The 141,315-nt window shown below is 43.3% G+C and overlaps 1 protein-coding gene across 1 annotated transcript; it reads left to right on the forward strand.

Annotated features, from left to right (window-relative positions):
* Nucleotides 1-14,321: 14,321 nt before the first annotated feature.
* Nucleotides 14,322-107,959, forward strand: maml1 (mastermind-like transcriptional coactivator 1). The gene is made up of 5 exons (XM_068044025.1): nucleotides 14,322-14,911; nucleotides 87,139-88,503; nucleotides 90,844-91,095; nucleotides 92,942-93,059; nucleotides 101,347-107,959. Exons 1-5 carry the CDS (start codon nucleotides 14,546-14,548, stop codon nucleotides 102,324-102,326), a joined length of 3,081 nt encoding a protein of 1,026 aa, XP_067900126.1. The 5' UTR covers nucleotides 14,322-14,545; the 3' UTR covers nucleotides 102,327-107,959.
* The last annotated feature ends 33,356 nt before the right edge of the window (nucleotides 107,960-141,315 follow it).

Genomic DNA, 141,315 nt, shown 5'->3' on the forward strand with positions numbered 1-141,315 from the left:
AAGGCACTTCCTCACCTTCGATGTCTGTTCATGTGTAAATGTTTTTTTCCAGCCACAACTGATCTGTTTAACAAGTTCTTTCTTCACTCCAGTAACAGTTTAAAATCAGTGTTCATGACAAAATTCACGTGCCTTATTCTTGGCAGGTGGACGCCTAGCATAATAGTGGCTTTCTTCAAATACAGGAGGAAAGAGGAGACTGACACACTTGATATGCATAGTTTCTTTCTGAGAGCGAGAAAAAGCTGAGCTGGGGTTTCTTGGCAGGCAAAAATCAACTGTTTTTGCAGCAATTCAAAGTAAAACCAAAAACATTCCAGAAGTCAAGCCTCTTGACCGCTATAGATTTTGACCTGTCACTTCTCTGTAAACATCTTCTCCGAGTCAAACAACAAGCTCCCTGCTGGTATTTTATCTGAAGACAGGTACCTTCCAGTAAGGGTTTGTTCACAAGTCAAGACCAAGAACCTTCTGGTGACTTCTTTTCTAAAAAAAAAACCACAAAGTTCAGCATCTTTTCAAGCTTCCAGATGAATCAATGTCCATAATTCAACTATAAATCCTTAAAAACATATTTTACAAAAAAAAATAGAAGCACTCTCGTAACAATGGTAATAGGTACAGTGAGTGGGGAGGGAACAGAGGAAGCTGCACAGAGCATGTAAATAAATGTACCATAATCTCATTAAAGGCCAACCAAACTAATAGGCTGCATATTCCACATTAATAACCTGGCTCTAGTATCTCATTTTATAATCCCTAGTCCCTTTTAAAATTTCTCCATAGCCTCTCCTCCCACCTCTTATCTTCTATAGTCGTCAGATCTCTGTTGCTCCAAGTCTGGCCTCTTGTGTATCTGATTTTAATTGCTTGACTATTGGTGACTGTGTGCCTTCACCTGTCTAGGCCTTAACCTCTGACAATCCTTAATCAAAATAATTAAGAAAAAATAAAGTTAATTCTGCCAATAAAGATGGCTGGGCAGGTAATATGTTATGGCTGCAGTATGTGGGAGTTCCTGGATGCCACAGCAATCCATGGCAACAACGTCTGCAGTGAGTTTATGTGGCATGAGAAGCTTTGGCTCAGAGTCACTGAGCTGGAGCCCGAGCTGCAGAACAGCGACGTATCAGGGAGGAGATAGAAACATAGTTATACAGCACAGAAACAGATCCTTCGGCCCATCGTGTCTGTGCCGGCCATCAGGCACCTAACTATTCTAGTCCCATTTTCCAGCACATGGCCCGTAGTCTTGTATGCTATGGCGTTTCAAGTGCTCATCTAAATACTTCTTAAATGTTGTGAGGGTTCCTGCCTCTACCACCCCTTCAGGCAGTCCGTTCCAGATTCCAACCACCCTCTGGTGAAAAAATCTTTCCTCAAATCCCTTCTAAGCATCCTGCCCCTTACCTTAAATCTATGCCCCCTGGTTATTGACCCCACCGCTAAGGGAAAAAGTTTCTTCCTATCTAATCTATCAATGCCCCTCATGATTTTGTATACCTTCAGCCTTCTCTGCTCTAAGGAAAACAACCCAAGCCTTTTCAGTCTCTCTTCATAGCTGAAATGCTCCAGCCCAGGCAACATCCTGATGAATCTCCTCTGCACCCTCTCCAGTGCAATCACATCCTTCCTATAGTGTGGTGCCCAGAACTGTACACAGTACTCCAGCTTTGGCCTAACTAGCGTTTTCTACAGCTCCATCATAACCTCCCTGCTCTTATATTCTATGCCTCGGCGAATAAAGGCAAGTATCCCATATGCCATCCTAACCACCTTATCTACCTGTGCTGCTGCCTTCAGTGATCTATGGACAAGTACACCAAGGTCCCTCTGTACTTCCTAGGGTCCTACCATCCATTGTATATTCCCTTGCCTTGTTAGTCCTCCCAAAATGCATCACCTCACCCTTCTCAGGATTAAATTCCATTTGCCACAGCTCCACCCATTTTACCAGCCCATCTATATTCTGTAATCTAAGGCTTTCCTCCTCACTATTTACGACACCACCAATTTTCATGTCATCTGCAAACTTATTGATCATACCTCCTATATTCATGTCTAAATCATTAATGTACATTACAAACAGCAAGGGTCCCAGCACTGATTCCTGTGGTACACCACTGGTCACAGGCTTCCAAATCGCAAAAACAACCCTCGACCATTTCCCTCTACCTCCTGCCACTAAGCCAATTTTGGATCCAATTTGCCAAATTGCCCTGGATCCCATGAGCTCTTCTTAACTAATCTCCCATGTGGGACCTTATCAAAAGCCTTTCGGAAGTCCATGTAGACTACATCAACTGCTTTACCCTCATCTACACATCTCGTCACTGCCTCGAAAAATTCAATTGTTAGTTAGACACGATCTCCCCCTGACAAAGCCATGCTGACTATCCCTGATTAATCCCTGCCTCTCTAAATGGAAATTAATCCTGTTCCTCAGAATTTTTTCCAATAGTTTCCCAACCACTCATGTTAGACTCACCGGCCTGTAATTACCTGGTTTATCCCTGCTACACTTCTTGAATAATGTACCACATTTGCTGCCCTCCAATCCTCTGCCACCTCTCCTTTGGCCAGAGAAGATTTGAAAATTTGTGTCAGAGCCCCTGCTATCTCCTCCCTTGCCTCACATAACAGTCTGGGGTACATCTCATCTGGGCCTGGGGATTTATCCACTTTTAAGCCCGCTAAAAGAGCTAATACTTCCTCCCTTTCAATGCTAATATGTTCAAGTATATCACAATCCCCCTCCCTGATCTCTACACCCACATCATCCTTCTCCATAGTGAACACCGATGAAAAGTAATCACTTAAAACCTCACCTATTTTCTCCAGCTCCACACGTAGATTGCCACTTTGGGCCCTACTCTTTCCCTAGTTATCCTCTTGCCTTTAATATACTTATAAAACGCCTTAGGATTTTCCTTTATCTTGCCCGCCAGTGTTTTTTCATGTCCCCTCTTCACTCTCCTAATTACTTTTTTAAGTACCCCCTACACTTTCTATACTCCTCTAGTGCCTCCACTGTTTTTAACGCTCTGAATCTGCCATAAGCCTCCTTTTTTTTCCTGATCCAATCCTCTATATCCCTTGACATCCAATGTTCCCTGGACTTGTTGGTCCTACCAGGAGGACAGTTACCTGGACACTTTGTTCCAGAAGGCAATCACACCCCTTAGGATAGGGTTGTCTGTTTTGGTCAGTGGTCAGGGACAGGAGGGTGTGTCTGCAAGTCAGGCAAGTAAAGGGATTGTGAAGGTGGGTATGGAGGAACCTCAGCCCTTGCAATAGAGCAACAAGTTCGAGGTTTCTGCACTTTGTATGGATAAGAGTGAGGGCTGTAGTGTGTATGAGTAGACTGACCAAGGTACCATGGTACAGGAAGCTGTTCAAGCGGGGGGAGCAAAAAGGAATGTAGCGGTCGTAGGGAACAGTATAGTGAGGGGGATTGACACTGTTCTCTGCAGCAAATAGCGAGAGTCCAGATGGCTGTGTTGCCAGGGTTTGGGACATCTGCTCAGGGCTAGAGAGGAACTTACTGTGGGAGGGGGAGGATCCAGTCGTCGTGGTCCACATAGGTACCAATGACATAGGCAGGTCAAGAAAAGAGGTTCTGCATAGTGAGAATGAGGAGTTAGGCACCAAATTAAGAAGCAGAACCTCAAAGATAATAATCTCTCAATTATTACCTGAGCCATGTGCAAATTGGAGTAGGGCAAATAAGAGTAGAGAAATGAATGCGTGGCTGAAAGAGTGGTATGGTAGAAGAGGGTTCCGGTTCCTGGGGCACTGGCACCAGTACTAGGGAAAGTCGGGGTTGTACCGTTTTTGTGATGGTCTACACCTGAACCATGCTGGGACCAGTGTTCTAGTGAGCTGCATAACTAGGGAAGTAGTGAGGGTTTTAAAATAGTGGGGGCAAGGGATCAGATTTGGGAAGATGTGGTAATTCAAAGAGTAGAGAACAAGAAAGAAAGGTATTAATATGGGAAAGGTAAACAGACTGTAACAGGAAGGGACAGTGGGTATAAATCTAAGAGTAAATCAGGAGACAAGATGTTACAAAAATAATAAAAGGAAAAAGCTAAAAGGCTCTGTATCTAAATGCCCATAGTATTTGAAACAAAACAAATGAACTGATAATGAAAATAGTAATAAATAAGAACGATCTGATAGCCATTACAGAGACATGGCTGCAGGATGACATAGACTGGGACATGAATATTGAAGGTTACATGACATTTAGGAAGGACAGGAAGCTAGGAAAAGGTGGAAGATGGTTCTGTTAATTAATGATGGTTTTAGCACAATAGAGAGGGATGCCCTAAGTTCAGGAAACCAGATTGTAGAAGCAATTTGGGTCGAGATGAGAAATGATAAAGGCAAGAGGTCACTTGTGGGAGTGGTGTACAGGCCCTCTAAACGTAACCACATGGTATGACGGGGTATAAAGGAAGAAATAAAGGGTGTTTGTCAGAAAGGTACGGCGATAATCATGGGGGATTTTAATCTACATAGAGACCAGAAAAATCAGATGGGCGAAGGTAGCACAGATGTACAGTTTATAGAATATTTTCAGGATACTTTCTTAGAACAGCACATTCTGGAGCCAACCAGAGAGCAGGCTATACTAGACCTGGTATTGCGCAATGAGATGGGAGTAATTAATGACCTCAAAGTGAAGGTGCTCCTAGGCAACAGCGATCACAATATGAATGAATTTTACATTCAGTTTGAGGGAGAGAAGAGTGGGTCTAAGACTAGCATTTTAAACTTAAATAAGGGCAATTATGAGGGCATGAAAGCAGAGCTAGCAAAAGTGAACTGGCAAAGTAGGTTAAGGGTTAGGTCAATAGAGATGCAGTGGCAGACATTTAAGGGGATATTTCAGAATACACAGAATAGATTCAGTCCAACAAGAAAGTAAACTTCTAAGTGGAGGACCCACCCTCCATGGTTAACTTACACAGTTAAAGATTTCTTTCTTTCTTTCTTTGGGCCTCCTTATCTCGAGAGACAATGGATATGCGCCTGGAGGTGGTCAGTGGTTTGTGAAGCAGTGCCTGGAGTGGCTATAAAGGCCAATTCTGGAGTGACAGGCTCTTCCACAGGTGCTGCAGAGAAATTTGTTTGTCGGGGCTGTTGCACAGTTGGCTCTCCCCTTGCGCCTCTGTCTTTTTTCCTGCCACCTACTAAGTGGAGGACCCACCCTCCATGGTTAACTTACACAGTTAAAGATAGTATCAAACTTAAAGAAAAAGCATATAATTGAGCAAATATGGGTGGCAGGTCAGAAGATTGGACAGAATATAAAAAGCAGCAAAGAATGACTAAAAGATTAATAAGGAGGGAAAAATTAGAGTATGAGAGAAAGATTAGATTTTTTAAGATTAAGATTAGAGATACAGCACTGAAACAGGCCCTTCGGCCCACTGAGTCTGTGCCGAACATCAACCACCCATTTATACTAATCCTACACTAATCCCATATTCCTACCAAACATCCCCACCTGTCCCTATATTTCCTTACCACCTACCTATACTAGTGACAATTTATAATGGCCAATTTACCTATCAACCTGCAAGTCTTTTGGCTTGTGGGAGGAAACCGGAGCACCCGGAGAAAACCCACACAGACACAGGGAGAACTTGCAAACTCCACACAGGCAGTACCCGGAATCGAACCCGGGTCCCTGGAGCTGTGAGGCTGCAGTGCTAACCACTGCGCCACTGTGCCGCCCCAAAAAGCTGGCTAGAAATATAAAAACAGATAGTAAAAGTATAGACATTTAAAAAAGAGTTAACAATGTGAGTGTTGGTCCTATAGAAAGTGAGTCTGGGAATTAATAATGGATAATAAGGAGATTGCAGATGAATTGAACAGATATTTTGTATCAGTCTTCACTATAGAGGATACAAGTAACATCCCAGAAATAGTTGTAAATCAGGAAATGGAAGGGATCATAGGGAGGAACTCAAGAAAATTACAATCACCATGGAAGTGGTACTGAGCCAATTGTTAGAGCTATGAGCTGACAAGTCCTTGGGTCCTAATGGACTTCATCCTTGGGTTTTAAAAGAAGTGGCTAGTGAGATAGTTGATGTATTGGTTTCAATTTTCCAAAATTCCCTAGATTCAGAGAAGGTTCCGTTAGATTGGAAAATAGCCAATGTAGCTCCTTTATTCAAAAAGGGAGGGAGACAGAAAGCAAGAAACTACAGGCCAGTTAGCTTAACATCTGTCATGGGGAAAATCTTAGAAACTATAAAGATGTTATATAGCAGGGCATTTAGAAAAATTCAAGGTAATCAGGCAGAGTCAACTTGGTTTTGTGAAAGGGAAATCATGTTTAACCAATTTATTAGAGCTCTTTGAAGAAGTAATATGTGCTTTGGATACAGGGGAACCAGTGATGTCCTGTACTTAGATTTCCAGAAGGCATTTGATAAGGTGCCACAACAAAGGTTATTGTGGAAAATAAAAGCTCATGGTGTAGGGGATAATATTTTGGCATGGGTAGAAGATTGGTTAGCTAACAGGAAACAGAGAGTAGGCATAAATGAGTCATTTTCTGGTTGGCAAGATGTAACGAGTGGTGTGCAACAGGGATCTGGGCTGGGGCCTCAACTTTTTACAATTTATGTAAATGACTTGGATGAAGGGACTGAAGGTATGGTTGTTAAATTTGCTGATGACACAAAGATAGGTAGGAAAGTAAGTTATGAAGAGGACAACAGGAGGCTACAAAGGGATATAGAGAGTTTTAGTTTAGTTTAGAGATACAGCACTGAAACAGGCCCTTCGGCCCACCGATTCTGTGCCGACCATCAACCACCCATTTTATACTAATCCTACACTAATTCCACATTACTACCACATCCCCACCTGTCCCTATATTTCCCTACCACCTACCTATACTAGGGGCAATTTATAAAGGCCAATTAACCTATCAACCAACAAGTCTTTGGCATGTGGGAGGAAACCAGAGCACCCAGAGGAAACCCACGCAGACACAGGGAGAACTTGCAAACTCCACAAAGGCAGTCCCCAGAATTGAACCCGGGTCGCTGGAGCTGTGAGGCTGTGGTGCTAACCACTGTGCCACTGTGCCGCAGTGAGAGGTTAAGTGAGTGGGCAAAGAGCTGGCAAATGAAGTATAATGTGGAAAAGTGTGAAATCGTTCATTTTAGCAGGAAGAATAAAAATGAAGCATATTACCTAAATGGTGAGAGATTGCAGAGCTCTGAGATGAAGAGGGATCTGGGTGTCTTCGTGCATGAATTGCAAAAGGTTAGTATGCAGGTACAGCAAGTAATTAGGAAAACTAATAGAATGCTATTGTTTTTTGCAAGGGGAATTGAATACAAAAGTAGGGAGGTTATGCTTCAGTTATACAGAGCATTGGTGAGACCACATCTGGAGCACTGTGTACATAACGGTCTCCTTAATTAAGGAAGGATGTAAATGCGTTGGAAGCAGTTCAGAGATGATTTACTAGACATATACCCGGAATGAGCGGGTTGTCTTATGAGGAAAGGTTGGACAGGCTAGGCTTGTATCTACTGGGATTTAGAAGAGTAAGAGGTGACTTGATTGAAACATATAAGATTCTGAGGGGTCTTGACAGGGTGGATGTGGAAAGGATGTTTACCCTTGTGGGAGAATCTAGAACTAGGGGTCACTGTTTAAAAATAAGGGGTCGCCCATTTAAATCAGAGATTAGGAGAAATTCTTTCTCTCAGAGGGTTGTGAGTCTTTGGAACTCTTCCTCAAAAGGTGGTGGAAGCAGACTCTTTGAATATTATTAAGACAGAGGTAGATAGATTCTTGATAAGCAAGGGGGTGAAAGGTTATTGGGGGGTAGGCAGGAATGTGGAGTTGAGGTTACAATCAGATCAGCCATGATCTTGTTGAATGGCGCAGCAGGCTCGAGGGGCCTGCACGTATGTTCGTAATCCCTCCATAAACCTCTCTGCCTCTCTCTCCTTTAAGACAGTCCATTAAAACCTAGCTTTTGGTCCTCGTACCTCCTCATGGCTCAGTGTCTAATTTTCTCTGATCATCACTCCTGTGAATACCTTGGGCTGTTTTACTAAGTTAAAGGTGCTATATAAATGCCACTTCAGAAATTATTTGAAGGAGGATAGAGTGGAGATGACACATTAGAAAAGAAAATTGGCTCGGGTTTTGGTAACATGTGCATTCAGCAAACTTATCTGGAAAATGGGTGGTAATAGTTTGCAACTCTCTTCCATAAATGGCAATTGATGTGAGATCAATTGTAAATTTTAGCTCTGAGATTGATAGATTTTTATTAACCATGATATTTCGTGATATGGGGTAAAGGTGGGTATATGGAGTTAGGTTACTCGGCTATGATCTCATTGAATAACAGGACAAGCTTGAGGGCCTAAAAGGCCTACTCCTGTATGAAAATGTGGATGTATAATGTAAGTGTGATTATAAGCCAATGATAGGGATCTGCTGAAAGGTCGCTGTAAATGGACTGGCTCCTGAATATTTACCAGTAGGTTCATGAATGGAGAATTAACAAGTTGGATTGGGTAAAAGAGTGCATTTGGCATCCTATACCAAGTTAGTAAGTGTGGGAGACCAAGGTGGGAAACGTTGTAACTATCGAACTCTGAACTTTTTCTGCAGTTTCATGCAGTTTGTCAGGCAACCAAGATCAAATAGCCTACCGCCAATCACAGGCTGGGCTCAGCTAAATGAGATATAGGAGTGTGCTGGAGTATTGTACGGGAAGTGGAATTATACAACACAGGAGGCCATTCAGCCCATTGTGATCATTGCAGCTCTTTAGTAGAGCTATCCAATTTATCCCACTCCCTTTCTCTTTCCCCAAGGCACTTTTTTTTCTTTTCAAGTATTCAGTTCCTTTTCTGAATGTTTATTGTTGAATCTACTTCCACCACCCTATGAGACAGTGCATTCCTGATAACTCCCTAAGCAAAAAAAAAAGTGTTTCCTCATGTCACACCTAGTTCTTTTTCCAATTGCTTTCAACTGTGTCCTCTCATTATTGACCCTCCTGCCAACTGAAACAGTTTCTCCTTATTTGCTCTATCAAAAGCCTTCACGATTTTGAATACCTCCATTAAATCTCTACATAGAGCAGGGAATGTTACTGTAGAATAATAAATGGTTACAGCACAGAGGGAGGCCATTCAGCATGACATGTTGTGCCAGCTCTACGCAAGAGCAACTCAGCTAGTTCCACTCCCCCACATTTTTCCTCCGTAGCTCTGCAATGTTTTCTATTCAGATAATTATCCAATTCTCTTTTGAAGGCCTTGATTGAATCTGCCTCCACGACACTCTTCGGTACTGCATTCCACATCCTAAGTATTTGCTGCATTAAAGAGTGTTTCCTCAATTTGAATTTGGTTAATTTCAATCACCTTAAATTGGTGTCTTCTGGTTCTTGAACCTTCCACCAATAGAAACAGCTTCTCCCTATCTACTCCATCCAAACATCTTATGATTTTGAACATCTCTATCAAATCTCCTCTCAACCCTCTCCTCTAAGGAGAGCAGCTTCTCCAAGCCATCTGCATAACTGAAGTCCCTCATCCCTGAATCTTTCCTGCACCGTCTCCAACGCCTTCACATTCTTCCTAAAGTGTGCTGCCCAGAATTGGATGCAATATTCCAATTGAGAACAAACCAGTGTTCTATAAAAGTTCACCAATAAAGCCCGGGAATCCGTAAGCCAACTTGTCCTGCCACTTTCAATGATTTATAGGATCATAGGAAATAGAAGTAGGAGTTGGCCATTTGGCCTGTCGAGCCTGCTCTGCCATTTAAACAGATCATGGCTGATCATCTACCTCTATGCCATTTTCCCCCATTATCCCCATATCCTTTGATGTCGTTAGTATCCAGAAATCTATCGATTTCTGTCTTGAACATGCTCAATAATTGAGCTTCCACAGCCCTCTAGGTACAGAATTCCACAGATTCACCACCCTCCGAGTCAAGAAATTCCTCCTCATCTCACTCTTAAATGGCCTGCCCCTTATTCTGAGATTGTGTCCCCTGGTTCTAGACTCACCAGTCAGAGGAAACATCCTATCCACATCTACCCTGTCATGCCCTGTAAGAATTTTGGAAGTTTCAATGAGATCACCTCTCATTCTTCGAAATTCTAGAGAATACAGGCCCAGTTTCCTCAATCGCTCCTCATAAGACAATCCCACCATCCCAGGGATTAGTCTGGTGAACCTCTGTTGCACTCCCTCTATGGTAAATACATTCTTCCTTAGATAAGGAGACCAAAACTGTACACAATACTCCAGGTGTGGTCTCATCAAGGCTCTATACAATTGCAGCCAACATATCATTTGCCTTCTTAATTGCTTGATCCACCTGCATACTAGCTTTTAGTGACTCATGAACAAGGACACCCAGGTCGCTTTGGACATCAACACTTCCCAACCTCTCACCATTTAAGAAATACTCTGCCTTTCTGTTTTTTCTCCCAAAGTGGATCATTTCACATATATTCATAGTATATTCCACCTGCCATGTTCTTGCCCATTCACTTAGCCTGTCCAAATTCCCTTAAAGCCTCCTTGCATCCTCCTCACAACTTATATTCCCACCTAGTTTTATGTCATCAGCAAATCTGGAAATATTACAATTAGTCCCCATATCCAAATCATTTATATAGATTGTGTACAGCTGTGGCCCAAGCACTGATCCTTGCTGTATCCCCACTAGTAACAGCCTGCCATCCTGAGAATGACCCATTTATTCCTACTCTCTGCTTTCTGTCTGTTAACCAATTCTCAATCCATTACAGTATATTACCCCCAATCCCATGTGCTCTAATTTTGTTTACTAACCTCCTGTGTGGGACCTTATCAAAAGCCTTCTGAAAATTCAAATACACCACATCCACTGGTTCTCCTTTATCTATGCTACAAGTAACATCCTCAAATAACTCTAACATGTTTGTCTAACATGATTTCCCTTTCACAAATCCATGTTGACTATGCCCAATCATATAATTATTTTTCAAGTGTCCAGTTATCTCATCCTTTATAATAGATTTCTAACATTTTCCCTACTACTGACATCAAACTAACAGGTCTGTAGTTCTCTGTTTTCTCTCTTGTTCCCTTTTTAAATAGTGGGGTTACATTTGCTACTTTCCAGTCTGCAGGAACCCTTCCAGAATCTATAGAATTTTGAAAGATAACCACCAATGCATCCACTATCTCTATAGCCACCTCCTTCAATACTCTGGGATGTAGCTCATCTGGTCCAGGGAATTTATCAACTAACAATCCAATTAATTTTTCGAGTACTACCTCTTTATTTATACTAATAACTTACAGTTTCTCAATTTTTATATGTCCCTTGGTTCCCTCGTATTTCTGGACATTTTCTGTGTCTTCCTCCATGTAGACAGACACAAAATAATTGTTTAGTCTCTCCAACATTTCCTCATTCTCCACCACAAATTCTCCTGTCTCTGACTGCAATGGACCCACATTCATCCTTGCTAATCATTTCCTTTTCACATACCTAAAGTCTGCCTTTATGTTTCTAGCTAGCTGTCATAATCTCTTTTCCCTTTCTTTCGCAGTTTCTTGGTCCTCCTTTGTTGGACTCTAAGATGCTCCCAATCCTTGAGCTTACCACTTTTTCTGGCGACCTTATAAGCCACTTCCTTTGACCTAATGCAATCTTTAACTTCTTTTGTTAGCCACGGCTGATTCACCTTTCCTGTTGGGTTTTTGTGTCTTAAAATATTGTATATTTGTTGTAAATCGTAATACTTCTTTAAATACTAGCCATTGCCTGTCTACTGTCAAATCGTTTAATGCATTTTCCCAGTCCACCAGAGCCAACTTTCCCCTCATATCTTCTTAGTTTTCTTTGTTCAGATTTAAGACCCTAGTTTTGGAATGAACTATATCTCTTTCAAACTTGCTGTAGAATCCTATCATATTGGATTGTGACCTTTATGGCTCCTTTACAGCAATGTTATTAATTAGCCCTTTCTCATTACATAATACTGAATCTAAAATAGCCTGATCCCCAGTTGGTTCTTCAACATAATGCTCCAGAAAACCATCTTGTGCACACTCCAGGAATTCATCCTCCACAGCATTAGTGCTAATTACCCAATCTATCTGTAAATTGAAGTCACCCATTATTATTGTATTGCCCATGTTGCATGCAGCTCTAATTTCCTGATTTATACCAAATCCAACATTACTACTACAGTTTGGTGCCCTATAAACAACTCCCACCAATGTTTGCTGCCCCTTGCCGTTTCTTAGCTCCACCCAAACTGATTCTACATCTTGCTCCTTCGATCTAAGATCCTCTCTCACTAATGTACTGATCTCATTACTTATTAACAGCGCTACCCCACCTCCTTTTCCCCTCCACCTATCCCTCCAAAATGACGAATATCCCTGAATATTCAGTTCCCAGTCCTGGTCACCCTGCAACCATGTCTGCGTAATGGCAATGAAAGCATACCCATTTACCTCTATTTGTGCTTTCAAATCATCTACCTTGTTGTGAATGATGCATGCATTCAGATAGAGTGCCCTTAACTTTGTCTTAACATTATTCCTCATTCTGATCCTATTTGATGTATGCCTTCGTCTCGTCTGCCTTCCAATTTCACTTACTACTTCTCTATTTCCTGTAACCAGCTTTGCTTCCCTCCAATCTGAGCTCCCTCTTAGGTCCCCAACCCCCTGACAATTTAGTTTAACCCCTCCCCAACAGCACTAGCAAATCTCCCTGCAAGGATGTTAGTCTTGGTCCTGCTAAAGTGCAACTTGTTCATCTTGTACAAGTCCCATCTGCCCCAGAACAGGTCCCAATGCCTCAGAAGTCTGATGTCCTCCATCCTGCACCAATTCTCCAGCACGTGTTAAATCGTTTAATCCTCCTATTCCTATGCTCACTAGCATGTGGCATTGGGAGTAATCCTGAGATTACTGCTGTTGAGGTTCTGCTTTTTAATTTATTTCCTAACTCCTTAAACTCTGCTTTCAGGACCTCATTCCCTCTTCTTACCAATGCCGTTGGTACCAAAGCATATATGCAAGTCCCCCGCATCATTTTCAGAATTGTACCCTTTCTACCAAAATGCATCACTTTACACTTCGCTGCATTAAATTTCATCTGCCACTTGTTTGCCTATTCCACCACCCTGTCCAAGTCTGCTTGAAGGCTATCGCTATCCTCACAATTCACAATACTTCCAAGTTTTCTGTCATCTGCAAATTTAGAAATTGTGCCCTGCATACCCAGGATCTTGTTATTAATAAAGAGAACAATCCCAGCCTCTGCAGTCTCTCCACATAATTGTAATTCCTCACTATTACAACAAACTTTTGGAACAAATGGTCCCCCTGCGTGCAGTTCGGGATTTATAAACTACATTTCCGACCGTGGGACACGGTGCAGCTACCCCAGGGCGTGGGCACATGCCCTGTCAATCAATTACATCATCGGGGCCACCTAATTTATGCGTCGAAAATAATTTCCCCTACATTTGTTTTGGAGGGGGCAGGAATGGGTTCGATGATAAACAATGCTTAAAACTAAAGACTGAGATTGCTTCTGTGATTATAAACACTACTTTAACTCAACTTAACGCACAGTACCCGCCCACTGCAACTGATTGGTCAAACTGAAGGAGGATTCCCAAGCTGATTGGGTGTACGTCGCTGTCTGTCAAACTACGCAGCAACTGTAGTCTACAAAAATGGCTGAATAGTTAAAAACGGAAGGTTTTAAGTCTCCGAATTAACTTTATTGCGGATCCAGATGATTATTAAGTTAAGCAAAGAGGACGAGGGGTAAAAGACAAACTTCATGTAACGCAATCTAAAACTCGCCGTGGAATGACGTACAGAGGAAACGCCTTCCCTATTTGATTGGACACCGAACTATTCGAATTTAGGGAAACTTTCCTTTGGTTGGTCCGATCCTCTGTCAATTAATTCCCGACGCAGCCAAGAATAGGTAATGAAGTAGCTCCCGCCCATTCAACGAAAGCGGATTGGCTTCAATCCGTCCGCTTTCATTTGAGCGGTCAATTGGGCTGTCAATCAACAGGCGTCAAAACAGTAAAGCGGATCCCGCCCTTTCACTATCTCCGATTGGTTGAAAGCTGCTATCTCTTTAACTCGATTGATCAGAAGTCCTGTCCATCATTATCTTTAAGGCCCGCCCCTTCTCCCGGCGATTGGGTAGAGCGGTCGTCAATCAGGGGTGGCACCGCCCAATCCGTTTTGCGATTGGTCGGTTAGGGCTGTCAATTATTGTGACGGTCGGTTGTCCGTCCGTCGATGATGGTCTGAGGTAAAACAAAATAAAAAATGGAGAAAAGTCCGAGGGAAGAGTTTTCCCGCTGACTATTGGCTTGTTTTTGTTAAATTTGACGGCGACCGGTTAATAGTGGGTCAATTCCCCTCCTCCTCCCTCCGGCTGCCTGAGGGGGAGAGAGGGGTAAAGTAATAATAAACCCTTGCCGCCAGCCATGGCCGAGTTCGTGCTGCCGCGGCACAGCGCCGTGGTGGAGCGGCTGCGCAAGCGGATCGAACTGTGCCGCCGGCACCACACGGCCTGCGAGGCGCGCTACCAGCGGGCCTCGACCGAGCGCCTGGAGATGGAACGCCAGCACAGCCTGGTGCTGCATCAGCGCTGCCTGCAGGCCAAGAGTAAGCGGACCGGCAAGCAGCGGCCTCCCCAGCCCCCGCCCCAACCTCCTCCAGCCGCACAGCAGGACTCGCAGGCCGGCTTCAGGAACAACCCCGGGGCCGGAGCCAGCAATGCCGACTCTCCTCACAGGCAGTCTCCAGGAGCTGGGAGCGGGGACCAAAGCAGGACAAGCACGCTGCAGGCGGTAAGGATCCACCCCCAGCACTCTGCTCACTGTCTTTGTGACTTGTTAATCGAACTTAATATCTTTATAACTTGTTCAAACTTAATGTCTTTATAACTGATTATTGAAACCTTAATATCTTTGACTCATTAGTCAATGTCTTTATAACTTATTGAAAGCTTAATGTCTTTGTAATTTGTTAATCAAACTTAATAGACTTTATAGCTTAGTTAAACTTAGTGCCCTTAATTTGTTATAGAAACCTAATGTCTTTATAAGTTGTTCTTCACACTTAATGTCCTTATAACTGGTTGTTCGAGCTTAAAATACTGATTGTTCAAACTTAATCTTTACAACTCTTGTTCAGAGTTTATGTCCTTAACTAAATGTCTTTATAACTTGTTCAAATTTAATAGACTTTATAACTTGCTGTTCAAACTTATAAACTTTATAGCTTCAAACTTAATGGACTTATTCAAACTGTGTAAATCATTGTACCACTTTTCTGAGGGTTGATGTGAATGAAGTCCTGTCAGAATCCTACAGCACCGAAGAGGAGGCCATTCAGCCCATCATGCCAGTGCCGGCTCTTTGTTTAGTCCTGCTTTCCGACCCGTGCTCTTTTCCCAGAGTCCTGCAAGTGTTTCCCTGTAAAGCATTTATCCAATTACCTTTTGAAAGTTATGAACAATTTGCTACCACCACCCTTTCAAGCAGTGCATTCCAGATCACAATAACTTGCTGTGGGAAAAAAAATTCCCTTTCCCTTCTGTGCTTTGATTCTATATCATAATCCTTTGCCAATTATTTTACATTTGTGTCCAACACCAGCAAGGACTACTTTTGTCGAATGGATGTTTTCTGCACTGTAAATACTGTTTGACACCTCTCATTAAACACTTCCTTAACCTTCTGTGCTTTAAGGATAAGTGTAGTGTAGGTATGATGAGATTTTTATGAAATGCAGTATCAGCCGTGGTTGATTTGTGAAAGAAAAAAATTGCATTTTTATAGCACCTTTCACTAGCTCAGGGCATTCCAAATCACCTTACAGCCAGTATAGTGCTAAATTGAACTTTTTGTAATGTTGGAAAAAGCACACAGCAAGGTCCCACAGAAGTAATAAGGTAAAGGCCAGCTAATCTGATAAATACTGGCCAGGCTACTGGGAGAATGCCCCGCTCCTCTTTGAAATAGTACCATGAAATCCACCTGAAAGGGCAGACAGGGCTTCAGTTTGACTTCTCATCTGATAGGCGGTGGCACCCTCACTTCTGTGCTGAAGTGTCAGCCTGCATTATGGGCTCAAGTCTCTGGAATGGGACTTGACCCCCAAAACCTTCTTACTCTGAGGAGGTAGTGCTGCCATCTTTTTTACATTCTTTCATGGGATATGGGTGCCACAGGCAAGGCCAGCATTTGTTGCTCATCCCTAATTGCCCTTGACAATTGAGTGACTTGCTGGGTCATTTCAGAGGGCATTTAAAAGTTAACCACATTGCTGTGGGTCTGGAGTCACATGTAGGTCAGACCAGGTAAAGACAGCAGATTTCCTTCCCTAAAGGACATTAGTGAACCAGATGGGTTTTACGACAATTGATGCTTCATGGCACCACTACTGAAACTAGCTTTCAATTCCATACCATGGCTATACTCACCCCTAAAAGGTTGGTGGACATGGATTCAATAGTAACTTTCAAAAGGGAATTTCGCATATAATTGAAAAGGAAAATTTGCAGTGCTCAGGCACGAGGGGCTGAATGGTGGCCTCCTCTGCTGTAAGGTTCTATGATTTAAGTGCTTTTACCGCTACTGATGTTTGGTGGTATAACTGACTTCACCTTTGGAACTGCAGTGGCAGATAGGAACAGGAGTAGGCCATTCAGCCCCTCGAGCCTGTCCCGCCATTCAATGAGATCATGGCTGATCTGCGGCCTAACTCCATATACCTGCCTTTGACCCATATCCCTTAATATCTTTGCTTAACAAAAATCTATTTATCTCAGATTTAAAATTAACAACTGTTCTAGCTTCAACTGCTGTTTGTGGGAGCGAGTCCCAAACCTTTACCACCCTTTGCGTGAAGAAGTGCTTCCTAACATCTCTCCTGAACGGTCTGGTCCTAATTTTTAGACTGTGCCCCCTTTTTAGAATCTCCAACCAGTGAAAATAGTTTATCTTTATCTCGCCTGTCTTTTCCTGTTAATATCTTGAAGACTTCGATCAGATCACCCCTTAACCTTCTAAATTCTAGCAAAAATGGGCCTAATTTGTGTAATGTCTCCTCGTAACTTAACCCCTGTAGTCCAGGTATCATTCTTGTAAACCTGCGTTGCACTCCCTCCAAGGCCAATATATCCTTCCTAAGGTGTGGTGCCCAGAACTGCTCCTAGTACTCCTAGTGGGGTCTAACCAGGGTTTTGTACAGCTGCAGCACAACCTCTGTGTCTTTATACTCCAATCCTCTAGATATAAAGGCTAGCATTCCATTAGCCTTTTTGATTATTTTCTGCACTTGCTCGTGGCATTCTAAAGATCTATGCACCTGAACCCCCAATTCTCCTTGGACATCCACTGTACTTAACCACTTCTCATTTAGAAAGTACCCTGCTCTATCCTTTTTTGGTCCAAAATGGATAACCTCTCACTTGCCTGCATTGAAATCCATCTGCCACAGTTTTGCCCACTCACCTAGTCAGTCAATATCTCTTTGCAATTTTTTTGGCTATCATCTAGACTGTCTACAATGCCGCCTAACTTTGTATTATCAGCAAATTTGGATATATGACTTACTATGCCATCATTCAAGTCGTTAATGAATAATGTGAATAATTGAGGCCCCAACACAGATCCCTGCGGGACACCACTAGTTACATCCTGCCAATTGGAGTACTTACCCATTATCCCCACTCTCTGTCGCCTACCACTCAACCAACTTTCTAACCATGTCAATAATTTGCCCTCAACTCCATGGGCTTCTACCTTAGTTAACAGTCTCTTATGTGGGACTTTATCAAATGCCTTCTGGAAATCCATATAAATAACATCCATGGACACTCCCCTGTCCAATACCTTAGTCACTTTAAAAAAAAATTCAATGAGAATTGTCAGGCATGACCTTCCCGTCATGTGTCCATGCTGGCTGTCCCTGATTAACTGAAATTTTTCTCGGTGTTCAGTCACCCTATCCTTGATTATAGACTCCAGCAACTTGCCCACCACAGATGTCAGGCTAACTGGTCTGTAATTTCCTTGGTTCCCCCTTTCACCCTTCTTAAAAAGTGGAGTGACGTGCCACTTTCAAATCCAGAGGGACCACTCCTGAATCTAGGGAACTCTGAAAGACTATAGTTAGGGCATCTACAATGTGCTTGCCTACTTTCTTTAACACCCTCGGATGGAAACCGTCAAGTCCTGGGGATTTCTCACTCTTTAGTTCCATTAATTTCCTTGTTACTGATGTTTTACTTACGTTAATTGTATTAAGTCCCTGTCCCCTATCGGCTATTAATTTTTTCGGGACTTCTGCCAAGTTATCCTCCTTTCCAACTGTAAATACTGAGGCAAAGTAATTGTTCAACATGTCTGCTATTTCCCCATTATTATGGCTTCCCAGGTGTTTTGTAGTGATAGTTATTGTTGTAGGATTTTCCTCATTTGCAAGAAATAACTGGTTAAATCATCATAAATTCACTTTTCAAATTTGCATTTGGGACATGGTAGTTTCCCTTGTCCTATTGGCCACCATTGTGCCAGTGGTGCTGCTCAATATTGTGACTGACTGACATTGTACCAGATTTGAGGTGACCTTGAATCAAAGCTGTGAGTGGGCTTTAACTGCATTTACCTAAAAAAAAAAATGCAGATTAGGAAATGTAATCTTGCTGTGATGCTAACTTTTCTTTGTTAGAAATGCAATATGCATTCCTTGCAAGTGACCCTGTTTGATTTTTTTTTCACCTCAGATTTAATGACTCAGTTCAGGGGATTGCAGGAATACACACCTGGGGGTTTACATGCACAAATCTTTGGAGCCAAGTCAAGTTGATAAGGTTATTTATTAAAAAGCAGTGGGATCCATGGCTTTTCCAATAAAGGCAAAAGAGTACAAAAGCAAGGAAGTTATGCTTAACCTTTATAAATCACTGGTTAGGTCCAAGTTGGGGTATTGTCCAATTCTGGTCGCCACTCTTTAGGAAGGAGGTCTAGAACTTGGAGAGGGTGCAAAAGGAATTTACTGGAATGGTACCAGAGATGAAAGATTCAGTTATGAGGGACTTCAGTTATGTGGAGAGACTGGAAAAGCTGGGGTTCTTCCCCTTAGAGAAGAGAAGGTTAAGGGGAGATTTTTAATAGTGTTTGCAATTTTGAGGGTTTTGAGTGAGTAGATAGGGAGAAACTTTTCCGCTGGCAGAAGAGTCGGTAATTAGATGTAAGGTAATTGATAAAAGAACCAGAGGGGAGATGGGAATTTTTTCTTAATATGGCGAGTTATGATCTGCATTGCACTTCCTGAAAGGGTGGTTGGTGAAAGCAGATTCAATAGTGATTTTAAGGGAGTAGGATAAATATTTTAAAAGGAATATTTTGCAAGAGTATGGAGAAAGGGCAGGGGATTGGATAACTCTTTCAAAGAGCCGCCGCAGGTACAGTGGGCCGAATTGCTTCCTTCTGTGCTGTATGTTTCTATGATTCATACAAAAATCTTTGCTTTTCAGAAATTAGTTTTGGAAAAACTAATTGAATATGGTATGTTGTGTGGATTGCTGTAAATATTTTCACAAGACAACATGATCAATTATTTTTTAATTTCATGCCTGGCCACCTGGATCTTCGCTGCTGTGTCACAAAACATTTGCATTGATTTAATTTGTGTGATTAAAGGGCAGGAATGATGCCCTTGTAAATAGGACCCGTGTAGTAGTAATTTCCTGATGACAGTAATTACCATTTGACATTTTACCCCCATACACCAATTTATGAATATTACAAGAGAGCTGTTTGTTAGAAATGTTCTGTTAAACTGGTAGTACAATGTAATTTATGTTAATAAAGATGTTTTGCATGTTAGGACATGCCAGGCTGGATGCTAGTCCTATCATAAAATCATTGGCTCTAATAGATTTATGCCTTCTCTCAATGTATTTAAGTACCAGTCTATTTACCTGTGTATATTCGTGCTGTTCACACATAAGTAGCTAATGATTTGGAGTCATGTGGTAATCCAGGTCATTGGGAATTGACTGCTTTGTGAGTGGGGTAATTACCTGATAAAGTTGAGTTCAAGTCTATTTTATCCTAATAGAACAAACTTGAAGTTCAGTGAAAGGTCAGTGAAAAGGATGTCGCCAATAGAATATTCTGACAAAATAACTTATTACTGGGTATTTTTAGTTTTTGCCTTGGCATGGTTTGCTGGAGTAATTTTATGTGCTATGAATGAATATGGTTGTACCGTGTGAAAGGGGTCATCTGGCAGCAGTTTGTGCTGTGTAGATTCACCATGGAGCTTAAAATGAGAAGTATTATGCAGTCAGCTTATATTGCTAATGTTGAAATGAGCAGGAATGGTTAAAAGGGGGTCATGAAAATGTTTTGGCAAATCCTGTTAATGAATGTACACAATATAAATCATGGTAATGTTTCATCACTTAAAAATGACGATTGTGTTGTCTCTAGGATTTCAGTAAAGTGTGACAATGGTCACCTGGAACCTTTTGTACTGTGGAGACTCCACTTCAGCTGTAAAAAATAAAACACGCAGAAAAAGTAGATTTTGGCCTTCCAAACTTATCTTGTGTCTGTGAAGAGCATTTTGAGCTGTATAGCTGAGTTGAAGTACTTCATACAGCTTGTAGTTCTTTTACTGGGGATAGCAGTTGGGGAAATTTGAGTGGATGAATTGAGTGTTGTCCAAGAAGTTAATTGTGTTTTAGCTTCAGCTGTGAGATTATAGATTTTGTCCTTCTGTCCTTGAGATTGTATGTTGAGAGGATGTTTCTAGTAGTTTAATAGTAGGGTGAAGTACTATTGCTGGCAGTGATGTAATCAAATAGAGGTAAATTAATTAAAGCATCACACAAGAAGTATATTGGCTAAACGTGACTTTTTCTATTATGCTAAGTAAGAAAGATGACTGGTAGCATTGTGTTTGTGACCCCTTTCAGATTATTTTATGATTCTAAAAAAAAAAGTTGCATTTATAGAATTCTTTATCAATGGACTTGACCTGAACCAGCGCTCTTCAAATGTAATGGATAATGTTTGAAGTGTAGTTATTGATGATTAAAGGTATTTACTGAAAGTCTGTCTGATGTCAAAATATATAGATGTTGGTTCACTGAAAGATATGTTTACGAAAAGAATGTGTGGATTTTTCTTTGTTTTATGTCACTGCAGTTCATGGTTATTTGTATAAGAGCAGAAAGCCAAGTGCTGCAAGGCTCTAAATGGTTTAAAGTAAATGGACTGGGTTAGTGAAGAATTGAGTGAACACATTTTTCCACTCTCTAGCTGTGCTTTGTTTTTGGACCAGTTTGTTCATTCAGAAGAGGAGAGGGCAATAATTTCATAGGAGCAAACTCTGTGCATGTTGATTTGTTGCCTTTGAAAATTATAGATCCATTGAAATGGATGTGAATGATTTAATGCCTGTTTGATCCCACCGAATTTAGTGAGCTGATATTCTTTGAACCACTGGAGTGAGCCAATAATTTGAGTAATTCCTAATTTCTAAATTGGAAATTGTGCCAAATAATGGGAAACTTTGTACATCGGAACAAGAGGAGACCATTCAGCAACCCCCTAGTCTGTTCTGTTCTGTTATATGTTGGCTGATCTGTATCTCGACTCCATTTTATCTGCCTTTTGAGCCATATCCCTTGATATCCTTGGCTAATAAATCTATCAGTGTCAGCAGTGGAAATTTCAATTGATCCTTGACTTACACAGCCTTCTGAAAGAAGAGATTTCCACTACCCTTTGCGTGGGGGGGAAAAGTGCTTTCTGATTTCATTCCTAAATGGCCTAAGATTGTGCTCCCTTGTTTAGATATTTTCAGCACTTTCAAGATCTTGGCTTTCAGTGGAAATTTTCATTATTTTGTCATTAAGTGATAATTGTTTTTATGTTAAATTTGTTATACAATTGAATAGCTCAAAAGTTTCCCTTCTAACATGAAACTTGATGGGACATTGCTTATTATATCCACTCATAAGTAGTTGCAGACTTTAGAGTTCTGGACATTCTAAGAAAGCAGCAGTGCATGGGGCTGTTTCGACAGTTGCTTTTTATCAAAGTCCGTTTATTTATAGAAATGCAGAATTCTGGACATGTCAATTAGATCACTGATTAATATGTCCAACAAACAAAAGGAAGCATGGGGAGTTCCAAATTTGGATTTGTTATACATGAGATTTTATTACGAATAAGTTTGTGTTCAACTTGATCATACATGAATACTACTGTGATAATCTACCTGAGAAAGACTAAGGCTTTTTCCCTGAAATACAGAAACATTCTATGAGAAAGCTGTACTGGCAGAAAATGTTTCGATATTTGATTAATTTTTAAGAATGCTTGTGTTCGTTTGTGTATCAGTATCTTGCCATTGATGGTAGTTCACTGTTTCAACTATCTTATATGATCCGCCAGAAATAACAGAAAATACAGTTTTTTTTTCCAGCTGCATTGTTAGGGTTTTACATACAAATTAGGAGCAGAAGTAGGCCCCTCGAGCCTGCTGCACCATTCAAGAAGTTCATGGCTGAACTGATTTCTCCATATTACCACCTACCCCCGAAAACCTTTCACCTGAAATTTTTGAGGGTTATTCTTGGTATCATAAGTTGCGTTTTTTGCTATAACTAATATATTGCCAATGCCACAGCACATTTTCAATTGATTTTTAAATATAAACGGTGGAGAGACTTCAGAAATTTGTTGCAGAGTTTTTTTTATTCATTCATGGAATGTGGGTGTCGCCGGCTAGGCCAGCATTTGTTGCCCATCCCTAATTGCCCTTGAGAAGGTGGTCAGAGCTTGCAGCTACCCTGACATGTTGACATAACAAAATTAAATAGTAAATCATATAATGATTGTGTCCATACGGCTCTCTGCAAGAGCAACTCACTTCGTCCCGTTCCTCTATCTTTTCCCTGTAGTCCTGCAAATTTTGTTCTCTAGGTAGTTATCCAATTCTCTTTTGAAGGCCTTGATTGAATCTGTCTCCACACACTCAGGCAGTGCATTACAGATCCTAACCACTCACTGCATTTAAAAAAAATAATTTCTCTCATGCCCCCATTGCTTTTGCCAGTCACCTTAAATTGGTTCTCAATCCTTTTGCTAACGGGAATAGTTTCTCCCTATCTACTCTGTCCAGATTGCTGATGATTTTGAACATTTCCATCAAATCTCCTCTTAATCTTCTCTAAGTAGAACAGGTTAAGCTTCTCCAATCTATCCACCTAACTTAAGTTCCTCATCCCTTGAACCATTCTCATGAATCTTCTGTACCCTTTCTAATGCCTTCACGTTCTTCCTAAAGTGTGGTGCCCAGAACTGGACACAGTACTCAAGTTGAGGCCGAACCAGTGTTTTATACAGATTTATCATAACTTCCTTGCTTTTGTACTCAATGCCCCTATTTATGAAGCCCAGGATCCCATATGCTTGATGAGTCGTTCTCTCAACCTGCCTTGCACCTTCAATGGTTTGTGCACACATACCCCCAGGTCCCTCTGCTCCTGCACCCCCTTTAGAATTGTATCCTTTATTTCATATTGTGTCTCCTCTTTCTTCCTACCATTCTGCATTAAATTTCATTTGTCACGTGTCCGCCCGTTCCACCAGGCAATGTCCTCCTGAAGCCTATCACTGTCCTCCTTACAGTTCACAATACTTTCAAATTTTGTCATCTGAAAATATTAAAATTGTGCCCTGTACACTCACGTCTAGGCCATTAATATATATCAAGAAAAGCAGGGGTGCTAACACTGACCCCTGGGGGAACCTACTAAATACCTTGCTCCAGTCTGAAAACCCCATCATTTGCTACTACTCTCTGTTTCCTGTCACTCAACCAGTTTTGTATCCATGTTGCTACTGTCTTTTATTCCAATGTTGATGTAACAATTTACAGTGATAAATGTTAACTGAAAATATGGCTAAAAATCTTGTCAACAGGAAGTGAGGTTTGTGAACAGGAAGTCTGCACCCTTCACACATATCCCGAGGCCCCTCTGCACCAAACCTTTAATATGGATTACTTAAGTATTTTGCTGGCTGAGGAGGGGGTGATTCCTGTGGGGCAGTTGCTGAGCAGTGAAGATAGATAAATATTCTGGAGAATTGATTAGCTTTGTGGATCTTGCATTTTCTTTTAACAGCTGCAACTAAATAGCTGCGCATGGCCTATGATAGGGTAAGTGGAGTACAGTTGATGGGATCTGCTTGCACATTTGCTGAAGACACCCTAGCTTTACTTCACTTCCATGAGGCTGTTGCTGACTCTGTTCATCTGAAATATAAGCAGAAAATGTTGGAAATACTCAGCAGGTCTGCCTGTATCTGTGGAGAGTGTGTTAACATTTCAAATCAGTGACCTTTCATGAGAACTGGTGTTCCAGAACTCCAGTTCAGTTTGCACCATGTTCAGCACCATTTGCGACTCCTCAGATACTGTAGCAGTCTGTGTAGAAATGCAGCAAGACCTAGACAATATCCAGGCTTGGGCTGATAAGTGGCAAGTAACATTCGCGCCACACAAGTGCCAGTCAATGACCATCTCCAACAAGAGAGAATCTAGCCATCTCCCCTTGACATTCTTTGGCATTGCCATCGCTGAATCCCCCACTATCAACATCCTAGGGGTTACCATTGACCAGAAACTGAGCTGGAGTAGCCATATAAATATCGTGGCTACAAGAGCAGGTCAGAGGCTAGGAATCCTGCTGCGAGTAACACACCTCCTGACTCCCTCAAAGCCTGTCCACCATCTACAAGGCACAAGTCAGGAGTGTGATGGAATACTCTGCACTTGCCTGGATGGGTGCAGCTCCAACAACACTCAAGAAGCTCGACACCATCCAGGACAAAGTATCCCACTTGATTGGCACCCCATTCGCAAGCATTGACTCCCTCCACTACTGAAGCACAGTGGCAGCAGTATGTACCATCTACAACATGCACTGCAACAACGCACCCAGGCTCCTTAGACAGCACATTCCAAACCCGTGACCTCTACAAACTAGAAGGACAAGGGCAGCAAATGCATGGGAACACCGCCACCTGCAAGTTCCCCTCCAAGTCGTACACCATCCTGACTTGGAACTATGTTGCCGTTCCTTCACTGTCGCTGGGTCAAAATCCTGGAACTCTCTTCCTGACAGCACTGTGGGTGTACCTACCTCGCATGGACTGCTGTGGTTGAAGAAGGCAGCTCATCACCACCTTCTTGTGGGCAATTGGGGATGAGCAATAAATGCTGGCCTGGCAGCGATGCCCACATCCCATGCATGAATAAAAAAAGTCATCCAGCTGAAATTTTAACTCTTTCTCTCACCACAAATGCTGTCTAAATTAGAGTTTTTCCAGCATTTACTGTTGATCCAGACTTGCCTTTGGCTAAATGTTGGAAAGACTCGAGAACACAAGAAGTAGGAGCAGGAGTAGGCCATTCAGCCCCTCGAGCCCGCTCCGCCATTCAATAAGATCTTGGCTGATCTGATCCAGGCCTCAACTCCTCTTTCGGGCCTGCTCCGCATAACCCTCAACTCCCCGAGATTTCAAAAATCTATCTACCTCCTCCTTAAAAACTATTAGTGACCTAGCCTCCACAGCTCTTTGAGGTAGACAATTCCAGAGATTCACCACCCTCTGAGAGAAGAAATTTCTTTGCATCTCAGTGTTAAATGTGTACCACCTTGTTCTGTAACTATGTCCCCTAGTTCGAGATTCCCCCACCAGTGGAAACATATTCTCAGCATCTACCCTGTCAAGCCCCCTTAGAATCTTATATGTTTCAGTAAGATCACCTCTCATTCTTCTAAACTCCAATGAATAAAGGCCTAACCTGTTTAGCAGTTCTTGATAAGACAACTCCATCATCCTAGGAATCAGCCTAGTGAACCTTTTCTGAACTGCCTCCTATGCTAGTATATCCTTCCTTAAATACGGGGATCAAAACTGTACGCAGTACTCTAGGTGTGGCCTCACCAACACCCTGTACAGTGTAAAAAGACTTCCCTATTTTTAAACTCTAACCCCCTAGCAATAAAGGCCAAAATTCCATTTGCCTTCCTAATTAACTGTTGGACCTGCATGTTGACTTTTTGTGTTTCCTGTACAGGAACACCCAGATAGATCCCTCTGTACTGCAGTATTTTGTAGTCTTTCTCCATCTAAATAATCTGCCTTTTTATTCTTCCTACCAATGTCGATTACCTCACACTTTCCCACATTGAACACCATCAACCAAGTTTTTGCCCACTCACTTAACCTAACTATATCCCTTTGGAGATTCTTTGTGTCCTCATCACAATATGCCTTCCCACCTATTTTTGTATCGTCAACAAATTTGGATATTCTACATTCTGTCCCTTCCTCCAAGTCATTAATATGGATAGTAAATAGTTGAGGCCCTAGGACTGATCCTTGTGGCACCCCACTAGTTACGGCTTTCCAACCTGAAAAAGATTAATTGATTCAGACTCTCTGCCTTCTGTGTTAGCCAATCCTCAATCCATGCCAACACATTACCCCCAATACCCGAAGCTCCTAGTTTGTGTAATAACCTTTTATGTGGAACCTTATCGAACACCTTCTGAAAATCCAAATACACTACCAGTTCCCCTTTGTCCACTCTGTTTGTTATATCCTCAAAGAACTCTAACAAATTTGTCAAACATTATTTCCCTTTCATAAAACCATGCTGGCTCTGTTTGATTGCATTATGTTTTTCTAAATGTCCTGCTATTTTTTAATAATGGACTCTAGCATTTTCCCAAAGACTGATGTTAAGCTAACTGGTCTATAGTTTCCTGCTTTCTGTCTCCCTCCTTTCTTGAATAGGGGCCTCTCTCTCGCTCGCGCGCTCTCTCGCTCGTGCGCTCTCTCGCTCGCTTCCCATGAATCGGAACCCATTTCTCCCACACCAATCTTTGAGCCACGCATTTACCCCTCTCATCTTATTTACCCTATGCCAATTTGCACATGGCTCAGGTAGTAATCTGGAGATTATTACCTTTGTGGTTCTTTTTAATTTAGCCCTGAGCTGCAGGTAGTCCCTCAGCAGAACCTCTTTCCTAATCCTACCTATCTCATTGGTACCTACGTGGACCACGACAACTGGATCCTTTCTCTCTCACTCCAAGTTCCTCTCTAGTCCAGAGGAGATTTCCTTAACCTTGGCACCAGGTAGGCAACACAGCCTTTCAGACTCTCTATCTTTGCTGCAGAGAACGATATCTGTTCCCTCAACTATGCTATCCCCTATGACTACAACATTTCTATTTTCTCCCCCCACTTGAATGACGCTGTGAACCATGGTGCAGTGGTCAGTTTGCTCATCCTCCCTGCAGTCTGTGCCCTTGTCCACGTTGGGAGCAAGAGCCTCATACCTATTGGATAAGGGCACTGGATGAGGCTCCTCCAAAGCTAAATTCTGGATCCCCATACCTGCCTCACTCGCAGTCACACCCTCCTGTCCCTGATCACGGTCCAAGTTGGGATGTAATTAATCTAAGGGGTGTGACTGTCTCCTGAAACAGTGTCTCCAGGTAACGCTCCCCTTCCTTGATGCATCGCAGTGTCCGCAGCTCGGACTGCAGCTCATCAACTCTGAGCTGAAGTTCCTTGAGCAGCCAACATTTGCTGCAGATGTGATCACCGTGGATTGCACCAGTGTCCACCTGCTCCCATATTCTAGAGCTGCAACACATTGCCTGCCCAGCCATCTCTATTCTATTTAATTAATTAATTTGGATATCAGTATTAAAAAAAAAAAATTATTTAAGTGTACTCCTAACCTGTAATGACGACTCCTGATTTAAATCACTTGGCCTAAACAAAAACAAAAAAGAGACCTGGAAGAAATACCCACCAATCACTTACCAGCTCTCCTGTGGCATCACATTTCGATTTTTGCTGATCAGGCAGGTCCACAGAATTGAACAGAACTCAGCGCTGTCACCACCGCTTCTGGTCTTGGGCCTTGGCTCTCTGCTCCTTTTATGTCCCGGCTCCTCTCGCTGCCGCTTCTGGTCTCCGGCCTCGGCTGTCTGCTTTTATACTCCGGCTCCTCTCGCTGCCGCTTCTGGAAGCTATCATCCTGGATCCCTGCTGTAAACTCTGCCCTCAGCTCTGATTTCATCCTCACCAGTCACTGTCTTTGACTAATCCAGATTGTTCATAACTTTGACCCAAATGATCCTAAGCGGAACTTCCAAACCTATATACACCCAGCTCTATAATATCTCCTGCCTCCTCCGCCACCTCAGCCCATCATCTGCTGAAACCCTTGTCCGTGCCTTTGTCAGTTCCAGACTTGACCCTTCCAGTACTATCCTGGCTGGCCTCCAGCTCAGCCAAAACTCTGACCCCATCTTGTCCTGCTTACCCCTCACCTCTGTTCGATACAAGGTGCTTTGAAAGGTTTTTGTGAAGTGCAGTAATTGTTGCATAGAGCAGACATGACTAATTTACACGTAGCAAGATTCCACAAACAGCCAAGTAAAGAATCAACAATTAATCTGTTTTTGTTTCTCAATTCAGTTCAGTGTTTTGTGTTTCCTACTTTTCCAGGATTGTTTAGTGATGCTGAAACTTCTTATAAAATAGGCTCGTGGATTGACATTTCATCTGAAGGACCGCATGTTCAACAATGCAGCACTCCCTCTGTACTGCAGCGGAGTGCAGTGTCAGCCTAGGTTATATCAAATTTCAACCCGCAACCCTCTGGCTCAAAAGTGAGAGTGCTACCAACTGATCCAACCTGACAGACAGTCTCATGATAGTTGCCTGAAAGGGAGCTAAATTATTTTGCATCGTATTATGAGCATCAATTTGTTTTGACGTCCTAGTTAGGCCTTTAAGATTTTAAAAGGGCTGGATAGGGAAGATGTAGTGATGATGTTTCCACTTGCAGGTGGGACCATAAATATAAACTAGTCACTAGTAAATTCAATAGGGAATTCAGCAGAAAATTATTTACCCGGAGAGCAGTGAGAATGTGGAACACACTTCCACAAGGATTGGTTGAGGCAAGAGGCATAGGTGCAATTAAGGAAAAGCTAGATAAGCACATAAGGGGGAAAGGAATAGAAGGATATGTAGAAGGGGTTAAATGAAGAGGGGTGGGAAGAGGCTTGTATGGAGCATAAACACTGGCATGGACCAGTTTGGTAAAATGGCCTGTTTTGCTATAAATATTTGGGAATAGATTCCACTTATTGCTTAATGGAAAGTTAAACCTTTTGTGTATAAATTTGTATTCATTATCCGTGATCGACGATTGCCTTTCTTGGAGAATAGTATAGAGCTAAATATCTTTTAAACAATTGAACAAAGAAAAACTGGTGTAAATTTTGCGAAGGAAAGGAAGCTGATGTAGTGTGCAATGTGTCAAGGCTTGACCACTTTTGCAGGTGGTCAGGAAAGCAGAGACCAGCTGCACATTCCTGACTCACTTACCCAGGCAGCACCTGGTACAGTGTCACTCCAACTGACGAGAAGCATCTTTAGAATTCATTCATTATTGTAAAATTTAAATGGATGATTAAGTTTTATTTAAAAAAAAATTTAATCAGAAGCATTTGATAAGTTTATAGTTTGATTCTGGGTTGATTTTTTAATAAAGTGTTCTTTGACTTCGTGATTATGCATGCTTGACTTCTGCATGTTGTAATTTAATGAACGCCTCCCCTTGTAATATGCTGCTAGTGTATAAATAAAAGGTGGTTACAGTGGAGCGGGGAACTGCCTTGGGAAATCCTCCAGAGGCATCAGTACAGTTGATGGTGAAGGTGAATGGTTGCAGGCTTGTCTTAACTGCCGCTGAACTCTCGTCCCTATATCTGGGGACATTCATGGGCAAAAAGAGTGTGTTTCATGCATGACTTCAAAAGTGCAGATAGAAGCAGTTTGGCTCCAATTCCAGCAACTCCTTAATTTTAAAATTCTCATCCTTCTTTTCAAATCTCCTCCATGGATTTGCCCACTCCCCAAAACCAATCTCTAATATCCTCGAGTCCCTCAACCCTCCAAGATATCTGTGCTCCTGCAGTTCTGGCCTTTTGTGTGACCCCAATTTTAATTGCTTCACCGTTGGCTGTGCTTTCAGCTGTTTGGGCTGCAGTCTGTGGCATTCCATCTAAACCGTTCCACCTTTTAAGATGCTCCTAAAAACCTACTTCTTTGACCAAGCTTTTAGTTACTTATCCCAATATCCCATTATGTGACTTGGTGTCAGATTTCGTGTGATCGTCACTCCCGTGAAACGCCTTTCTTGCACTATCCCTGGATTTCCTTCGTTTCCAAAGATCTATCACTCAGTCTTGAATGTACTCATTGAGCATCCACAACCCTCTGGGGTAGAGACTTTCAAAGCTTCACAACTGAGTGAAGAAATTTTTCCTTATCTGGTCCTAAATAAGCAGCCTCATAAGACTGGTCTCTGATCCCAGGAATCAATCTAGTGAACCTTCATTGCATCATCTCTAAGGCAAGTTTATTCCTTCCTTGTGTAAAGTGACCAAAACTACACAATATTCCAGGTATGGTCTCACCAAAGTCTTGTACAATTCTTTACTTTTTGTTTGTTGTTCCTGCATGTTAACCTGTGTTTGCAAGTGCTCTGTTACCACAATCCTAATAGTTTCTAGCCTTTTCCCTACTACAGATGTCAGGCAATCTGGCCTATAGTTCCATTTTCTCTCTCCCTCCTTTCTTGAACAGTGAAGTTATGTTTGTTATCTTCAAATTCATGGCGACCGTTTCAGAATCTAGGAAATTCTGGAAGAACAAAACTAATGCATCTGCAGTCTCCTCTTAAAATCCTAGGATGTAGACCATCAAGTCTGGGGATTTGTCCACTTTTAGTCCCATTAGTTCCTCTAGTACTTTGTCTTTACTAATTAATTACTTTGAAGTTCCTCACTCATCAGATTCTTGGTTCCCCACACTTTCCGATATATGTTCTTTGTATCTTCTACTGTGAAGGCAATATTTGTTTAAAGTCTGTCATTTGCTTATTCCCCATTATAATTTCTTTTGTCTCTGCCTCTCAAGAACCCATATTTACTCTTGCTAATGTCTTCTGTTTTACACACTTGTAATGGCTCTTAAAATCTCTTTTTTTATATTTCTTGCTAGTTTACTCTCTATTTTCTCTCTCCTCAATTCTTGGTCATCCTTTGCTTATTTTTAAGACCTTCCCAATCCTCAGGTTTGCGATTCATTTTGGCAACATTGTAAGCCTCTTCCTTTAATCTCATACTATCCTTAACTTCTAGTCAGCCATGGTTGTATCACTTTTCCAGTAAGGAGATGGACGTAGCAGTTGTGTTGATCTGAGATATGAATTGACTTTGACATCTAATTTTGTTCTCCGATCCCAAGCATGTATCTCTGACAGTGTTAAGAATGTCCTTTCTAAAACTTAGTTTTGTTCTGGGCCTTCTGTGAACCATGTACTGTAAAATGCAATTTACAGCCATCAGGCTTTGACTTCAGCTATAGTCTGGATAGGAACAGGAGTAGGCCTTTTAATCCCTCAAGCTTGTTCCACCATTCACTTGAGATCATGGTTGATGTGTGACTCAACTCCGTATACATGCCTTTGCCTCTATCCCATAATATCTTTGATAGACTTCTATCAACCAATCTCAGATTTATAATTAACAGTTGACCCAGCATCAACGGCCATTTGCAGAAGAGAGTTGCAAGCATCTTACCACCCTTTGTGTGTAGAACTGTTTCCTATCTTCACACCTGTAAGGTCTGGCTCTAATTTTTAGGCTACATCCTTTAGTCCTAGATTTTCCAACCAGCAGAAATAGTTTCTCTATCTACCCCATCAGTTCCCCTTAATATCTTGAAAACTTTGCTACATCACCCCTTAAGCTTCTAAATTCCAGGGAATACAGCCCTAGTTTGTGAAATCTCTCCTTGTAATTTAACCCTTTGAGTCGGAATATCATTCTGGTAAATCTATGCTGTGCTCCCTCCAAGACCAAGATATCCTTTCTAAGGTGTGGTGCCCAGAGCTATAGGACACTGTAAAGTCATGCTTTGGTTGCAAGCCACAGAAATATTAGTTGTATTTGAGAGAATTCAGAAGAATATGAACTGTAAGGAAAGCTTAGAGAAGCTTTACTGTTGCAGTGTAGAAAGGAGGTGGTTAAGGATGGACATCATCAAAGTATATGAACTATAAATAGTGAAGATAGGCCTCCTCCTGATGTCCCCAGCATCACAGATGCCAGTCTTCAGCCAATTAGATTCACTCCACGTGATATCAAGAAATGACTGAAGGCATTGGATACTGCAAAGCCCTGACAATATTCTGGCAATAGTACTGAAGACTTGTGCTCCAGAACTAGCCATACCCCTAGCCAAGCTGTACCAGTATAGGTACAACACTGGCATCTACCTGGCAATGTGGAAAATTGCCCAGGTATATCCTGTACACAAAAAGCAGGACAAATCCAACCTGGCCAATTATTGCCCCCATCAGTCTACTGTCCCTGTACCACTGATGCACAGTGGCAGCAGTGTGTATCATCTACAAGATGCACTGCAGCAATGCACCAAGGCTCCTTAGATAGCACCTTCCAAACCCGCTACCCTTCCCAACTAGAAGGACAAGGGCAGCAGATGCGTGGGAATATTACCATATGCAAGTTCCCGTCCAAGTCACACATCATCCTGACTTGGAACTATATTGCCGTTCCTTCACTGTCGCTTGGTCAAAATCCTGAAACTTCCTTCCTAACAGCACTGTGGGTGTACCTACCTCACATGGACTGCAGCTCACCACCACCTTCTCAAGGGCAATTAGGGATGGGCAATAAATGCTGGCATAGCCAGCTATGCCCACATCCCATGAATGAATAAAAAAAAAATCAGTAAAGTGGTGGAAGGTGTCATCAACAGCGCTATCAAGCGGCACCTGCTTAGCAATAACCTGCTCAGTGATGCTCAGTTTGGGTTCCGCCAGGGCCACTCTGCTCCTGACCTCATTACAGCCTTGGTTCAAAAGAGCTGCATTCAAGAGGTGAAATGAGAAGGACTGCCCTTGACATCAAGGCAGCTTTTGACTGAGTGTGGCATCAAGGAGCCCCGGCAAAACTGGAGCCGATGGGAATCGGGGGGGAAAACCCTCTGCTGGTTGGAGTCATGCCGAGCACAAAGGAAGATGGGTGTGGTTGTTGGAAGTCAATCATCTGAGCTCCAGGACATCACTGCAGGAGTTCCTCAGGGTAGTGTCCTAGGCCCAACCATCTTCAGCTGCTCAATGATCTTCCTTCATAAGGTCAGAAGTGGGGATGTTCGCTGATGATTGCGAATGGTGCTGAACATTGCACAACGCCTCAGATACTGAAGCAGTCCGTGTAGAAATGCAGCAAGACCTGGACAATATCCAGGCTTGGGCTGGTAGTGGCAAGTAACATTCTCGTCGCACAAGTGCCAGGCAATGACCATCTCCAACAAGAGAGAATCGAACCATCTCCCCTTGACATTCAGTGGCATTACGATTGCTAAATCCCCCACTGTCAACATCCTGGGGTTGGCATTGACCAGGAACTGAATTGGAATAGCTATATAATTACCGTGGTTATAAGAGCAGGTCAGAGGCTAGCAATTCTGCGGTGAGTAACTCGCCTCCTGACTCCTCAAAGCCTGTCCACCATCTACAAGGCACAAGACAACAATGTGATGCAACACTCGTCATTTGCCTGGATGGGTGCAGCTCCAAAAACATGCAAGAAGCTCAACACCATCCAGAACAAAGAAGCTTGCTTGATTGGCACCCCATCCACCAGCCTCCACATTCACTCCTTCCACCACTGATGCACAGTGGCAGCAGTGCCTACCATCTACAAGATGCACTGCAGCAATGCACCAAGGCTCCTTGGACAGCACCTTCCAAAGCTGTGACCCGTACCACCCAGAAGGACAGGGGCAACAAATGCATGGGAACACCACCACCTGCAAATTCCCCTTCAAGCCTCACACCATCCTTACTTGGAACTATATCACCATTCCTTCAATGTCGCTGGATCAATATCCTGGATCTCCCTTCCTAGCAGCATTGTGGGTGTACCTACCCCTCATGGACTGCAGCGGTTTAAGAAGGCGGCTCACCACCACCTTCTCGAGGGCAATTAGGGATGGGCAATAATTGCTGAGCTAGCCAGCCATACCCACTTCTCATGAATGCATAAAATAAGGTAAACTCAAAATTATCACTTCAAAGTACACCTGAAAGTAGGATCTGAGGCTATAAATTTAAATTAGTAGAGGCAGATTTAGGACAGAGACTGGGGTGCCTTTGCTCAGTGAAAAACACTTGGATTTGTCTGAGCAATTCTGTCAAAAAATATTGATGGCGATTCAAAATTATTAGATTAGAGGCTTCAAGTACTGCAGGGGTGAGCTTTTGTGTCAGCTCCTGGTTTCTCATTCCTGATTTTATTTAAGAAATTGTAAGTGTATGGAATTTATCCCCTCGGGCTGTGCATGTGGGTTTAATGTAATTGTGTCCTATTTGACAAAAATCTGTTCATATCTAGCTCATTCCATTATATTCAGTCCAGTGTCTTAATGTTGTCATTCTTCTCATTTGACATCTTTTATTTGCAGTGCAGATCTTTCACAACTGTCTCTAAACTTTATAACTCCTTACCCGTGCCCTATTCTCTTCCTATATGTTGGACATCTCTTGTTACTTGTTGCATCAAAAATCTCTCTGCCATCCGTTCCTGAAGTTACGGACCTATGCTGGAACTATGGCCTCAGAGGTGCCAATAGCAGCAGTGGATGCAGAAGGGGGAGGAAATGGCCATAGTTCCTGCTGTGGGTCATTATCCAGTGATTCCTGCTAGAAAGTGCCTCAGTGTGCATGTCAGCTGATGATGGGGCCAGCTTAGATTTGACCCCCACCACGAAATTACCTTCATCTCGCGTGCACACACATTGGGTACTTGAAGATGGTGTAGGGAGATTTACTGGAATGATGTGGATGAGGGACTTCAGTTATGCTGAGAAATGAGAGAGGCTGGGATTATTCTCAGAACAGAGAAGGCTAAGGGGTTATTTTATTAGAGATGTTCACACTAACTCTGAGCGGCAGGAAGGAGTGAGAGCGAAGCCGGGCTTAAAAACAGTGTGGAGAGAGCGAGAGTTCATTCGGAGAGCACAGAGAGCAGAGCTGGGCTTAAAAACAACGGGGAGAGAGCAAGGGTTCATGGAGAGCGGCAGGGAACTGTAAAAGTGGAGCAGGGCTAGCCACCACTGCCAGTCTGTAGGTTCAGAGCTCACATTAGGAAAGAAAAATTGAGGTGTGACATCACGTGGAAGCAGGTTGGTGAGTATTTCCTGTTTATCTTATCTAAACTAGGGAATAAACTGGTGAGTCTTTTTTAAAGTAAGGTGTATTAAATACTAGCAGAATATATCAGTATTAGTAAGGTTTATTAACGGTAGTAGGGTTACTAACCAACAGGAATGGTAGGGCTTCTCCAACCTTTAGAATGCACATCCTGTGCTAATTGGGAACTCCAGGATGATTCCATGTCCTTGATAACCATTTGTGCAGGAAGTGCTGTCAATTGCAGCAGCTTGAGCTCCGGGGTTTGGAACCTGAGCAGCAGCTGGCATCACTGTAGTGCATCCATGAGGTTGAGAGCTTCGTGGATAGCACGTTTTATGGATGTGGTCACCCCACAGCTTGAGAGTATGCAGGGAGAGGGAGTGGATCACCACCAGAAAGTCAAGTAGAAACAGGTAGGTAGTGCAGGAGTCCCCTGAGTGCATCCCACTTTCCAACCAGTATTCAGTTCTGAATACTGATGAGAGTGATGGTTCAACTGGGGAGTGCAGCCATAGCCAAGTCCATGGCATCATGGGTGGATCAGATGTGCAGGGAGGTACAAGGAAGACTGCAAGAGCAATAGTGATAGACGATTCGATTGGGGAATTGACAGCCGTTTCTGCAGCTGTAGACGTGAATCCAGGATGGTCTGTTGCCTCTCTGGTGCCAGGGTCAAGAATGTCACCAAACGGCTGCAGAGCACCTGGAGCTGGGAGGGTGAACACAAAGCAGTCATGGTCCACATTGGTACGAACAACATAGGCAGAAAGAGGGATGTGGCCCTGCAGTCAGAATTTACGTAGCTAGGTAGGAAATTAGCCAGCAGGACCTCAAAAGTAGTCCCAGTATCACATGCAAAGGAATATAAAAATAGGAGGGTAAAGAAGGTGAATGCATAGCTGGAAAGATGGTGCAGAGGGAGGCCTATAGATTCTTGGGACTGGCTCTAGGGGATATGGGACCTGTACAAGCTGGACGGGTTGCACCTGAATAGAGCCGGGACTGAGTTCCTTGTGGGGTGATTTCCTAGTGCTATTGGGGAGGATCTATACTAATTTGGCTGGGGTGTGGGAGCCAGGAGGAAATAACAGGGTGCACAGAATTCTGGGAAAGTTAGATAGCATTAGAGTAGGGAATAGTAAGTTATTAGGTGGGGTCAGAATAAGGGAGGAAGGGATAAAGTCTAAATCAGGTTTAATGTGAATGCATGGAGTGTGATTAATAAGACTGGTGAGTTACAGGTGCAGATTGACCTGTGGAAATAACAGAGACCTTCTCAAAGAAGGGCAAGACTGGGTATTAAATATTCCTGGATACAAGGTGCTCAGGAAAGTTGGGAAAGGAAGAAAAGGGGGAGGAGTGGCAATATTGATTAAGGAAGAGCATTACAGTGCTGGAGAGAGAGGAAATCTCAGAAGGGTCAAGGACAGAATCTATTTGGCTAGAGCTAAGGAACAAAAAAAGTGCAGTTAAATTGCTCAGTGTAGTCTTTAGGCCTCCAACTAGTGGAAAGGATGTAGAGGAATAAATGTGCAAGGAAATTGCACAGAGATGCAAGAACTATAGAGAAGTTATAATGGACTTTAATTATCCAAATATAGACTGGGATAGTAGTAGTGTAAAGGGCAGAGAGGGGGTAAGAGTTCCTAGAGTGTGTTCAGGAAAATTTTCCTGATGTTTCCAGTCCAATAAGAAGGGAGGCACTGCTGGACCTGGTTCTTGGGAATGAGGCGGGCCAAGTGGATCAAATATCAGGAGAACATTTAGGGGACAGTGATCATTGTATCATAAGAAAAAGTGTGCTTATGACAGATGTCAGGTAGATAATACAAAGGAGAACCTGGCTGAATATAGAAGGTTCAGAGGGGAAGTGAAAAAGCAAATAAGAGAAGCAAAGAAGCAGTATGAACAGAGACTGGCAGCTAACATAAAAGGGAATCCCAAAGTTTTCTGTAGGTATGTAAATAGTAAAAAAGGTGGTAAAAGGAGTAGGGCCGATTAGAGACCAAAAAGGGGATTTACATATGGAGGCAGGGGGAATAGCTGAGGTGCTAATGTCCTGATGGACTTCATCCTAGGGTCTTAAAAGAAGTGGCTACTGAGAGAGTTCATGCATTGGTCTTAATTTTCCAAAATTCCCTAGTTTCGGGAAAGGTTCCATTAGATTGGAACATAGCGAATGTAACCCCTTTATTCAAAAAGGGAGGGAGACAGAAAGCAGGAAACTACAGGCCAGTTAGCTTAACATCTGTCATAGGGAAAATGTTAGAAGCTATTATTAAAGATGTTATAGCAGGGCACTTAGAAAAAGTCAAGGTAATCAGGCAGAGACAACATGGTTTTGTGCTAGGGAAACCATGTTTAACCAATTTACTGGAGTTCTTTGAAGGAGTTACATGTGCTGTGGATGAAGGGGAACCAGTGGATGTATTGTACTTAGATTTCCAGCAGGATAAGGTGCCACATCAAAAGTTATTGCAAAAAAATAAAAGCTCATGGTGTAGGGGGTAACATTGGCATGGATAGAAGATTGGCCAGCTAACAGGAAACAGTAGGCATAAATGGGTCATTTTATGGTTGGCAAGATGTAACAAGTGGTGTGCCACAGGGATCTGGGCTGGGGCCTCAACCTTTTACAATTTATATAAATGACTTGGATGAAGGGACTGAAGGTATGGTTGCTAAATTTGCTGATGACCCAGATAGGTAGGAAAGTTGTGAAGAGGACATGAGGCTACAAAGGGGTATAGATTTTGAGTGGGAAAAGATCTGGCAGATGGAGTATAATGTGGAAAAATGTGAAATCGTCCATTTTGTCAGGAAGAATAAAGAAGCATATTATCTAGATGGTGAGAGATTACAGAGCTTGGAGATGCAGAGGGATCTGGGTGTTCTAGTGCATGAGTCGCAAAAGGTTAGTATGTAGGTACAGCACGTAATTAGGAAAGCTCATAGAATGTTATCGTTTATTGTGAGGGGAATTGAATACAAAAGCAGGGAGGTTATGCGTCAGCTTTACAGGTCTTTGAGACCATATCTGGAGTACTGTGTACAGTATTAGTCTCCTTATTTAAGAAAGGATGTAAATGTGTTGGAAGCAGTTCGGAGGTATACTGGACTAATACCTGGAATGGGTGGGCTGTCTTATGAGGAAAGATTGGATAGGCTAAACTTGTATCTGCTGGAATTTAGAAGAATAAGAGGCCACTTGATTGAAACATATAAGATCCTGAGGGGTCTTGACAGGGTAGATGTGGGAGAATCTAGAACTAGGGGTCACTGTTTAAAAATAAGGGATCACCCCATTTAAGACAGATGAGAATTTGTTTTTTCTGAGGGTCTTGAGTCTTTGGAACTCTTCCTCAAAAGGCGATGGAAGCAGAGACTTTGAATATTTTTAAGACCGAGGTAGATAGATTCTTGATAATCAAGGGGGTGAAAGGTTATCGGGGGTAGGTGGTAATGTGGAGTAATCAGTTCAGCCATGAACTTATTGAATGGTGGAGCAGGCTCGAGGGCTACTCCTACTCCTAATTCGTATGTTTGTATATGCTAAATTAATACTTTTTTTCCTTTAGTAAATACAGATGCAGATGCTATCCAGGCCACAGTGAAAGAGGAGGTAATTAGTACACTAGAAGGATTTAAAATTGATGAGTATGTATTAGATAGGCTGTCTGTACTTGTTGATAAAGCACCGGGACTGGATGGGATGCATCCAAGGATACTGAGGGAAGTGAAAGTGGAAATTGTGGAAACACTGGCTATGATTTTCCAGTCTTCCTTAGACTCAGGGGTGATTCCAGAATTGCAAATCTTTACACCCTTGTTCAAAAAAGGTGTAAAGATAAACCCAGCATCTACAGGCATTCAGTTTAACTTCGGTGGCGGGGAAACTTCTAGAAACAATAATTCTGGATAAAATTAATAATCACACGGACAAATGTGGGTTAATTAAGGAAAGCCAGTATGGATTTATCAAGGGGAAATAGTGTTTAACTAATCTGGAGTTTTTTGAGGAGGTAAACAGAGTGGGTTGATGGTGATGCTGTTGATGTGGTGTATATGGACTTCCAGAAGGCATTTGATACAGTGTCGTACAACAGACTTGTGAGCAAAGTTATAGCTCATGGAATAAAAGAGACAGTTGCAACATGGATGCGAAGTTGGCTATGTGACAGGAAACAGAATAGTGATTAATGTATGTTTTTCAGACTGGAGGAAAGTTTGTAGTGGAGTTCACCAGGGGTCAGTGTTGAGACCCTTGCTCTTCCTGATGCATATTAATGACCTAAAGCTTGGTGTACAGGGCACAGTTTCAAAATTTGCACATGATATGAAACTCTGAAACATTGTGAACTGAGGAGGATAGTGTAGAACTTCAAAAGGACATGGGCAAGTTGGTGGAATGGGTGGACAAGTGGCAGATGAAGTTCAATGCAGAGAAATGTGAAGTGATCCATTTTGGTAAGAAGAACATGGAGAGACAATATAAGATAAAGGGTACAACTCTAAACAGGGTGCAGGAGCAGAGGAACCTGGGGGTATTTGTGCATAAGTCATTGAAGGTGGCTGGACAAGTTGAGAGAGTGGTTAATAAAGCACACAGTATCCTGGGCTTTATTAATGGTGGCGTAGAGTATAAGAGCAAGAAAGTTATGTTGAACTTGCATAACGCTCTAGTTCTGCCTCAGCTGGAGTATTGAGTCCAGTTATGGGCACTGCCCTTCAGGAAAGATGTGAAAGCATTGGAGAGAGTGCACAAAGATTCGCAAGAATGGTTCCAGGGATGAGGAACTTCAGTTATAAAGATAGATTGGAGAAATTGGGACTGTTTTCCTTAGAGAAGAGAAATCTGAGAGGTGATTTGATAGAGGTATTCAAAATCATGAGGGGTCTGGACAGAGTAGATAGAGAGAAACTATTCCTACTCGGAAAGGATTGAGAATGAGATGGCACAGATTTAAAGTAATTGGCAAAAGAAGTAAAAGTGACACAAAAAACTTTTCGTGTAGCGAGTGGTTAAGGTCTGGAATGCAATGCCTGAATGTGGTGCAGGCAGATTAAATTGAGGCATTCAAAAGGGAATTAGACTATTATCTAAGAAGAATGTGCGGGTTTACGGGGAGAAGGCAGGGGAATGGCACTGGGTGAATTGCTCATTTGGAGAGCCGGTGCAGACACGATGGGCCGAATGGCTGCCTTCTGTGCTGCAACAATTCTGTGATTCTGTGAAGCTGGGGACACTGATTTAAGATAATTGACAAAGATTAGAGGGGAGATCAGAGTTTTTTTTTTTAAAAAGCAGCGAGTATTGGGGATCTGGAATGCACTGCCTGAAAGGCTGGTAGAAATAGATTCTGTTGTAACTTGAAAAAGCAAATTGGATAAAAATTGAAGGAAAATTTGTATGGTTGTGGGAAAGTGTGGGTAAGTGGGGCGGCGCAGTGGTTAGCGACCCGGGTTTGGTTCTGGGTACTGCCTGTGTGGAGTTTGCAAGTTCTCCCTGTGACCGTGTGGGTTTCCGTCGGGTGCTCTGGCTTCCTCCCACAGCCAAAGACTTGCAGGTTGATAGGTAAATTGGCCATTGTAAATTGCCCCTAGTGTAGGTAGGTGGTAGGAGAATGGTGGGGATGTGGTAGGGAATATGGGAGTAATGTAGGATTAGTATAAATGGGTGGTTGTTGATCGGCACAGACTCGGTGGGCCGAAGGGCCTGTTTCAGTGCTGTATAACTCTATGACTATGATTCTCTCTATGACTCGAAGTAGGACTAATTGGATAGTGCTATCAAAAATGGGCACCATGGGCCGAATGGTCTCATTCTGGGTTGTAATGGTCTGTGACTTGGGTGTGGTACTGGAGAGATGCTGATGTCTTTGAAACATTACCCCAGCATGAGTTGATGCTCTGGAGACGGCAGGTTGGGAGATTGTGCAGTGACCAATTGCTACTGGGAATTTCCCATTCAAGTACTTATAGAAATAAGACCTTCAAGGATGAAACATATGAGTAGTAAATTTTCAGTTAGAGTGCTGTTTGAAATCTTTGGGGTGTATGGTTTGAGAAGGAAGCTAAGTTTGCTGTATGGCATGTCAGTTTTGTGTATCCTTTTCAAGGACTCTTAAGCATGTTATCAATATGTATCAGCAAGTGGCGTGGAAGATGGATTCACCGACAGATCAAGGATAAATGCATCACTTTGTATACTTCTGGTAGAGAGGAAGGTTCCAGATTTAAGATCTCGTCTAATATGCAATTAGCTAATCTCAGCTAGTGTAATAATGGGAGCACTGCAGATGATCTAAGTGTCCCTGAGGTTAAGGGAAAGAAATGCTAGTTAAATGTTCCTGATTCTAATAAGTGACTATTGGCTGCTTTGCCTTCTTTCCCATCCCATCCCATCTCAACAAACAATATCGAGAATCTGTCACCACTTGCTATCTCGGCTCACGTGGCATTGATCAGCTGGGGAAGTTACCCAAAGGATGCTGACTCCCTGAAATTGTTTTGTAACCCGAGTATGGCAGGTGAATGAGAGGAGGAACATGGAAGATGTCACTGTTTTTGTAATGGAGTGCATTTGATTAAACTGAACAAAGATTTTCGAAATGATTAATGGTTGCATGTATTTTTTGAAAGCATTAATAATTGATTATTGGAGGGAAGGTTAAAGTTTTGGTAACTGCAACATTGTGCCTTAGGTTAAAAACTAAAAACTTGCCTGCATGTTTGGGTTTTCGTGCATTCTTATATTATCAGGATCAGTGTGTCCGGTATATTTCAGCATTCATTTTCGCAGTACCCTGGCACTCCAATAATAGAGGATGGTTGCTGAATCCTAATTTCCCTAACTTTGCTCTTGAACTGGGTGCAGAACTGAAGTAACATAGTATGTTCCCTCCTCGTGCTTCTTAACTCTTTACGTTTAGTGTGCCTTTTATTCAGTGCATGACACATGAAAATTCCTTGCAGGTAATTTTGGTCAAATTTTGTATTCAGCAATAGTGACAAATCACAACTGAAGAGTGAGGGAAAATACAAATGAAATTTAAAGAAAGTGAGCAGAGGACTACTCCATTCATACATTCATACTAATGTATGAAAATGAGACTGTCTGGAGCAAATACATCAGATGTCTCTGGCTCAATCTTTGAGCTGGAGTGTGAGTTGGAGACACTCCAACCCAAAGGAGGAAGAGAATTACTTGACGGTTTCTTCCAGATCTCGGTCACACCTCGTAGAGAGGTGTAGGATTAGAACGGGGTTGATGTAACTAATAGGGCTCAAAGTAAGAGGAACCCATGTGAGGCGGAGAGTGAGGATCCGCAGCAACTGATCCTATCCACCAGGTACAATGTACTTTGTGAAGATAAAGACTGTAGAGATGACAGCCAGAATTGTGACCATGCCACCTTGAAGCAGGAGGCCCTCCAAAGCAGGGAGGAGGGGTAGCATTATGTGGTGATTGAATAATTAAGTGGATGGACAGCATCCTTGGGAAGCAGGATTGAGAGTCCCACAGGTTGTGTTGTCTACCTGGTGCCAGGGTGAGGGACATCTTGAACTGGCTTGAAAGGATATCGGAGAGGGAGGATCCAGTCGTTGTGATCCATGTTGGGACCAACAACATAGGCAAGAATAGACAAGAGGTCCTGGCTGGAGAGTGGTAGCAGCTAAATTAAAGAAACTACCTTGAGGATGGGCTCCACTTGAACCGGGCTGGGACCAGTGTTCTTGCGGAAAGGATAAAGAGGGGGTCACAAGGACTTCAAACTAGTAAATGGAGTGAGGGCATAGGTGTAAAAGAGAGTATAAATAATAGTTGGAAAACAAACGAAAGGGAAGAGAGCAGAGTTACAGTCAGAAATTATGCATTGGGCACCAAAGGTAATGTAATTAAACTGGAAGAAAGAAAGAAATGCAAGTAAAACATTAGAGCAGAAGGACAGGTTAGGGTGTGAGGACGCAATAATCTATCTTTATACAAATGCATGGAGTATATGGAACAAATTGAATTGCAAACGCAAATTCAACTTTTTACTCATTCATGGGATGTGGGCGTCACTGGCCTGGCCAGCATTTATTGCCCATCCCTAATTGCCCTTGAGAAGGTGGTGGTGAGCTGCCTTCTTGAAACGCTGCAGTCCATTTGGGGTAGGTATACCCACAGTGCTGTTAGGAAGGGAGTTCCATGATTTTGACCCAGCGACAGTGAAGGAACGGCAATATAGTTCCAAGTCAGGATGGTGTGTGACTTGGAGGGGAACTTGCAGGTGGTGGTGTTCCCATGCATTTCCTGCCCTTGTCCTTCTAGTTGGTAGCGGTCGCGGGTTTGGAAGGTGCTGTCTAAGGAGCCTTGGTGCAGTGCTGCAGTGCATCTTGTAGATGGTACGCACTGCTGCCACTGTGCGTTGGTGGTGGAGGGAGTGAATGTTTGTAGATGGGGTACCAATCAAGCGGGCTGCTTTGTCCTGGATGGTGTCGAGCTTCTTGAGTGTTGTTGGAGCTGCACCCATCCAGACAAGTGGACAATATTCCGTCACACTCCTGACTTGTGCCTTGTAGATGGTGGACAGGCTTTGGGGAGTCAGGAGGTGAGTTACTCGCCTCAGGATTCCTTGCCTCTGACCTGCTCTTTAAGCCACGGTATTTATATGGCTATTCCAGTTCAGTTTCTGGTCAATGGTAACCCCTACGATATTGATAGTGGGGGATTCAGCGGTTGTACAGCCATTGAATGTCAAGGGGAGATGGCTAGATTCTCTCTTGTTAGAGATGCTCACTGCTTGGCACTTGTGTGACACGAATGTTACTTTCCACTTATCAGCCCAAGCCTGGATATTGTCCAAGCTTTGCTGCATTTCTGCACGGACTGCTTCAGTATCTGAGGAGTCACAAATGGTGCTGAAGATTGTGCAATCATCAGCCAACATCCCCACTTCTGACCTTATGATTGAAGGAAGGTCATTGATGAAGCAGCTGAAGATTGGGCCTAGGGCACGACCCTGAGGAACTCCTGCAGTGATGTCCTGGAGCTCAGATGATTGACCTCCAACAACCACAACTATCTACCTTTGCGTTCGGTATGACTCCAGCCAGCGGAGGGTTTTCCCCCCGATTCCCATTGACCTCAGTTTTGCTAGGGCTCCTTGATGCCATACTCTGTCAAATGTCAAGGGCTGTCACTCTCGCCTCACCTCTTGAGTTCAGCTCTTTTGTCCATGTTTGAACCAAGGCTGTAATGAGGTCAGGAGCTGAGTGGCCCTGGTGGAACCCAAACTGAGCGTCACTGAGCAGGTTATTGCTAAGCAAGTGCTGCTTGATGGCGCTGTTGATGACACATTCCATCACTTTACTGATGATTGAGAGTAGGCTGATGGGGCGGTAATTGGCAGGGTTGGTCTTGTCCTGCTTTTTGTGTACAGGACATACCTGGGCAGTTTTCCACATTGCTGGGTAGATGCCAGTGTTGTAGCTGTACTGGAACAGCTTGGCTAGGGGCGCGGCAAGTTCTGGAGCACAGGTCTTCAGTACTATTGCCAGAATATTGTCAGGGCCCATAGCTTTTGCAGTATCCAGTACCTTCAGTCGTTTCTTGATATCGCGGAGTGAATCGAATTGGCTGAAGTCTGGCATCTGTAATGCTGGAAACTTCAGTAGGAGGCTGAGATGGATCATCAACTCGGCACTTCTGGCTGAAGATTGTTGAAAATGCTTCTGCCTTGTCTTTTGCACTAATGTGCTGGGCTCCCCTATCATTGAGGATGGGGATATTTGTGGAGCCACCTCCTCCAGTTAGTTTCATTGTTTACCACCATTCACGACTGGATGTGGCAGGACTGCAGAGCTTGGGTCTGGTTTGTTGGTTATGGGATCGCTTAGCTCTGTCTATCGCATGCTTCTTATGCAGTTTGGCACGCAGATAGTCCTGTGTTGTAGCTTCACCAGGTTGACATCTCATTTTGAGGTATGCCTGGTGCTGCTCCTGGCATGCTCTCCTGCACTCTTCATTGAACCAGGGTTGGTCTCCTGGCGTGATGGTAATGGTAGAGTGGGGGCCATGAGGTTACACATTGTGGTCGAGTACAATTCTGCTGCTGCTGATGGCCCACAGCGCCTCATGAATGCCCAGTTTTGCACTGCTAGATCTGTTTGAAATCTATCCCATTTAATATGGTGGTAGTGCCATGCAACACGGTGGAGGGTATCCTCAATGTGAAGGTTGGACTTTGTCTCCACAAGGCCTTTGCAGTGGTCACTCCTACCAATACTGTCATGGACAGATGCATCTGCGGCAGCCAGATTGGTGAGGACGAGGTCAAGTATGTTTTCCCCTCTTGGTTCCCTCACCACCTGTTGCATACCCAGTCTAGCAGATATGTCCTTTAGGGCTCGGTCAGTAGTGGTGCTACGGAGCCACTCTTAGTGATGGACATAGAAGTCGCCCACCCAGAGTACGTTTTGTGCCCTCGCCACCCTCAGTGCTTCTTCCAAGTGCTGTTCAACATGGAGTACTGATTCAACAGCTGAGGGAGGGCGGTAGATGGTAATCAGCAGGAGGTTTCCTTGTCCATGTTTGATCTGATACCATGAGACTTCATGGGGTCCAGAGTCGATGTTGAGGACTCCCAGGGCAACTCCCTCCCTGCTGTACACCACTGTGTCACCACCTCTGGTGGGTCTGTCCTGTCGGTGGGACAGGACATACCCAGGGATGGTGATGGTAGTGTCTGGGACATTGTCTGTAAGGTATGATTTCGTGAGTATGACTATGTCGGGCTGTGCTTGACTAGTCTGTGGGACAGCTCTCCCAACTTTGGCACAAGCCCCCAGATGTTGGTAAGGAGGAATTTGCAGGGGAGACAGGGCTGGGTTTGCCGTTGTCGTTTCCGGTGCCTCGGTTGATGCCGGGTGGTCCGTCCGGTTTCATTCCTTTTTATTGACTTCGTAGCGGTTAAATACAACTGAGTGGCTTGCTAGGCCATTTCAGAGGGCATGTAAGAGTCAATCACATTGCTGTGGGTCTATAGTCACATGTAGGCCAGACCAGGTAAGGACATTAGTGAATCAGATGGGTTTTTACAACAATCGACACTGGTTTCATGGCCATCATTAGACTAGCTTTTAATTCCAGATTTATTAATTGAATTCAAATTCCACCTTCTGCTGTTGTGGAATTTGAACCCATGTCCCCAGAGCAATACTCTGGGTCTCTGGGTTACTAGTCCAGTGACAATACCACTGCCTCCCCTAACTTGGAGGATATGACATTGTGGCCATTACTGAGACATGGGTGAAAGATGGTCAGGACTGGGAACTAAATATACTAATGATAAGGTTTCCAGGAAAGATGGGGAAAATGGTAAAGGGGGAGGAGTAGCCTGAGTGATTAAGGATAAAATCACTTCAGTGATGAGAGGATATAATGAAAGGTAAGCAGGCAGTGGAGACTTTAAGGGTAGAATTAAGAGATCGGCAAGGATTGAAGGCTGGAGTTGGCGTTGTCTGCAGGCTGCTTTGACGTGGCAGAATGTATAATGCTGAGATTAGAGAAGTATGTAGCAAGAGCTGAGTTGTACTAATGGGGAATTTTAACTTTCATATAGATTGGGAAGAGCAGACTAGCACATGTTAGAAAGGTATTGAATTTCTTGTGTCGATCATAATGTGATCGAGTTCTCTGTACTGTTTGAAAGGGAGGAACGTAAAACAGCTACTAGGATTCTAGATTTACGTAAGACTGCAATGTAATGAAACAGAGCTGTCCACAGTAAACTGGGCAAATCTGTTAATGGGTAAAACAAAGACCAGTGGTAGTTGTTCAAAAGATAATGATACAGAGCCAGTTTATACCCCTCAGGGGCAAGAGCTCTACTTTCCCAAAAAAAGCTATGGGTGACAAAGGGTAAGAGACAACATAAAACTAGAAGGTAAAAACAGAAAAATGCAAACATAGCAGGGATCCTGGTGAATAGGAGAGATACAAAGAACAGTAAAAAGTGACCAAGCAGGTCGTCTTTGGCCTCCTTGTCTCGAGAGACGATGGGTAAGCGCCTAGAGGTGGTCAGTGGTTTGTGAAGCAGCGCCTGGAGTGGCTATAAAGGCCAATTCTAGAGTCACAGACTCTTCCACAGGTGCTGCAGATCAAATTGGTTGTCGGGGCTGTTACACAGTTGGCTCTCCCCTTGCGCTTCTGTCCTTTTTCCTGCCAGCTGCTAAGTCTCTTCGACTCGCCACACTTTAGCCCCGCCTTTATGGCTGCCCACCAGCTCTGGCGATCACTGGCAACTGACTCCCACGACTTGTGATCAATGTCACAGGACTTCATGTCGCGTTTGCAGACGTCTTTAAAGTGGAGCCATGGACTGCCTTTGAGTCTGATACCAGTAAAGAGCTCGCTGTACAATGTGTCCTTGGGGATCCTGCCATCTTCCATGTGGCTCACATGGCCAAGCCATCTCGAGCGCCGCTGGCTCAGTGGGGTGTATATACTGGGGATGTTGGCCGCCTCCAGGGCTTCTGTGTTGGCGATACGGTCCTGCCACCTGATGCCAAGGATTCTCCAGAGGCAGCGAAGATGGAATGAATTGAGACGTTGCTCTTGGCTGACATATGTTGTCCAGGCCTCGCTGCCGTAGAGCAATGTATTGAGGACACAGGCTTGATACACTCGGACTTTTGTGTTCCATGTCAGTGCGCCATTTTCCTACACTCTCTTGGCCAGTCTGGACATAGTAGTGGAAGCCTTTCCCATGCGCTTGTTGATTTCTGCATCGAGAGACAGGTTACTGGTGATAGTTGAGCCTAGGTAGGTGAACTCTTGAACCACTTCCAGAGCATGGTCGCTGATATTGATGGATGGAGCATTTCTGACGTCCTGCCCCATGATGTTTGTTTTCTTGAGGCTGATGGTTAGGCCAAATTCGTTGTAGGCAGCCGCAATCCTGTCCATGAGTCTCTGCAGATACTCTTCAGTGTGAGATGTTAATGCAGCATAGTCAGCAAAGAGGAGTTCCCTGATGAGGACCTTCCGTACTTTGATCTTCGCTCTTAGACGGGCAAGGTTGAACAACCTGCCATCTGATCTTGTGTGGAGAAAAATTCCTTCTTCTGAAGACTTGAACACATGTGAGAGCAGCAGTGAGAAGAAGATCCCAGGTGCGAGAACACAGCCCTGTTTCATGCCACTCAGGATAGGAAAGGGGTCTGATGAGGCGCCGCTATGCTGAATTGTGCCTTTCATATTGTCATGGAATGAGGTGATACTTAGTAGCTTTGGTGGACATCCGATCTTTTCTAGTAGTCTGAAGAGACCACGTCTGCTGACGAGGCCAAAGGCTTTGGTGAGATCAATGAAAGCAACGTAGAGGGGTATCAGTTGTTCTCGGCATTTCTCCTGTAGCTGGCAAAGGGAGAACAGCATGTCAATGGTGGATCTCTCTTCTTGAAAGCCACACTGTGCCTCAGTGTAGATGCGCTCGGCCAGCTTCTGGAGCCTGTTCAGAGCGACTCGAGCGAAGACTTTCCCCACTGTGCTGAGCAGGGAGATTCCACGGTAGTTGTTGCAGTCACCGCGGTCACCTTTGTTTTTATAGAGGGTGATGATATTGGCATCGCGTATCAGAAGGTACAGCCTTAGTTTAACGCCCTGTTTGAAAGCAGCACCTCTGACAGTGCAGCTTTCTCTCAGTACGGGAAGCATCAGCCTGGATTTTATACACCGGTTTCTGTAGTCGAGGTGAGAGTGTTACCCATTGAACCACATACATTTATAAATGGCTTATGACAATATTCAAAGGAGAGCAGAGGAGTTCTCATGATTTTCCTGGCCAATATTTAACCATTCAACCAACGTCAATAAAATAAATTCTGATCATTATAACAGTGCTGTTTCTGGGATCTTGCTGTGCACCAATTGGCTGCCACATCTCCTACAACAGTGACTACACTTCAAAAGTACGACATTGTCTGTAAAGTATCCTGAGGTTGTGAAAGGTGGTATAGAAATGCAAGTTTTTTTTTTAAGTATTACAGTTTTTAAAGAAAGTATATAAAAACCCAATTATTTTTAATGCCCCTATGAGTTTTCTCCTTGGTTTGCTTGCACTTTGTCCTGGAGATTCATCTTTCATTTCCAGAGACTCCAGCACATTCTTGGATCGGCGGTGACCCTAATTAAGGGATGTGCTGTTAACATGAGGTCCCTCTGGGGGCTTAAATGGACATTAAAGCTCCCAGGGCACAATTTGGATGAAAGAACAGACTCTCCCAGTGTCCCGGCCTAATGTGTTTCCGACAAACAACACCACCAAAACACGGATTAACTGCACATTCACCGAGCAGCACACCTCAGATTGATCGATTATGTGTCATGTAAATTGACGAGTTTCTGAAAGTGTAAACAGATTCCGCCAAAGCAGCTAGTCCCTTACCAGTCTGTCATGTTCTATTGAAAGAGACAGAGGTCACAGAGGATAAACTGCTGATCAGTGAGTCTCCAGGCAGCCGCAAACCTGTCGATGAGACTCTGCAGACACTCTTCAGTGTGAGATGTTAATGCAGCATCGTCAGCAAAGAGGAGTTCCCTGATGAGGACTTTCTGTACTTTGGTCTTCGCTCTTAGACAGGCAAGGTTGAACAACCTGCCATCTGATCTTGTGTGGAGGAAAATTCCTTCTTCTGAAGACTTGAACACATGTGAGAGCAGCAGTGAGAAGAAGATCCCAAACAGTGTAGGTGCGAGAACACAGCCCTGTTTCACCCTTCTCAGGATAGGAAAGGGGATCTGATGAGGTGCCGCTATGCTGAATTGTGCCTTTCATATTGTCTTGGAATGAGGCGATGATACTTAGCTTTGGTGGGCATCCGATCTTTGTTAGCAGACGTGGTCTCTTCAGACTACTGACTAGGTCAAAGCAGGTAATAGCTACAAAAAGGAATATGAAAATAAATTTGCAAGGGATATCAAAATCAGTGCAATTTTTGCAATCAAGATTAAGAGGGTGGTCCGGAGCAATGAGGGCCTCTTGAAAGCTGGTAACGGCGATATTGTCAGTGAAAATAATGGATATTTTGAACAATAACTTTGCATCACTATTTACAGTATAGGAAGGGGATAGCATTTTGAACATCCCACAGTAAGAAATTGAAGCAGGGACGGGAACTCACCAAAATTAACGTCAGCAAAATAACAGTAATGAAGAAAATAATGGCATTAAAGAATGACAACTCCCTCGGACCAGTGGTTTCTATCCTAGTGTTTTAGGTGAGAACATTGCAAATGCCCTAACTATAATCTTCCAAAGTTCTCTTGATTTAAAAAAAAAATTGTTTTTCTACATTGGAAATTTGCACAGGTCACGCCACTATTTACAGTTCCCTTGCTTTGTTTTCCCTCCCCAAATGCTTCTCCAAGTTGAGTTCCATTTTCCACTTTTCTGCCCACCTGACCAATCCATTGATAGCTTCCTAGTGTCTGTAGCTTTCTTCCTCACTATCAACCACATAACCAATTTTTGTACCATCTGTAAACTTCATAATCATGACTCTGACATTTCAGTCTAAATCATTGATGTCAACCACGAAGATCAAGGGACCTAGTACTGAACCCTGTGGAACTCCACTGGAAACAACCTTCTAATTACAAAAGCATCTGTCAACCATTGCCCTTTGCTTCCTGCCACTGGGCCAATTTTGTATCTAACTTACCACTTGCCCTGTTTCCCATGGGCTCTTACTTTTCTGACCAGGCTGACATGTGGCACCTTGTCAAAATCCTTGTCAAATGTGCTGTCCTTGTCACGTTCCTGTGTTTTTCTTTCTCCTCTGGAAATATTGCAGTGCGCCTTTAAGGCTGTAAAAGATCAGTACTTCTTTAAGGCAGCAAGCTTTGGAGTCGGTGAGCAAAAGTGCATTCTGGTTGCCAGGCAGAGGGAGAACAGGGCTTCACTGTATCCATTTTGACTTTGAAACTGAAACTGGCTAGCAGAGACACACTGTTGATGGGCTGATCCAGCATGTGAAGGAAATAGCTCTCTAAGTCAATTTAAACCCTGGGTAGTTCCCTCCTCAAACTTCTTTAAAAAAAAACCTTCAAGTGAAATTAATTCCTTAAAGAAATAACAAATTACTGATCATCTGTGTTCATTGCTGGAAAAAAGAGTTTATACTACAACTGCTGAACTGAACTATTGAACCCCTATCTCTGGAAGGACCCTTTTCTCATCGGACCTCGGCAGACTGAAAGTGAACTTGGACTGAATTAGAAGACAGTTCGTCGTAAGCCTAACCTGCAACAACATTTTTAATTTTTTCGGGCAGCTAATTAAAAACCAAACTACTGTTAGTTTGAAAATATGTATGCGAATGCGTGAGTTAAATTTTTAAATAAGTTATAAGGTCTTTAGATATTGGTTTATCTGAGTGTTTAAGATTTTATTTGAATTTTTTTAATAAACAGTTAATGTGTTGATATTTAAAGATACCTGGTTTGGTTCGCCTCATTTGGGGGTCGGGGGGGATGGTGGGGGGTTAGTAGATTGTTTCAATTCAGCTGCTGCTTTCTTCGATTTGGGAAGCTTAAAGAAATATGATGCGACCTGTGGAGCAGTGGGACTGAATTGACAGTGCGTTGCTCCCACCACAATCAGAATCATATATTTTGATTAGGGCTTTGTCCTGAGTGGTCATAACATATATTTTAATTGGGGGCTCGTCCGCTGTCCAATCATACTTTAATTAGGCGGCTCGCGTCTGGGATCAGAATCTGACTAATTTGGGGGGCTTGAGTTTGGGATCATATTAATTGCTCGTCTCTGGGATAACATACAAATTGGGGTCTTGCGTCTGCCATCATATTAATTGTTCTCGCGTTTGGGATCATATCAATTGGAAATTCGATTGTTGGGTTCTAAATCTAACGCCGATTACAAAGAAATAAAAGGAACCAGTTCTCGTATATTAAAGTGCAGTCTATATTATAGTAATGGCATTAGCAGTTGTAGCAGAGTTATTGGGAAAGCAGAGTCTTTCCCTCAGTGGCTTGATAACTTTAACTAAGAACAAATTAAAAGAATCGGTGGCAAAATTGGGGTTCAAATTGAAATTGTATGCCAAAAAAGCAGAGATAATTGACACAATAGCCCAGCATCTGGAATTCGAAGGGGAATATGAGGAACAAGGTCATAAGTCAGAGAGTGATGCAGTGGTATTGGCTAGGATTTAGTTAGGAATGAAAAAACTTGAGGCTGAAAAAGAATTAAGAAAACTTGAACTTCAGAGAGAAAGTGAAGGAAAAGAGAGGGAATTTAGGCTAAAAGAGATGGAACTAAGACAAAGGGGTAGTCTTAAATCCAGGGAAAATTCGGGTCAGGAAGAATCTGACTTTAGCTCAGGACCCAGCAAAAAGCTATTTAAATTTATTCAAGCTCTTCCTAAGTTCGAGGAAAGGGATGTAGAGGCATTTTTCATTAAAAAAAAATAGCTAAACAGGATGAAATAGCCGAAGGACAGCTGGACACTGCTTGTGCAAAGCACGTTGGTAGGCAGAACTCATGAAGTTCATGCCATGCTTCCTGAAGAGGCTTCTGCAGATTGAGATGGCAAAAAAGTCTATTTACGCTGCGTATGAGTTAGTCCCTGAAGCTTACCGTCAGAACTTCCGGAGATTGGCTGGGCAGACAGATGTAGAATTTGAGAGGGTGAAGCAAATTAATTTTGACCATTGGATACGGGCATTAAAGATGGAAACCACATATGAGAACCTTTGAGAATTGATTCTCTTAAGAGTTTAAAAAATCCATTCCTTCAGTAGTGAGAATTCTGGTAGATAACCTGAAAGTTTTGACAGCCAGGCAACTTGCTGATAATTTTGAGCTTGTGAATAAGCCAACCTCTTTTGTCCATCACCCCCATAAACCCGAGAAGGATAGAAACTGGGAGAGTGAAAGGAAGGCAAGTAGCTGGGGACAAGAAGGAACGTTTGGGAATATCCCAGGATCACCTCAGGTCAGAAGGGAAGGTGCTGAGGGTAGAAGTGAGTTTCGCAAGCCGAAGTGTTGTCATTGAATGAAGATGACCCGTTTTGTGGCAAAGTGCTGGAAATTGCGAAGTAAACCCATAGGACTTGGTGGGGTATGCAAAGTTAGTGCAGAGGACAAGACTGACTGAGAATATAGCAGACCAAGCTATAGCTTTAATGACAGCTGTAAGACCAGATACTAAAACTAAAAGGAGTTTAGAGGTCAAGAATAAAATAATAAACAGGGAAGGGGAATAGTAGTAGACTTCAGGAGGATAGAGGCAGTCTGGTGAAATGGTCAGATACATGGCAGGTTAACTTCAATGCTGAGAAATGTGAAATGATGCATTAAAAAAAAAAGGGCGGCGCAGTGGTTAGCACCGCAGCCTCACAGCTCCAGCGACCCGGGTTCAATTCTAGGTACTGCCTGTGTGGAGTTTGCAAGTTCTCCCTGTGTCTGCATGGGTTTCCTCTGGGTGCTCCGGTTTCCTCCCACATGCCAAAAGACTTGCAGGTTGATAGGTAATTTGGCCATTATAAATTGCCCCTAGTATAGGTAGGTGGTAGGGAAATATAGGGACAGGTGGGGATGTGGTAGGAATATGGAATTAGTGTAGGATTAGTATAAATGGGTGGTTGATGGTCGGCACAGACCCGGTGGGCCGAAGGGCCTGTTTCAGTGCTGTATCTCTAACTAACTAACTAACCTGAAAGTTATAATGAATTTTTGTCAAAGGGGAAAGTAACTCCATATCGTGTAAGTGAGGCAGGAAAACCTATCATTATACTCAGGGATTACAGGAGCAACCCAAACACTCTTGCTGGGGAAAGATATAACGTTTCCGCCAGAGAGCACCTTGAACGCTAAAGTTTTAGTTAATGGAATTGGCAGGGAGTATATACTCGTAGCTTTATATAAAGTATGCCTAGAGAGTGACTTAATATCTGGGATAGTAACTGTAGGAGTTGTTTACAGTTTACCAGTAAAGGGAATTGATTGACTCCTAGGAAATGATTTGGTTGGTTCAAAAGTATGTTTCTCCTATAATTACAGAGGAACCAAGTGAAATTAAGGCAACTGAGCAATTACAGGAACAAGTTCCAGGAATATTTCCTGCATGTGTTGTCACCCGAACAATGGCTAAACAGGATCCATTGTTGGAGGTAAAAGGGGCACCACAAACAGATAGCCAAGTAGCTGAAACCTTTATTTGGGGATTTGATAATTAAATGAGATGTTTAATAGATAGTCTATCATTGCAGCACAGCAAGCTGATCCAGAGATATACCAAATGGCACAGACGGCTCTAACAGAAGCTAAGGCGAAAACAGTTCCGGAAGGCTATTATATGGCAAATGGGGTTTTGAGGAGGAAATGGAGACCGCCTCATCGACCTGCAGGTGAAGACTGGACAGTTGTTGAGCAGATAGTGGTACCACCTAAATATTGCAAAGGATTATTAAGGTTAGCACACAACATTCCTTTTGCAGGACATGGAATTCGGAAGACTAAATCGCACATAGCCAACATTATTATTGGCCAGGTCTTACAAAGGATGTGAGAGAATTTTGTACGACATGCCATATATGTCAAATGGTGGGAAAGCCACAACCTACCATAAAACTGGCACCACTAGTTCCCATACCAGTGATTGAGGAACCATTTAGCAGGGTATTATAGACTTTATGCTCCTTGACTTGAGGGGGTTAGGTTTGGGAGGCTCACCCTTTTTCCTTGTGGGAACATATTTGTTGTGAAATCTCTCTAGCTCCCCCTTGAATGCTTCTCACTACTCTGACATTGATTTACTGTCAAGTAGCTCTTTTCCAGTCCACACTTGCTGAATCACATCTCAGCTTAGTAAAATTAGCCTTTCCCCAGTATAAAACTTTTACTTATATCTTTGTCCTTTTACATAATTATGCTAAATCTAACTGAATTATGGTCACTTACTATCAAAATGCTCTCTCTCTGATGTCCTTTCCACCTGCCCAGCTTCTTTCCCTAAAACAAAATCCAGAACTGCACCTTTCTTGAGTTTCCTACATATTGGCTAAAAGAAAAGTTCTCCTGAATGCATTTTAAGAATTGTTTCCTATACCTTTTACACTGATTTTTATCCCAGTTAATAGGGTAGTTGAAATCCCCAACTATTACTGCCCTATTATTTCTGTACTTATCAGCAATTTTCCTATTTGTTTTTTTCATATTTGCTCTTGTATCTCCCTCTGACTGTGCATCAATAGCAGTGTGATTGTCACTTTTTTGTTATTTAGTTTAACAATTTGATGGCCTCATTTGATGATCCTTCTAGCATTTCATCTCCAGCTGTTTTCTTTAAGAAATATTACAACCCCCCCTCTTTTTTTCTCTTTCCCCCCACAATCATGTCTGAAAGCCCTGTAACCAGGAATGTTGAGCTGCCATTCCTGCCCTCCTTCAAGCCATGTTTCAGTAATAAACACTTGGAAGTTATATCAGAGCTATCTGCCCTATTCACTAGACTCCTTGCATTAAAGCTTATACCGTTAAGCATGGCTTCTCTCTAGTTTATTTTCTAGCCTTTATTTCTGCTGCCTTCCACACTCGCTTACTAATTTTCCACCTTTCATTTTCAGCTTTGCTTCTTTCCCTCCAAAATCTGCACTCAGCTTCGCATCCCCCTCCCAAGCTAGTTTAAACCCTCCCCAACAGCATTAGCCAACCTCCCTGCCACAATATTAGTCACAGCCCTGTTGAGGTGTAACCCGTCCAGTTTGTACTTGTTGTACCTCCCCCAGGAATCTAAAGCCCTCCATTCTGCACCATCTCTGCAGCCATGCAGTTATCTGCACTATTCTCCTATTTCTGTACTCACTAATGTGTCGTACCAGCAGTAATCTTGAGATTACTACCTTTTGAGGTCCAGCTTTTTAATTTTTCTAACTGCTTAAAATCTGCCTGCGGGACCTCATCCCTCTTTCTGCCTATGTCATTGGTACTGATATGGATCACGATCTCTGGCTGTTCACCCTCCCCCTCAATATTCTGCAGCCGCCCAGTGACGTCCTTGACCCTGACATCAGGAAGCCAACATACCATACGGGAGTCACATCTGCAGCCACAGCAACACATGTCTGTTCCCCTAACTATTGAATCCGCTATGACTATTGTTTTCCTAGCCTGCCTTCAGTTCCTCCTCTTGCCCCCACCGACCCCAACCGAGCTGAGCCAACCATGATTCTATGACCTTGGCTCTGCTCTGCTGTACTCCACAGAGGAACAATTAGCCTCACCAGTATTGAATACCAGTTAGAGAGCAAAATGCATTCAAGGGACTTCTGCACTACCTGCCTGGTGGCTCCTTGTCTGTCTGGCAGTTAACAATTCCCCCTCTGCCTGCACACTCTTAAGGGTGACTACATCCTGGGATGTAATGTCCTCGTAGTTCGCAGCTTCACAGATGCACTGCAGTGATGCCAGCTGCTGGACAAGCTCCAAATCCCAGGCTTAAGTTCCTCCAGCTGATAGTATTTCCTGCACGTGTAGCTGTCCAGATAAAGAAGCATCCAAAAGTTACCATATGCACAGAATCTGCAGTGGACAGGACTGAGGTGCCCTGCAATGTTTCTATATTGGACCACTTATTTTAACCCACCGCTCTAACTTAGAGAGCGAAAAAAGACCAGCGGAAAAAAAACTCACCAACCAGTCACCTACCTGTTGCGCTATGATGTCACTGCTTGTTATATTTGTTGAACTTGGATTCACACAATATATACTGCCTTCTGTTCTGTTTATGTTTAGAGTATAGTTTCTAGCTTTTAACTAACTACTTGATCTAGTTTAAGTTACAGGTAAATTAAATTAAGTATTTACTTGCAACACAAACCACTACAAGTCTTGGAAGCAAAAAACAGCACCTCCTTCCCCCTCTGCACCGCATTTCCACTTGCATCAAATTCCCAATTGTTACACTCTATTTGTGATGCACTCCAATTGCGACCACTCCGTCATTAGCAGATCCTGTCTACTTTTTTACACCTTTTTGAGTCACACCCCAGTTAAAACTGGTGACTCGGCTTCCTGGTCTCACTAACACCTATCAAGGCAAACACTTACAGCTGATTGACAGTTAACTGCCACTGACTGGCAGTTTCTAAAAACTATTGACTAAATGGCAGTTTCTTATATAGTATTTAAAGTTCTGAGTTAAATTCGAAAGTTAAACTAAAAATTAGATGAAATTTCAGTTAGAGACTACACGCCCACTGCTACTTACCAGAGAGTCCCATTTGTCACAAATTCCAAACTTTTGCACTCCGTAATGCACTCTGTTCTGCTGCCGGATTGTTGTACAAAACCCAACTGTGTCGCTAGTATTCTTCAGGAAAATGATCTTACCACCCTTTGTGGTCTGACACGTGACTCGACTTCCACACGATGCAGTTGATTCATAATGTCCTCAAACTAAAGGATGGCCGATAACAGTCATCCATATCCCCAAGAACACTTTTTTAAAAATATAGGTTTTTTTGCTTTTTGTAATTGAGGTTGTTTACAGCTTGCATGTGACACGTAAACAATGCCAGATTTCAAAGTTAAATCTTTTGATAATTTGTTCTAAATGGTTACAGCAGTTGTGTTTTGCATTTGTTTTTACCAAGAATGTTAAACTTATTCATATAAACAGCAACCTCCAAGAGAACTGTACCATTATTCAAATTTGGAGGAAAAGTTCTGAATAAAATGTGTTTTCGCTAAGTTCTGTTTATACCCATGAACATGGTTTTAGAGATATTTTATCTATAAAACTTTTTTCTTTAACCTCCAATAGAAGAAAAATTGCGCTAAGCAGCTGGAAACAGGTATTCCCTTGTATTACACATAAAGTCTTATTTACGTAACTGATGTTTATCTATCTGCAGCAAAGAGTGCTAAACTGCTTATAGGGAGCTGCCTTACAAATTCCTTTCCAAATTATTTCAGTTGCTTTCACATAACCACTTCATTACACTTTCTCCCTAACCTAAATTTTGTGGCCAGGATTCAGTATGAGCTAATCACAGATCTATCAAGTTTCAAAACTACATTTTTGGGGTATTGTAGTAGAGCAGTGAATTGATGGGCATGTAGGCACAGACCTGTGTATCATTGCATGATACTTTCAAGAACCGTATCACTTTCATTCCCGTGAGAAGACTTGATGGATACGCAGTACTTCAGATAAGTGGTCTAACAGCTGAGGAAACTAAAATAACATGGAGATAGGAATTCATTTCGTTTTTCATATAAGGGCCTGGTAGTTCAGTGCACAATTTCGGCCGACCACGCTGTAACAGTTAAGATTTTGGGCATCCTTATTTAGAAATTATGTAATGGCTGTATGTCAGGGTTCGAATCTGGTATTGCTGAAACAAAACACAAAATTATGCAACTTGTCCTCAATGATAAAACTGTGAATGAAATGCCTTGCTAAAACTAAATTAGTCATTTTATTTTCCTGTCTGAAATTTGGATGGGCCAATTTGACGAACCAAAGATCTGAGTTAATAATTGGCCACGCTTTTGAAACCAGGATCCTTTTTATGTTTGGGTGGCCACTACTTCGGTGATGGTTTACAGAATGTGCAGTCACAAAGAAATTATACATACAGGGTCAGCTAAAAAAAAAAGTTAATTACAGCTCCAACAAATACAGAAAATACTGAAAACACTTGGGTTAGGCAGCAGCTGTGGAGGGAACAGAATAGTTAACATTTCAATCGTAGACGTTTCATCAGAACTGACACCCAGCTCTGGTGAGAGATCCACACCTTAATAAATTAACTTGTCAGTTACTGCCTGAATTGAGCATTTCTAGCATTTTCTTGCTTTGTTTCAGGTTTCCAGCATTTGCAATGTTTTGCATTGTTAACTAAAGCTTTCATTGCTCTCAGCAAGTAATTAGTGACCTCTTCATCCTTTAACATTCAATTTGGCAAAGAAATGTCAGCAATTTGCTCTAATTATTCCCCCCCCCCCCCACACCTGTTGAGTAAGCAGCATCTTTGCGATCTTTCCCAAAGCTACTCATTGAGTGAGAGTTTGATCATCTGACTTGGGATGAAATTAAAGAAAAAACTTGCATTTATATAACACATTTCACAAACTCGGGATGTCCCAAAGTGTTTCATTGCAAATGAAGTATTTTTGAACTGTAGTTACTGTAGTAATTTAGAGAAGCACAGCAGCCAATTTACAAACTTCATCATTTCCAACAGAGAAAACTGACCATCAGATAAGCTATTTAAGGTTTTGGTTGATGGATAAATCTTTACCAGGGCACCATGGAGAGCTTTATTGCTCTTAGAATAATGGTATATTTTATGTTCACCTGTGAGGGCAGCCAAAGCTTCTGTTTAATATCATCCGAAAGACTGCATCTCCGCAGTGCAGCTCTCCGTCCGTCCTGCACTAGGAGTGTCGGTATGGGTTATGTGCTCAGGTCTCTTGTGGCTTGGACGTAGCACTACGCTTCAGTCAGAAAGTTATCACTGAACCCTGACTAATGCTAGTCTGCAGCTGTTGGCTGGGAGAATTCCTTCTGAATCAGAGTTTTCCTACAGAATTTATATCACGCTTTAATTTTTAAAAAATTACGTCAAATCAGTCTCAGTCTGTCCTAATGTCATGAGTATGAATGTGTAGTGTAGTGCTGTCCATTCTCAGTACTATAATACTCCGTAAGTGTTATAGAATGCATTTCTACATGCTTCACTGCTGGCAATACAAGGGTAAAATCATGTATTTCACTTTCTTGCTGTGAAATTATTTGAAATTCAAAATCATTTTTTTTTAAACAACCCACTTTGCGTCATACCACTTTGAACAGTGTGAAATCTGTGATGCATTAACCAGTTACCAAACTATTTGCAATGGAACATTATCCTTAGTCCCATGATTTAAGAAGATTACATCACTGCATGTGATCAATCATGATGTATTCTTAGAATGCTGATACTTTTTAATGGAGTGACTTTCAGCTCTGAAGTGTCTGTCGACCTGTTTTAACAGAGAAATTTATTTAAAAAGTCAGTTCTTTTCCGTCCTTGATCAAATGTTTTCACTAGCTTTGTGACCAACTGTGAAATTATGTAATATCTTTTACAATAACTCCAAATTTTGGAGTTGTGAGAATTTCTTTTTAGTTGGAGATAGGATACTTCGGAGTGAAAGTTGATCCAGCAAGAGGATAATCCGTGGTTAACTGAAATACTAAAAAATATAACCGCTTTTCCCTTGACTGTACTCGTCAAGTATTTCAAGAGCTGAGAGGTTATACCTATCCGAAAAGATTGGACGGGCTGAAATTCTTCCCTGTGGAAAAGAGAGAAGACTGTGGGATGGCCTGATACAGGTCTTTAAGATTATGGAGGGCTTTAATAGGGTGGATGAGATATTTCCACTTGTGGGGCGATCAAAACTAGGGGCCATAAATATTAAGCCATTATTAAATCCAGTAGAGAATTCAGGAGAAACTACTTTACCCAGAGTGTGGTTAGAATGGGAAACTAACTACTGCAAGGAGTGGTTGAGGTGAATAGTATAGGTGCAATTAAGGGGAGGCTAGATAAACAATCAGAGAGGAATAGAAGGGTATGTTTATAGGATTAGATGAAGTAGGCTGGAAGGAGGCGCGTGTGAAATATAAACAAGTTGTATCAAATGATCTGTTTGTGTTGTACATTCAATGTAAAAAGACCTTGTAGTACAGGATCATGGAAAAATAAGAGTGGTACACAATGATTCAGTCAGCACCTTAGCAATTGAAGTCAGGTCACTATGATTTGTATATGTGTCAGATAGTTTAAGATAGCTTTGTGTAACATTTTGGGACAAATTATCCCTATTCTTTACAGCTGCCTGGACTAGTGTCCTTTTGGTAAGGAGAGAAGATGGATTGTTCCAGAATATCCCTTGGCCAATTGCTATGAAGCGTCAAATGGCAAACACACATGGCATCCCAGTTTTCCACACTCTCTCTAACATCTGACAGTACATTATGGTATGGTGCAGTTCAGGCCAGGAATTGAGTGAGGTGTGACTCCAGCTTAGCTGCTTATTTCAGTATTTCTGTATTTATGTGGTTGCATTTTACAGCTAAACCTTTGAGCAGATATGCACTGTATTCAAAAAGGATCTTGGGCTTTCAGCAGGCTAAAGATTAATTGGAAGAAAATGACAGCAGTGTGAAACCAGGGCATATAATGTAGATCATATTCAGATATAGTTTCATGCATTGCAGTAAAGTGCACTGGAGAGCTTATCTACTGTCTAATCTGCAACAAACTAATTGTGGAAGTATCATCTTTTCATTCGTGAGGTTCCAGGGTATTTTGACATCACCCTCGTAACCTGCTGCTTCACATGAGCTTCATTCCCCAGCTATATAGTGGAAGTTTCTATAAGCTATCCCCCTTCAGCTTTGCTGCAGTGTTTGTGTTAGAACAGTGTCTCGACTTAGGGTCTGTAGAGACTTTCCAGGGGTTCTGTGAAATAGTCAAGCAGTAGGCGAATGAGAGGTGGGCTTGGTGCGAGGTGGGAGTGCAAAGTGGGCTGGCTGTCTCGCCTCGTAGGAGAGTGCACTGAGAACAGCAGGAAGATCGCCAGGTAGACCTACAAGTTACCACAGCTGGTCGTGGGTGTCAGGTGAGTTCAGAATTGATCAAGAGGGGAGTTTTTAAGAAATACTTTAGTATACTGCTTAAATTCAAAGAGAAGGTGCCACAGTACAAGTTCATCCAGGTGTTGTATAGTATAATTTAGATGAGTGGGTCCATGATTCCTAATCCATTTGAAAAGGGGGTCAATCAAAAAGATATGAGAGCTACTGCAACAAAGAACGGACTGATATTTAGAAAGCGTCATATCTTGTCTTTCAAGATGTCCCAAAACATTTTGCGCTCCCGTTATTTATTTCTTGAATTGCAGTCACTGTTGCAATAGGGTTATTTATAATTTTTGGAAAGGCAAGTTAATATTCTAATTTCTTACAAAACTGGTTAGTCCAATCAGATTTGTATGGCAAGTAGAGTGTTTTTCAGATTATGTCTTGAAGTGTACAAATTAAAATGCCTTAGATTGTCTAATCTTGTGACCTAGCATATAGTGCCATCTAGTGTTCTTGATTGTAATAAAATCAAAATGTGCTAATATGTTTTCTGACTTTTACAAATTTATGGTCTTCAAAGTAACTTTAATATGTTGAGTTATTATGTGTTTGTGGTTTAAGTCTTTGTTCCACAAGAAAGGGAGGGGGGATCCTTGGAGTCACCTTGCTTGGATCATTCTCTCTTTTGGAAATTCCATTATAATCTAGAAATGATTTTCTTTTTACAAAAAAACTGGTTTGCTTTGCCCTCGAGGCTGCCTTTGGGTACGCTAGTTTAATGCTCTCCTGTACGAGCAGGTTGAACTGTGCAGCTGTTTCTTTGGGTTGCCGTAGTCAAACTGAAGAAATGTTGGACCTTTTTTTTTTTACCAAAAGGATCATCAAGAGAACACTGAAAGGATTTGTTTGACAACAATATTTGCTGCTTGTCATATGACTCAAGTTTAAAAATAGAACAGAAATCCTGGAAGATGTGTGTAGAGAAGTGACAGGTCAGAAGGTGGACTTTCTATTTCAGGCTTCACTTTTGAATTGTTCGGAGTTGGGAATGAACTGTTTAAAAGGGGTTGGAGTTCTAGCAAAAAAACTGAAGGACAGAACCCCAACTCAGCTCAGCTTGTTCAATCTCTTAAAAAAGCAACAAAAGAAAAAGAACTTCCAAGGAGAGGAGAGAATTCCCAAGGAAGAAAAGACTCAGCTCAGCTTTCCAGCACCCCTCTAAAAGACTGAGAATTCCATGTGTCAACTCATGTTGTCTTCTGTCTTTGAAGAAAAGCCTGCTAAATTAATTCTCAACACCACCTAAAAAGAACTGTTCTAAAAGATCCCAGTGATCTGTCTACGTGTACTCAGGCTAGACTGTGTGCCAGTTTTGAAACACAACATATCTCATCTGCTGTTTTTCTTCAAGAATGAGCTCGAAACAAAAATCCCTTTTATTTTTCTGGTTAACTGGTTGGTGTGTGTGCGGGGCTAAAGTAAAAAGGGAACTTTAATATTTCAATCTGTATGTGTTTATGCTTTATTTCATTACTGGTTAAGCCTGGTTTTATAATCTGCTAATTTTGTTCATTAAAGAAATCTGGTTAGTTGTTTTATTCTGGGAAAAATAGAGTATATGATTGACAGTAACATCGTAACTGTGATCGTAACAATACTCATAGTGCATGCACATCTGAGATTTAGAGTTGGAGAGTTTAAAAAGTAGTGGTAAGGTGATTCCGAGCTTGGATTTTAAATGCGTGCAGCATTTGTTAGAGAAATGGAAAACAGCAAGGAAAGAAAGACTTGCATTTCTATGTTGCCTTTCAGGTTGCAGGACGTCCCAAAGCACTTTATAGCTAATTAAGTACTTTTTTGAAGTACTTTCTGTCTATTCCACAAACAGAAAGGTAATAATGGCAAGATAATCCTTTTTTATTCGTTCATGTAATATGCCCATTGCTGGCAAGGCCAACATTCATTTCCCATCCCTAATTGCTTTCGAAGGTGTTGGTGAGACATCTTGGACTGCTGCAGTCCATGTGGTGAAGTTGCACCCACAGTGCTGTTGGGGGTGGGGGAGTGTGGTGATCCCAGGAATTTGACCCAGCGACGAAGAAATGGTGATTGTATTAGGATGGTGAGTGTCTTGGCAAGGCACTTGCAGGTGGTGTTCTCTTGCACCTGCTGCCCTTGTTTTTCTAGGCGATAGAGGTTGCAGGTTTGGAAGGTGCTGTCGAAGAAACCTTTGCTGTAGTGCATTCTGGAGATGGTCTGCATTACTACCAAGTTGTGCTGGTGGTGGATGGAGTGAATGTTAAGTTGATGGATGGTATGCCAATCGAATGGGCTTCTTTGTACTGGATGATGTCAAGCTTCTTGAGAGTTGTTGGAGCTGCACTCATCCAGGCAAGTCAAGAGTATTCCATCACACTCCTGATGTGTGCGTTCTAGGTGGTGGACTTTGTAGATTCAGGAGGCCCGTTACTTGCTGCAAAATACCCAGTCTCCGACTTGCTCTTGTAGCCTCAGTATTTGTGTGACTGGTCCAGTTAAGTTTCTGGTCAATGGTTAAACCCCAGAATGGTGGGGATATTCCGTGGTAATGCTTTTAATTATTAAGGGGAGGTGGTTAGACTTTCTATTTGGAGATGATCATTTTCTAGCACTCGTGTGGCATGAATGTTACTTGCCACTTAGTTTAAGCCTGAATGTTGTCCAAGTTTCACTGCATGTGAGTACGGACTGCTTCAGTGTCTGAGGAGTTGCAAATGGTACTGAATACTCACGAGTCATAGAGTTATACAGCACAGAAACGGGCCCTTTGCGCAGGCCAATCATTAGCAAACATCCCCACTTCTGGCCTTATGATGGAGGGAAGGTCATTGATAAAACAGCCTGAAGATGGTTGGGGCTAGGATGCTGCCAGTGAATCTGTTTCAGTGAAAGTGGTAGAGGGATAAATGTTGGTCAGGATACCAGGGAGAACTTCACTGTTCTTCAAAATAGTGCCATGGGATATTTTACATTCAACTGAGAAGGCAGATGGCTTCGGTTTTCCATCTCATCCAAAAGACCACACATCGACAGTGTGGCATTGCAATAGGGTGTCAGCCTAGATTTTTGTGCTGAAGTCTCTGGACCTGAAACCACAACCATCTGACAATGAGCATGCCAGCCATTGAGCCATTGCTGACCTCTTTTGAGGTAGTTTCATCATTTTGAGGTACTGGAAAAGAATGATGTTTTAGAAGTAGATTAAGTATATTAAGGGCAAGAGGATAACCAGGGAAAGAGTAGGGCCCATTAGGGACCAAAGTGGCAATTTGTGTGTGAAGTTGGAGGACGTAGGCGAGGTTTTAAATGACTGCTTTTCATCTGTGTTCGCTATGGAGAAGGACAGTGTAGTGATCAGGGAGGGCGATAGTGACATATTAACATTGAAAGGGAGGAAGTTTTAGCAGGCTTAAAAGTGGATGAATCCCCAGGCCCAGATGAGATATATCCCAGGTTGTTATGTGAGACAAGGGAGGAGATAGCAGGGACTCTGACACAAATTTTCAAATCCTTTCTGGCCACAGGAGAGGTGCCAGAGGACTGGAGGACAGTGAATGTACCATTATTCAAGAAGGGAAGCAGGGATAAACCAGGTAAATACAAGCCGGTGACACTGATGTAAGTGGTAGGGAAACTATTGAAAAAGATTGAGGGACGGGATTAATCTCCACTTGGAGAGGCAGGGATTAATCAAGGATAGTCAGCATGACTTTGTCAGCGGGAGATCATGTCTAACAAACTTGATTGAATTTTTCGAGGAGGTGACTAGATGTGTAGATGAGGGTAAAGCAGTTGATGCCGTCTCTGTGGACTTCAGTAAGGCTTCTGATAAGGTCCCGCATGGGAGATTAGTTAAGAAGGTAAGAGCCCATGGGATCCAGGGCAATTTGGCAAATCCGATCCAAAATTGGCTTAGAGGCAGAGGGTGATGGTCGAGGGTTGTTTTTGCGATTGGAAGCCTGTGACCAGCGGTGTACCGCAGGGATCGGTGCTGGGGCCCTTGCTGTTTGTAGTGTACATTAACGATTTAGACGTGAATATAGGAGGTATGATCAATAAGTTCGTAGATGACGTGAAAATTGGTGTCATAAATAGTGAGGAGGGAAGCCTTCGATTACAGGACGGTATAGATGGGCTGGTAAGATGGGCAGAGCAGTGGCAAATGGAATTTAATTCTGAGAAATGTGAGGTGATGCATTTTGGGAGGACTAACAAGGCAAGGGAATATAGAATGGATGGTAGGACCCTCGAAAGTACAGAGGGTCAGAGGGACCTTGGTATACTTGTCCATAGATCACTGAAGGCGGCAGCAGCACAGGTTGATAAGGTGTTTAGGAAGGAATATGGGATACTTGCCTTTATTAGCTGAGGCATAGAATTTAAGAGCAGGGAGATTATGACGGAGCTGTATAAAACGCTAGATAGGCCACAGCTGGAGTACTGTGTACAGTTCTGGTTGCCACACTATAGGAAGGATGTGATTTCACTGGAGAGGGTGCAGAGGCGATTCACCAGGATGTTGCCTGGGCTGGAGCATTTCAGCTATGTGAAGAGAGAATGGATAGGCTAGGGTTGTTTTTCTTAGAGCAGAGAAGGCTGAGGGGAGACCTGATTGAGGTATACAAAATTGTGGGGAGCATAGATGGAGTAGATAGGAAGAAACTTTTTCCCTTAGTGGAGGTGTCAATAACCATGGGGCATAGATTTAAGATAAGGGGCAGGAGATTTAGTGGGGATTTGAGGAAAAATTCTTTCACCCAGAGGGCGGTTGGAATCTGGCACACACTGCCTGAAGGGGTGGCAGAGGTAGGAACACTCAACATTGGAGTATTTAGATGAACACTTGAAATGCCATAGCATACAAGACTACGGGCCAAGTGCTGGAAAATGGGATTAGAATAGATAGGTGCTTGATGGCCAGCATGGACACGATGGGCCGAAGGGCCTGTTTTTGTGCTGTATAACTCTGACTCTGGAAATGGCACAGGAACAAAAGCTGCAATTTGGATGTAGGGTTTGTGTCATAGTTGTGTATAGTTGATGAGATTTGCTACAATCTGACCACCTCTGGGCTGACCAAATTGTAGGTGCAGTAGTGGTAGGTTATTGGACATAATCCAGAGAGTGCGCATTGAAATCCTATCATGGCAGTTTGAAATGGAGTTCAGTTTTAAAAAAATAAAATAAAATCTGAAAATAAAAAGCTGGTCTCAGTAAAAATGACCATGAAACTCAGTTTGTCGTAAAAACCCAGTTGATTCACTCTTCTTTGGCCTCCTTGTCTCGAGAGACAATGGGTAAGCACCTAGAGGTGGTCAGTGGTTTGTGGAGCAGCGCTTGGAGTGGCCATAAAGGCCAATTCTAGAGTGACAGACTCTTCCAGGGGCACTGTGGAATTAGTTGTCGGGGCTATTACACAGTTGGCTTTCTCCTTGCACTTCTGTCTTTTTTCCTGCCAATTGCTAAGTCTCTTTGACTCGCCACTCTTTAGCCCCGCCTTTATGGCTGTCCGCCAGCTCTGGCAATCACTGGCAACTGACTCCCACAACTTGTGGTCAATGTCACAGGACTTCATGTCACGTTTGCAGACGTCTTTAAAGCGGGGACATGGACGGCCGATGGGTCTGATGCCAGTGATGAGCTCGCTGTACGATGCGTGCTTGGGGATCCTGCCATCTTCCATGCGGCTCACATGGCCATCTCCAGTGCTGCTGTCTCAGTAGGGTGTCTATGCTGGGGATGTTGGCCTCCTCGAGGACTTCTGTGTTGAAGATACGGTCCTGCCGCCTGATGCCAAGGATTCTCCGGAGGCAGCGAAGATGGAATGAATTGAGACGTCGCTCTTGGCTGACAGAGGTTGTCCAGGCCTCGCTGCAGTAGAGCAAGGTACTGAGGACACAGGCTTGATACACTCGGACTTTTGTGTTCTGTGTCAGTGCGCCATTTTCCCACGCTCTCTTGGCCAGTCTGGACATAGCAGTGGAAGCCTTTCCCATGTGCTTGATGATTTCTGCATCAAGAGACAGGTTACTGGTGATAGTTGAGCCTAGGTAGGTGAACTCATGAACCACTTCCAGAGGGTGGTCGCTGATTATTGATGGATGGAACATTTCTGACGTCCTGTCCTAATGATGTTTGTTTTCTTCAGCTGACGGTTAGGCCAAATTCGTTGCAGACAGCTGCAATCCTGTCGGAGTCTCTGCAGACACTCTTCTGTGTGGGATGTTAATGCAGCATAGTCAGCAAAGAGGAGTTCCCTGATGAGGACTTTCTGTACTTTGGTCTTTGATCTAAGACGGGCAAGGTTGAACAACCTGCCATCTGATCTTGTGTGGAGGAAAATTCCTTCTTAAGACTTGGACACATGTGAGAGCAACAGCGAGAAGATCCCAAACAATGTAGGTGCAAGAACACAGCCCTGTTTCACATTTCTCAGGATAGGAAAGGGATCTGATGAGTCACCGCTATGCTGAATTGTGCCTTTCATATTGTCATGGAATGAGGTGATACTTAGTAGCTTTGGTGGACATCCGATCTTTTCTAGTAGTCTGAAGAGACCACTTCTGCTGACGAGGCCAAAGGCTTTGGTGAGATCGATGAAAGCAACGTAGAGGGGCATCTGTTGGCGGCATTTCTCCTGTAGCTGGCGAAGGGAGAACAGCATGTCAATGGTGGATCTTTCTGCTCAAAAGCCGCACTGTGCCTCAGGGTAGACACACTCAGCCAGCTTCTGGAGTCTGTTTAAAACAACGCGAGCGAAGACTTGCCCCACTATGCTGAGCAGGGGGATTCCATGGTAGTTGTTGCAGTCACCGCGGTCACCCTTATTCTTATAGCGGGTGATGATATTGGCATCGCGCATGTCCTGTGGTACTGCTCCCTTATCACGGCACAGGCAAAGCAGTACATGGAGTGCTGTGAGTATAGCAGGCTTGGGACTCTTGATTATTTCAGGGGTAATGCCATCCTTTCCAAGGGCTTTTCCACTGGCTAGAGAATCAATGGCATCACTGAGTTTCGATTTTGTTGGCTGTTCATCCAACTCATCCATGACTGGCAGAGATTGAGCTGCATTGAGGATGGTCTCAGTGACAACATTCTGCCTGGAGTACAGTTCTAGGTAGTGCTCCACCCAGTGGTCCATTTGCTTGCGTTGGTCAGTGATCATTTCCCCTGATTTAGACTTGGGGGTGATCTTCTTGATTGGCCCAAAAGATCTCTTAATGCCATCATACATTCCTCTGACGTTTCCGGTGTCGGAGGCCAGCTGAATACAACTGCAACTACTAATACAACTACTAGGCTAGATGGGATTGAGGTTCACAAGGAGGAGGTGTTAGCAATTTTGGAAAGTGTGAAAATAGATAAGTCCCCTGGGCCAGATGGGATTTATCCTAGGATTCTCTGGGAAGCCAGGGAGGAGATTGCAGAGCCTTTGGCCTTGATTTTTATGTCGTCATTGTCGACAGGAATAGTGCCGGAAGACTGGAGGATAGCAAATGTTGTCCCCTTGTTCAAGAAGGGGAGTAGAGACAGCCCTGGTAATTATAGACCTGTGAGCCTTACTTCGGTTGTGGGTAAACTGTTGGAAAAGGTTATAAGAGATAGGATTTATAATCATCTTGAAAAGAATAAGTTCATTAGAGATAGTCAACACGGTTTTGTGAAGGGTAGGTCGTGCCTCACAAACCTTATTGAGTTTTTCGAGAAGGTGACCAAACAGGTGGATGAGGGTAAAGCCGTGGATGTGGTCTATATGGATTTCAGTAAGGCGTTTGATAAAGTTCCCCACGGTAGGCTATTGCAGAAAGTACAGAAGTATGGGATTGAAGGTGAATTAGTGCTTTGGATCAGAAATTGGCTAGCTGAAAGAAGACAGAGGGTGGTGGTTGATGGTAAATGTTCATCCTGGAGTATAGTTTCTAGTGGTGTACTGCAAGGATCTGTTTTGGGGCCACTGCTGTTTGTCATTTTTATAAATGACCTGGATGAGGGTGTAGAAGGGTGGGTTAGTAAATTTGCGGATGACACGAAGGTCGGTGGAGTTGTGGATAGTGCCGAAGGATGTTGTAGGGTTCAGAGGGACATAGATTAAGCTGCAGAGCTGGGCTGAGAGATGGCAAATGGAGTTTAATGCGGAAAAGTGTGAGGTGATTCACTTTGGAAGGAGTAACAGGAATGCAGAATACTGGGCTAATGGGAAGATTCTTGGTAGTGTAGATGAGCAGAGAGATCTTGGTGTCCAGGTACATAAATCCCTGAAAGTTGCCACCCATGTTAATAGAGCTGTTAAGAAGGCATATGGTGTGTTAGCTTTTATTAGTAGGGGGATCGAGTTTAGGAGCCACGAGGTCATGCTGCAGCTGTACAGAACTCTGGTGCGGCCGCACCTGGAGTATTGCGTGCAGTTCTGGTCACCGCATTATAGGAAGGATGTGGAAGCTTTGGAAAAGGTGCAGAGGAGATTTACTAGGATGTTGCCTGGTATGGAGGGAAGGTCTTACGAGGAAAGGCTGAGGGACTTGAGGTTGTTTTCGTTGGAGAGAAGGAGGAGGAGAGGTGACTTAATAGAGACATACAAGATAATCAGAGGGTTGGACAGGGTGGATAGTGAGAGCCTTTTTCCTCGGATGGTGATGGCAAACACGAGGGGACATAGCTTTAAGTTGAGGGGTGATAGATATAGGACAGATGTCAGAGGTAGTTTCTTTACTCAGAGAGTAGTAGGGGCGTGGAACGCCCTGCCTGCAACAGTAGTAGACTCGCCAACTTTAAGGACATATAAGTGGTCATTGGATAGACATATGGATGAAAATGGAATAGTGTAGGTCAGATGGTTTCACAGGTCTGCGCAACATCGAGGGCCGAAGGGCCTGTACTGCGCTGTAATGTTCTATGTTCTATAGGTGTTGCCAGTAGTCTTTTGCACAGCTCCTGGCTGTTTTTGCAACGCTTCTGGCTACTTTAAGTGCTATGGATGTTAACTCGCTGTGGGCTTTCTTGTAGTTAACAGTGCAGTGTGCTTAGTGGCTATGACAGGTTCCAGCTCTTCAAAGTGAGATTGAAATCAGTCTGCATTCTGCTTCTCGCGTTTGCCAGAGGTGGTCATTGCTGAGTCACAGATGGCGTCTCTGATGTGGGCCCACTTCATCTCTGCATGTTCCCCGACCTCAGTCTGGCCTATGTGTGACTCCAGTGCCACATCAGTGTGCTTGACTGTTAATTGCCCTCCATTGCATCAAACCATTCACCTTCACCACATCTTCAAGAAGGCTCACCACCACCTTCTCATGGCAGCTGGGAATGGACAATAAATGCTAGCTTTGCCAGCTGTGTCCAAGTTCCAAGAATTGGCAAGTGAAATGACGGAGTCTTCAAACAGGAGAGAGGGAGCAATCAACCTTTTTAAAAATTCATTCATGGGATGTGGGCGTTGCTGGCCAGGTCAGCATTTACTGCCCATCCCTAATTGCCCTTGAGAAGGTGGTGGTGAGCTGCCGCCTTTAACTACTGCAGTCCATGTGGGGTAGGTACACCCACAATGCTGTTGGGTAGAGTGTTCCAGGATTTTGACCTAGCGACAGTGAAGGAACGGCAATATAGTTTCAAGTCAGTATGGTGTGTGGCTTGCAGGGGAACTTGTAGGTGGTGGTGTTCCCATGCATTTGCTGCCCTTATCCTTCCAGTAGGTTGCGGGTTTGGAAGGTGCTGTCGAAGAAGCCTTGGTGCGTTGCTGCAGTGCATCTTGTAGATGGTACACACTGCTGCCACTGTGCGCCGGTGGTGGAGGGAGTGAATATTTGTAGATGGGGTACCAGTCAAGCAGGCTGCTTCCTCCTGGATGGTGTCGAGCTTCTTGAGTGTTGTTGGAGCTGCACCCATCCAGACAAGTGGATCGTATTCCATCACATTCCTGACTTGTGCCTTGTAGATGGTGGACAGGCTTTGGGGAGTCAGGAGGTGAGTTACTCGCCTCAGGATTCCTTGCCTCTGACCTGCTCTTTTAGCCACGGTATTTATATTGCTACTCCAGTTCAGTTTCTGGTCAATGGTAACCCCTTGGATGTTGATTGTGGGGGGTTCCGTGATGGTAATGCCATTGAATGTCAAGTGGAGATGGCTAGATTCTGTCTTGTTAGAGATGCTCATTGCCTGGCACTTGTGTGATGCGAATGTTACTTTCCACTTATCAGCCCAAGCCTGGATATTGTCCAAGCTTTGCTGCATTTCCACATGGACTGCTTCAGTATGAGGAGTCACAAATGGTCCTGAACATTGTGCAATCATCAGCGAACATCCCCACTTCTGACCTTATGATTGACGGAAGGTTATTGATGAAGCAGCTGAAGATGGTTGGGCCTAGGGCACTACCCTGAGGAACTCCTGCAGTGATGTCCTGGAGCTCAGATGATTGACCTCCAACAACGACAACCATTTTCCTTTGCGCTAAGAATGACTCCAACCAGTGGAGGGTTTTCCCCCAGATTCCCATTGACCTCCATTTTGCTACGGCTCGTTGATGCCAAACTCGGTCAAATGCTGCCTTGATGTCAAGGGCAGTCACTCTCGCCTCACCTCTTGACTTCAGCTCTTTTGTCCATGTTTGAACCAAGGCTGTAATGAGGTCAGGAGCTGAGTGGCGCTGACGGAACCCGAACTGGGCGTCACTGAGCAGGTTATTGCTAAGCATGTGCTGCTTGATGGCACTGTTAATGACACCTTCCATCACTTTACTGATTGAGAGTAGACTGATGGGGCGGGAATTGGCCGGGTTGGACGTGTCCTGCTTTTTGTGTACAGGACATACCTGGGCAATTTTCCACTTTGCAGGGTAGATGCCAGTGTTGTAACTGTACTGTAACAGCTTGGCTAGGGGCACTGAAAGTTCTGGAGCACAGGTTTTCAGTACTATTGCCGGAATATTGTCAGGGCCCATAGCCTTTGCAGTATCCAGTGCTTTCAGTCGTTTCTTGATAACATGCGGAGTGAATTGAATTGGCTGAAGTCTGGCATTTGTGATGCTGGGGACTTCAGGAGGAGGCCAAGATGGATCATCAACTTGGCACTTCTGGCTGAAGATTGTTGCAAATGCTTCAGTCTTATCTTTCACACTGATGTGCAGGGCTCCCCCATCATTGAGGATGGGGATATTTGTGGAGCCACCTCCTCCAGTTAGTTGTATAGAACATAGAACAGTACAGGCCCTTCGGCCCAAGATGTTGTGCCGAACCTTTAACCTACTTTAAGATCAAACTAACTACCTACCCTTCATTCTACTATCATCCTTGTACCTATCCAATAGTCGCTTAAGTGCCCCTAACGTATCTGCTTCTACTACCACTGCTGGCAGTGCATTCCACGCACCCACCACTCTGTGTAAAGAACCTACCTCTGACATCTCCCCGAAACCTTCCTCCAATCACCTTAAAATTATGCCCCCTGGTGATAGCCCTTTCCACCCTGGGAAAAAGTCTCTGACTACCCATTCTATCTATGCCTCTCATCATCTTGTACCACCTCTCATCCTTCTTCGCTCCAATGAGAAAAGCCCCAGCTCCCTCAATCTTTCTTCGTAGGACATGCCCTCCAGTCCAGGCAGCATCCTGGTAAATCTCCTCTGCACCCTCTCTAAAGCTTCCACATCCTTCCTATAATGAGGCGACCAGAACTGAACACAATATTCCAAGTGTGGTCTAACCAGGGCCTTATAGAGCTGCAGCATAACCTCGCGGCTCTTAAACTCAATCCCCCTGTTAATGAAAGCCAACACACCATATGCCTTCTTAACAACCCTATCAACTTGGGTGGCAACTTTGAGCGATCTATGGACATGGACCCCAAGATCCCTCTGTTCCTCCACACCACCAAGAATCCTGTCTTTAAGCCTGTATTCCGCATTCAAATTCGACCTTCCAGAATGAATCACTTCACACTTTTCCAGGTTGAACTCCATCTGCCACTTCTCAGCCCAGCTCTGCATCCTGTCAATGTCCCGTTGCAACCTAGAACAGCCTTCCACACTATCCACAACTCCAGCAACCTTCGTGTCATCGGCAAACTTGCTAACCCAGCCTTCCACTTCCTCATCCAAGTCATTTATAAAAATCACAAAGAGCAGAGGTCCCAGAACAGATCCCTGCGGAACACCACTGGTCACCGAGCTCCATGCGGAATACTTTCCATCTACTACCACCCTCTGACTTCTATGGGCCAGCCAATTTTGTATCCAGACAGCCAACTTTCCCTGAATCCCATGCCTCCTTACTTTCTGAATGAGCCTACCATGGGGAACCTTATCAAACGCCTTGCTAAAATCCATATGCACCACATTCACTGCTCTTCCTTCATCAATGTGTTTTGTCACATCTTCAAAGAATTCAATAAGGCTTGTGAGGCATGACCTGCCCCTCACAAAGCCATGCTGACTGTCTCTAATCATAAATCCTGTCTCTCAGAATCCTCCAATAATTTGCCCACGACCGACTTAAGACTGACTGGTCTATAATTCCCAGGGTTATCCCTATTCCCTTTCTTGAACAAGGGAACAGCATTTGCCACCCTCCAATCATCCGGTACTACTCCAGTGGACAGTGAAGACGCAAAGATCATCGCCAAAGGCGCAGCAATCGCTTCCCTCGCTTCCCGTAATATCCTTGGGTATATCCCGTCTGGCCCCAGGGACTTATCTGTCCTCATATCATTCAAAATTTCCAGCACATCCTCCCTCTTAACCTCAACCTGTTCGAGCATATCAGCCTGTTCCACGCTGTCCTCACAAACGACCAAGTCCCCCTCACTAGTGAATATTGAAGCAACGTATTCATTTAGGACCTCCCCTACCTCCTCCGACTCCAGGCACAAGTTCCCTCCACTATCTCTGATCGGCCCTACCCTCCCTCTGGCCATCCTCTTGTTCCTCACATAAGTGTGCAACGCCTTGGGATTTTCCTTAATCCTACCCGCCAAGACTTTTTCATGTCCCCTTCTAGCTCTCCTAAGTCCATTTTTCAGTTCCTTCCTGGCTACCTTGTAACCCTCTAGAGCCCTGTCTGATCCTTGCTTCCTCAACCTTAAGTAAGCTTCCTTCTTCGTCTTGACTAGCTGTTCCACATCTCTTGTCATCCAAGGTTCCTTCACCCTACCATCCCTTCCTCATCGGGACAAACCTATCCAGCAGTCGCAGCAAGTGCTCCCTAAACAACCTCCACATTTCTGTCGTGCATTTCCCTGAGAACATCTGTTTCCAATTTACGCTCCCCAGTTCCTGCCTAATAGCATTGTAATTCCCCCTCCCCCAATTAAATATTTTCCCATCCCGTCTGCTCCTGTCCCTCTCCATGACTATAGTAAAGGTCAGGTAGTTATGATCACTATCACCGAAATGCTCTCCCACCGAGAGATCTGCCACCTAGCCTGGTTCGTTGCCAAGCACCAAGTCCAACATTGACTCCCCTCTAGTCGGCCTATCTACATATTGAGTCAGGAAACCTTCCTGGACGCACCTGACAAAAACTGCTCCATCCAAACTATTTGCACTAAGGAGGTTCCAATCAATATTAGGGAAGTTGAAGTCACCCATGCCAACAACCCTGTTACTTCTGCACCTTTCCAAAATCTGCCTCCCAATCTGTTCCTCCATGTCTCTGTTGCTATTGGGGGGTCTATAGAAAACTCCCAATAAAGTGACTGCTCCTTTCCTGTTTCTGACTTCCACCCATAATGACTCAGTAGACAAACCCTCCTCGACGACCTCCCTTTCTGCAGCTGTGATACTATCCCTGATTAACAATGCCACTCCCCCACCTCTTTTACCTCCCTCCCTATTCCTTTTGAAACATCTAAACTCCGGAACATCCAACATCCATTCCTGCCCCTGTGATATCCACGTCTCCGTAATGGCCACAACATCGTAGCTCCAAGTACTGATCCATGCTCTAAGTTCATCACCCTTATTCCTGACACATCTTGCGTTAAAATAGACACACTTCAAATCATCATACTGGCTGCAACTTTGCCCTGTCAACTGTCTAACCTTCCTCACAGACTCTCTGCACTCGGTAGCTGCCTGTTCAACAGCTACCCTATCCACTGATCCGTGGCTCCGGTTCCCACCCCCCTGCCAAACTAGTTTAAACCCTCCCGAAGAGCTCTAGCAAACCTCCCGCCCAGGATATTGGTGCCCCTCCAGTTCAGATGCAACCCGTCCTTCTTGTACAGGTCCCACCTTCCCCAGAAATTATCCCAATGATCCACATATCTGAATCCCTCCCTCCTGCACCAGTTCTGTAGCCACGTGTTCAGCTGCACTCGCTCCCTGTTTCTAGCTTCACTAGCACGTGGCACCGGTAACAATCCTGAGATTACTATGCTCGTCCTGCCTTTCAGCTTCCAACCTAACTCCCTATATTCGCTTTTCAAGTCCTCATCCCTTTTCCTAGCTATGTCATTGGTACCGATAGGTACCACGACCTCTGGCTGCAGCCCCTCCCCCTTAAGAATTGTCCACCACCAGTCACGGCTAGATGTGGCAGGACTGCAGAGCTTAGATCTGTTCCGTTGGTTATGGGCTCCCTTAGCTCTTTCAATCGCATGTTGCTTGCGCAGTTTGGCACGCAGATAGTCTTGTGTTGTAGCTTCACCAGGTTGACACCTCATTTTGTGGTGTGCTTGGTCTGCTCCTGGCATGCTCTCCTGCACTCTTCATTGAACCAGGGTTGGTCTCCTGGCTTGATGGTAGTGGTAGAGTGGGAGATATGCCAGGCCATGAGGTTACAGCTTGTGTTTGAGTACAATTCTGCTGCTGCTGATGGTCCACAGCGCCTCCTGGATGCCCAGTTTTGCATTGCTAGATCTGTTCGAAATCTATCCTATTTAGTACGGTGGTAGTGCCACACAACACAAAGGAGGATATCCTCAATGTGAAGGTGGGACTTCGTCTCCACAAGCACTGTGCGGTGGTCACTCCTACTAATACTGTCATGGACAGATGCATTTGTGGCAGGCAGATTGGTGAGGACGAGGTCAAGTATGTTTTCCCCTCTTGGTTCCCTCACCACCTGTTGCATACCCAGTCTAGCAGATACGTCCTTTAGGACTCGGCCAGCTCGGTCAGTAGTGGTGATACCGAGCCACTCTTGGTGATGGACATTGAAGTCCCCCACCCAGAGTACATTCTGTGCCCTTGTCACCCCCAGTACTTCCTCCAAGTGGTGTTCAACATGGAGGAGTACTGACTCATCAGCTGAGGGAGGGTGGTAGGTGGTAATCAGGAGGTTTCCTTGTCCATATTTGACCTGATGCCATGAGATTTCGTGGGGTTCAGAGTCGATGTTGAGGACTCCCAGGGCAACACCCTCTTTACTGTTTACCACTGTGCCGCCACCTCTGGTGGGTCTGTCCTGACGGTGGGACAGGACATACCCGGGGTTGGTGATAGCAGAGTCTGGGACGTTGTCTGTCAGGTATGATTCCGTGAGTATGGCTATGTCAGGCTGTTGCTTGACTAGTCTGTGGGACATCTCTCCCAACTTTGGCACAAACCCCCAGATGTTAGTAAGGAGGACTTTGCAAGGCTGGGTTTGCCATTGTCATTTCCGGTGCCTGGGTCGATGTCGGCTGGTCCGTCCGGTTTCATTTTTATTGATTTTGTAGCGGTTAGATACAACTCAGTGGCTTGCTAGGCCATTTTGAGGGCAAGTAAGAGTCAACGACATTGCTATGGTTCTGGAGTCACATGTAGGCCAGACCAGGTAAGGACAGCAGATTCCTTTCCCTAAAGGACATTAGTGAAGCAGATGGGTTTTTACAACAATCGACAATGGTTTCATGGCCATCATTACACTAGCTTTTAATTCCAGATTTTATTAATTGAATTCAAATTCCACCTTCTGCTGTGGTGGGATTTGAACCCACGTCCCCAGAGCAATAACCTGGGTCTCTGGGTTACTAGTCCAGTGACAATACCACTACGCCACCGCCTCCCTCTGTACTATTACTGTACCAGCTGTCTGCAAGAGAAACTCACTTAGTCCCACTCTCCTGCCTTTTCCTCGTATCCCTTCAAATTTTTTCCATTAGTTATCCAATTCTCTTTTTTTGAAGGCCTCGATTTGAATCTGCATCCACCACATTGTCAGGCAGTGCGTTCCAGTTCCTAACCACTTGCTGTATTGTTTTCCCTCATATCGGTGTCGTCTAGTTCTTGACCCTTCCAATGGGAGTAGTTTCTCCCTGTCTGCTCTTCCTAGATGCCTCATGATTTTGAACACCTCTATCAAATCTCCTCTTAATCTTTTCTGCAAGGAGAACAGCCCCAGCTTCTCCAATCTATCCATGTAACTGAAGTCCCTCATCCCTGGAACCATTTTCCTGAATCTTCTCTGTACCGTGTCTAATACCTTCGCATCCTTCCTAAAGTGTGGTGCCCAGAATTGGCAGAGTACTCCAGTTGAGACCAAACTTGTATTTCTTACAGTTTCACCATAACATCCTTACTTTTGTACTTCATTCCCCCTAAATAGAAAGCCCAGGATCCCGTATGCCTTTTTAACCACATTCTCAACCTGCTCTGCCACCTTCAATGATTTGTGCGCATATACCCTCAGGTCTCTCTGCTCCTGCATTCCATTTAGAATTGTACCCTCTGTTTTTATTGCCTCGCCAACGAAAATGTATCACTTCGCACTTCTCTGCATTAAATTTCTCCTGTTTGACCACTCCACCAGCATGTCTGTCTGTCTCTTGAAATTTATCACTTATCCTCCTCAAAGTTCACATTACGTCCAAGATAGGTATGTTCCTATAACTCAAGATGGATTGCATCAAAGAATAGATTTCTGTATATAAATAATTTAAAACTAAACTCCATCTTGGAGGGAGTTGTGTGATAAAACTTGGGCTAACAATACTTTTTTAAAAAAAAAAGTCATGAACGTGGAAAGTCGAATGGTAAGATGAAAAAGAATCGAAGTGTCAAAAGGCTTATGAGAAACATCTAGCAGATCTATAAGGATTTAGTAAGAGTGAAAAAGAGATCAGTAGACTGTTGAAAAGGAAATTCTAGTTGGTGAAGGTACAATGGAGGTATTAAATATTTTATAGCCCTTTATGATAATTGTGCAACTGAGTACATTGTACTGGAGGAGAATGTGGAACAATTGTAAGAGGTAACTGAAAAAGAATTGTTTCCAAAATAAAAATGAGCAGGATTCAAATTGCTCAAGATCCTCTTGATAACTTTGGGGCGGCGCAGTGGTTAGCACCGCAGCCTCACCGCTCCAGCGACCTGGGTTCAATTCTGGGTACTGCCTGTGTGGAGTTTGCAAGTTCTCCCTGTGTCTGCGTAGGTTTCCTCCGGGTGCTCCGGTTTCCTCCCACATGCCAAAGATTTGCAGGTTGATAGGTTAATTGGCCATTATAAATTGCCCCTAGTATAGGTAGGTGGTAGGGAAATATAGGGACAGGTGGGGATGTGGTAGGAATATGGGATTAGTGTAGGATTAGTATAAATGGGTGGTTGATGGTTGGCACAGACTCTGTGGGCCGAAGGGCCTGTTTCAGTGCTGTATCTCTAAAACTAAAACTTGCACCCTCAACTGTTGAAGTCAGAAAAGATGGCTCCAACCACAGTTTTGCAATCCTCATATGCGAACTGCCTGAAGACTAGAGGGTAAGCAACATGAACACTATTTATTTAAGTAGAGAGAGAAGGGTAAACTTTAATAGCTGTGGCCATTGTTGCCCATTTCTAGTTGCCGTTGCAAAGGTGATGGTGGGCTGCTGTGAGCCAGTACCATCTGTTACGACTGACCGCTCCAGTCAAAGCCCCCACTCAAAATATATGATTCTGATTGTGGTGGGAGAAACGCACTGTTAATTCAATCCTGTCCTTCCACAGATCGCCTAACATATCATTTTAAACTTTCCAAATTAAAAGACCCAGCAAATTGTACCATCTTTTAACCCCCGAATGAGGCTAACCAAAACAGTTGTCTTTAAATCAAATTAACTGTTTTATTATGAAAACTAATTTCTTAAACACTATGAAGATATAAACAACATTTAAAATAGAAAAATTGAGTCCTTGCAATGTTGCTTGAAGTCCTCACAGCCGTCCAATGGGGATAAAAGGTTCTTCAGTAGAATAGTCCGTAGTCTAATTCCAGCAGTAAGTGAGGTTCCTTCTCCAGTGATGGAGTTCAACAATTAACAACTTGCAAACACTTTCAATAGAATCAATCGGATTTTAGAGTTTTTGAGGGATATAAGATTGTCACAATCGAACTTCCCCATCCTTCAGTTTAAATTACCAGAGATCTCTGTTTTGGCTTGACTTTTTTTTTGAAATTTGAGAGATAATAAATAAACAGACTAAATTCTCTTCAATTTGAATGAGAGATCTTCTTTCAGGTGCTAACACCAGCTGTTTGTGTGTCCTCTGTTAGAATTCGAATTAGAACATTACAGCGCAGTACAGGCCCTTCGGCCCTCGATGTTGCGCCGACCTGTGAAACCATCTGACCTACACTATTCCATTTTCATCCATATGTCTATCCACTGTTCGAACAGTCTGTTTCCACTAAGCCAGTTCAAAATTGAATTGTAACAAATGTATCGCTTGATGCTCAGTCCAAGAGGCTGTATCCAAGGTAACAAGAATGTACCCTTTGAATTGCAGTCTCCAAATGGCTATGTCCAAGGCAACGAGAATGCACTTTATTATATATTGTAATGAGAATGCACTCTTTGACTCCATCTTTAGAGCTTGCTGTCTTAAAGCAGTACAGCTTTTTTTGCAGTCTTAAAGGCACAGCACATATTTCCCAAAGAGAAAAAAAAGACAGGATCATGACACATCTGTGTGGTGAAGATACTCCAACAGTGCTGTTAGGTAGTTCCAGGATTTTGACCTAGTGGCAGTAATGGTGTTTCGCTGCCTTTATCTTCAAGGTGTTGGCAGTAGTGCTTTTGGGAGGTGCTGTAGTACATCCTATAGATAGTGTACACTGTAGCCATGGTGTTCCAATTAAGGATAGAGAAAATTAGTGAGCATTGAGAGATACTTAGGATGGCCAACATGAACGTGTTGAAGGCAAGCTGTGTTTGATAAATTTTTAAAGTAGTGCCTGTATAGATCAAAGGAATGCAGTCAATGTGCATTTTCAGCAGGTGTCTCTAATGAGGCTTTTTTAAAAAAAGGGTCAGTTATATGGTATAAGAACAAATGAAGGAAAATTGGTTGGAAATTTCAATGAGAGTCAAGGGTAATAGATGTTGCTAGGATTTAAGAAGGGTTGGCAGAGGTGTACCCCAGGATCAGTGTCCAGTTAACATTGCAGAATCTAGTAAGTCAACTTAAATTAACTGGATAGTAACCTGGATATTTAGACGCCTTGTATCTGGTACTGATTTGGCTAATTATACCTTTCACAGGTGTAACACCTCTGTGTTCCTAGGTTGGAAATTAATGAATGGTAATCTAACAGTCACACAATTGTTACGACCGACCGCTCAAGTCAAAGCCCCCAATCAAAATATAAGATTCTGATTGCAGTGGGAGCAACGCACTGTCAATTTAGTCCCGTCGCTCCATGTCACTTTAAACTTTCCAAATTAAAGAAATCCACAGCCGAATTGGACCATCTGTTAACCCCTGAAGAGAACCAAACCAGGTGGCTTTAGATCAACAAATTAACTGTTCATTAGAAAAACTAAACTCTTAAACTCTACTAAGATAAAAACATTTAAAATAGAAAAATTTAGTGTCCTTTCAAATTATACTTCCTGATGAGCAATCCTCTGATTAAAGTCCACTTGCAGTCTTCCAGGGTCAGATGAGGGGAGTAAAATGTCCAACATCCGAAGCTTCAACTCCTCTTTCGTCCAGCGATGACCACTGTAGATCAACAACTTGCAAACACTTTTCAATGAATCAATTTGACTTTAGAATTTTTGAGGGATAAAAGATTTACAGTCTAACTTCCCTTCCTTCAGTTTAAATTAAGAGATCTCTGTTCATTTCATGCTGGCCCAGCTGTCTGTCTGTCAGAACAGTCTGACTCAACTAAAAGCCAGTTCAAAATGTAATCACAACATTGTATAATCGATTCTCACTCTGGCTGTATCCAAGGCAACCAGGATGCATTTGCTGAAGTTGGTTGGTTCCCCCTCTGCATGGCTAAATCCAACAGCAACCAGAATGCAGCTTCTCGATATCTCCTGAGGCTTGCTTGTTCTTGAAGCAGTACTGATCCTTTGCTGACTTAAAGACACTCTGCAGATTTCTCTCAAAAAAGTATCATGACACAATCAATTCACTGATTCAATGCAAAACAAAGCAAAAACAGTTTAAATAACTACCAATGAGGAATAAGTAAGCAGAAAATTCATCAGTCAAATCATCTTATGTTTTTGAAAGCAATCCATCCTGAACTAGCCAAAATAATTTGTGAAGTTAATTTGTTCTGTCTTGAACTTTAGGCTGCTGAAAATTTTTACAGCTAAAAGCAACATTTCAGCAATTTAAAATTCTCATACTTTTGTTCAAATGCCTTCATGGACTCTCCCCTCCCCCTCTCTGTAACCATCTCCAATTGTACAATCCTCCCAAGATATTTGTGGTCCACCAATTCTGGCCTCTTGTGCATCCCTGATTTTAATCGCTATGCCATTGGCAGCTATGGCTTAAGCTGCCTGGGCCCTAAGTTCTGCAATTTCCTCCCTAAATCTTTCTCCTTTCTCCCCCCGCCCCCCCTTTTAAGACACTCCTTAAAACCTATCTCTGACCAAGCTTTTGGTCACCTGTCCTAATAGCTCTTTATGTTTTCAATGTCTTTGACACCCCTCTGAAGCACCTTACTATGTTAATAGTGCTATATAAATACAAATTCTCAATCAGTTGCTTGTGATGTGTTGTAAGTCTCTGGAAAATGATTTCTTGCCCAGGCTTGCTTCTTCGGCAGGAGCCTGGGGCTCAATTTTGAGCACTAGGTCAGAGCTTGAATTATGAGTTGGCTGTTGTGTTTTCTGCAGATGGTTCCTTCCCATCTGCTGCAGTCCTTAATTGTGGCTCCATCCATTGGCTCTGCTGAAATTTTGGTGGCCAGATGCATTCCTTATGCTCCCTTCAGTGGATTGACCCAATCCATACAATAGTTTACAATCTGACTTGCCTTCAGAACGCCCCATTTGATCTGCCCAGAGTCCTTTGCAGTCCTTTGGGTGAGACATTAAACTGAGCTGGGCTTGTCCTTTTTCAGGTGCACATAAAAGATTCCATAGCACTCGAGGAGGAGAGGTTTTCCCAGTGTTCTGGCCAACATTTATCCCTCAATCAATGCCCAGGCTCCTGTTCTAGAATGTACATCATTGGAAGAGTTCAACGTGACAGAGGGGTCAAAAGATTAGCTGTAAAATTGGTTTGCGCCAAAGCTTTAAACATTACAGATTTAATAAAGGCTCTAGGACTTGTCATTGGTTTCAAAGAAAGCTTTAGTCTTGCTTTTCTCTCCTGATGGTGGCTGCGCCTTCAGCTGTCTCAGTCTCAAGTTTTAAAATGCTCCTTAAAACCTACCTCTAACAAAGCTTGTAGTCACCTGTCTCCTCCTTTGGCTTCCGTGTCAATTTTTGTCTGATTACAGTCCTGTAAAGCATTCTGGGGTATTTTACTATGTTAAAGGCGTTATGTAAATGTAAGTTGTCATTTATCTGGTCAGTTATTTCGTTAGTGTTTGTGGAAGCTTTCTGTGCACAAATTGACTGCTGTGTTTCCTACATTACAACAGTGATGTACTCTTCAAAAGTATTTCATTGGTTGTAAAGTGCTTTGGGACATCCTGAGGTTGTGAAAGGCAGTGTATATAATGCAAGTCTGTCTTTCTATTTCTTTGTCTGGCCTACCCCACTCTACATAGTTATTGCTCTGCCCTCCTTTCCACCTTTCTGTCTCCTTCCATCCCTGCAGTCAGTTCCAAATTGCTCCATAAAACCACTTTGAGGAAGACCTCCGTTGTCTTCAGTAAAATTTCTTGCACAATAAACATGCAAACAAAAATCTATTCAAATTGTTTTCTTGACTTTGGTGCAACACTGCTGGTTTGTGAGTGCCTTCTAGTAACAGTTGCAATAAGTCACTATTTGTGAATAATCAAAACTTGTTTCTTAGAATTTGGGTAAAGCTGCTAAAAGTTTTGTTAAATATGACTTTCACTTATTCCCTGCAATCAATGTTTCCTCTAAGCTGTGCAATTGCACAGGAACCAGAAAGTTCTGCGCACAAGTCGGCCCCTTTAAATTACCACGTGCGCATGGCAGCGCAAAAAATTTTAAGGGGCGGCGCACTTAAATCGCCTACACACTCCAAAAAAAAAAATTGGAGGGTATGTTGTCTGCTATCCATGCAAATTGGACTTTAAGAATCACTTTAAGTTATAAAATCCTGGCACAGCCACGATGGGCCACTTGGCCTCCTGTGTTGTATTTATTATGAGATTGCTTCTATTTCTTTTGTAAAATGTTTTTTTAAGTACTTTTATAGTTGAATTATGAACTGATTCATCTGGAATCTTGAAGAGGCTGAACTTGGTGTTTTTAAAAAGAAGCTACCAGAATGTTCCTGGAATGGGCTTGTAAAACAAGACTTACTGCAAGTCACCTGTCTGTGGATAATCACCCAGCAGGGGTTGTTTTTGACTTGGGGAGATGTTCACAAAGAAGTAACAGGTCAAGATTTATAGAGTCGACTCCTGAATTGTTTTTAGTTTCATTTTGAACTGTTGAAACAGTTAGTTTGGTTTTTGCCTGCCCGAAGAAGACAGCTCATCTCTCTCTCTCGAAACCCCCCCCCCCCCTGTATTTCCAATGTGTCAGATTCCTGTTTCCTCCTGTATTTGAAGAAACCCTGCATGTTTGAAGAAACCTTTGCATACCGAATCAGTAGGAACTGAAACCTTGTTGCTGCAGACCTGCTGTAAGACCTATTTGAAGCCTCTAGCTGGATCACTTAGCCTACCCAAACTGATTTTCAACATCGCCTGGAAAGAACTGTTCTAGGAACATCCTAGTGACGGCTGCCTATATGCATTTGGGATGGCAAACCAAAATAAAGGACATCTTTCCATACCTTCATTTCAGCCTAAGTGGTTTTTTTTCCCCCTTCTGTTTTTTTCCTGTGCTTTAAACAAAATTCCCTTTATTTTCCTGGTTAACCAGTGGGTGGTTATGTGTGTGTGTGGTGCTAATAAGGGGCTTTAATATTTCAATTTGTGTGTTTTACTTTATTATTGGTTAAGACTTTGTTTATAATCTCTCAATTTTGTTTATTAAAGAAACCTGGTTGGTGTGTTTTATTCTGGGGGAAAATGGAGTATATGATTGTATCGGTCAGTGGGAAAATTTGAAAATGTGTTGTGACCTGTGGAGAAGTGGGACTGGAATAAGTAGTGCACTCCTCCCGCCTTGGTCATAATATTATTTTGTGATTGAAAAGCAATGGCACTGATTTAGCAATAGGTGGCACTAGACACCTTCAATGCACTATCTGGGCCAACTGCAAATACACTACATGGAGATAGTAGACCAATGTCTCAATCTGCATTTGTACATTGCAGTTTCATACAAATATCTGTATATTGCTGAGACTGATCTGAAGCACTGTACACTCCCCAGCCAACAGAAACAGTTACTCTGTATCTAACTTATTGGAGACACCATTGTACTACTCTAATTTATTATGACTAACTGAACACTGAAAACTAATATTTTCTCCTCTTGATTGTACTTCAAAACAAGATTGAACTGAACCATGACCTATAAAATGCTTTTAATTCAGCTCATGCACATTAACCTGGCGGAATTTACTCTAACCATTGGCAAAAATGTTCTTTCTAATTTGTCGTCTCATCCTGGTTCAGCAAAAGTGCTATAAAATCTGTTGTGCTGCAACTGCCATGGTTTTTCTCTTTCTCCGCCGCCCCCCACCCCCCTAATTGTCAGACAGCCATAAAGTTTTTTTTAAATTGTTGTTCATCTGATGTTGCTTTGGACAGAGAAGGGGTATAAGCTGACATTGTTTAATATATGATGGAGCTCTAACCTTCTATTTACCTCTTGCACACTGAATAATCTGAACCAAGGCATTTATACTGGTTCTAAAAATATGTAAATCAAGTTTGTGAAAACTATTGCCTAATTTGTTGGAATTCTAATTGTTGTTTGGTATTGGAGACACCATTGTACTACTCTAATTTATTATGACTACTTTATACATCTTGTTCATAGTTATTAAGGGACATTGAAATGCTATTTTTTTTAAAATAGCCACCTCGCCCTGCACAGTGTACTGTTTAGTAAATTACATAAGATGAAATCAGAAGTGGAATCTGGAATGATGTCCTAAAATTTCTAGCCTTTTCTTTTTTTTTAAAGAAATGAAATTAGTTCTTCAGACTTCAGTGCTTCCTCCATGGTTAAATTACAAGGAGGGATTACACAAACTAGGGTTGTAATCATTGGAATTTAGAAGGTTAAAGGGTGATTTGATTGAAGTCTTCAAGATATAAAGGGGGGCAGATAAGTTAGATACAGAGTAACTGTTTCTGCTGGCTGGGGAGTCTAGGATTCGGGCACAGTCTAAAAATTAGAGCTGCATCTTCCACAAATGGCAATTGATGCTCGATCAGTTTTAAATCTGAGGTTGATAGATTTTTGTTAACCAAAGTTTTTAAGGGATATGAGGCAAAGGTGGGTATATGGAGTAAGACTGCAGATCACTAAATGATGTAACAGGTTTGAGGGGCTGATTAGCTTCATCCTGTGTTCTTTCTGAGCCTGGATTGTTCAGAAAAACTGAAATATGAGCAAGAAGAACCAACTTAAAGTTGGCTAGTTGATTGGTTACAGAGAATATTTGTCAGATATTAAATGTTTCAGCTCACTATTCTAATTTTGATTTTCTTGTGTTCAGCTTCAGGAGAGAGTGAAGAAGAAATTAATGGTTGATGGCTTATCTTTGAATGGAGATCAACAGAACGGATTTGGAGACGGGAGCTATTCAGGGACCAAAAAGCTCCGATTGAATGGGGAAGATGCGTCGGGACTAGTTGCAGTTAATGCATCCTCTAATGGCATGCCACCAATGTCCCCATTGCATCAACGGGACAAAAGAACTGTTATCAGGGATAGTGTACAGGGAAATGGGAACCATTCCTTGGGCATAAACGAAGTGAAGAAGGAGGGTCTTCCTGACTCCAATGTGCAGCTGAATGGGTGCTGTGATGGTGGTGATGGGTTCACTCTTATTAAAGAACTTAAGCAAGAGCCTGCACTGGATTTGGCTTGTATGAACCCATCAGGCACCTCGCTCTCCCAGAACATGTTCCCAGATATTAATTTGAACGAACAAGAATGGCAAGAATTGTTTGATGAACTGAACCGATCTGTGCCAGACCAAGATATACAGGATCTCTTCAATGAGGATTTTGAAGAGAAGAAGGATATTGAACCCACTGGTTCTTCTGATCAAGCAACCTTACCAGACAACATAATTATAAAGACTGAGATTTCTTCGCCCTTTGAACATGAACAGATGGGATCTCCGCAAACTAGACCATCTCCATCAGGAAGTTCGTTTTCAAGTATATCTCTGGCTCCTGTTAATACTGCCCCTTCTGTGACTGGTATGTCTCAGGCTATGACGCAAGCTTCAGGCCCAACTCCAGTTTCCACAAGGCCTGTGTCTAGTGTTCTGTTGGCAGGGAAGGCAGGATCATCCGTGGAACGGTCTCATGCGCAGCAGCTTCAGCAGATGGCCGCTAAACAGAAGCAGAGAGCGCAACTAATGCAGAAGCAGCAAGTACAGCACCCCTCGCCCAATCAGGTGCCAAACTGGTCGGCAGGACCTACCCAAAGTCCTCTTGGTGGACCTTACAGCCTCAATAAGCCCAACAGTCCTTCACTGTACCCACAAGACTTCAACCAGAAGCTTCCAATGGCCAGCATGCCACCAAAGAGCTCTCCAAAAGCTGGTGGTAATTACCTCCAGCCAAATCATGTTGCCATACTGAGCCACCAACCAAACACTCTGGGTCAAAATTCCACCAACAGCCAGGCTCCTCTGCTGAGCTATGCTAACACGAAACGGTTGACACATTTTGAAATGGATAATAGTCAAAGGGCTGTGCCTCCTAACCACAACAAAGCTGTAATGTTTGCCTATGTGCAACAGCAGCAAATTTCCCATCTTAGCGATGAGCAGAAACGAATGCTGTTGAAACAGAAGGAGCTTCCCCAGGGTGGTGTTACATACAGGCCTCTTCTGCAGCACAGCCAGGTAAGATATTTGTGTTCATTTCTGCTGCAAGCACTAACAACGTTCCTGGAGGTTTTCAATCATAAGCAAAGGACGTGGAAAGCAGTAGTTTGAGAGCAGCATGTTTTTCCTCCTTTCCCCCTCTAGTTCTTGCCCTCCCTTGCTGAAGGCATTGACCCATGTTGGATATGGTTTCATGTGTTCTGGCAAGCCTCTGTGCTTTTGTCCCAGTTATTCATTCCTTATTTCTGAGCATCAACAAGCTCTGCAGTTGTGGGGGACCATCACACCAGAAGGTCACTATCCTCAGCCATTGTCTATATAAGCATGTCCTGTTGGTTTGGGATCTGAATAGGGACCCTGGCTGGGAACAGGAATAGACCATTCAATCTCTCGAGTCTGCTCCACCATTCAATTACATGGTGGCTGATCTGTATCTTGACTCCATCTACCTACTGTAGTTCCATATCCCTCAACACCCTTACACAACAAAAATCTTATTGCTCTCTGTTTTGAGCTCCAATTGTCCCCCAATTCCCACAGCCACTGGGGAGAGAATTCTAGATTTCTACTACCCTTTGTGAAAAAGTGCTTCCTGATTTACTTCCTGAATGGCTTGGCTCTAAATTTTATGATTATGTCCCCTCAACCAGGCGAATTAGTTTCCCGCTATCTACGCTATTTAATCCTGTTAACATTCTAAACACCTCGATCAGATCAGACTATTGTTTCCATCTCTTCCTCCATTTATGAACCAAAGGACACATGAATTATGGTGCCCTGCCACTTAGCTGGGATTGACTAAGTCAGCAGAGGCTGAGGATGGAATTTAGACCCTTTCTGGCCCCTATGGCTCTATCTCTCTCCTCTCTGCATTCACCTATTGATCATTGAGCAAAGAATCTCTTAAAATATTCAATTTCATATTCGCAATAGGGTAATTGCAAATGTATTATCATTGGGCTATATTGGGCCGTCAGTTTGCTGGTGTTCATGTTTATATTTATTTATTTTATTTAGAGATACAGCACTGAAACAGGCCCTTCGGCCCACCGAGTCTGTGCCGACCATTAACCACCCATTTATACTAATCCTACATTAACCCCATATTCCTACCACATCCTCACCTGTCCCTATATTTTCTGTTCATTTTCCTGTTCTCACCTTTCCATTTATGGTAACTCAGTTCTGTAGCTCAGTTCCTCCGTGGCAACACTATCAGTTGAAAGAACTAGAACTAGATGTAGCCAGAGTGCGAAGTTGAGCAGTCCTCAAATGCCAAGTTACTGATTATCTCAAACATTTGCGATTACGTATTTATGCGTCGAATTTATGCTTGATTCAGTTGTGCCAACTGATCTGAGGCCATGCACTGGTTGTGTTGCAGCCATGGTTCCCGTACCTGATCACTATCCATTGACCTATGCTAGAAAGTGCATGCTGGGTGTGGCCAGGATTGGGCTGGGCTCTAATGCAGTTTGTGGTTAAATAATCTTCAGACGCTTGGACTTACGCATGAAGAGTGGTCGAAGTACTAGAGCAATGTCAATGTCCGTTAGTACGAGTTGGCAACTTTAGGAAGGGGGAAACAAATCACCTCGGTGAAGTGGGAATTAAAGTTTCTCATGGATTTGGCAATCTCTAATCGATGTAGTACCTCAGCCCCACAAACCACACTGTTTCAGTTCATATTGTAAAGATTATAAACAGATTCTCATTTCACTATTTCTACAAAATTGATGCCATCAGTACCCTCATGGTCGTAGCTTTGTCCAAAGCCTAATGCTTCAGAATGAATGGTCATCAGTAAAGGAATATTGTAAAGCTATTAAGTCTTTGTCTCTCTGTTTCTCCCTCCTCTCCCTTAATATCTCCTCAGTTAATGCCAATGTATTTAAACCCATCGGTTAGTTGAATTTTCTTCCATCAGTTTCATTTTCTGTACATCAGTTCCAGTTCTCTAGTAAAACAGTTATTGCTCCCTGTCCAAAGACATTGGAGCTGTAAAGAAAAATTAGCTGTTGCTTGTTCTGATTTGCTGAGGGGTGGCCCAATAGATGCCTTTAAGATTAAAGAAAATGATCCCAATAAGGAATTTAGGAGAGGTTCCTTTTCCCAGAGAGTGGTTAGAATATGGAACTTGCTACCATGTAGAGAAGTTGAGGCAAATAGTATAGATGCATTTAGGGGAAAGCTAAATAAATACATGAGGGAGAAAGGAATAGAATGTTATGCTGATAGGATGAGATGAAGTAGGGGTGGAAGGAGGCTCATGGAACAAAAACACCAGCATAGGCCTGTTGGTGCTGTTGACTCGCTGTAACTCTTTGTCATGATTATACTCCTCTTTACTTTAAATAGGATCAAAATCCAGGAACCATCACCAGGCCACCAAACTCTGGCCAGGGTTCCAGTCCAGCAACTCAGCCTCCGCCTGTTTCTATCGCTGGTAACCATGGAAATGCCACATACCTTGGTAACCAGCAGCAAGCTGCTGCCATGAAACAACAGCAACTTCTGATGGATCAGCAGAAGCAACGCGAGCAGCAGTTACAGCTGATGGAGCAGCAGAAGCAGCAATACCTGCAGAGACAGCAACTACTGGCAGAGCGGGTGCGTAATGTGGGAAAGAAGTGTGGGCTCTGCATTCCAAATACATTGGCCGGAGAACTCAAGTAATTCAAGCAATGTTCAATTAGGAAACTGAATCCATTTCCCATCAGTGCTGACTATGCAATCTGATTAGTGTGTGAAATCACTGAATGCACATGTGGGCAAGTGGATGCATTGGTGATCATCTTCCAAAATTCTATAGTTTCTGGAGTGGTTCCTGCAGATTAGAAGGTAGCAAATGTCACCCCACTATTTAAGAATGGAGGGAGAATATGGGGAACTATAGACCTATTAGCCTTACATCAGTAGTAGGGAAAATGTTAATCTATTCTAAAGGAAATGATAAATGGACACTCAGATAATCTGGGCATAGTCAACATGGATTTATGAATAGGAAATCATTTTTGACGAACCTGTTGGAGTTTTTTGAGGATGTTACTAACGATTGTTAAAGGGGAGTCAGTGGACATAGTATACTTGGATTTTCAGAAGGCTTTTGACGTCTCACAGGAGGTTGGTTAGCAAAATTAAAGCACATGGAATAGAAGGTGATATACTGCCATGGATTAAGGATTGGTTAACAGGCAGAGAGTAGGAATAAACAGGTCATTCTTGTGTTGGCAGGCTGTGTCTAGTGGGGTACTGCAAGGATCAGTACTTGGGCTCCAGCTGTTCAAAATAAAGATCAATGATTTGGATGTGGGGACCAAGTGTAATATTTCCAAGCTTGCAGATGAGACAAAACTAGGTGGGAATGTGTGTTGAGGAAGATGCAGAGCAGCTTCAAGGGGATTTGGACAGGCTTAGTAAGTGGGCAAGAACGTGGCAGATTGAATATAATATGGAAAAATGTGAGCTTATCCATTTTGGTAGGAGGAATAGATGTGCTGAGTATTTCTTAAATAGTAAGAGATTAGAAAGTGTAGATGTATAAAGGGCCCTGGGTGTCCTCGTCAATAAGTCACTGAAAGCTAACATGCAGGTGCAGCAAGCAATTAGGAAGGCTAATGGTATGTTCGCCTGTATTGCAAGAGGATTTGACTACAGGAGTAGTGAAGTCTTGCTTCAATTGTATAGAACCTTGGTTAGACTGCACCTGGAGTACTGTGTGCCGTTTTGGTCCCATTATCTTAGGAAGGATATTATTGCCATAGAGTGAGTGCAGTGAAGGTTCACCAGACTTGTTCCCAGGATGGCAGGACTGTCCTATGAAGAGAGATTGGGGAAACTGGGCCTGCATTCTCTAGAGTTGCGTAGAATGAGAGGTGATCTCATTGAAACCTACAAAATACTTAAAGGGATAGACAAGGTAGATGCAGCTCAGATGTTTCCCCTGGTTGGGGAGTCTAGAACCAGGGGACACGATTTCAAAATAAGGGGGAAGCCACTCAGGACAGAGGTGAGACGTTTCTTTACTCAAAGGGTTGTGAATCTTTGGAAATCTTTATCTCAAAGGGCTTTGGAAGTTCAGTCATAGAGTATGTTTAAAGTAGAGATTGACGAACACATTTCTAAATGCCAATGACATAAAGAGATATGAGGATAGTGTGGGAAAAAGGTGTTTAAGTGGATGATCAGCCATGATCGTATTGAATGGTGGAGCAGACTTGATGGATTGAATGGCCTATTCCTGGTCCTATGTTCCTATTGTACAGTGGGTCTGTTTGAAATCAGTGACTCCCAGGCTGAATCTGACAGATGCGAGTCTTTGCCGTGTTGCTGTTGAGTCCTGAGTATCCCATTTACTAGGCAGTGATTAACTTCACAGCAAAAACTCTACTTCAGGTCTAGTCTATAGATTGAAATTAATCACAGCAACCTAAATGGATTATTTCTCATGTTTCAGGAGAAGCAGAGGAAACAGCAGGAACAACAGTTGCAGAGGCACCTCACCAGGCCCCCACCTCAATACCAAGATCAGCAACAAAACCCGTACCGTGTTGAGCAGGTCACCCAGTTTCAGGGTAAGTGTGGTATTGTCACTTGGGTTAATGTTCCATCTAGAGGCTGATTGCAGTATTCAGTATCATTCACAACTCCAGATACTGAAGCAGTCATTGTCATCCAGGTCTTGCTACAGAAGACATTCAGGCTTGAACTGATAAGTGGCAAGTAACATTCGTGCCACACAAGTGCCAGGCATTAATCGTATCCAACAAGATAGTATGTAAGTACCTGCCCTTGACGTTCAATGGCATTACAGTCGGAGTCCCTGCCATCAACATCCTGAGGGTTACTATTGGCCAGAAACCTAACTGGACCAATCATATAAATACTGACTCCAGGAGTAGATCAGAGGCTGAGTAACTCACCACCTGACTCCCCAAAGCATGTCCACCATCTACAAGGCGCAAGTCAGGTGTGTGAAAAAATACTGTCCACTTGCCTGGATGAGTGCAGCTCCAACAACATTGAAGAAACTCAACACCTTCCAGGACAAAGCTTTTGCTTGATTGGCACCCCATCCATCATCTTAAACATTCACTCTGTCCGCCACCAGCACACTATGGTAGCAGTGTGTACTATCTACAAGATCCACTGCAGCAACTCACCAAGGCTACTTCGACAGCATTTTGCAAACTGGTGACCTCTACCACCTGGCAGACACATGGGAACGTCACCATCTGCAAGTTCCCCTCCAAGTTGCACACCACCCTGACATGGAACTATATCGCCGTTCCTTCACTGTCACTGGATTAAAATCCTAAACTCCCTCCCTAGCAGCACTGTGGGTGTACAGAGATTCCAGAAGGTGACTCACCACCACCTGGTTGGGCAATAAATGCTGGTCTTGCCAGCGACACTTGCATCCCACGAACAAAAATAAATGAAGGCCATTCTACTATCCTCAGCCAAATTTTGCATTGAGCACTTTGCTGAGGTTCTCGTACTCTTATTCCTCCTTCATAGAATCATAGAAATTGAAATCATATAGCATTGAAGGACATCATTCAGCCCATAATGTCTTTGCTGACTTTTTGAAAGAACAGTCGTGCTTAGTCCTACATCCCTACTTTTTGGCTGTAACTTATCCTCAACTATCTGTCCAACTCCCTTTTAAAATTGTTTATGGAATCAGCTTCCACCACCTTTTTCAGGTAAGTATTCAGATCCCACCAACACGAAAAAATTTACCGCTCATCTCCCTTCTAGATCTATTGCCAATGATTTTAAATCTACAATCTCTTGTTGTTGACTCACAATTTTTTTGTGTCTGTCAGCAGATCTGAGATGTTTTGTGGCTCAGGCTTCCTTCGCATACTTCTGCTTGTGTTCATGATTTCTATAAACAGACCACATTTAACTAAATATTTAAAGCGGAGCAATACACATGACTATGGGAAAAGAGCAGGGAAGTCGGATTGTTTTTTTAATTGAAGCAGAGAGCTGGAAAAGTCTTGATAAGTCAAGTGGCTGTAAAACTCTGTTACTCTACAATCACTTCTGTGTTAACTTTGGCAATTTTAGAACCTTGGCATGAAGTAAAGACAGCAATTCCCTATTTTGTCTCCACCTGCATCAGACTTGTTTTCAGCTCTGCTCAAAGTATTAACTTGTTTTTATATATATATTTTGCTGATGGAAACACTGCACATTTTAAGTATTTCCTGTTTCTGGTTGATTTCCAATTTCTTGTTATCTCAGTGATTGGTCGCTGCTTTATCATCCTGCAAGGCTCCTAATTAAATTTCTTGACTAGGTTTGTGAGTTTGATTCTTGTGGCATTAAGTTTTCTTCGGCACGAGCTAATGTGATTTGGGATAACCAAATCAGTCACTGAAATTACTGCACAATTCACCCGTTAATTTAGTCTTCATTCAAAAAATTTGCATTGTCTAATGGTTTAAATTAAGTAATTTTAACAAAACAGCTCAATAGGACACTGCAGAAACATTCAAGCACCAAAACAACTATTTAACTGCAACTGATTTAAACTTGAGGCAGTGTTCAGTCACTGTTGCTTCCTTTTAAAAGAAAATGCATTTACAGGATGTGGGTATCGCTCGCAAAGCCAGCATTTCTTGTCCGTTCATAGTTGCAACTAAGTGACTTGCTAAGCCATTTCAGGGTCAACCACATCAGTGTGGACCTGGAGTCACATAGGACAGCAGGTTTCCTTCCTCAAAGAACGCTAGTGAACTTGGGTTTTTATGACAGTTCAACATATTTGTCACTTCTACTGATGACTCGCTTTTGCTTACAGATTTTTAAAAACTGAATTGCCAAATTCTCAAACTTGCATTCTCTGGTTTATTAGTCCAGTAACCACTACAGTACCGTGTCCAACACTCTCCCTACTGATAACACATTTGTCTGTATAGTATTTAATGCAGAGGGAAGCTCCATTCTAACTTATTTGTCAGCAGTCTCAGAATTGAACTCCAGGGCCATAGTGGGAGCTGGCTCCTTTGCTCCTCTTGGCTGGATCCACCTACTTGGAGCATCCTCATTCTTAATCCCACTGATTGCTTCCATACAACAGCAGCAATACATGTCAGTCATCCCCACCAAGGGTGGGTTCATACCTCATGCTCGCTGTCGGCCGTGACAGAAAACCCATGTGCTTAGACTTCTGTTTGAGGTAGCTGTTAGTGCCTGTTTGGGTTCCTTGACTGTCCGATGCAGCTACTTTCTGGTGCTGGTGGGATGAATTTCCAGTGCTGCAAGCAGCTGACAGTCGACTCTGATTTTAGATCCAGCCTAAAGCTCAGGAATTTAACTCATCAAGATGACTTTTCTTCCTTGCAAGACAGTGCTTCAGGCAAGGTCGGGCAGCCCCTGCTCCAAAAAAAAAGCAGCTGCTATTTCTAACACCCCACTACCCCTACCCCCCCACTTGTTGCTCCTGTCAGGTACGGGATGGTAAACACTCCCTCAGTTACATTCAAATGCCCAATTACTAAAAGATTATTTAATTTTTCATCTCAAGCTTTGTGTTCTGCTTTGGATACAGATTACAGAAGAGGTCAGTGTAATTAAAGAAATCTACGGGTTTATGATGAGAGGAATGTAATCATTCACCTAGTTGATGCTTTCTGAGACAATGGTGCTTTGACACTGGACTGGGTGACACATCTGATGCATGGAGTAGAATTGGTTTGCATTTTCCAGTGAGATACAGTTGAATAGCCTAGGAGCCAGGCTGAGTTCAATTTCAGCAGATGAAATGGACAGAACCCATTTGGGAAGGGAATTAATCAGCAATTGAGTCAGGTAGCGCAATTTTCAATGGAATGAATATTCTTATGCGGTTGTAATTTGGATTAGCAAATATTTTTAATTAAGAGTAGACTCTATTTGAAGATCTGTCATTGTGCTGATAACCTTCCTGTAAAAGCACGAGTTGAATTCTGGTGCTGTTTTATGGTCAGTACTGGTATTTAAATTTTTTTTTACGAGCAATGAATTCAGTGCTCACCCTGCTTTCTGAGTAGTTAATTGGGTCATGCTTAGTGCAGAGATTCTAACTAGCTGTAATATTTTTAACATGTACAGTTCTGCTATTAAACTGTCAGGATCATCCTCTTCAGTGTTGAATATTGCTTGGATTATCCTCCTTCGACCCATCCAATACAGCAATACTTTTTTTCCCCATTTGCTTGAGATTTTGGGATCTTGTTGCTCAGAACAAAGAGTTTTAAAAGGAGATCCGATAGGGATGTTCAGAATTATAACAGAAAATTTGTGGCACAGAAGGAGGCCATTTGGCCTAATGTGTCCAACCCCAAAAGAGCTGTCCAGCCTAATCCCACTTTCCAGCTCTTGGTCAATAGCCCTGTAGGTTATGAAACTTCAGGTGCATATCCAAGTATTTTTTAAATGTGATAGTTTCTGCCTGTACCACCCTTTCAGGCAGTGAGTTCCAGAACCCACCACCCTCTGGATGAAAAAAATTCTCCTCAACGTCCCATCTACACCTGCCAATTAGTTTAAATCTATGCTCCCTGGTTATTGACCCCTCTACTAAGGGAAATTGCCCTTCCTATCCACACAATCTAGGTCCCTCATAATTTTATACACCTCAGTTAAATCTCCCCTCACTCTCCTCTGTTCCAAAGAAAACTAACCCCAGCCTATCCAGTTTTCCTCATTGCTAAAATTCTCCATTCCTGGCAGCATCCTTGTAAATCTCCTCGGTACCCTCTATAGTGGAATCACATCTTTCCTGTAATGCGATGACCAGAACTGCAGTAATCTAGTTGTGGCCTAACTAGTGCTTTCTATAGTTCTAGCATAATGTCCCTGCTATGCCTCAACTAATAAAGGAAACTATCCTATATGCCTTCTTAGCCACCTTTATCCATCTGTCCTACTACCTTCAGGGATTTATGGACATGCGCTTCAAGGTCCCTCTGTTCCTCTACACTTCAGTATCCTACCATTTATTGTGTGCCCTTGTCTTCTTTGACTTTCCCACATGCATTAACTCATGCTTCTCCGGATTGAATTCCATTTGCCACTTTTCTGCCTACCTGACCAGTCCGTCGTTATCTTCCTGCAGTTTGCAGTTTTCTTTCTCACTGTCAACCACATGACCAGTTTTTGTATTATCTGCAAATTTCTTAATCATGCCCCCTACGATTAAGTCTAAATTGATTATACTTCACGAAAAGCAAGGGACTTGGTACTAAGTGCTGTGGAACATCAATGGAAACAGCCTTCCAGACACACACACCTGTAGACCATTACCCTTCACTTCCTGGCACCAAGGCAATTTTGGATCCAACTTGCCCTTGGTTCCCATGGGTTCTTACTTTTTTGACCAGTCTTCCATGTAGGACGTTGCTAAAATCCATGTGGACTACATCCAGTGCACTACCCTCATCGACTCTCCTTATCTCAAAATAATTCAGTCATGTTAGTAAGATATAATCTTCCCTAAATTTATATTGTGTCTCTGAATTCTTTCTAGTAATTTGTCCATCACCAAGGTTAGGCTGGCTGGCCTGTAGTTACTTGGGCTATTCATTCCTCACTTTTTAAACAATGGTGCATAGTTAGCAGTCTTCCAGTCACCACGCCTGTAGCCAGAGAGAATTGGATGATGATGGTCAGAGTCCATCATTATCCTCCTTTTGCTGCTTTTAGTCTGGGATGCAGTTTATCCAGACCTGAAGATTTACCACTACCAAAGATGTTAAACCGGGTAATATTTCTCCCTCATTATGTTTATACCATCCATTATTCTACACTTATCCTCCTTAACTACAATGTCTGCGTGACACCCACCTCCCCAAGCCAGATGCAAAGTATTAAGAACTATGCTCATGACTTCCACGTCCACACACAAGTTGCCATTTTTGATCTTTAATAGGCACAATTCTTAGTTATCTTCTTGCTCTTTATGCATTTATAATAGATCTTTGGGTTTTCCTTGATTTTTCTTGCCAATGTTTTTTTCATGCCCTCTTTGCTTTACTAATTTTTAATTTCACCTCTGCACTTTCTACACTCCTGTAGGCTTTCTGTAGTATTGAGCTCTCGGTATCTGACATAAACTTCCCTTTTTTGCCTCATCCTACTCTATGCTCTCTGACATCCGCTGGGGTGGTGGGGGGCCGGGACTAGATTTGTGGATCTTTATTTGAAAAAATATTTGTTCTGAGCTCTTCCCCCGCCCGCCCCCCTTCCCCCTTGAATGCGTCTCACTGCTCTGAAACTGATTTACCTTCAAATCGCTGCTTCCAGTCCACTTTTTCCATATCACATCTCAGGTTAGTAAAATTATCCTTTCCCCAATTTGAAAATTTTACTCTTGGTCTATCGTCCTTTTACATAATTATGCTAAATCTAACGAATTATGAAGAGTTTATATAAATTAAATGAGGGAAAACTATTTATTTAAATGAAGTGAACCATTGAAGCAGAAGTTTACAGTCATCACCTAAAGCATGAAGGAAAAGGTTAGGAGAACTTTTTTTACGTGCAGGATTGTTAGGACAAGGGTTACCATACCTGAACTAGTGGTGAAATCTGGAACTAGAATTCCATTTTTGGCAGTTTTTCTTTGATCACTTTGAACCTAATATTGTCACTGTTGTCCAGGTGTGCCTTCAGAGACCAGATACAATATCAGGGTCATTACTAAAAACCAAGGATTAGCCTTGGTCCCCTCATTAACATGTTAGGTAGCAGTTACGGAGGAAGTGGTCTTTGTGATGGAGAGGATACGAGTCAGACGTTCAGCTTGTGGTCAAATAGGACACTGGAGTTGTGAACGGACTGATTCAACCTGAGACAGTCAGTGTGAAGCAGATATGGAGTCAGTGGTGAGGGTACTGAATTTGTGACTGAGCTTCTTCCTATTTAACTGGAGGAAATTGTGGCCCACCCAGGACTGGATGTTGGACATGCAGTGAAAAAAACTAGTCGTGGAGCGGTTGAGAGGTGGTGGTGGTGAGGTAGAGCCAGGTGTTGTCGTCATATCTGTGGAAATCGACTCGATAGCTGAAGATGATGTCATCAAAGTATATGGGTAAAAATCGGAGCAAAGGATAGATCCTTAGGGGGCTTGAGGTAATAATGAGAGGGCAGGAAGAGAAGCCATTGCAGGGGATTCTCTGGTTAAGATTGGATAGATGAGATTGGAATCAGGCAAGGCAGTATCACTTCGCTGAACAACAGGAAAGACCGAGGAGGATGTCAAAGGTTTCAGAGAGGTCGACGAGTAAGCAGATTTAGTTTACAGCAGTCAGTCATGTAGGATGTTCTTTGTGACTTTGATTAGGTCCATTTCAGTGCTAAGGCATGGGTGGAAACCCGATTAAAGAGGTTCAGACATGGAGTTACAAAGAAAAAGGGCAAGGATTAGGAACGCGATAATACATTCAGGGAGGTTAGAGATGGGGGGCAGTTTGCATTGACAGAGGTTGAGGATGGGTGTTTTGAGGGAAGGTGATGGTTATGAAAGAGGTGCAATAACTGAGAAATAGCTATTTACAGTTTGCTCATTTGGAAGGGAAGCTGGGTGGTCAGCAGTTTAGTGAGAATAGGTTGAGAGAGCATGAGGGGGTTCTTGTGGGCAAAATAAACTTGGAGAGCGGCAAAGAGAAACTACAGAATGATGTGGATTCAGGGTTAGGGTGTGGGAGAACCAAGCAGGAAGTGCTCAGATGAAGCTTTTTTATGCAAAATACTTTACTTTTGTTTAGCAAATTATATTCTGTTATAAGCAAATCATTTCCTTTGTGTGCCGATTAATGGTATAAAGAATATTGTTTTCTCTTTGTATTACTGGAGTTTAATTATTAGAGCAACAATGCTGTGGGTATACAGCCACCTCCAAGGCGCACACCGTCCTGATGTGGACATATGTCATTGTTTCTTCACTGTTGTGCCAATACCCTGGAATTCCCTACCGAATACCATTGTGGGAGAGCTTTCACTGCAAAAGTTCAAAGTGCTACCACTATCTTAAGGCAGCTAAGACATTGACATTGAATGTGGCCTTGCCAGCATCAACCATGCCTGAGAATTCTTTTTTTAACAAAGCGATGGTACTTGGGTGGTCAGTTGGTGCATTGAGTCCGCTCTGTTCATCAATTTGCACTGTCACAGATCTTTCCATCTTAATGTTTTTCAAAAGCAATTTACAAAAAGAAAGACTTTCATTTCTGTAGTGCCTTTTGCTGCTTCAGGACACCCCAAAGTGCTCTACAGCCACGGTTTTGCAGAATGGTCACTATTGTAATGTAGGAAACGTGGCAGCCAACAGGTTCCCACGAACAGCAATGTGATGATCAGATAATCAGTTCTGTTGTTGGTTGAGGGATTACTATCCCCAGGAATAAATATTCCGAGGATGCTGAGAAGAACTCCCCTCTTCTTCAAAATAGTGCAGTGGGATCTTTTACATCCACCTTAGAGGGTAGATAGGCTTGTGTTTAACATCTCATCTGACAGACACCACTTCTGACAGTGCAGCACTCTCTCTACTGCACTGGGAGTGTCAGCCTGGATTGTGTGTTCAAATCCTGGAATGTGGTTCGAACGCATGACCTGAATCAGGTGAGAGTGTCACCCACTGAGCAAAAGCCGACATTGTAGCCAAGAGTAAAAGTTTTTATTAATGGAGAGGGACAGAGAGAATCTTGCTATACAGTAGCTATTTGTAACTGAGGCAGACACTTCTTTGCTAATGATGTTTTGGTCAGGAACAAAGAAGGTTGTTTTAATGGGGGCTCTGCATTAATTAAGTTTGGCTATTGTTACTCGGAGTTAATTTTCTGAATGATGTTCCCTCTATCATAGGTCCCTCTCAAGTTCTTCCAACGGTTGGAAATCTGGCTGCCACGAATGCAAGCAGCTCACGGTTGTTCTCTCCGAATCAAAACATGATCCAGATTGGGCAAAGCCAGAGTTCAGTCTCCTCCAGTAGCTCTGCTGCTGGTCAGTCAGAGCTTGGAGTGTCTCAGTATGGGAATATGCACAATGTCCAACAGGGCATGTACAACATCGGGTCAAATATGAACCAAATGCTTCCACATTCTGCCCAGGTCACAATTGGAAATGTGCAACATTCAAATCCATTGCAGAGACAGCCTGGTATGACTCAAGGAGCCCCCATGCTAACGGGATACAGTCAGAATCACCTCGGCAACTCTAACCTTGCACAACAGCAACACAACAAAGGAGCCGTGAGCCAGGCTGCATCAAAGACCCACTTGCAGAGGTTACCAGGTGCCATGCCAAACCAGAATCCAACGTGGCAGCATCAATCCTTGCAAAGCATAAATAACCAAAACCAAACAAACAGCAATCTAGTAGCATTCAGCAGTACCTCAACTTTCCATGTACGGCCATCTCCTCCCAAAATTACCACCCCACTATTTGTGCAGACAATTCCACGAGCGAGTCTCACTGCAGTCAGACCAGTGGGATCCATCAACTCGACCGTTGGTGGCCAAGTGATGCCTACATTAAGTGGACCTCTGACACGGACAAACCAGCCCTCACAGCCGACTGTCCCTAGTTTAAACCAGTCAGTTCCAGACATAACCAGCTTTGCTTCCAGCCAACAAATGGCCTCGAGGGGAAACCTCCGGTGCAACCAGGGTTACCAGGTAAGAAGCACCAGCCAGGAACTACCTTTTAGCTATGGTAACCAGTCTGGAGGTAGCTCGCTTCAGGGGTTACCTGGTGACACAGACCTGATGGACTCTTTGTTGAAAAACAGGACTACAGAGGAATGGATAATCGATTTGGATGAACTTCTGGGATCTCACCATTGAAGGACAGCTCGCTGACCTTGTGTGGAATCAGTGGGAATAAGTGTAATTTTTGAATTTTTTTAAACAAAATGGGACCAAAAAAAACTAACACAACCCTTGTGGCACATGACAGGTGAAAATGTATGGTTGGGAACAGTTTTATGGGCAATACTATTTTACTGTCAAAACAGCAGCTTATAAAACTTTTTATATTAAAAATGAAAATACATAAAGTATTTTTTAAAAGTTCCTTTATTGTATGTGGTTGCCCATTGCCAGCCAGGAAATCTATACCAAGTATAACTTGTTTGAGCTATCTTCCCTGTACCCTGTAGGTTTTTAAACCCAAGCTCACAATACCATAATTCAGTAATAAAAGTGAAGAATGCTGGAAATACACAGCAGGATGGTCAATGTTTATAAAAAAAAAGACTCATGAATCCGATGAGTACGCATCTGAATTTTAATTTATTTTTGCTGATTCTGGTTGCTTGGCCTTGTCCATTTCAAGAGTTTTCCATTTTTATTTCAGATTTTCCTTTTTTATTACATCACTGTACTAAATCGTTCATCTGTCATCTCCCTTGCTCCTCTTTGCTTTGCTCTTGCACTCCAGCTGTTTCTCGCCAAAAAACAAGTGATCTGGAGTTGCCACATTTTTAAGAATTGAAGAGTTATTCATATTGTACTAGAGGTCCCAAACTGAGGTTTAGTTTAGAGATACAGCACTGAAACTGGCCCTTCGGCCCACCGAGTCTGTGCCGACCATCAACCACCCATTTATACTAATCCTACACTAATTCCATATTCCTACCACATCCCCACCTGTCCCTATATTTCCCTACCACCTACCTACACTAGGGGCAATTGCTAATGGCCAATTTACCTATCAACCTGCAAGTCTTTGGTATGTGGGAGGAAACCAGAGCACCCGGAGGAAACCCACGCAAACACAGGGAGAACTTGCAAACTCCACACAAGCAGTACCCAGAATTGAACCCGGGTCACTGGAGCTGTGAGGCTGCGGTGCTAACCACTGCGCCACTGTGCTGGTATTTGTGATGCTCTTTGAATTGCTTCCTACCTTTCTAGTTTTAGCTTCCTGTCATGTAATTTCTGTGTACGTTGTCTGATTCTGAGCTTACTAGTTTACTTTCCTTCTCCCTTTCTCACATTTTAAGTGGCTTTCCAGCCAAGTTCAGGAAAAGCAGTGTGGGGTTTTGTTGTGACCTCATTACAAAATCACCACCTGTCTTATTTTACCTTTGTATTGTAATCAAATGAAAATTCAATATTCTGTTTTAAATACAACATGGTTGTATTCCCCCTTGTTAGCTGTGCTTCATAAACTGTAATGCTGATTAATAGGTCAGCATTAAGACTTAATCTTGGTTAGCAAGATTTCCTCTGGCCCTTTAGATTTGCAGCTGCATAAACATAGCGGGAAGATCCTTTCCATTTTTGTGGCAAAGTCAAGGAAATCAGCCTGATATCTCAAAGAGCACCAAGTAGAAGTGAAGAATGTACCCTGACTGGGTACTTTCCTGTCTCCCCTACTGTTGGCCCAAAGAGGAAGTTTTTTAAAATATTCATTCTCAGGAGGTGGACATCACTGGCAAGGCCAGCAATTATTGCTCATCCCTAATCACCCTTGAGTGACATGCTAGGCCACTTCAAAGTGCAGTTAAGAGTCAGCCTTGATATGGGACTGGAGTCCCAAGTAAGAACAGCAAATTTCCTTTTCTAAAGGACGTTATTGAACCGATCTTTCTGACAATCTGATGGCTTCATGATCACTTAGTAGATTTTAAAAGATCCTTTTTTTAAAAAAAGAAAGTTCAAATTCTCAGCTGCTCACAGTGGGAATTGAACTCATGATTTCTAGTTATTAGTCCGGTAACACAATTACTACACCACTGTGCCCCAGAAATCATTGTTTTCTTGTTCACGGTAGGAGACCAGAAATGCTACTGTATTTAGCATGTTCTTGAAAATTACAAGTGCAACACATCTGCATTGCTGTATTGAACAATATTTGCACTTTACTTTTTTTGTCTTGTTTCACCCCCCGTACAATCTGGGCGGGGAGAGCAACATGACAAGTTGTTGTATGTATAGGCACTTGTGGCAAGCGGGTCTTATTTGTGCCTACGGTCAATTATTTGAATAAACTCCATTGAAATATTTCAGAATCTTGACCAGACTTGGCTCAAACTTTTATAAGTAGTTTGGAAGCTGGGAAAAGTTAATTGCACTATGCATCCAGCACCTGTTTCACACTCACTTTATGATGTCTACGGCACAGAGAGCAGCATTGAAAGGGAGATCTGCCAGTGCCCCACATTCGCTGTCTTTTCTTCTAGTATGCTGTCTGTCCCGTTGGAGGCTCGTGTCACATCTGTTTCTTAACTCATGGAAATTTGTGTCCCAATGCATTCCAGGGGAAAAAATCTGTGTCTTTTTTACTTGTCTGGTGCGAACTGCAGATTTTCAGGGTAAAACAGCCAGACAATGAATGCCTGATTTGCATTCCTTGACCCAACCATCCATTTCCCCTGGTCCATGGTTGAAATGTTCTACGACAAATTCACTGCCCTCCAATCATGGTGCTTGCAGTATCTTAACATTTAAGTCAGTCAAATTGTGTGTATATAAATGTTTACATTTTTATAAAAAAAATTGATATAAGTATTTAGTTCCTTGTCTGTAATATATTTTTGCATTTTATAGTTTTAAAAGCTGCATTTCTTGGTATAATTTTTGTAAGTCTTAACTCTGCACTTGATTGTATTGACTTTACTTGCTCTGCCTAACCTTCATTTTGTATTCAGCTGTAATGTCAGACTTTAAACCTCCACACCAGTAGAGCTATTAAAGGTGCAGTTCTGGTGGAAAATAACCTCTGGCCAAACCTGGTTTTAAAGTCACACACTCCAGAATGTTTAAATCTTCTGTGCTTTGTTAAAGTTAATTTAAGATGTCCAGGATATTTTACTTAACAAATATTGCTGTGTGTATGTACGCTTAGGAACATCAGACTGACTGGTTCAAATGATGCTTGTCTATTCCTAAGAAAAGTGCATTGTTGTTTTAATTGATCCCACTCCACCTACCTGCATCCTCACTCTACCCATCCACACTTTTCTGTAGAAATTGATCCAATTTCCTATCAATCCATTAATGTTACCAAGTTTAGCGACCTCCCACCCCATGTAATTTGTTTCAGTTCTATAGTTTTAACCCTCTTCTGCCAGGTAGTAAAAGCTAGCAGTTATAAAGTTTTGATGGTTAATTTCTACTCCAACCTGTTAAGAGGTTTGTTATAAGTATCACTTTTGAAGCAATGTTTACCTTCTTGTAAATGTGGTTCAAGTAAAATCTGTATGTGTAGTTTAAACAGATAAAAGGACATAAATCGGAGCAGGAGTAGGCTGTTTGGCCCTTCCAGCCTACTCCACCATTCAATATCAAGGCTCATCTGATTGTGGCCTTAACTCCACTTTCCTGCCTGCCCCCCCCCCCCCCCTTTCTTGACTGCCTTGTAGATCAAAAATCTGTCCAACTCAAAAATCTGTAATAGATATATATAAATATGTAAAGATATATAAATTTTATATATGCCATGTAGGTTGCATATGGTGCCTGTTCTTTGTTTCCTTGCATATATCTTTTAAACTATGTTCTTTTTAATGTTTTTTAAATTGTGGCAAAGGACATGACATAAATGTTCCTTTTTTTTTAAGTTTAATAGTATAAATTGAGAATGAAGTTGCAACATAATTGTGCAACTTTTTGGCACAACATTTGGAATTTAAAAAGCTGCTGTAGATTCTGTCACCTTTCAGTAGCTGCCTTGATTTCACTTTTGCAGGTTAACCTTTTGCAAATTGCATTTGCTGTTTGCTTCTCTTCGCGCTTCCCATGCCTCTCCCGACTGGGCCCCGGGTGAGCTTCATCGTTCAACAAAGCAATTTATTCACTGAAAATGTATTATTACTGAAAATGAATTGATACTGATATTTAAGGTAATAAATTGAGAAGCCAACGAAAAGAGGCTAATGTTAAATCTGGTGGTGTAACCTAAGGAGTTTAACGAGTTGGAAAATGTCACCTGTGTTTGTGGAGGCCCTCAAAGTAATTTGCATTAAATGGGTTCTGAGTTCATTCTTCTCTATCATTTTTGGACAGAGAGCACCCGATTAGAATTGTGTAATGTTGATTTTAATTGGTCAACTCTTTGTGGCAAGGGGACTTGCACCTTTCTGAAGACTCCTGGGCCATCCTGTGCAAAAAAAATCTCTAATTTTGTATGATATAATACATTAAAGACCAGAGTTTATGTACAGAGATTTCACTCTCCAACAGTACGGCTTATAATGCAGCTTGAGGTCAATTGGCAGCCCATCTCTCCTCCCATCAGGGGTGTTCAGCTGACTAATGGTGAGCCTCCTAAGTATAACACAAGAAATAGGAGCTGCAGTAGGCCATACAGCCCCTCAAACCTGCTCCGCCATTCAGTAAGATCATTGCTGAACTTCTAACTCAAATCCACTTTCCTACACTATCCCCATATCCCCTTGATTCCCTTAGTGCACAAAAATCTATTGAACTCTGTCTTAAATATACTCAGTAACAGCATATTCTGTACCCCAGAGTAGTTCAAAGATTCATCACCCTCTGAGTGAACCCTCCTGTTCCTTAGTCCTGAGACTATTACCCTTAGTTCTAGACTGTCCAGCCAGGGGAAATAGCCTGTCAGTATCTACCCTGTGAGTCCTCCTAAGAATTTTATAGATTTCAAATTAGATCGCCTTTCACTCTTCTAAACTTCTGCCTGACTCTAGTATTTTCACGATGCTGTAATTGAGCTCTTTTCCCTTTCAGCAAAAGTGGCAAGGGGGTCCTTTTGGAAAGGTAGGTATTCCAACTACCTCACACAATATAAAAACCCTATTAAAACACAAGTGTGTGTACATTTTTTCTCTCTCTTCAGTAAAATGCCTAGCCCTCTACATGGAAACTTACCCACCTTCATTATGATTAACAAGTCCTATGCATGGCCTTGAGCAAAGCATTGAATGGGGTTTGTGGCCCTAAACACTTGAAAGCTATTGTCAGCTTCAGAGAGTTAACCAACAAGTTAGTCGTCATGAAGTCAATGGCTCATTGGTACTCTTGGACATTTATATTGTTGTTCCATGAGGGTAAGAACCATTCCCAGTCTCTCCAAACCATACAAGATGTGGCCGAGAGCACAGGTGTCCGGATCCAAGCCCTTGGTTAGTGCTGCTGTGAACTGTCAGCTAGGTTGTGGACAGAAAGTGTAGAAGATGATTCCACAGCAATCTGGCTAAGATTGGTAGTGTGTCACCATCATATTACAAACACCAACATAGTATCCATATCACCTTTGGTAAATCAAACCTTGCATGCCGCAGGTGAGGTAGGCTGTAGAATGGAACTGAGTTGAAAACATCATGGGATCCTGCTGGAGTTAATGTAACAAAAAATGCTTTCATTTTTGCTCATCTGAAACTATCCCCCTCCCATTATGATTAACCCAAACTAGATTTGGCCATGTAGGTTTTTTCTATCTTAACTATTTAAGTAATTGTAAATATTACTCCAGATGTTGGGAATCATGTGCAAATAAAGACTTCATGATCTGTAATTGTGCTCTGTGTTTTATCGGTGGTGCTGACTCAGGATTTGGCTTGCCCACTAAAGCACAACATCCTGTCTTTTGCTGAACTGTGCTGCTGCAGTTCTTTTTTGCCATTTTGTTCTTCCCAAGATCAAAAAATGTCACCATTAGATTGGTGTAGAGCTTGGGCCCATTCTGCCACAACGGCTAGGCAACTGAGATGGACCAGCCTGAATAATGTTGGTAAAGTTGAAAATATTGTGATGTGTATGGTGAGGAAATTAGAGTGGCCTGGTCAGGTAAAGACAGTGAAATTAGTCCCAGAACTCTACACGTCATGCAGAAGTCAAATTTGTTATGAGATAAATTGGAAAGTCTAATGAAAGTAGAAGGAGCAAAAGTAGGTTTCTGATCATTTTACTGAACTGATGCATGTCTTTTTTTTTAAAAAGTCTTGCATTTCCATAGCAGCTTTCATAACATTAGGATTTCCCAAAGTGCTTAACAGCCAATGAAGTACTTTTTGAAGTGTAGTATCCTGTAATATAGGAAACACAGCAGTTAATTTGCACACAAACAGCAGTGTATTAACCAGATTATTTTTTGTGATAGTTGAGGAATAAATATTGGACAGGATATCAGAGAGATCTCCCCTGTTCTTCAAAATAGTGCTGTTTTACATCCAGCATTGGGGGGTGGGGTGTGGGTGGGCCTTGGTTTTACATCACATCTGAAAGACGGAACCTCTGACAGTGTAGTACTTCACTGGAAGGGTCAGCCTAGATTGTGCTCAGTGCTTCATGATTAAGAAGCCTACAGGGGTTGGGAGCATGGAGGAGAAAAGCACAATGCTGAGCCTGGTGGTTTGGTACAACTAAAGGATGGTAAAGGAGGTTATAGTTGGAGGGGACCTTAGAAACAATAATTAGACCACAGTTAAATTTTGTATACTGGGGAAAAAACAAGTAAAACACACCCTAAATGTGAAGAGTTTAAACTTGAGTGTTCTAAACTGGGACAAGTTGAGGCAAAATAGGAAAAAATGGAACAAGCTATTGAGTACACAATAATAGGTCATTGGGGAAGAGGCAGAGGAAGAAAAACTGATGTAAGCAACAAGAGAAGTGATAAGGGCAAATAGAAGGTAAGAGAAGTGCAGAGATAAATGACAAAGACCAAGAGAGGAAAAATAGACTGCCGGGAATATAAATTACAGCACAAAAGGCTTTGCTAGATAAAGACTTGCACTTTTACAGTGCCATTCCCAACCTCGGGATGCTCCAAAGCTCTTTACAACCAATGAGGTATTTTTGAAGTGTGGTCATAGTTGCAGCGTAGGCAGCTAATTTGCGCACAGCAAGTGACTATTAAAGGCAAGTATTGCTTATATATTCCAAGTATATATGCCTTCCTAACCACTTTATCTATCTATGCTGCCTTCAGTGATCTATGGACAAGTACGTCAACGTCCCTCTGACCCTCTACTTCCTAGGGTCCTATCATCCATTGTATATTCCCTTGCCTTGTTAGTCCTCCCAAACTGCCATCACCTCACACTTCTCTATTAAATTCCATTTGCCACTGCTCTGCCCATCTTTCCAGCCCATCTATATCATCCTGTAATCTAAGTCTTTCCTCTTCACTATTTACGACACCAATTTTTGTGTCAGCTGTGAGCTTACAGATCATAGCTCCTATATTCACATCTATATCATTAATGTACCCTACGAACAGAAAGGGTCCCAGCACTGATCCCTGCGGTACACCACTGGTCATAGGCTTCCAATTGCAAAAACAACCCTCAGCCATCACCCTCTGCCTCCTGCCACTAAGCCAATTTTGGATCCAATTTGCCAAATTGACCTGGGAAGCATAGGCTCTTACCTGTGGGACTTTATCAAAAGCCTTACTGAAGTCCATGTAGACTACATCAACAGCTTTATCCTCATCTACACATCTAGTCACCTCCTTGGAAAAGTCAATCTAATTTGTTAGACATTATTTTCCCCTGACAAAGCCATGCTGACTATCCTTGATTAATCCCTGCCTCTCCAAGTGGAGACGAATCCTGTCCCTCAGAATTTTTTTCCAATAGTTTCCCTTCCACTGAGGTTAGACTCATTGGCCTGTAATTACCTGTTTCATCCCTACTACCCTTCTTGAATAATGGCACCGCGTTCACTGTCCTCCTGTCTTCTGGCACTTCTCCTGTGGCCAGAGAGGATTTGAAAATTTGTGTCACAGCCCCTGCTATCTCCTCCCTTGCTTCACAAAACAGCCTGCGCTACATCTCATCTGGGCCTGGGGATTTATCTACTTTTAAGCCTGCTAAAACTGCTAATACCTCCTCCCTTTCAATGCTAATTTGTTCAATTATATCACAGTCCCCCTCCCTGATATCTACACCTACATCATCCTCCACAGTGAACACAGATGATAAGTAATCATTTAAAACATCACCTACGTCCTCCGGCTCCACACACACTGCCACGTGGTCCCTAATGGGCCCTACTCTTTCCCTGGTTATGCTTTTGCCCTTAATATACTTAAAAAGCACCTTGGGATTTTCCTTTATCTTGCCTGTCAGTATTTTTCATGCGCCCTCTTCGCTCTCCTAATTACTTTTTTAAGTACCCCCCGACACTTTCTATACTCTAGGGCCTCTGCTGTTTTAAGCCCTCTGAATCTGCCATAAGCTTTTTTTTTTCTTATCCAATCCTCTATATCCCTTGACATCCAGGGTTCCCTGGACTTGTTGGTCCTACCCTTCACCTTTAATGGGTACATGTTGGCTCTGAACCCTCACTCATTCCTCTCTGAATGACTCCCACTGGTCTGATGTAGACTTTCCTGCAAGTAGCTGCTCCCAGTCTACTTTGGCCAGATCCTGTTTTATCATATTGAAATTGGCCTTCCCCCAATTCAGTACCTTTATTTCCAGCCCGTCTTTGTCCTTTTCCATAACTACCTTAAATCTTAGAGTTATGGTCACTATCCCCGAAATGCTTCCCCACTGACACTTCTCCCACTTGTCCAGCTTCATTGCCTAGGATTAGGTCTAGTATTGCCCCTTCTCTTGTCAGACTTTCTACGTACTGGCTCAAAAAGCTCTCCTGTATGTATTTTAAGAATTCTGCCCCCTTTAAGCCTTTTACACTAAAGCTATCCCTGTTGATGTTAGGTAAGTTGAAATCCCCTACTATTATTGCCCTATTATGTTTACACCTCTGGGATTTGCCTACATATCTGCTCCTCTATCTCCCTGACTGTTTGGAGGCCTGTAATACACTCCCAGCCAAGTGATTGCCCCCTTTTTTGTTTTTAAGTTCTACCCATATGGCCTCATTTGAAGAACCTTCTAAGATATCATCCCTCCTTACTGCAGTAATTGACTCCTTGATCAACAGTGCAATGCCACCTTCTCTTTTATCCTCTCCCCTATCACTCCTAAAGATTTTATACCCTGGAATATTGAGCTGCCAGTCCTGCCCCTCCCTCAACCATGTCTCTGATGGCAACAAATCATAATCCCATGTGTTAATCAACGTCCTCAATTCATCTGTCTTACTAGTAAGACTCCTTGCATTAAAATAGATGCAATCCAGCCTTGCATTTTTCACTTGTGCCTTAACAGGTCTCTATTTGCTCTGCCTTCCAGACTGACTCAGTTTCTCTTCTATATTTGACTGAGCATCACCCCCTACTGTACCTCCACTCTATCCCATTCCCCTGCCAAATTAGTTTAACCCCCCCTCCCCCACCCCTTCTCACAACAGCACTAGTAAACCTCCCAGCAAGGATGTTGGTCCCGTTCTAGCTCAGGTGCAACCCGTCTAACTTGTACAGGTCCCACCTTTGCCAGAAACAGACCCAGTGATCCTGGAAACTAAAGCCCTCCTTCCTGCACCATCTCTTCAGCCATGCATTCATCTGCTCTATCCTCCTATTCCTATACTCGCTAGCATTTGGCACCGGGAGTAATCCAGAGATTACAACCTTTGAGGTCCTACTTTTTAATCTGCTATCTAGCTCCTTAAATTCTTGTTTCAGGACCTCATCCGTCTTTTTGCCTATGTTGTTGGTACCAATGTGTACCGCGACCTCTGACTGTTCACCCTCCCCCTTCGGGATGTCCTGCAGCCGCTCCATGACATCCTTGACCCTAGCACCAGGGAGGCAACATACCATCCTGGAGTCATGTTTGTGGCCACAGAAACGCCTATCTGTAACCCTTAGGATAGCAACCCCTATCACTATAGTTCTTCCACTCCTTTTCCTCCCCTGCTGTGCAGTAGAGCCATCCATGGTGTCATGAACTTGGCTGTTGCTGCATTCCCCTGGGAGGCCATCCCGCCCCCCCACCAGTATCCAAAGCTGTGTGTCTGTTTGAGAGGGGGATGGCCACCGGGAACTCCTGCACTACCTGCCTGCGGCTACTACTCCACCTGGTGGTCACCCATCCCTTTTCTGCATTTGCAGCCATTACCTGCGGTGTGACCACCTCGCTAAATGTGCTATTCATGATGTCCTCAGCATCGCGGATGATCCACAGTGAATCCACCTGCAGCTCCAGCTCCGTAATGCGGGTAGCCAGTAGCTGCAGCTGGATACAGTTCCTGCATACATGGTCATCAGGCACACTGGAAGCGTCCCTGATTTCCCACATAACGCAGGAGGAGCATATCACGGGTGTGAGCTCTCCTGCCATGACTTACCTTTAGATTATTTAGTTACTCCGTTTAAAAAATGCTAATTACACTCGGCCTTGTTCTACTCCAAACACTACCCACTACATTCTAAATTACATCAATTAAAAAAAAAACACGAGTAGTACTCACTTTATCACTTGAGGTCTTTTTTCAAACAAAACTACTTTCCCCTTTTTTTTTAAGCTATTTAAATTGACTAACAGCTGTTACTTACCCAACCAATCACCTTGCCGATTTCCCGTGATGTCACTAAGTTTTTTTTTTCCTCTTTCGAGTCTCAGCGCTCGCCGAGAGACACGGAGTCTGCCGCCGCTCCGGATCAGCTTCCTCACAGGTCCGTCAGTCGCCGCTCCGCTCCCAGGTAACCGAGGGCCTCGAGCCCCGCTCTTTATTTATAGCTGCCGCTATAGCTGCTAGGCTATTTCAGAGGGCAGTTAAGAGTTAACCACATTGCTGTGGGTCTGGAATCACATGGAAGCCAGACCGGGTAAGGACAGCAGATTTCCTTCCCTAAAGGACATAGTGATCCAGATGGGTTTTTACGTTTTTATGCATGTAGCCCTCTGTAGTAGTTTCACCAGGTTGGCATCTCATTTTGAGGTATGCCAGTTGCTGCTTCTGGCATGCTCTTCTACACTCCTCATTGATCCAGGTTTGGGCCCTTGGCTTGATGATAATGGTTGAGTGAGGGATATACCTCTTACCATTATTGTCATGGACAGGTATATCTGCAACAGGTAGTTTGGTGAGGACAAACTGAAGTAGATTTTTCTCTTGTTTCTCTGAGCACCTGCCACAAGTTCAGTCTGGCAGATATATCCTTCAGGGCTCTGCCATCGCCATCAGTAGTGGTAATACCAAGGCACTATTGGTGACGGACATTGGAGTCCCCCATCCAGAGTACATTCTGTACCCTTGCTGTTCTCAGTACTTCCTCCATGTTGGGCACCACTTGGAGGAGCACTGATTCAACAGTTGAGGGAGAACGGTAGGTGGTAATCAGAAGGATATTTCCTCACCCATGTTTACCTGATACCATGAAACTTCATAGGGTCCAGAGTCAACGTTAATGACTCCCAGGCTCTTTCCCTCCCAGCTGTATACCACTGTGCCATCCCCTCTGTTGAGTCTGGCCTGCTGGTGGGACAGCACATAGTTAGGAATGGTGATAGAGGAGTCTGCGACGTTTTCTGAAAGGTATGTTTGTCAGGCTGTTTCTTGACTAGTCTGTGGGACAGCCATCCCAATTTTGGCACAGTCCATGGATATTGAGGATTGTGCAGGAAGTGCCTTTGTTGTGTCCAGTTTGATTCTTTAACTTTTCCGTAGTGGTTTGATACAACCGAGTAGCTTGCTCGGCCATTTCAGCAGGCAGTTGAGAGTCAGCCATGTTGGTATGGGATTGGAGTCTCATTATAGGCCCAAACTGGGTAAGGACAGCAGACTTCCTTCTTTAGACGTCATTATTGAATTAGATGTGTTTTTAACGGCAGTCCAGTAGTTTCATGGCCAACAATACTGATACTAGCTTTTTATTTCAGGTTTAATTATTTAACTGAATTTAAATTCCCCAGCTGGTGGGATTTGAACTCGTGTCTTTGGATCATTAGTCCAGACCTCTGGATTACTAGTCCATTAACATAACCACTACACCACTGTAGTATTGTGCTGTGATCTTAAGTCTTTATTAAATGATAACTGCAGGCTATATATTCAGATTCAACACAAACACTATTTATTGTCTTTCTTATCTACATTGCATTATCTCAGTTCCAGGTCTTTTCCTTACTGGTGTACCTGCTCTCTGCAAGCCATGTGTTGAGTTTGTCTCAAAATGGTGTCTCCTCCTTGTATATGCCTGATGCCATCAGTTGCATCAGTGGGCTGGCCACTTGTGTGTTAGCATCTTTCCATCTACGAAAGATGATGGACACACAGCAAACAATCCATTGAGATGGGGTGTCTTCTTGTGGGTGCACCTTTGCTGTTGGCTGTGGAGGTCAATCCTTCAGAGGCCGATTCTGCCACAAGCGACACACGAAGCTGCCAAATGACGCTGTGAGTTGTTTTCTGCATTGGCGCCTGTTGCCAATCTACTGTAGCCACTGTTCGTCGTGGTAATGCATGCCAGACCACAGGATGTGTCGCCATTTCCCTATTGTCAGCTAGTGACTCCGAGGTGCAATAGTGAATGCTTAGGATTTTCCTGTCACGCTTACAAGCCTCCTTGAAGCAGAGCTTTGGGCGCTCCACTGGTCGTCTGGCTCCAGCTACCTCACCATACAGAAGGTTCTTAGATTACACAACTGTCTTCCATCCTGTGGACGTGTTCGATCCACTGAAGTCGCCTCTGTTTGATTAGTGCCAACACACTTGGGAGCTCTGCCTTTGAGAGGACAAAACCCAACTAATGAACACAGTAATTTGAGTATTTTAAAAATAACCTTCCTTCAATCGTAAGGTCAGAAGAGAGGATTTTCGCTGCTGATTGCACAATGTTCAGCATCATTCGCAACTCCTCAAATACTGAAGCAGTCCATGTCGCAATGCAGCAAGACCTGGACAATATCCAGGCTTGGGCTGATAAGTGGCAAATAACATTTGCACCACACAAGTGCCAGGCAATGACCATCTCCAACAAGAGAGAATCTAACCATCTCCCGTTGACATTCAATGGCATTCCCATCGCTGAATCCCCCACTATCAACATCCTAGGGGCTACCATTGACCAGAAACTGAACTGGAATAGTCATATAAATACCGTGGCTACAAGGGCAGGTCAGAGGCTAGGAATCCTGCGGCGAGTAACTCACCTCCTGACTCCCCAAAGCCTGTCCACCACCTACAAGGCACAAGTCAAGAAACTCGACACCATCCAGAACAAAGCAGCCCGCGTGATTGGCACTCCACCACCGACGCACAGTGGCAGCAGTGTGTACCATCTACAAGATGCACTGCAGCAACGCACCAAGGCTCCTTTAGACAGCACCTTCCAAACCCGCGACCTCTACCAACTCGAAGGACAAGAGCAGCAGATGCATGGGAACACCACCTGCAAGTTCCCCTCCAAGTCGCACACCATCCTGACTTGGAACTATATCGCCGTTCCTTCACTGTCGCTGGGTCAAAATCCTGGAACTCCCTTCCTAACAGCACTGTGGGTGTACCTACCTCACATGGACTGCAGCGGTTGAAGAAGGCAGCTCACCACCACCACCTTCTCAAGGGCAATTACGGATGGGCAATAAATGCTGGCATAGCCAGTGATGCCCACATCGCATGAATGAATTAAAAAAAAAAATTACCTGTTACTATTGGGATGATACTTGTGTCCTCCACCAGGAAAACGGAAGCAAAATACTGATTTAGTGTCTGCCATTTCTGTGTCCCCCTCTATTAACTCCCCAGTCTCGTCCTCCAAGGGACCAACATTCACTTTAGCTACTCTTAACTTCTATAAGTATATAAAAGGTTTTGCTATCCGTTTTTATATTTTGCACTACCTTTGCTCTTTATATTACTTTTTTAGTAACCCTTTGTTGATCTTTAAAAGTTTCCCAATCTTCCAGCCTGCCACTAGCCTTTGCAATATGGTATGCCTTAGTTTTTGTCTGTTATCCTTAACTTCCTTGCTTAGCCTTGGATGTTTTTTCCCCCTCTAAAAAAAATCTTTCTTCCTCTCTGGAATATATTTTAGTTGGAGGAGTTGAACATCTCCTTAAACATCTGCCACTGCTCATCAACTGTCCTACATTTTAGTCTTCCTGCCCAGTCCACTAGGGCCAAATCTGTCCTCATGCCTATGTAATTACCTTTACCTGCTTTTCATATTTGGTCTCAAATGTGCACAGCCATCCTGTCCCAAAGAGCTGTGTATATACTTATTGCAATAAGTCACAAGAACATGAGAAATAGCAGCAGTAGACCTTGCGGCTCATCGAGCCTGCTCCACTATTCAATACGATCATGGCTGATCTTGGGCTTTTACTCCACTTTCCCACCTGCTCTCCATATTCCTTGATTCACTGAGAGACCAAAAATCTCTCTCTCTCAGTTTTAACTATATTCAAGGATAGAGCCTCCACAACTCTCTGGGTTGAGAATTCCAAAGATTCGCAGCACTTTTAGTGAAGAAATTTTTCCTCATCAGAGTCCTGAATGATCAGCCCTTTGTTCTGAAACTATGCTTCCTTGTTCTAGATTCCACAGCCAGGGGAAACAACACTTCAGTATGTTACCATGTCAAGCCCCTTCATAATCTTGAATATTTCAATCTCTCATTCTTCTAAACTCCAGAGAATATAGCCCCAATTTACTCAGCGCCTCGTCATAAAACAACCCTCTCATCCCAGGTACATTGTTGACTCTGTCGGTGCCATTTCCTGCTCCTGCCCCAAACGGGAAAACTTTATCAACTTTGCTTCCAATTTCCACCCTTCTCTCGCCTTTACATAGTCTATCTCCGACATTACACTTCCCTTCCCTTCCTCGACTTCTCTATCTCCATCTCTGGGGATAGACTGTCTACTAATATTTATTATAAGCCCACCGACTGCCACAGTTAGGTCAACTACACTTCTTCACACCTTGCCTCCTGTAAGGACTTCATTCCATCCTCCCAATTTCTCCAACTGTGACGCATCTGCTCTAATGATGCAACCTTCCACAACAGCGCTTCTGATATTTTCCTACAGGGCGGTGGAGGGCGGCTCAGTGGTTAGCACTGCAGCCTCACAGCTCCAGCGACCCGGGTTCGATTCTGGGTACTGCCTGTGCGGAGTTTGCCAGTTCTCCCTGTGACCGCGTGGGTTTTCGCTGGGTGCTCCGGTTTCTTCCCACAGCCAAAGACTTGCAGGTTGATAGGTAAATTGGCCATTGTAAATTGCCCCTAGTGTAGGTAGGTGGTAGGAGAATTGAGGGAAGGTGGAGATGTGGTAGGAATATGGGATTAATGTAGGATTAGTATAAATGGGTGGTTGATGGTCGGCACAGACTCGGTGGGCCGAAGGGCCTGTTTCAGTGCTGTACCTCTTTTTTTAAAAAAAAAAAGTTTACAAAGATGATACCAGAACTGAGGGGGGTAGATCTGCCTGGAAAGATTGAAAAGAGAAGGCTAAGTGGGTGACCTGATAAAAGTCTTCAAAATCATGAAAGAGTTTGATTGGGTAGACATAGAGAAAATGTTTCAACTTATTGAGCGGGGGTGAGAAAATTTGGGACCATAAATACAACGGTCACTGATAAATCCAATAGAAAATTCAGGAGAAACTAAATTTAGGCAGAGTATGGTGAGGTTGAGGTGACTAGTTTTCTCCCCTCCTCTCTTGCAGACTGTGACTCACGGGATGTGGAAATACAGAAACCGTAGTAAACCATTAAACCCCTTGATCCTATTCTGCCATTCAATCAGATCGTGGCTGACCTGTACCTCTGTGTCATTTACCTGAGTTCTAGATCTCCGCCAATTTTTGTGTGAAAAGGTGCTTCCTGATTTTGCTCCTGAATGGCTTTGCTCTAATTTTAAGTTTATACTCTGTTCTGTTTCTTCCCGCATCAGAGGTAATTGTTTCTCTGTATCTATTCAATCCGTTCATCATTTTAAATACTTCTCAACTTTCTAAACTCAATGTAAGCCAAATTTATGTAAGCTGTCCTCTATTTAATCTTAACCTCCTCCCCTTTCTATTTCATTTCTCTTGAGATAAAGGTTAACATTCCATTAGCCCTTTTGAGTACATTTTGTACATATACACTTTTTTAATAATCCCAGAGCACATTGCTGCTTCATCGTTTGTAGTCTTTTAACATTAAGAAAATTTTCCAATTTGTCTTAGGTTAATTTCGAAATGGATCTTTGAGGCACAATATCATACCACAGCCTGATCCTGCTTCCTTCCTGGAGGTTATCTGTACTTTTCATCTCTGTTTTTGCAATGCAAAAAAGGCTGCTCAATATTTCTCTGTTATAAAGGATGCTGGCTGGGGGGAGGAAGTCACAAAATTGGTTTGGCTGCAGGAAGTCCATTTGATAGAATCATAGACATTTGCAACATAGAAGGAGGCACTTGCATTTCTGTTGCCCTTTTCATAACCTCAAGATGTCCTAAATCACTTTGCAGCCAATAGTGTAATCACTGCTGTAATTGGGAATTCCAACCCTGGTGTCTCTCATCATGATATCGCTGTTTCATAATTGTGTGCTGGCCTCAACCACTTCGCCAGGCTTCCTGTTGCATGTGCGCAACAAAATATTGCTTGATGCCCAGTCCTAAATTTTCCCTTCACAACCATCACCTTGTGGTCTTTTGAGCTGCTGCTCTTTGTGTAGCTGAACTGTCAGAGCTGCCATTTTTCAGATGAGATGTAAAACCAATTCCCCATCTGCTCTCACGGTGGATGTAGAAGATCCCACAGCCACTATTTTGAAACAGAGCAGGGGAGTTCACCACGTGCCAATATTTATCCCTCAACCGATATCACTAAAATGGATTATCTGCTCATTATCACAGTGCTGTTCGTGGAAGCTTGCTGTGCACAATTTGACTGCTGTGTTTCCTACATAACAGTGACTGCACTTCAAAAGTATTTCATTGGCTATAAAGTGCTTTGGGGCATTATGAGGTTATGAAAGGCAATGTATAGGTATGTCTTTCCTCTGAATGTAGACCAAGTCTGGAGGTATGGTCTGAGATAGCATTGGAATAAAGTGAAGGCAGACCCCCTAGAGAAAGGAATCATAGTGCGTTTTGTTCAGTTAGTTTGAGCCTAAATGCCTGTTTAATGTGGTCCAAAGTCAAACAGTTTCTTCCCGATGCAAAACTTTTTAATTTATTCATTCATGGGATGTGCATGTCGCTGGAAAGGCCAGCATTTGTTGCCCATCCCAAATTGCCCTTCAGAAGGTGGTTGTGAGCTGCCTTCTTGAACTGCTGCAGTTCATGTTTTTTTTAAATTCTTCCATGGGATGTGGGTGTTGGCAACGCCAGTATTTGTTGCTCATCCCTAATTGCCATTGACAACTGAGTGGCTTACTAGGCCATTTCAGAGGGCAGTTAAGAGTCAACACTTTGAGAGTCTGGAGTCACATGTAAGCCAGACCAGGTAAGGACGGTAGATTTCCTTCCTTAAAGGACATTAGTGAACCAGGTTTTTAGTGACAATCGATGATATTTACATGGCACCATTACTGAGACTAGATTTCCATTCCAGATATTTTTATTAATTAATTGAACTTAATTAATTGAATTTAAATTCCACCAGCTTCCATGGTGGATTTTGAACCCCTGTCCCTAGACCATTGGTCTGGGCCTCTGAATTGCTAGTTTAATGACATTACCACGACGTCACCGCCTCCCTCTACGCCTACAGTGCTGTTGGGGAGGGAGTTCTAGGATTTTAGCCCCAAGCGATAGTGAAAGTATGGCGATATAGTTCCAAGTCGGGATGCCGTGTCACTTGGAGGGGAACTTGCAGGTGGTGGTGTTCCCATGCACCTGCTGCCTTTGCTCTTCCAGGTGGTAGAGGTCACTGGTTTGGAAGGTGCTACTTAAGGAGCCTTGGTGAGTTGGTGCAGTGCATCTTGTATATGGTGCACACTGCTTCCAGGGTGCGCTGATGGTGGAGGAAGTGAATGTTTACAGAGGTGGATAGGGTGACAATCAAGTTTGCTGCTTTGTCCTGGATGGTGTCGCGGTATTTGAGTGTTGTTGTCCAAGCAAGTGGAGAATATTCCATCACATTCCTGACTTGTGCCTTGTAGATGGTGGACAGGCTTTAGGAAATCAGGAGGTGAGTTACTCGCTGCAGAATTCCTAGCCTCTGATCTGCTCTTATATCCACAGTATTTATATGGCTGGCCCAATTAAGTTTCTGGTTGAAGGTAACCCCCAGGTTGTTGGTGGGGGATTCAGTGATGGTAATGCTGTTGAATGTCAAGGGGAGATGGTTAGATTTTCTCTTGTTGGATACAGTCAATGCCTGGCACTTGTGTGGTATGGATGTTATTTGCCACTTATCAGCCCAAGTCTGAATGTTGTCCAGGTCTTGCTGCATGTGGGCACACACTGTCGGTATCTGAAGAGTTACAAATGGTGCTGAACTTCGGACAATCACCAACGAACATCCCCACTTCTGGACGTTATGATAGGGGGAAGGTCATTAATGAAGCTGCTGAAGATGGGCCTAGGACACTACCCTGAGGAACTCTTGCAGGAGCTGAGATTATTGGCTTCCAACAACTGCAACCATCTTCCTTTCTGCTAGGTATGAGTCTAGCCAGTGGAGCGTTTTCCCTCTAATTCCAATTGACTCCAGTTTTGCTAGGGTTCCTTGATGCCATTCTCTGTCAAATGCTGCCTTGATGTCAAGGGCAGTCACTCTCACCTCACCTCTGGAATTCAGCTCTTTCATCCATGTTTGAACCAAGGCTGCAATGAGACCTGAAGTCGAGTGGGCCTGGCAGAACCCCAAACTGAGCATTGGTGAGCAGGTTGTTGCTGAGTAAGTGCCGCTTGTTAGCACTGTCGACAGTGTCTTCCATCTCTTTGCTGATGATTGCGAGAAGACTGAGGGAGGGATAGTTGCCTGGATTGGATTTGTCCTGCATTTTGTGAGGAAATACCTGGACAATTTTCCATATTGTCGGGTAGATGCCAGTGTTGTAGCTGCGCGGCTAGTTCTGGAGCACAGGCCTTCTGTACTATTGCCGGAATGTTGTCGGGGCTCACAGCCTTTGCTGTATCCAGTGTGCTCAACTTTCTTTTGACATCACGAGTGAATTGAATTGGTTAAGAACTGTCTACTGTGATGTGAACCTCAGGAGGAGGCTGAGATTATTCATCCACTCGATCCTTCTAGCTGATGGTTACAAATGCTTCAGTCTTGTCTTTTGCACTGACTTGCTGGTCTCCCCCATCATTGAGGATGGGGATATTTGTGGAGCCTCATCCTCCGGTTAGTTATTTAATTGTCCACCACCATTCACGACTGAACGTAGCAGGACTGCAGAGCTTTGATCTGATGTTGGTTGAGAGATTGTTTGTCTCTGTACTGTGAATGTGCCCTAAACAATGCATTTAAAACACTTAATAGTGTTTTTAAAATGCTCAAGTGGCTCTTTGGAATCTCAAGGCACTTTATCATTTAAAAAATTCAAAGGAAGTGTTACATAAATGATGAATGTAGCATACCCAAAGCATCAAGTGTCATTGTACCTCAGAAGCTGTTGTATGTTTTGCATGATTGAAGATAAAGGCATCATTCGAGACTCTTACTAATATACCTCCTGTGTGTGGCTGGATGCTAATCTGATGATGTTGATAAAGTTTGCAAAATGACGATCTGATTCAAAGAAATAAAAATTGTTTTCGGGATGTGGGCATTATTATCGAGGCTTGCGTTTATCATCCATCTCTAGTTGCTTCTAGAATCTTGTGATGGTTGGCTTTCTCCTTGAGCCATTGCAATCCATGTAGTGATGGTGCTCTCTCTAACGGCGATACGGTTGCAGGCTGAGATATTCTTTCTTGTGCATTGGTCCAGATTGTGACATTCTGGGAATTGAGAGTGCAGGCCATTTGGTAGCTCCTATCAATTCAGAGTGATGGATATGGATTCCAAACTCAAATTTAGGCTTATGGAGTGAGACCAGTATCTCTGAACAAAGATTAATAACAATATTAATTTTTATAATAAAAACAAAAAATGCTGGAATTGCTCAGCAGGTCTGGCAGCATCTGTGGAAGGAGAAACAGGGTTAAGGTATCAGGCCTTTCATCAGAACAGAGAGTCACCAACCTAAAACATTAACTCTGTTTTTCTTTATCTACAGATGCTGCCAGACCTGCTGAGCATTTCCAGCATTTTCTGTTTTTATTTCAGATTGCCAGCATCTGCAGTATTTTGCTCAGAATCATAGAATGGTTACAGCACAGAAGGAGGCCATTTGGCCCATTGTGTCTGTGCCGAATCTCTGAGATCAACTCAACTAGTCCCACCACCTACCCAAAACTTCTCATCGTAACCCTGTAAATTTTTTCTCTTCAAATTGGATATACTTGGAACAGTTTGGTTCAGGTTTTGCATTATTTGTAGATTTTGCCTTTATTTTGTGGTGTTGATCTCAGCAACGCACAAAAACAAAGCCCTCTAACGAAAGGGCATTGAACTGAAACACAATTCTGAGCATTTCCAACATTTTCCCCAAATCTGTAGTCACCATCACTGCATGGGATCATCACCACCACCTCCAAGTTCAGCTCCAAGTGATGCACTATTCCAAGTTGGGGAGATATCGGCCATTCCTTCACTGTCGCTGGACCAAAATCCTGGAACACTCTACCTAAAAACAGCACTGTGGGTGTGTCTACACCACACGGACTGCAGTGGGTCAAGAAGGCAGCTCACCACCACCTTCTCAAGCACAACTAAGGATGGGCAATAACTACTGGCCTTGCCAGCGACTCCCACATCTCAAGAATGGAAGAAAAAAAACGTTTTCATTTCAGATTTCCAGCATCAGCCACATTTTGCTTTTTGTTTCATCAAAAAAGTGTGTTGCTGAAATGCTAGAAAATCCGAAGTGAGACTAAAACAGGGCACGGAAAATGTTGAATGATACTTTGTGACTCATCATGGAGTTTCTCAGTGAATCAAAAGATATTCTACACACCATATTGGTGTTAGTCACCTCAGGCCTACTTTCTGGAACTCCCTCGCAAAATCCCTCAGCTTCTTTACTACTTTGTCCTTCTTCAAAATTCTCCTCAACACTTACCATTTCCATTGAGCCTACAGTTATCTTACCAAAACTCTCCCTGCAGATTCCCATGATTTCTTTGTAAAAGGGTCGATCCTTTAGGACTGAGATGAGTGTTGTGAATCTTTGGAACCTTCTACCCCAGAGGGTTGTGGATGCTCCATCGTTGAGTATTTTCAGGGCTGAGATGGACAGGTTTTTGATCCCTCACGGAATCCAGGGATAAGGGAAGCAGGTGGGAAATTGGAGTTGAGGCAGATCAGCCTCGATCACATTGACTGGCGGAGCAGGCTCACGGGGCCAAATGCTGTACTCCTGATCCTATTTCTTATGTTCTTGCGTAAAGCACCTCGGGTATGTCTTTGCATGTTAATAGCACTATTTAAGTGCAAATTGTTATGCTTTTTAAAAATTGTATTTTGCACAACAACTTGTATTTATATAGCGTCTTTAATATATTACAATGGCACAAGGTGCTTTGCAGTAGTGTTGTCAAGCAAAAAATTCACACTTGGTCAAGGAAGCAGATAATTGGGACAGATGCTCAAATGCTTGGTCAAAGAGGTAGGTTCTAAACTTTTTTTTAAATTTGTTTTCTGGGATGTGGGCATCACTGACCAGGCCAGTATTTGTTGCCTATCCCTAATTGCCCTTGAGAAGGTGGTGGTGAGCTGCCTTCTTGAACTGCTGTAGTCCATCTGGTAAACAGCATTATAAAGGAGGAGAAACAGGTAGAGAGGTTTTGGGGAGGGAGTTCCAGAGCTTAGGGCCCAGGCAGCTGAAGGCACAGCTACCAATGGTGAGTCAAAGGAAGTGGGGGATGGGCAAGAGACCAGAATTGGAGGGATGCAGGGTTCTGAGGGTTCAAAGAGGTCAGAGATAGGAAAGGGCGAGGTCGTGGAAGGATCTGAAAACAAGGATGCGAATTTTAAAATTGAGGCATTGCTGGACCAGAAGCCAATGTAAGTCGGTGAGCACAAGGGTTACAGATGAGCCAGATGGGCTTGAGTTAGGATGCAGGCAGCAGAGTCTTGGATGAACTCAAGTTTACAGAAAGCGGATTATGGGAGGTCGGCCAGAAGAACATTAGGGTAGTCATTATCTGTTAATGAACTCTCTATTATTTGATCCACTGATTGGTGACTAGATCAGACAATTTACAACGGATCCTGAGAATTCTGAGTGTTTGGTGATTTAATTCTGTAGCTCTGTTTTTCACTAAAAATCCTAAATGAGTGTCCTTGATTGTTTTCCTTTAACTATGTCCTTAATTTTCATCTCTTCTCTTTTCAAAGTACAAATATACTGGTATATGTTAGGAAAAGTAGCAACTTGGAGGAAAGAATGAGATAGAGATTGAGCAACAGTCATGGAGGGGGATGGGCTGTGGAATTGTTTCTGGGCTTTGGTGGCACTGGGAAGTGGTTCCAGCAACTCTGCAAGAGAGGCAGTTCTGCAACTCGAGCTGAAACATTTCCTCTTGGTAGACAAGGGGAGGCGGTAGTGTAGTGGTTATGTCATTTGACTACTAATCCAGAGGCCCAGTCTAGTGGCCATGGGTTCGAATCCCACCACGGCAGATGGTGAGCATGAAACCGTTGTCGATTGTTGTAAAAACCCATCTAGTTCACTAATAAAGACCTGGTCTGGCCTACATGTGGCTCCAGACTCTCAGCAATGTGGTTGACTCTTAAATGGCCTACTGTCTAGCAACTGGCCAATAAAGGTTGGGTGTTGTTACGGAGCAGCGTGTACTGCCGTTTGCTGACCCTGGTCGATACCATTCATAAATATTAAACACTTCTCTCCTCTCATTCTTTTTGCAATGAGTGGTGATGATTTGGAATGTACTGATGGGGCTGGATTTTATAGAGGCCTCGACGTCTGGAACGGTGGCGGGGGTGGGGGCGGCATGAAGATTGCCCCGAATGCTTGTCCCAATATTGTCGGCGACAGTGAGGCCTTGTGGCGGCCCCCTCGTCGCTCAGCGACAGGACCGTAATTTAAATACTCAAATAAATTTACTTGCCTGCATTAATCACTTTATCGTCACCTCCTGAAGTGCCACTACGATCTTCATCCCAGTGGCCGGTACTGCTGCGACTTCGGATCCCTGTCCGGGGAAACAAGGTGCAACACTGGTGGGTAGGGGGGAGGAGGTAGGTTTATCAGTGCGGGAGGAGAGGGGACGGGGTCAAATGAACGTCACGGGTGTAGGGGATGGTGGGAAAGGTTATAGTTGAAAGTTTGTACAGTTTGGGGTTGGGGGGGGTGGGGAAGGTCAGATTCTGAAGTTGTGTTTTTGGGGAGGTGGGGAAGGGCAAATAATTAATTGATATTGGTGGGGGTGGGGGGGAATAGGAGAGGAGCAAAAGAGATGTATTTATTTTCTTTCATTCCATGTTTCTTTAAATATTTAAATTTACCAGTAGGGCTAACAGCCCATTTTTAAAGGCGCAGGCACCTGACGTCATTGCCAAGGATAGGCAGCCCGCCCCCACTACATGATCGGGGGGGGGGAGGGGATGCGGCCCGCCCCGGCTATTTAAATAAGCCAACACGCTTGGAATCACAGTGGCTCTTTGGCTTTGTGCCCGCCGGCAATTTCGGCGGTGGGTTTATAAAATTCAGCCCATAGATTAGGTGCTGGATAGAGATAGTAGCCTTCAAAAGGGAATTGGATAAATATTTGAAGGAGAAAAACATTACAGAAATATGGGGAAAAAACAGGGGGGGTGAGACTTACTGGATTGTTCTCTGAAAGATCCAGCGGAAACTTGAGAGCTGCACGGCCTCCTGTGCTGGGCTCTTCTCTGACTCTATGAAGACCCAGAATAGTCAGTCTGGAGAAAAGATCCAGATTGAGTCTGGCAATATAAACTAAAACAATTTTAAAGTGGGTGCAGGAGCAGAGAGACCTAGGGGTTCACATACACAAATTTTTGAAGGTGGCAGGACAAATCGGTAAGTTTGCTTTTTACAAAAATAAATATTGGATCCCAGGCTTTATAAAGGGGTACATGGAGTACAAAAGCCAGTAAGTTATGCTAAAACTTTCAAAAGGGAGTTGGATATATATGCCGTACTTGAAAAGGAAAAAAATGCAGGGCTTTGGGGCAGAGACACTAACTGGTAACTGTTTCAAAGTGCTGGCACAGGCATGAAGTGCTGAATTGCCACTTTCTGTGTCAGGTTCTATGATCACCAATCAGACCTAACATAATTTTATTTTATTCTTTCATGCAAAGTGGAAAAGCCACTGGCAAGGCCAACATATGTTGTCCATCCCTAATTGCCCTTGACAAATGAGTGGTTTGCTAGGCCATTTCAGAGGGTAGGTAAGAGTCAGCCACATTGCTGTGGGTTGAGAGTCACATGTAGACCAGACCAGGTAAGGATGGTACATAACAAAAACAAGAAATGCTGGAATCACTCAGCAGGTCTGGCAGCATCTGTGGAAAGAGAAGCAGAGTTAACGTTTCGGGTCAGTGACCCTTCTTCGGAACTGGTACATTTCCTTCCCTAAAGGGGATTAGTGAACCAGATGGGTTTTTATAACAATTGATAGTTTCATGGCACCGCTATTGAAATGAGCTTTCAATTCCAGATTTTTTTATTAATTAATTGAATTTAAATTCCCCCAGCTGCTGTGGTGGGATTTGAACCCATGTCCTCAGGGCATTTGGCTTGGTTGCTGGATTAGCTCACTTAGTGATATTACCACTCCCCCACCCTCTCCTCATGCGTCATTCTGGGAGCCTGCGGTAGGAACAAACCTGCATTCAAAAACAGGAAATTATTGCAGATCAGATCAGATAGCATCTGAGGAGGTAACAGATCATAGAATAGCATAGTACATCGAAAATGCACTGGCCCTTTCGAACAGCAATCTGGTTAGACCCACTCCCTGTAACCCCAAGTCTAAGTCATTAATATATATCAAAAAAGGAGTGGTTCTCATACTGGAACACAACTGTATACTACCCCCAGTATGGGGAAAAAAAGCCATTCATCACAACTCTCTGTTTTCTATCTCTTAGCCAATTTCACATCCATGATGCTCCTGCCCCTTTTATCCCATGGGCTTCAATTTTGCTAAGAAGCCTAATATGTGGTACTTTGTCAAACGCCTTTTAAAAGTCCCTTATACACCATCAACCCCACTGCCCTCATCCATTCTGTTACCTCATTAAAAACTCAATCAAGTTAGTTAAACATGATTTGCCCTTAAATCAATGTTGGCTTTCCTTAATTAATCTGCATTTGTTCAACTGACAATTTTGTCCTGAATTATCATTTCTAAAAGCTTTACCACCACCCAGGTTAAACTGACTGGACTGTCATTGCTGGGTTTATCCTTGCACCCTTTTTTGAACAAGTGGTGTAACATTTGCAATTCTCCAGTCCCCTGGCACCACCCCTGTACCTAAGGATGATTGTAAGATTATGGCCAATGCCTCAGCAATTTCCACCCTTACTTTCCTCAGTATCGCAGATGCATCTGATCTAGCCCTGGTGACTTATCAACTTTAAGAACAGGCAGCCTATTTAATACTTCCGCTTTATCAATTATTAGCTCATCCAGTATCTCAACTGTCTTCTCTTTCACTATGACTTTGGCAGCAACTTCTTCCTTGGTAAAGACAGATGCAAAATACTCATTTAGTAACCCAGCCATGCTCTCTACCTCCATGCGTAGATCCTCTTTGTGGTCCCTAATTGGCCCCACTCCTCCTTTTACCACTGTTTCACTGTTTATATCATAGAAATTTATAGAATCATAGAAATTTACAGCAGGGAAGGAGGATATTTGGCCTATCATGTCCATGCCAGCCCAATCCCACTTTCCAGCTGTTGGTCTGTTGCCTTGTAGGTTACAGCACTTAATGTGCATATTCAAGTAAATGTTATGAGGGTTTCTGCCTCTACCACCCTTTCAGGCAGTAAATTCAAGAATGCAGCCACCTTCTAGTTGAAGGCATTTCCCCTCGAATCCCCTCTAAACCTCCTACGTCTGACCATGAATCTATGCCTCCTGGTCATGGATCCCTCAACCAAGGGGAATAGGGTCTTCCAATCCACTCTATCTGGACCCCTCATAATTTTATATACTTCAATTAGGTCTCCCCTCAGACTCCTCTGTCCCAAGGAAAAACAACCCTAGCCTATCCAATCTTTCCTCATAACTAAGATTTTCCTGTCCAGACAATATCCTTGTAAATCTCCTCTGTACCCTCTCTAGTGCAATCACGCCTTTCCTATAGTGTGGTGACCAGAACTGCATGCGGTACTTTAGCTGTGGCTTAACTAATGTTTCATAAAATGCCAACATAACCTCCCAGCTCTTATATTCTATGTCTCAGCTAATAAAGGCAAGTATCCCGTATGCCTTCTTGATCACCTTATCTACCTGTCCAGCCACCTTCAGGGATGTGTGGACATGCATGCCAAGGTGTGTCTGTTTCTCTACACTTCTCAATATCCTGCCTTGTTAGCCTTCCCCAAAGGCATTACCTCACACTTCTCTGGATTGAATTCCATTTGCCACTGTTCTGTCCACCTGACTAGTCCATCGATATAAGGTCATAAGAACTAGGAGCAGGAAATTCAGCCCCTTGAGCCTGCTGCGCCATTCAATACGATCATGGCTGATCTCATCTCGGCCTCAACTCCCGCTTCCTGCCCGTTGTCCGTAACCCTTCAACCCTTTACTGATTTAAAAATCTGTCTGTCTCCTCCTTAAATTTACTCAATGTCCCGGCATCCACCATGCTCTGGGGTAGTGAGTTTCACAGACTCACGACCCTTTTGAGAGAAGTAATTTCTCCTCATCTCTGTTTTGAATCTGCTACCCCTTTTCCTAAAACTATGACCTCTCGTTCTAGATTGCCCCACAAGAAGAATCATCCTCTCTACGTCTACTTTGTCAATCCCCTTAATCATCTTATATACCTCAATTAATTCTCCTCTCATTCTTCTAAACTGTAGAGAGTAAAGGCCTAAATTGCTCTATCTCTTCATAAGACAAACCCCTCATCCCTGGAATCAACCTAGTGAACCTCCTCTGAACTGCCTCCAATGCAACTACATCCCTCCTCAAGTAAGGGGACCAAAACTACGCAATACTCCAGATGCTGTCTCACTAGTGCCTTGTACAGTTGCAGCAACACTTCCCTACTTTTATAATCTATTCCTTTAGCAATAAATGCCAAAATTCCATTTGCTTTCCTTATTACCTGCTGTACCTGCATACTAGGTTTCTGTGATTCATGCACGAGGACACCCAGATCCCTCTGCACCGAAGCATTCTGAAGTTCCTCTCCATTTAGATAATAATTTGCCTTTCTGTTCTTCCGACCAAAGTGGATAACCTCACACTTATCCACGTTAAACTCCATCTGCCAAATTTTGGCTCATTCACCTAACACATCCATATCCATTAGTAAATTTCTTATTTCTTTATTGCAACTTACTATCCCACCTATTTTAGTGTCATCTGCAAATTTGGCTATAGTACCTTCTATCCCTGCATCCAAGTCATTAATATAGATTGTAAATAGTTGGGGCCCAAGGACTGAACCCTGTGGCACCCCACGAGTTACATCTTGCCAAACAGAAAAAGACCCATTTATTCCGACTCTTTGTTTTCTGTTGGTTAGCCAATCCTCTATCCAAATTGCCCCTAACCCCATGTGAACTTACCTTGTGTATTAACCTTTTGTGCGGCACCTTTTCAAATGCTTTCTGGAAGTCCAGATATGCTACATCTACAGGATCCCCATTATCTACTTTGCTTGTTACAGCTTCGAAGAACTCTAGCAAATTAGTCAAACATGATATCTTCCTGCAGTCTACAGCTTTCTTCTTCATTATCAACTACATGGCCAATTTCTGTATCATCTGCAAACTTCTCAATCATACCCCCTACATTCAAGTTCCAAATAATTGAAATATACCACAAACAGCAAGAGACCCAGCACAGGGGCCTGTAGAACCCCACTGGAAAGCCTTCCAGTCACAAAAGCACCAACCAAACATTGCCCTTGGCTTCCTGTCTCTGAGCCAATTCTGGATCCAACTTGCCACTTTGCCTTGGATCCCATGGGCCATTACTTTGGTGATCAGTCTGCCATGTGGGCCTTATCTAAAACCATGCTAAAATCCATATAGACTACATCAAATTCAAGACCCTCATTGACCTGCCTTGTTAACTCCTCAAAAATTTCAATGGTAGTCAGACACAACCTTTCCCTTAACAAATCCGTGCTGACTGTCTTTGATTAATCGGTGTCTTTCTAAATGAAGATTTATCCTGTCCCTCAGCATTTTTCCCACCGCCGAAGTTATGCCAACTGGTCATCCCTTTCTCAACAATGTTACAATGTTAGTTGTCCTCCGGCACCATACCTGTAACCAGAGAGGATTGGAGAAGATTGGTCATAGCCTCATTCCACTGCTTTGCTTAACAGCCTAGGATGTATCCCATCAGGACCTGGGGGATTTATCCACTTTCAACTTAAACCCTTAATTCTTCCCCTCTCACTACGTCAATTTCATCTAATATTTCGCACTCCTCCTCCCTGATTGCAATGTCTGTATCGTCCCTCTCTTTGTGAAAACAGACGCAAAGAATTCATTAAGAACCGTACCAACATTCTCCACCTCCACACACAGGTTCCCTTATGGTCCCTAATAGGCCCTTTCTTTAGTTATCCTCTTGCTCTTTATGTATTTATAAAAAAACTTTGAGGTTTCCTTGATTTTACTTGCCAATATTTTTTCCATGCCCTTTCTTTGCTTTCCTAATTTCCTTTTTAATTTCACTCCTACACTTCCTATACTTCTCTCTATTTTCTGCAGTACTGAGCCCTTGGTATCTCTCATAAGCTTCTCGTTTTTTCTTTAAGCCCCTCGACATCCAGGGGGGGCTCTGCTTTGTCTGATCCACCCTTTTTCTTTAAAGAAACACACTTGCTCGGCACCTTCACCATCTGTTCCTTGAATGCCTCCCACTGATCTCCACGTAAATCACGTTGTAGCTTAGTAAAATTAGCTTTTCACAACTGAGCACTGTTATTCCTGGTCTACCTTTGTCCTTTTTCCATAATTAACCTAAACCTAACTGAATTATGATCGCTTCCACCAAAGTCCACCCCAACTGACAGCCCCACCACCTGCCCAATTTCATTCCCTAAAACTAGTCCAGAAATACCCCCTCTTTTGTTGGGCTTGTTATGAACTGCCTTAAAAAAAAAAAAAAATTCTCCTGAATGCATTTTAAGAATTCTGCTTCCTCTGTGCCTTTTACACTAATTCGATCACAGTCAATCTACGGGTAGTTGAAATCCCCCTCTATTACTGCCCTATTGTTTTTGCATTTAGAAGAGGGACAGGTATTTAGCTATATGAATACAAGGAACCAATCTCCTATAATCCAAATCGAAACATCAAGAAAATGAAAATACTGGGTGTATTTGCTAAGCCCAGCAGCAATTTTTTTTTTTTAAACTGTGTCTTCCCAAGAGTTGACCAGAGGGAATTGGGAAAGCTTACATTGGTATTATTTGCTAGATGCATGAGGTTCAGGCATTTGGGTCAGTACTATCTCAGCACATTTATGTGAGGGAATCCAAATAACTTTTTTTTCTTTTGTCAGCTGTGGCTCAGTTGGTAGCACCTTCCTCTGAGTCAGAAGGTTGTGGGTCAAGGCCCACTCCAGAGACTTGAGCACAACAATCTAGGCTGACCCTCCAGTGGAGTACTGAGGGACTGCTGCACTGTTGGAGGTGCCATCCTTCAGATGAGACACCAAACCAAGACTTCATCTGTCCTCTCGGGTGGATGTGAAAGATCCTGTGGCTCTATTTTGAAGGGGAGTATCCCCGGTGTCCTGGCCAATATTTATCCCTCAATTAACATTGCAAAAACAGATCATCTAGACATTTATCATATTTTTGTTTGCAAGAGATTGCTGTGTGCAAATTAGCTGCCACATTTCCTACATTATAACAATATTGCTGAAAATAGTCATCATGTCTAAGCTTTTCGTCTTGCACTCATCAGGACAATCGCAAGAATAACCAATGTAAGGAAAAACAATAACTGAAACTGCATGAAAAGAGAGTGCTGATTGGTTTGCAAGTGAACTCTGATTGGTAGAGGCATTGCCATGGTGACATAGTTAACTGCCAAGCTTTGTTTAAAATTTAAACCAGGCAGCTTGACTCCGATTGGTCAGGGCATTACCCTGAGGAATGAACCAGCGAATGGCTATCACTTATTTTGTTCAGCTGAAATGGGCGCGATGTTTGTACATTAAGCAACAGATAAAGCTAGCTGTTTCACACTGCTACTATGCAGTAGCAACACGTGGTGTTCGCCACTGATAGGATGCTGCTGTCAAGCCAAAACGACATCCTGCCTATCACACAAATGAGTAATGTGATATGTGAATTTCAATGCCGGTGTGATGCTAGGTAAATAAGCCGTATGTCCCAAAGACTGGTGGATCGTATCAAACATGTCCCTTCTGCTCTTTGCAATGGGCAAGGTACGGGCCGTACCCAACCAGCCTGTGCTTGCAAAACTCAAAACAGTGTCCAACATTAGATGTAATTCTGCGATTGGACAACATTTGCTAAATAATCCACCGTGTGCTAAGAATTATGCTGACAACCACTTTAAGGTTGTTAGTAGGGTTTGCAGTGTGGTGTATTGCACGTACTGGATTCTCCATATATTAATACACAGGGTCCTGTTCTTTGCAGACAGAATATGTACAAACATTGTGCCTGTTTCCAGAGCATGGTTGCCGATATTGATGGATGGAGCATTTCTGACCTCCTGTCCCATGATCGTTTTCTTGAGGCTGCTTCAATCCTGTCGATGAGTCTCTGCTGATGCTCTTCCATGTGGGATGTTAATGCAGCATTGTCAGCAAAGAGGAGTTCCCTGATGAGGACTTTCCATACTTTGGTCTTCGCTCTAAGACGGGCAAGGTTGAACAACCTGCCATTTGATCTTGTGTGGAGGAAAATTCCTTCTTAAGACTTGAACGCATGTGAGAGCAGCAGGGAGAAGATCCCAAACAGTGTAGGTGAGAGAACACAGCCCTGTTTCACGCCACTCAAGATAGGAAAGCGGTCTGATGAGGCACCGCTATGCTGAATTGTGCCTTTCATATAGTCATGGAATGAGGTGATGATACTTAGTAGCTTTGGTGGACATCCGATCTTAGCTAGCAGTCTGAAGAGACCATGTCTGCTGACGAGGTCAAAGGCTTTGGTGAGACCTATGAAAGAAACATAGAGGGGCATCTGTTATTCACGGCATTTATCCTGTAGCTGGCGAAGGGAGAACAGCATGTCAATGGTGGATCTCTCTGCTCGAAAGCCACACTGTGCCTTGGGGTAGACGCGCTTAGCCAGCTTCTGGAGCCTGTTTAAAACAACTCGAGCAAAGGCTTTTCCCACTCTGTTGAGCAGGGAGATTCCACGGTAGTTGTTTCACCCTTGTTCTTATAGAGGGTGATGATATTGGCATCGCACATGTCCTGTGGTACTGCTTCCTCATCCCAGCACAGGCAAAGCAGTTGATGGAGTGCTGAGAGTATAGCAGGCTTGGCACTCTTGATTATATCAGGGGCAATGCTGTCCTTTCCAGGGGCTTTTCCACTGGCTAGAGAATAGATGGCGCAGTGGTTAGCACCGCAGCCTCACCGCTCCAGCGACCCAGGTTCAATTCTGGGGACTGCCTGTGTGGAGTTTGCAAGTTCTCCCTGTGTCTGCATGGGTTTTCTCCGGGTGCTCTGGTTTCCTCCCACAAGCCAAAAGACTTGCAGGTTGGTAGGTAAATTGGCCATTATAAATTGCCCCTAGTGTAGGTAGGTGGTAGGGAAATATAGGGACAGGTGGGGATGTGGTAGGAATGTAGGATTAGTATAAATGGGAGGTTGATGGTCGGCACAGACTCGGTGGGCCGAAGGGCCTATTTCAGTGCTGTATCTCTCTCAAAAAAAATTATTGAGTTCCAATTTTGTTGGCTGTTCGTCCAACTCATCCATGACTGGCAGACACTGGGCTGCACTGAGGGCGGTATCAGTGACATTATTTTCACTGGAGTACAGTTCTAGGTAGTGCTCCACCCAGTGGTCCATTTGCTTGCATTGATCAGTGATTGTTTCCCCTAATTTAGACTTGCGGGGGTGGGGGACCAATCGTGATGGTTTGCCCAAAAGCTCTCTTAATGTCTTCATACATTCCTCTGATGTTTCCGGTGTCTGAGGCCAGCTGAATACGACTGCATAGATGTTGCCAGTAGTCATTTGCACAGCCCTTCTGGCTAATTTAAGTGCTACGGATGTTAACTCGCTGGGAGCTTTCTTGTAGTTCAGCAGTGCAACGCGCTTAGCGGCCATGACAGGTTCCAGCTCTTCAAAGTGCGATTGAAACCAGTCTGCATTCTGCTTCTCATGTTTGCCAAAGGTGGCCATTGCTGAGTCATGGATGGCACCTCTGATGTGGGCCCACTTGGTCTCTGCATCCCCTGCAGGAGTGTTTTGAAGGGCTTTTTCAAGTGAATTAAGAAACTTGTGTAACAGCTGTGGATAAGAAATTCTGTTAGTGTTGATGCGTGGGCGGCCCTTCTGCTTGGAGTGCTGCAGCTTCTTTGGTTTGAGTCTAACCTTGCTGCACACCAGGGAGTGGTTGGTGTCACAGTCCACACTATGGAAGCTGTGTGTGATTGGAACACTGTTCATAGAGGCTCGCCTTGTGACGATGAGGTCCAGCTGGTGCCAATGATGTGATCTAGGGTGTCTCCTTGAAACCTGGTGACAGGGTTTAGTTTGAAAGAACAAGTTGGTGATGCAGAGGTTGTGATAGGTACACAACTCCAGCAGTCTCTGTCCATTCTCATTCATCCTTCCAATGCCATAGCGCCCGAGGCAGGAGAGCCATGAGTCATAGTCGGCCCCAACCCTGGTGTTAAGGTCCTCCAGCAGGAACAAATGTTCGGTATTGGGAATGCTACTAATATGGAGTTCCTTGTAGAACTGGTCTTTAACTTCAGATGGGGAGCAGAGTGTTGGAGCATAGATGCTGAGTAGGCGTACTGGGCCAGAGGCGGTGAGCAGTCGGATGGACAGTATGCGTTCCGAGCCATTTGAAGGTGGCTCTATCATGTTGAGCAAAGAGTTTCTGATGGCGAAGCCCATCCCATGCTGTCTTGGTTCTTCAGGATCCCTGCCCTGCCAGAAGAAGGTGTAGTCTTGCTCTCTTAGAGATCCACTCGCGGGGAGGCATGTCTCCTGAAGTGCTGCAATGTCCACATTGAGTCTACTGAGCTCGTTGTTAGTGATGGCTGTCTTCTGAAAGTCGTCGTTTTGTGTAAGGTCTTCTGACAGGCCAGGACACACAGTCCTGATGTTCCAGCTTGCAAAACGAAGGGCTGGTACCTTTTTTTAAATCTTGCTGCTTGGTGCAGTATTACGATCAACTTGTCAGGCAATGACTCTAAGCTGCAAGCACCCATTGAAGCAGGTGGACTGAGGCGGGAAAGAACCTTTCTAACCAGGGGCGGTAGCTGTCCAGTGAGATGCGATGACCTCTCCCACCGACAAAGGCAACCTGTAACTGAGCTGGACTTAAAACCCGTAACTGCTGCCTTCTGTGTTGTTTTGGTCGCTGTGAGGCGACTATGGAGTGACCTCTCCATGGCGCATGCCTGGGTGGAATGTATGGAGTTGGGAGTTGCCCAAGCGTCAAAACCCCTCTTGCGTTATCAACGCAAGCTCGAGGAACAGCATCTCATCTACCGATTAGGCACACTGCAGCCTGCCGGACTGAACATTGAGTTCAATAATTTCAGAGCATAAGAGCCCCCCCATTTTACTTTCATTGTGGTTGACAGCAACCTCAACCGTATCTGACTCATTTCTCGTACCTCTGCCCTCACCCCTTCCCATCCCTCCCAGAACTGCAACAGGGTTCCCCTTGTCCTCACTTTCCACCCCAACAGCCTTCACATCAAAGGATTATCCTCCACCATTTCCGCTACCTATAGTGTGATGCCACCACTAAACACATCTTCCCCTCCCTGTTAACATTCCGAAGGGACCATCCCCTATAACAAGGTTGAAACATTTGCTGCCATTTTCAGCCAGAAGGGCTGAGTGGATGATACATCTCGGCCTCCTCCTGAGGTCCCCAGAATTACAGATTCCAGTCTTCAGCCAATTCAATTCACTTCTCATGTTATCAAGAAATGGCTGAATGCACTAGACACAGCAAAGGTAATGGACCTCAACAACAATCCCGGCTGTAGTGCGAAGACTTGTGTTCCACTAGCTGTTCTCCAAGCCAAGCTGTTCCAGTACAGTTACAAGTAAAAAAACAAAGTGCTGGAAATACATAGCAGGTCTGGCAGCATCTGTGGAGAGAGAAGCAGTTAACATTTCAGGTCTGTGAACTTTCAGCTACAATACTGGCATCTACCCAATAAAAGGGAAAATTGCCCAGTAATGTTCTGTTCACAAAAAGAATAACAAATCCAATCCGGCCAATTACTACCTCATCAGTCTACTCTCACTCATCAACAAAGTAATGGATAGTATTGTTAACATTGCTATCAAGTGGCACTTACTCACCAATAACCTGCTCACCGATGCTCAGTTTGAATTCCGCTAGGATCACTCAGCTCCAGACCTCAATACAGCCTTGATCCAAACATGGACAAAAGAGTTGAATTTCAGAGCTGAGGAGAGAGTGACTGCCCTTGACATCATAGCAGCACTTGATGGAGTGTGGCATCAAAGAGCCCAAGTAAAATTGAAGTCAATGGGAATCAGGGGAACTCTCTCCACTGGTTGGACCACAAAGGATGATCATTGTGGTTGTTGGAGGCCAATCATCTCAGCCCCAGGATATCGCTGCAAGATTCCTCCTACCATACTGTTATGGATAGATGCATCTGCGAAAGGGAGATTGGTGAGGATGAGGTCAAGCAGGTTTTTCCCTCGTAGTGGTTCTCTCTTCACCTGGCTGTGATTATGCTGGGTCAGATATTAAAGGGTATGGGAAGTGATCAGGGAAGTGTGGAATTATATATATATATCTCCCCCCCCCCCCCCCAGAGTTGTTCTTACTAGCTAACTTTCAAATTTCAGGTGAAGCAGCGACTTACTTGTACTTTCAATGTAGTATACTGTATTCGCTGCTCACAATGTGGTCTCCCCTACACTGGGGAGACCAAACGCAGACTGGGTGACCGCTTTGTGGAACACCTCCGCTCAGTCCGCAAGCAGGACCCTGAGCTTCCGGTTGCTTGCCATTTCAACACTCCCCCCTGCTCTCATGCTCACATCTCTGTCCTGGGATTGCTGCAGTGTTCCAGTGAACATCAACGCAAGCTCGAGGAACAGCATCTCATTTAGCGATTAGGCACGCTACAGCCTGCCGGACTGAACATTGAGTTCAATAATTTCAGAGCATGACGGGCCCCCCATTTTACTTTCATTTTTAGTTATTTTTTCTTTTTTACATTTTTTTAAACATTTTTTTTTGTATGTTTATTTTATTTCATCTTAGTTTGTTCAGTTTGCTTACCCACTGTTTTTTGTCATGTTTGTACTTACTGCTGTTCAATCTTCAGTCCGTTAACACCCTATCTGTACTAATGCTTTGTCTTTCAACACACCATTAACATATTGTTTGCCTTTGCTCCATGACCTTCTGGTCAGCTATTCTGTGACCTTGTCCTGTTTACACCTTCTCCTTTGTTATCTCTTGCCCCACCCCCACTTTACTTGCTTATAACCTTTGACATTTCTAATATTTGCCAGTTCTGAAGAAGGGTCACTGACCCGAAACGTTAACTCTGCTTCTCTCTCCACAGTTGCTACCAGACCTGCTGAGTATTTCCAGCATTTCTTGTTTTTATTTCAGATTTCCAGCATCCGCAGTATTTTGCTTTTAATAAAATATATTTATCTGTTAATTTAGTACTGGGTGCTGTTTTAGATTATATTGAGTAGTTTTTTTCACTCTGTATGTAGTTTGAACTAAATGGATTTAGTGAGAAAGGAAATCTACGACAGGATATTACACAAGCAAACGATAGTTAATTGAATTGTATGCCTTAGGTTAGCAGTTTTGCTGCTGTAATCTAACTTGAGTAATCTAACTTGAGTGCTCCAACTGCTCCATCACACAAGAAAGCTTGGAAAGTAAAATGGACATTCAGTCCATCAAGTTTACATCTCCTGCAGCCTCAGGCACATTTTACCCTACATTTAATCTCCTGCCACAGCTCATGCTTCTCCCACGGGCCTTGTCTGTGCTGTGGTTCAGTGGGTAATGCGCTTACTTCTGAGTTTGGCAGTTTGTGGGTTCAAGTCAGCCTCTAGAGCCTTGAAAACAAAATCTAGGCTAACACTCTAGTGCAGTACTGACAGTGCAGCACTCTGTCAGTAGTGCTGTCTTTCTAATATGTTAAACTGAGGCTATTTTCTAATGTGCATGGAAAAGATTCCCTGGCACTATTTCAAAGAATGGGAGAGTTCTCTCTGGTGCCCTGGCCAACGTTTATCATTGGCTGTAAGTGGTTGGGGACATCTTGTGATTATGAAAGGTGCTATAGAAATGCAGGGTTTGTTTTTGAGTATGTTCCTGGAAAATGGATTTGACTTGCTGTTATCCGTTGTGTCTCATTCTCGATTTATATCAACAAATTACTATATTCTGTGCATGGTCCAGAGCAAACCTGGTTTGTCTCTTTAAGGTCACTTCTCAAGCATTCCACGTATTGATGAATGGACAACTTCAGGAAATTGCAAGTTTCTCGCTCCAACTCAAAAGTAGCAAATGAAATGATTACCTATCCTTCCATACAAAAACAAAGCACTGCGGATGCTGGAAATCTTAAATAAAAACAGAAAATACTGGCAATACTCAAGGTCAGGCATCATCTGTCGAGGGAGACACAGAGTTAACGTTTCAGGTCAATAACCTTTCATCAGAACTGGAAAAAGTTAGGGAAACAATGGCTTGATGTTTGGTGGGATCATATTCCAGGGCGAGGTAGGAGAAAGTGTCGGAGAGTTGGCATTCGGCCTCTGCTAGGTAGAGGTCAATTCACCAGACAACAATGGTACCACTCTGTCAGCAGATTTGAAACTATGTTAGGGTTGAACCTGAGAGAACGGAGTGCAGCAGGTTCAGAGGGCGCTCGGTTAGATTGAGTGAGGGAAGCAGAGAAATCGAGTCGGCTAATGTCATGCTGGCAGTTCTCAATGGAAAGATCAAGACAGGGCAAGAGGTCTGAGGGAGGGGTCCAGGTGGAGGAAGATGGGCAATAGGGTCCACTGACCGGGAGGAGGACCCTTAGCCAAAGAAGTGGACACGGAGGCAAAAGCAATGGAAGAAGAGCTCGGCGTCATGCTGAGCTTGAAATTCATTGAGGTCGGGGGTGTAAGGGAACCCTGAACAATTTGTTGTTAGCAAAGGCCTCAGCTTCAACCCTTTACACCCCCAACTCAATGAATTTCAAGCTAAGCACGAGGCTGAACTCTTCTTCCGTCACCTTTGCTTCCGCGCCCACTTCTTTGACCAGGAGCTCTCCCACCACCCCCTCCCCCCACCCGCAGTTTACCAGTCTCCAGTATTCTCCCTCCACCTGGATCCCTCCCTCTGGCCTCTTGCCCTCTCTTGATCTTTTCTTTGAGAACTGCCAGCATGACATTAGCCGACTCTATTTCTCTGCTTCCCTCACTCAATCTAACCGAGCGCCCTCTGAACCTGCTGCACTCCGTTCTCTCAGGTTCAACCCTAACATAGTTTCAAATCTGCTGACAGAATGGTACCATTGTTGTCTGGTGAATTGACCTCTACCTAGCAGAGGCCGAATGCCAACTCTCCGACTCTTTCTCCTACCTCGCCCTGGAATATGATCCCACCAAACATCAAGCCATTGTTTCCCTAACTTTTTCCAGTTCTGATGAAAGGTTATTGACCTGAAACGTTAACTCTGTGTCTCTCTCGACAGATGATGCCTGACCTTGAGTATTGCCAGTATTTTCTGTTTTTATTTAAGATTTCCAGCATCCGCAGTGCTTTGTTTTTGTATGGAAGGATAGGTAATCATTTCATTTGCTACTTTTGAGTTGGAGCGAGAAACTTGCAATTTCCTGAAGTTGTCCATTCATCAATACGTGGAATGCTTGAGAAGTGACCTTGAGAAGGGCGGCGCAGTGGTTAGCACCGCCGCCTCACAGCTCCAGCGACCCGGGTTCAATTCTGGGCGCTGCCTGTGTGGAGTTTGCAAGTTCTCCCTGTGTCTGCGTGGGTTTCCTCCGGGTGCTCCGGTTTCCTCCCACAAGCCAAAAGACTTGCAGGTTGGTAGGTAAATTGGCCATTATAAATTGCCCCTAGTATAGGTAGGTGGTAGGGAAATATAGGGACAGGTGGGGATGTGGTAGGAATATGGGATTAGTGTAGGATTAGTATAAATGGGTGGTTGATGGTCGGCACAGACTTGGTGGGCCGAAGGGCCTGTTTCAGTGCTGTATCTCTAAACATGACATTGGCTGTCTCAATTTCTCTGCTCCCCTCACCCACTCTAGCCTTTCACCCTCTGAACTTGCTGCACTCCATTCTCTCAGGTCCAATCCCTGACATTATCAAACCTGCTGGAAATGGTAGTGCTGTTGTTGTCTCGTGTACCGACTTCTACCTAGTAGAGGCCGCACGCCAACACTCCCAACATTTCCTGCTACCTTCCCCTGGAACTTGACCCCATCACCGATCATCAAGCCATTGTTTCCAGGACTGTCCCTAACCTCATCTCCTCTGGAGATCTTCCCTCCACGGCCTCCAACCTCATAGTCCCCCAACCCCCTAGCCACTG

The sequence above is a fragment of the Heterodontus francisci genome, chromosome 12, assembly GCF_036365525.1.
Source record: "Heterodontus francisci isolate sHetFra1 chromosome 12, sHetFra1.hap1, whole genome shotgun sequence".
NCBI lineage: Eukaryota > Metazoa > Chordata > Chondrichthyes > Heterodontiformes > Heterodontidae > Heterodontus > Heterodontus francisci.

Coding starts and splice junctions, on each gene's coding strand:
- maml1 (XM_068044025.1), top strand. CDS start 14,546: ATGGCCGAGTTCGTGCTGCCGCGGCACAGCGCCGTGGTGGAGCGGCTG. Junction 91,096..92,941: donor AGCAACTACTGGCAGAGCGG/GTGCGTAATGTG, acceptor CTCATGTTTCAG/GAGAAGCAGAGGAAACAGCA. Junction 93,060..101,346: donor GCAGGTCACCCAGTTTCAGG/GTAAGTGTGGTA, acceptor CCTCTATCATAG/GTCCCTCTCAAGTTCTTCCA.